The sequence below is a fragment of the Mastigoproctus giganteus genome, chromosome 6 (assembly GCF_048544385.1).
Source record: "Mastigoproctus giganteus isolate SK-2022 chromosome 6, ASM4854438v1, whole genome shotgun sequence".
Lineage (NCBI taxonomy): Eukaryota > Metazoa > Arthropoda > Arachnida > Uropygi > Thelyphonidae > Mastigoproctus > Mastigoproctus giganteus.
Window position 1 is genome coordinate 211,399,058 of NC_143580.1, and position 110,081 is coordinate 211,509,138.

Here is a 110,081-nt window from a genome sequence, read left to right on the forward strand (position 1 = left end):
CGAATAACTTAAACTATTCCATCAAGAAGCATTTCGATTTCATTATTATAGAGTGGATGCAAAGAAATGAAAATGTAATTTCCTGGAGAACACCAATGCCAGAAATTTCAAGTCAAAAGGAGCCATATCTAATGAATAAGGTTTGCTGGACTTGGGCGAAGAATGCGACAGCGCGTTATCATGGTCAAGCAATCAGTCTTTAGAGTTCCGTTCTGGTTTTTTGTTTTGAAACGCATCACCAAGGAGTCTAGGTTGAACGTCTAGTCCCAGAACTTCAACCTAAAACTATAAAATAAAAAAAACAAAAAAACTGTTATATTAGGGTCATCTAGAAAGTCACTTCAACTACCAATGTGTCTGGTACATTATAGCCTTAGATGCTAATGCGCCATAAAATCCTAAAACAACAACCACCACCAATATGTATTTTATCTGCAAACTGCGTGTGTTCTCTGGTCGATTTTCCTGCTTTGCTGGACAAAAAACCCATTTTTCCAGGGTAAAAACCCTACTATCTACGCTTGAGACCGACTACCAGTTATTCCCATCGACAAACTTCTACCTAGAACTGTTGTTTGTCTGTATAGTGTATTTGTGGTGAACACCATCAGTCAAAAAATGCTAGCAACGTGGTCTTTGTTTTGTGCCTTTACAGATTTGGGGGAAGAAGTCTTGAATTTGGATTACTGTTGTTTAGTTTCAGGATCATGTCCATAAACCTATGTTTCATTTTCAGTTATGATACGTAAATCTGTGTAAGACTATGTTTCATCTTTAGTTATATGTTTCAAACATATTTCATTATAAGTCACACAAACCAACTAATCAGAAGCAACTGCTGGCGGTGTTCAAATTGTTTGTTTAACATATTTTGCAAAATGGAACAAAATGATCCAACAGATATACAAGTTTCTTTAGCAATTTCAGAACAATTTTCAGAAAAATTCACAATTAATTTTCAGCCATTTTGTACAAAGTTCGCACTTCGAACACAATTTCATGATTTGTTGAAGTTGAGGACGGTCCACATTACAGATCACTTTTGACAGACCCTCCATACCTTCAGTGAAATAACAGTGCCAATCTCAAACTTGTGTACACATTGTGCAGTGTACTTCATTTTGAAACGAGATGTGAAGCCCTCGTGGGAAGCATAGTTGGTAGAATCATCATCCTCCCCACAGAGCAGGTGGGAAAAACTTCAGTTCGAGTCCCATCAATAACATGAGGAATTTTTATGGTCTTTTTCACAACATGGCTGAGTTAGTCAGTCTCAGGCAAGGGTAGCATGGTTTTTTCTTTCAGAAACTCAGTTGTTTCGTCCAGCAAAACAGAAACTCAACCGCAGAACAAACGCAATTTATAGACATTATATTCCAAGCAATATGGCTTTAGTTGCTGATGCTCATAAAAACCCTACTATAAGATGTGAAAACACATCTGTTATCTGACAATAACAGACTGCCTTAAGCGAGTGAACAGCTTACTGTGTGGAAGTAAAGATAAGACATCTAAACACATCACGCTTTGTCACAATGCTAGAGCAGTCATGCTTTGCATCTTTCTCAACCTCAAAAAAGGAACATAATCCAGAAACTTGTTGAAGTACTTCTAGTACTTCATAATTGTTAGTTATATTTTATAACTATTCATTTTAAACCGAACTCTGCTCTTTCAGTGATTTATTTAGACATTTTTCAGTTTTGTAAAGTGCTGAGGTGTTTTTTGTTTTGTCCATTGATGCATATTCTTGATAAATACACAAAAGAAAAAGTACTTAGCAGTTAAAAAGGCAGTTAATTTAAGTAAAATAATAAAAAGATACACTAGCCTCCAAAAATTATCCAAACATTCCTGTTTTCACAGTCCATTAGACTTATCCCAATAAACAAGGGACTTAGACCAGTATATGTCATGAGCTACAAATGTTAGTTGTTTTCTTCATGACACAGTTCAGTTAGCTAATTTGGAGGATTACTGTTGGATGTCACACTGATGACTTGTTGATTCATGTAATTCCTGACAACCTACATCATCCAAATTCAACCAAAATCAAAGTTATCATGAAATTGAAACATAATGGCACAACTGCCATCCATCAAGTTTCAAAGGATGGCTATTTTCATGAGAAAGCAGCACAACGTAAGCCAAACATCACCAATTACACTGGTCTTGCTTTGCATGATGCAACGAATACTTGTTTCCAGCATATTTTGGACACCATTTACAGTCGGCAATGATCAGAATTGAGGAGAGGGTGCCTCTTGGGTTGTCTGCTGCGGAATCCCATACATCTGAGAGTGCAACACATCATTTGGGCTGTTCTTGCATTCTCCATATTGTATTGCGATGTCAACTGTCCCACAGTGACCTGCCATTCAGCCATACAATGCACTGCACCCTTCACTTAGCATGAATATTCACCTTACATAATCCTTTACAGTTAAGCAGGAGATTGTTTGACCTTTAACACCATTCTTTGGACACCTTAACTACAGTGGGCTATGAGCAACCAACAAGATATACCATTTCCAATATGGAGGCACCAGACATATAAGCTCCCACAATCATGCCCTTTTGAAACTTCATATCTTTACTATGTCCCATAACTGCTACCTTATCACTTTGACTTGCATGACCAGATACAAAGTACCACTGCTCTAGCATAAAAAAGCTCTTCAGCTTTTTATACTGCAAGCTATGCGGCATAGTCCATTACGGATGGGGTGGTCATAATTCAGTGATCACTGAGGGTATATTATACACTATCCAGTCAAAACATTATGACTACTCCAGTGTTTTAGCAATTAGCTCTTTCTTCTTGCCTGGTGACACGTCACAGTGAGAACTGGTAATGCAGCTAATGTTCATGACATGTCCCATACAAAGTACTTGATAAACATAGGCAAGGGACTTGATTTGATAGACTTCAAGTATTGGATGAGTGTCAGGTTCTGGTTGAACCTGGCAATCTGTCTCTTATTGGCCATTTGCAGAGTGCTGTATTTAAAGTTGTCGAGCAATTGATAAGGGACAGAGGGAAGTTTCTGGGCCAATGACAAGTGTCCACCTGTCATCGATGGTCATTGTGAACATAGGCTGTCCCACCTTGTGCAAGCCAATAAACAGAAAATGATGGAGGCTGACCGTGGGACAACCAACAGTGTTTCCAAGACCATAATCCAATGAACTCTCCTCTGTTTCGGTCTGTGGAGTAGACGCCCAGTCAAGATATCCATACTTATGAGCACTCATTGCCAATTATGCATAGGTTTGCATCTGAACAGCATATTGTTGGACTGACTGGGAAAAAAAAAAAAAAGTTTCATTTTTTTGACATCACATTTCCTGCAGTTCCATGAAATAAATCTGAATTTGGTAAGGTGAACAGAAGTTGAGTAAAAAATCCTGGAAAAAATCTAAGAACAGAGTCAGGGAGTTCTGCTCCTACATGGATATAACAAAGAAGTAACTCACATAGGCTCCTTCAAAGATAATAGATGGGAAACAATCATAGACCTCTCACACCACATGGCAGATGAGTATTTTGGCAACCAGTTGCAAAACTACAAATTCTTTTTCTCCCCCACAAGATTCACGAACAGGCCTCCCTATGTCATTTAGCAACAATGTTCAACCAACTGTATGCCCCTTTATACAGTGAGGGACCTGGCAGTATGGTAGTTTTGTCACTGTTTGCAATTATCTTTACAATTGGAGGTGTTTCAACCAAGAGAAAACAGTAAAAAGGAATCAGTTAGCTGTAAAGTAACAGATATGATGATCGAGCAGTATCTGTTACAGTGACAGCTTGTGGTAAAGCTGCAAGTTTCTGCAACCACCAGTTTTGTTTTTAAATCAAATGTTGTTATATACTGTATTCATCGGCTTATAAGATTGCAGCGTGGAAGATGCACCCTAATTTTGGAACAGTAAATTTAAGAAAAAAAAAAAACTTTTGAAAAAAATTTGTTAATACAATAGAAATTTAAAATTCAATAAAAATAGAACCCAAAAGCCAATAAAGAAAGGCATAGGATTATCACTCTTATTATTTTAGTATTATTCAACTTCAGATTCATTTCTGACTTGATCATCATAATCATAATCCTCTTCACAAGTATCACTGTCACTATCATACAATAAATTATCTTCAGTGCCATCCATTTCATCGCTTATACCACATTTTTTAAAGGACTTGATCACAAATTTCAGTCTTAATATCATGACATGACTTCAGCACCCACACACTTGTGCTACTATTGCTGGACATTTCATCCTTCCCATAGGCGTCGTATCATGGTTCCCTTCAATCATCCATTTATTCCATTGCTCCCGCATGTTATTCTTGAATGGCTATTGATGCTGATATCTAAATGGCTGTAACTGGGAAGTTAAGCCACTCGGAATTACCACCAATTCTGTATTCATCATTTCAGCCAGCGGTTTGATGTTTTCAGTCCTGTGTGCTCTAAACTGATCCCATACTAATAGAGAATTTTTAAGCAGTAGTCCACCAGGATGCTTGGACCATACTTTTACAAACCAATCCTTGATACATTCTTCATCCAACCATCCCTTTGGTTGTACAAGTATGTGAATTCCATTTGGCAGTTTATCGTTCGGTAAAGTTTTTCTTTTAAAAATTAAATCAACATTGGCGGAAGTTTGGTCCCATCAGCAGAAGTTAAAACTGCGGTGTAGTGTGTCTTTTTATGTCCAGCGGTTTTAATAGTTATAGATTTTTGCCCTCTCATGGTTTTATTGGATGGCACATCAAAACTCAATGGAATTTCGTCCATATTCCCAATTTGGCTAAGTTCGTAGTTGCTTCGTTTTCTAGCATTAAGGACAAATTTATGGAAATCTAATATTTTCTGTTTGTACCAGCAATCATTCTCTGGGCTATTCTGGTTCTTGTGCATAAACTTAACCCAAAGCCATAACACCAAGATTCAGTTCCTTTAAAGTCATGTATCCCAATATCAGCTGCTCATTTCTGTGCTTTTACCATTATCATTTTAGTACTCACTGCAATACCCACGTCTCTAAGTTTCATTATCTAACTACACAAGTTTTCTTCCAAATTTGGCTATTTAGGTGGAATTTTATGAAGGTTGTGCTTTGTTTTATCAGCTTCTTGTAATAAAATTTCGTGCTTCCTCCATTGAAGAATCATCTCAGGCAGTGGTCCGAAATTTCATTCTGCTGCTCTGTTCCCGTGTCCTTTGGCATATTGTACTACTTTTAACTTAAATCCAATAGTATAATTTTGCCTTCTTGATGCTCTGTTCCCGTATCCTTTGGCATATTGTACTACTTTTAACTTAAATCCAATAGTATATTTTGCCTTCTTGATGCACCTGCCATTGATTAGGGATTAAATGTATAACTGGAATTCACTTGTTACTCCAACAACAGCCTGGTAATTACTGAAAAGTGTACTAATGTATAGTACAGTGGTCGGCAACCTTTTTTGATCCAATTGAAAAAAAAAAAAAAAAAAAAAGACAATCTGAAGAGCCGCACCTCAGCTCAAGCTAGTAGGGGGGGAGTCGACTTCCCCCTCCTACTTTTCCTTGATTTATTTTTAATATAGTCTATGTTCAAAAATATTTTCCCGCAGAAATTTGTTGAACCAAACACTGAGATAAGTCCAAAAGCAAATATTTTCAAATTTATATACATGTCTGGTAAGCTACTCCACGCATCGAACACAATTTGGTCTTGCTTTTTCAACTCATCTATCACTGTCCACTTCTGTAGAATTTCAAGGGTAGCTTTTTGCCTCTCCAAATCCTCAATTTCAGTTTTAAGGCATTTTAGTCTTGCACTCCACATGTCCTTAATTTTTAATTCCTCTTTCAAATTGTGCTTCATACAAGCTAAAAGTTAAAGAGCTGCAGTTACATGCTCAAAGAGCCACAAGTTGCAAACCCCTAGTATAGTAGTTAACAATCCATTAACTTTGTTTTGCGTGTGCTGTATTGCTACTTTTGGCTTCTAAGACACAGGGCGATTTTTTAAGGTATTTATAATGAAAAAATTGTCTAATAAACCGACAAATACAGTAATTATCAATTATTCAGTACTCTACTATAATCTGCTATAAAATAATATTATTTATTCTTCCACTTGAGTATGTCCCAAAAGTGGTGCACATACATACAATAATATAATTTTACAATCTTGTGCTTTAGTGCGCTGGTTGCAGTCAACTTGCAACAAAACAGATTGTGGAAATCTGTATTCCATGGTATTCCTATATAGGCAAAAGAACTCAGTTCACCAGGCATATTATGTTTTTATAGCCATATTAGCTTAGTTGGGTGCAGAATATTTGCAACTCATGAACCCAGTGAATGCTCTACTTTAGATACACTGCACTTTGCTGTGCCTTCATATGGATGAGAAATATGATTACAGCAACTTTCTAAATATAGTTAAATTTTAGTTTAAAAAAACCTCAATAACACTTACAAGTAATACAAACTGAGTTTTGATTTTGAATCTTTCTAGTTTAAAATGTGGGGTCAGTATGAGTAATTTACTAGTTACATCATGATGAATATCTACAGGGTTGGAACATAACAGGTGGTCTCAATTAATTAGTTTCTTTTAGCACACAGAGAAGGGTTAATTTCCTGATGAGTCATTAAAACTCATCACATATTAATGTGAAGTGAATCTCTTTGCTATAAAATCTTTTTTCATATCTACTTAGAACTGCACTGGTAAAGAAATAGAACCAAAGTGAGCAAGTAAAAAAGTACAAATTTATTACAATAAAAACAGTAACTATAACAAAAATAAGCAACAGATAATTCTTAACAAACAGCACAGTAAACAGACAATTTCTTTTACTATTGCAGTTAACAAATTTAATGCTATATACATTTTTTGCTTCACGTGAATGTAAAACAGACTTTATCACTGCATTAGAGAGTTCATATAGGATATGCCAAAGGTGACGATGGGATTTTATTTGCACATTTTTCTTAAAGATATTAACATACAAAACTTCCCTTTTTTTTTTTTTCAGAATAAGTCCTTATAAAGTGGGGCACTTTTTGGCAACTTTGCCTCAAAAAAGGATATTATGGAAGTCTAACAAGAATTTTGAATATCAATGCAAGAGTTGTGTTAACTGACAAAACCATGAGGAGATAGCCAGATAAACTGCAGGGAACTAGGCACAGTCATACACTTGCACTGATCGGCAAAACAGAGGTGTAGCAGAACTGCAACAAACACTTTTCTGTGGTGTGACATCTGAATGAATTTCACGTGACTGAAACATCACCAGTAACAAAGCATGTGGCAAAGACCTAAATTGTCATCCCTAAAAAATTCACATCATTTAGAATGTACCATATGCATGCTACCAGATCAAACAGAAATGGAGAAACCTTTACCAAATAACCATGAAGCATAACTCACATTTTCACAAAATTTATTAGAACTCACCGAGAAGACAATCAGTGAATGTCGCATGTGATAAATGATGAAACTCATTTATCAAGTGGGACAAAAATCCTAACGTTATCAATGAACAGCAGTTGCATAACTTTAAACACCTGATCACTAAAATATTAAAACATTTACCACCTTATTAAAAAAAAATAATAAATAAAAAGTCTGACTTACTGTATCACAGTAAATTAGACAAAGAGAAACATGAACTGCATAATTTGCAATCCATTTGGAAAAGAGGTTCCACAGTGTAAAAAACAACAGACCAACCAACATATTTACTGATAGATATGTCCAATATACATATTATCGGAATTTTATTATGTATAAACTACTACGTATGACAATTTTAAGCACAAACAAATTATCAAACCACATTTTTTGTTTATAATGAAAGTTACAAGCACCAAGAACAGTAATATATAATAGGTTATATAAGGTGCAGTCACAGAGAAACTTATACTGCTTCACGTCACCCAAGAGTTCACCAATTTTACTATTAATAAACAACACCGACTGGTATCATTTAAAACTTATTTGTAATGTTTAAAGAAATGTACACCCAGCTTTGCACTTTATCCAGAGAATAACAGGTGCTAATTAAAAAAAAAAAAATTAGCAATTCTGTAATAAACCTAAGTTCATCACTATCATAACTATATAATTATTATATACAAAAACCTGGTCAAAAATTATCTGTACTGCATATAAATTGTAAAAATTCATTATAAAAAAATTACTTTAATAAGTTTTCAAGTCCAAAGCTACTAACTGTGGCTGTCAATCTTAAGCCAAAGATTATAATTCACATCTAAATTTCTTTGGTTTAATCTTTTTTATGGTTACTTTAAATGATTATGGCTAATATCCATTTGCTTTGACCTGTTAAATTATTTAATTAGATGTTTTAGTACCAAATGCTATTTACACCAGATTTTAATTTGTATAAAACCTTGCAACTACTTTTCTTTAAAAATAAAAAGAACATGGATCTTTTGTTTCAAAATCAACTAAAACATTTCTTGTACCACTTTATAACGTTCATAAATTAAATAAATGAAAGCAGATTACTTTTGCAAATTCAATGTATAAAACTTAAAACTCTATGGATGTACAAGTGGGAAACAACATTGTCTTGACCATCTTAAAATCAACTTCATGAAACAACCACTGGAATCACCATATAAAATACCAGTTTTCAACAAAATGCAAACAGTTCTGAAGTTTCTAGGAGATCAAATTCTTATAAATCTTCAGTAGGTAATGGAATGCAGGTAAAATTTCATTTCTTTTAATATATTCAGCTAAGAATTTACTGAATCTGGCATTTGAAGGTGAAGGTATTCTGCCACAAATGTCTGCAAAATCTTGTTCAAATTACAGATGGTAGGATGATGGAGATTCTGCTTATTATCACTCTCTCGGTGCCAAACAGCTGGAAACGGGCTTGGTATTATATGTACAATAGGAACGCCTAAAAATAACAAATACAATTTTGTTAATAATAAGAATAATATACTGTCAATATATCAAAAATTATGCTGAACGTGTTGAATGACCTTTCTTTTGGCCCATATCAATCTTTGTAAATACGATGAGAGAATACACCGATGAGTCAAAACGTTATGACCAGCGAATCATTATCCAAATCGAAGCAACTGCAGGTGAACTACGGTGCAAGTGCGGGTCAGGACCCGGTATAAAAAACACCTGATACTGAGCTCCATTAATCAGTGTTACTCTTGTTCTTTGAATGGGCAAGGCAGCGGACTTAAGCCAGTTTGACAAAAGCCAAATTGTAATGGCCAGACGACTGGGTCAGAGCATATCTGAAACAGTGCGGCTGGTGGGATGCTCACAGTCAGCTGTGGTTAATACATACCGAAAGTGATCAGAGGAGGGAAAACCCACGAACTGCTGGTGAGGTGTTGGACGACCACGGCTCATCAATGCTCGAGGTGAGCGAAGGCTCTCCCGGATGGTACATGGCAACTGTAGTGCAACTAGCCAGTAATTGGAATGCTGTTGACGGGAGTAATGTGTCACAACACACAGTACATTGAACCCTGCTGAAAATGGGACTGTGTAGTCGCAGGCCACTCCGAGTGCCCATGCTAACCACGGTTCATCGGCGACAGCACCTACAATGGGCACACGAGCATCGAAACTGGACCTTGAGTGATTGGAAGAAGGTCATCAGATCTTATGAATCACGTTTCCTGTTGTACCATGTGGACAGCCGAGTACGTGTGTGTCATTTACCTGGGAAAGTGATGGCACCTGGATGCATCGTGGGATGAAAACAAGCTGGTGTCATCCTTTGGGCAATGTTCTGCTGGGATATCCTGGGTCCAGTCATCCATGTGCCAGGCATTCTGACGTCTACCACCTACCTAAACACATTGCTGACCAGATACACCCTTTCATGGCAACGGTCTTCCCCTCTGGTAGTGCCATCTTTCAGCAGGATAATGTGCCATGCCACACTGCCCGGATTGTTCGAGACTGGTTTGCGGAACATAAGGAAGACATCTAGGTATTGCCCTGGTCTCAAAATTCCCCAGACATCAATCCCATCGAGCATCTGTGGTTTGTGTTGGAACAGCAACTCCGATCTGCAGTGCTTCAACCACGGACCTTACAGGAGTTAAAGGATCTGCTGGTTACATGTTTGTACCAGATATCACAAGACCCATTTAGAAATCTTGTAGCATCCATGCCTCACTGGGTACAAGCTGTTTTGGCTGCACGTGGAGGACCAACATCATATTAGGTAGGTGGTCATAATGTTTTGGCTCATCGGTGTATGTACACATACAACATTTCGTAATATATGGACCACACTCTTTTGATCAATTCAAGACCTAAAAAAAATTTTTAAAAATGTCCACATAAACACATATCCAATTCTGAATTATTATGGAGTTTTCAATGGTAAGAAATAATAATAAATAAACAAAAAACAAACATTTACTAGGTACGTCGCTTATCTGCTTACTCTTACTTATTATAATTTATTTAGTTTTTTAAAATTCAAATAGCCGTAAGCTCTATAACCATTCGAAATTAGACATGTGTTTACATAAACTTTTTTTGGTTCTGAATCGATCAGAATGAAAAAAAAAAGTACAGCTCATATGTTACAAACCACAAAGCAATCTCCTATTATTTTATGAACATAAACTTCTTAAAATGCATTTAAGAAGATACTGAGGTCGGATCTCTGGCCTCAGTATGGGCAACTCCCTATCTCCGCCTCCTGGCAGAAATGTTTATAGGACACTTGGAAGAAATTTTTCTAAATCCACAACTCATAAAACCAAAGTTCTGGGCTAGATATGCAGATGACATCCTCCTCATTTGGAATCAAGTTAAAAACCAACTCAACAACTTCCACCAAAACCTCAACAGCTTTCACCACAAAATCAAATTTAAGGTAGAAACAGAAAAAAAATGGACAACTCTCATTGGACATCCTCATCTCAAGAAACTCTGATAACCTACAGATGACAGTATACTGAAAACTAACAGACAAAGAATGCATCCTAAACTACAAGTCCTCAAATCATTTCTACAATAAAACAGCCATCATCAGAACAAACAACAGAGCCCTAAAAGCTTGCAGCCAACCAGAATTACTGGAACAGGAAATCTCAACTATAAAAGCAATAGCTTTAAAGAACCAATATCCTCTGGCATTAACTGACAGCATCAACAAGACTCTAAACAATAGTTTCAGACCTTCACAGAAGAAAGAAGGCAAACCTAAGCTCAAACTCATTATTACATACATCCCAGGAATTAGCAGCATCATAGCAAAAGCAGAAAAACACACATTCTATGCAGGAACCCAATCACTGAAACAAAGACTATCAATGAATCAACCATCTTACCTTAGAGGCCGTGTGTACATATCCAAAACTCATACAACTCAACCTATATTAGATAAACATAAAGAAGACTTGAAAAAAGGATACAAGAACATAAGAAAGACACTCAACACAGCAAAATCAAAAAGTCCAAAACAACTGCACATGCCCTTTCCTGCAGAAGCACGTGGGATTTCTCCTGCATTATAGTTCTGACAACAGATTCATCATACTCCAGAAGAACCTTCAAAGAAGCCTACTTCATAAAACGTTTCAGAAGCTCCACAATCAACAAGAAGCAAGGAATTAACTTCCATGACACTTATTGCAACCTGTCCCATGCAGTTATTCTGAAGAAGTTCTCGGCAAAAAGAAGAACCCAAACTTCTTAATAGGAAAAGGTAACTCCAGGGAGTCTCAGTCAAAATTAAAAAATTTAAAATTAAAAGCTTAAACTTGAATTTAATGAGCAATTAATCAACAAATAATAATAATTATTATTATCATCATTGTAATAATCAACAATTTGGCAATTGTATGTCAATTTTATAGGGATATTTCAATTTAATTTAATTGGGTTTGGCATTACAACACAATTAATTATTAAATACAGGCAGTTCTCGCTTTGGGAGTTTTTGCTTTACAAGTACCCGGGTTTACGAGTTTTTTTTCTTTTCTTTTTTTCTAAAGTATCAAGTATCAACAAAATCGAAAATATGAACATTAACTGCAAAAAATGAATGTTAAACATTCATAAATACCGCATTTCAAACCATGCGCATAGCTATACAATACAGTGTACCCAGCTTTACGATATTAATCAGTTCCAGAGACACCAATGTATAGTGAAAATATCATAATGTGAATCCAATAACACATTGTTTTTTGGTAATTCATTCCACGACCTTGGAAGTTGAAATTTTTGCTATATAACTCTCCAAAAGGTCGTTTTTATAGTGAAAATTGTATTAGTCACCAATTCAAATCACTAAAATGCACTACACTTTCATCATTATCATATGTTCTGTTATAAGAACCAATTTTGAATGGCTTTGTGACATTTTTCTAAAGCACATTTCTGGAGGTCATGACCATAAAACAATAAAAACAATTTGCACTTTCCAGTTTATTGGGCTTTTCTGTTAGGGCAATCAATTATAAATGGGTCGTAAACTCAATGTTATTGCATTTGCGAGAATACCGATAGTTGGAATTGTGTGGTTTTTTGGGTTATTAGGGTGAAATGTGTTTCCCCTTTACTGAAATCTTCAAATTGTATAAAAAACATAAATAAATTTTCAGAATCTTCTCTTCAGTCCTTTTTTTTTAAGCTTTGTAAACTTGTTACTCCACGCAAATTGTGTTAGTTGCAATTTGTGCATTCAGTTAAAAAATGCTTATGCATCTATTGAAATTTATAAAGAAAATAGAAGATTATCTTTTTTTAGCATTAGCATTAGTAGAGGCATTTGATGCAAGAAAGCAAGCTTATGCCGCATCAGCCAAAAAAAAAAAAAAAAATAAAATAAAATAAAATAAACCACTTCCACTTCACCCCTCTGTTCGTTCAAAATACCTGTCCAGCTGAGCCTTAAACTTATTTAGGCTATCAACCTCCACCACAAGGGATGGAAGTCTGTTCCACCAACCAACCACCCGCTGGCTAAAGGCAAATTTCCGCACGTCTATCCTACATCTGTCTTTCCTCAATTTGAATTTATGCCCTCTCAGGTGATTTTTCTGAGCTAGAGGTAGAATCCCATCAGCATTGAGCATGTTCAAACCATTCAAGGCTTTATACACCTCTATCAGATCACCTCGCTGGTGCCTAGTCTCCAGACACTGTAATTTGCAAAACTTAAGCCTTTCTTCGTAAGAGCACCCCTTTGTTCCATTCACTAATCTTGTTGCCCTTCTCTGTACTCGTTCCAGCAGCTCTACATCCTTCTTGAAATGAGGCCTCCAGACCTGTATACAGTACTCTAGGTGTGGCCTGACCATCGCCTTATACAATGGAATAATCACCTCCTTATCCCTGCTGGAAAAATTCCTGTATATCATTGACAATACTCCATTAGCTAATCTTGCACCCGTCTGCACTGCTCAGAGAACTTCATATCTGCCTGCACAACCACCCCCAAGTCCCTTTCATTCTCTACCACTGTCAGTGTTGTATCACAGAGTTGATACGTTGCTCTGGGGTTGCTGTTTCCCATGTGTAGTACTTTACATTTGTCAATGTTAAACTTCATTTGCCACCTCTCAGCCCATCTGCTCAACCTTTCCAGATCCTGTTGCAGCAGCATAGTGTCAGTAGTGTCCTTGACAACCCTGCCAACCTTTGTATCGTCTGCAAACTTGGACATTAAGCCCGATATACCATCATCAATTATAAATACAGAAAACAACAATGGACCCAACACTGAGCCCTGAGGGACTCCACTAATAACATCAGTCCACGATGAGCAGTGTCCATTGATTACCACTCTCTGTCTTCTCCCCCTCAACCACCCGTTTATCCATAGCAGCAATTTGCCTCCAATGTCACACTGCTCCAATTTGTGTAGCAGTCTTCCATGTGCAACAGTATCAAAAGCCTTTCTAAGATCCAAGTATATAATATCAAAGTTATTCCCTGCATCCAGTTCTTTTGTGACTGCATCATAGTATCCAATCAAATTGGTCAGGCAAGACTTCCCCTTAACAAAACCATGCTGTGTCTGAGCTATAACTGAAGTCTTGTCTAAATGATCCTGCAGTGCTTCTTTAACCAGTGCCTCCATTAATTTTCCTGGAACAGAAGTTAAGCTCACAGGTCTATAATTACTTGTGTCAGCCTTTGATCCTCCTTTGTGAATTGGGGTCACATTTGCACATTTCCAGTCTATGGGTACCTCCCCTGAGTCCAAGGAAGCTCTCATAATTATGGCTAAGGGTTTGCTTACTTCCTTTGCTGCCTCCTTTAGTATAACTGGATAGATCCCATCCACCCCGGGTGCCTTTCTTGTGTTTATCTTCAACAGTTTCTCCTTCACTTTACTCCCAGTTATTTCAAGATTCTGTAGCTTACTGCTAGAGTTGAATACACCTCTGGCATTCCCCTCGCTGAATAACTCCTCATGTGTGAATGTCGATGCAAAATATTCATTTAGTTTGTTAGCTACCTGAGCAGGATCATCAACACTTGACCCATCAATATCAAGTGGACCAATCTGATTCATCCCCTTCCTTCTAGAGTTTACATAAGTAAAGAACTCTTTGCTGTTTTTCTTCGCATCCCTTGCCAAGGATTTCTCGTAATCTGCCTTCGCCTGCCTAACCTCCTTTGTAACTTGGTTGCATATCAACTTGTACCTATCATAGGCTTCTGTGTCATGTGTTAATTTGTATGTATCCCATGCATTTTTCTTCTCTGCCATATGCCTCATTAGTTCACCTGACATCCATTTTGGCCTAAACCTTGAACAATATTTCTTAGTTGGTATGTAAAGCCTAGCAGCTTCCAAGATAAGTTCTTTGAATGCTTCCCATTTTGAATTTGCTGTTGGTAACATCATCAGTTGGTCCCACTGTATAGAATTTAAATACTGTCTCAGTCCATCGTAGTCGCCTTTACGAAAGCAATAACCCTTCCCTTTACCCCTAATGGTAGTTACCTCTTTGAGTAAATCCCACTTCAGCACACTGTGATCACTGCCACCTAGTGGTTCATTTATCTGCAGATTCTTAATGCATGAAGAATCACTGCTGATAATCAAATCAAGAGTATTACTCCCTCTAGTTGCCTCCCGAACATGCTGATGTAGAAAACAATCATCCAATAAATCCACAAAAGCCCTGCTAGTGTGTGAGCCCCCAAAATCCAGTCAATATCTGGGAAATTAAAATCTCCCATTATAAGACACTCTGATTTACTGGCCCACTCTATTTCCCTGTACAGTTCCTTATTATACTCATCAGAGTCATTAGGCCTATAGCACACTCCTACTCTCAATTTTGATCTCCCAATGTTTATGTCACACCAAACTGACTCCACACTGCACTGTCCAGCGATGTCGACTGGCTTCACTTCCTTGGTTTTTATGTGTTTCTTAACTAATAGCATAACACCTCCTCCCTTCCTATCCTGTCTGTCCTTTCTGTAGACGTTGTACTCCCCAAATTTCAGTTCCGCATCCCTTATATCTGTGTGACACCACGTCTCTGATATCCCAACAATATCTGCCTTCGATGTTTTGAGCAATACCTCAAATTCATCAAATTTATTTACTAAACTCCTAGCATTGGTGTACACGCAAGTATACCTGCACCTGTTTCTATTCTTAGCTACTCTAACACAACCCATGTGTTTACTTGTACCGCAATGGCTCCCAGCAGTCTCTGAAATACCATGCATCTTGTTTTTCAGGCTTCTGCTCATTCTAATAGAAGTAGTGCAAGAATCTCTTTCACCTCTGCCAATGGCTACTGTCAATCTATTGGTCTTTGTCTCCCCCCCAAGCTAGCAGTTTTCCGACCCACCTAACACTGCCTCGATAGCATCAGCAAATATTCTTGCACCCTTTCTATTTAAGTGTATCCCATCCCTGTAGAAGCAATCTCTCCTGTTAACAAGTACAGTCCAGGCTGAAAAAAATTCTACCCCTTGAGCCTTGCACAATCTTTCCATGGCCGAATTGATCGACAAGGCTCTCATCATATACTCCCTCCTATCGTGTCTGGGCAGAATTGCAGACACTTTCAAATTCAACCCTAATTCTCGGCTTTTGTTCAACAGTGACCTGTACTTGTTAAGTAATTCTGCCGGTCTCCTACTCTTAATATTATTTGTGCCAACGTGTACAACTATATCACCTTTTGTGCCCTTAAAAGATCATATTCGCTCTACAACGTCATCAACCTTTGCCCCTGGCAGACATACCCTGGTCCTGTTCCACCTATCTTTTTTACAAAGCATGTTCCCCGTTTCCCTGACAATAGAGTCACCAACAACTACTAGTTCCTTCGGGACCAGCGCATTCTGCCTTGGGGGTTGTCTCTGTGTCACGCGATGCCCAAGTGCAAGCTCTGGCGTTGATGTGGGCAGCTGAGAGCTTGATGGGCCTCTCAATTTAGTTTCTTCGAGGGCATCCACCCTGTCCTTCAAGCTCTCATATAGGCCCATAAGAACGCCGAGTTGTTGCCTGATATCGATACACTCCTTGCATTGCGCGCACACAAAGACATCCCCCTTGGCAGTATCATGTCCCGTACCCGATTGCTCTGCAAACATCAAGCAAACAGTGCATTTTATAAGGCTGTGAGTCAGAGGACAACTGCCCCCCCTCAGTTCTGCTCTGAGCCACAGCACTTCCATTAGCGTGAGCCTTTTGCTTTGCTGCTCTGGTCTGAGTCATGATTCTATTAATTTATTATGTTATTAATTATATTACGTTTGTAATCTAAGTCGTTATATGTATTTATTTAAACGTACAATTTAACTGCTAACTAAGTTCAACTAACGCTATCTAGTACGGTATATAACCTACGGTATATCTAGTACGGTATCACAATGGCGGGAAAGTTGGTAGCGGTAGTTACAAACACGTGGAAACCCTTACCGATACTTTTACAAGGCCGAGTAAAGAATAAATACACCAAATTAATCAAAAAATCACAAAATAATGTTATACTACTAAATTTAAATCAAAAGTTTTAGAAAAACAATAATTTCAAATCAATAAATAAGAAAAATCCACTTAGAAAAATCCATCTTGGAAACAAACGCCTCTTGAAGCATTTCTGAAGACGACTCCTTGTGCAACAAACCAACAAGTGCTGAGCCAGTAATAAGTGATCAACGAGCGTGCATTTAGTCGATAATGAAGAATAAACATTCTTCAAAATTTGTAAGTCAAAAATAATTTCTTTATTATTATAATTTGCTTGATTTTACAGGCTACATTTTAATTTCTTTGGATAAATCAATCATTGTTTAAGCATAAACTAATTATGCTAACTAATTTCCTTGTTGAGAACGTAACCCCTATTTTTAACATTATGTCTATGGGATTTAATTCCCGCTTTACGAGTGCGCGCTAGGAATGAATTAACTTGTAAAGTCGAGAACTACCTGTAGTTTATATGTTGATCTATCAGATCACGTTTAATAATCCATAACAGATTAAAAAGTATAGAATGATTCATAGATATACTCTCAAGCCCATTCTTCCCAACCTTAACCTAATCTTCCCTCCACAATATATCCCTGTACCCAAAAATCCACAAGGTTAACCATGCAACAACATCCCATTGGCTACTCTAAGTCCAACTCCAAACCTATATAAATACTCAATTCACCCCTTCCTCCCCAGTCTTCCAACCAGACCAAGAGATTCCACTCCAGTATCACGATAACAGGTAAGCCCTTTCAACTAACTCTAGGGATTTTTCATAGACTATATTTATTAATTAGTGAATTAATTAAATTATAAGAAAAAGTGTAATAATTGTATGGCAATTGTCTACTCAAAGGATTATATTATAATTCTTCAAGCAATGTTCTAACCCTCAAAGGCCTGAAGATGGTAAATAGTGAGTTCCTGAAACATAACTATAAAAACTGTTTAAAGTGTTTGGCATCAAGGTGGTTCAATTCCTTTAAATTGTATCATTTCAATAATAATCTACCAAATGATATAATAATGTAGGGTCACAACCACAACTCCTTATCTGCAAATATATTCATACTCTTTTAATTTGTCAGTGGATCCTTGAGGTTGTCACAGACATTCTCTCAGATATGCCAGACAAACTGTACTTGCTACCTGGGAGTCTAAAATGCTGATGGAACTGATATTCGGGTGACACTCAAGTCAAGTGGACCCAATTTCAGCGAAGTCCAGACTGTCTGTAACAGCCAAATCCTCTGCTTGCACCTTCACGATGGTGGAACTGTTAGTAATCCTGGGTATAACCCCCAAGCACAAGCACACTATGGGTGATCACTCAGGCGTGAACCATCGCAAGCAGGGGATGAGGTGTGGCACCCACACCACATGGAGGAATGCCACCCCTCTTTGTTACCAGGCAATACTAGGTGGTAGATGACTCTCATCAACTGGTGCAATGCCACCACTTTGCTTATTGGAGGCTTGAAATGGTGGAACCCATGTTTAGTCTCCAGAGCTAAGTTCTGGTCAACCCTTCCCCATCTCTTCCATCATGCAGTATGACTGGTGACTTTTGAGGTTATGATGGACGTCGTGGTGATATCCAATCTTCCTTACATTTAGAGAGTACAGCTCTAAAACAGTGTTCACAGGCCGGCCACGAGTTAGTACACCAGACCGAACCTATTGGTAACTCTTTAGAAGGCTCCTGGATCAGCTAGTGTATAATCTTGCTACCTCTACTCTGCCAGATAGTGACTGGAGAGAGTCCAAGTAGTGTGTGTGTGTGTGTGTGTGTGTGGGGGGCATTGTCGAGGCCACGTTATGTCAAGAATTTGGGTATATTCTTACCATATGTACGTCATATCCAAAAATTTCATTACTTCATACAGCATGTCCCACCCACTTTTTCTTACTATTCAAATACATCATGAATTGTCAAACTAATAGAGCAAGCTTATCTGCGAAAAGATCTAAACCTCCAAAACACTTCCTAATTCATTTCACAAATATACGTGGTCTCAATTCTAATCTCAACAATGTCCACTTTCACTTGCAGTCTGCTAAACCCCATGTACTTTTTCTGACAGAATCTCGGTTATCAGTTGATTCAACTACTGCTCATCTCAGTTGCCCAATTTATTCGCTGTATGATTCCTTTCATCTCAAAGGTGGTATTTTTGAATATGTCTGTTCTAATATTCCCTGTCAGAGACTTGGTAATTTGGAATCTCCTCTTTTCAATTTTCTCGGGCTTAAAATCTCTCTACCTCATTTTGCCAAATTCATCTGTTGTCTCTACTTTTCTCCCAACTCCACTAATCACTTGGAGCTCTTTGACTTCCTCTCTTTGCAACTTGACTCTCTCCAGTCCAACTTTCCTAACAGTGAGGTAATTTTCCTTTATAATTTTAATGTTCACAACTCCAGCTGACTTCTGTTTTCTAGTCACACCAACCCAGCTGGTCAAGATGCTAAGGCTTTTGCAATTATTAATGACCTTGCACAGATTGTTCATTTACCTACAAGAATACCGGACAATCCTAACCATACAGCCAACATGCTTGATCTTTTTCTCACAAACAACCCTTCTAAGTACACAGTCGAAGTGAGTGGTCCTTTAGGCACCTCAGATCACAACTTGGTGATTGTCTCTTCTCCAATGGAGCCTTTATCTCATGGCTGTTTCCAACCTCGTGTTGTCTGGCATTATAAGAATGCAAAATGTGATGACCCGCGAGATTTCTTTTCTTTTTTTCCTTGGTCGGACTACCGTTTCAAAACTTCTGATGTCAATGTTTGCTCAGATCATGTCAGTGAAATTAATCTTGCAGGAATGGAATCCTTTATCCCACACTCCACTTTAAAATCTCATCCTATATCTAAACTTTGGTTTTCCAATAAATGTGCTAAGGCCATTCAGGAAAAGAATGATGCATATCGTAATTGGCTTGTTTCCAATTCTTCAGTTTCATTTTCTGCCTACACCAAAGCTCGCAACAATTGTAAAGCAGTTATTAATCAGTCCAAACTAGATTTTGAACAGGCTTAGGGTAGAAAACTTGCTTCTTGCCCTAATGGGATCCAAGCATTCTGGTTTCTTGCCAAAGCTATTGGCCACAACTTTTGCCCATCTCTGTTCCCACCTCTGTCAAAACGAGATGGTTCTGTTGTCACTTTGGCCAAGACCTGTTAGCATCCCATTTTTCTTCAAACTCATGTATTATTGATCTTGACAAAACACCTCCCACCATTCCCAACATGCTCCATTCAATGCCTCCGTCAAAAGGTCTCCGGTCTTCCGTCAAAAGGATGTCAGGAGGATTTTGATGAATCTTGATGCTAAGAAAGCTCCAGGTCCTGATGGTATCTCTCCACTTGTTCTCAAAACTTGTGCTCCTGAACTTACTTCTGTTCTTAGCCACCTTTTTTCACTTTCTTATTCCAAAGGTGTTTTTCCTTCTACTTGGAAATTTGCTCATATCCAGCCAGTTCCTAAAAAGGGTGACAAATCCTTCCCATCTAATTATTGTCCCATTGCAACTTCTACTCTTTCTAAAGTATGTAAAAATCAATTAACTGTCAACTTTTAAACTACCTAGAAACCTTCTGTCTGATCAACGATCGCCAGTACGGATTCCGCCAGTGTCGATCCACTAGTGATATTCTGGCTTATGTTACCCATTTATAAACAAATTCAATGGAAAGTTCGGTGAAACATAGGCAGTTTCTCTTGACATCTCAAAGGCTTTCGATCGTGTTTGGCATAAAGGCCTCCTAAACAAGCTTCGATCTTATGGTTTGGCAACTGTTTTTTTGTAATTGGTTATCCAGTTTTCTTTCTGATCACTCACTGAGGGTGATGGTAGATGGCTCTGTCTTCTAACTTCACCTCATGTCCTCACAAGGTTCAGTTCTTTCCCTCACTCTTTTCCTCTTGTATATTAATGACCTTCTTCCATTGACCAGAAATCCTATCCATAGTTTTGCCAATGATAACACATTGCATTCCACTTTCCATTTTGAGAAACCTTGTCCTGCTCAATCAGCTTCAACTTCTCGAATATCCGCTACCAATTCCTTAAATGCCAATCTCCTGGTAATTCTCCAGTGGGGCAAAGACAACTTAGTTGATTTCAATCCTTCTAAAACTCAGTCTTGTCTTATATCTTGCAAAAAGGATTCTTCTGCTCCTGTGCTTATCTTTGGTGATACTCTGATTTCTAGGCAAGTTGATATATCTCTTTTAGGGATTACCCAGACTTCTAATCTCTCTTGGCACAAGCACATTACAAATATTGCTTCCTCTGCACCTAAAAAACTTGGTTTTCTCTTTCGTTCTCAGCGTTACTTTTCTTCCAAACAGCTGTTCACTCTGTATAAATCACAAATCCGCCCTACCATGAAATATTGTTCCCACATCTTGGGTGGTGCCCCTAAAACCTCTCTCAGGCTTCTAGATTCCATTCAGTTAGGTTAATTAATGACTCATCTCTAACAGAGTTTTTCTACTCGCAGTCTCATAGATGTACTATTTCTGCTGCATGTCTTTTCTACAGATACTTCCACGGACACTGTTCTTCTGAATTGGCTTTTATAATTCCTGCTCTCTCTCTTTCAAAACAGTCCGAACACGTGCCAAGCCAACATCCATTTACTGTCCAATTTCAAACTCACAGAACCAATTTTTCATCTTCCTCGTTTATTCATTCAACTGACGTTTCCTGGAACAACCTTCCTTCATATGTCTTTCCTGAAAATTACAGTCTACAGAAGTTCAAATCTAATGTCAACAAATTTCTTCTCTTATCTTCTCAATCTCCAACACAAGCATGGTACTAAGTACTATAGGTTCTAATACCTCTCGTGTTTGGGGTTTTCGTAAAAAAAAATAATAATAATAAAAAAAGTAACCTATTGGGATGCGTTAAACATGAGAGGGCATATGGGGTAGAATTCCACTCCAATGTTTAAACACACAAGTCTAGCTGTTTTTGAATATGTCTTAATTTTTTTCTCTTAACACTCAATTCTATACCCATTCTATAAATAAAATATCAATCATAAAAATCAGTAATCATTTTTCTTAAAACATACTGCCTCCTCAGTTTATGTTCACTGATTTTTGCATCCCAACTGTTAGAAACACATACAAGTAATGCAGCCATTTACAGAGATGGATATACTTTTTTTGTCAATACAGTAATAATATGCCAATATCAATAATCAGTTACTGGGCACATATATTTATTAGAAAAAATGATAAACTAATCTAGTTTTTCTAAAAAATAGTCTTCTGTAACTTAAACATCACCAATTTCAACCTGATAAGTTTCACTCACAGTTTCTCCTCACTGCAAAGAGATTTTCATCTGTAAAAATGATCAATATGAAGTACATGTTTAATTCGTCAGCAACAATAGCTGGTTTTCCTAGACATTTCCACCTCTATTAGACCAGGTTCCAATCCAATTCATTCTTTTCTTCTTTGTATTCACATACATGAAAAATTTGTTGCTACCATTCTTTGCTCTCACTGCCAGTAATCTCTATAATCGGCCTTTGCCGGCCTAACCTTAACTGTGGTAATATTACAGATCAACGTGTAGCTGTTAAACTACATAGCTTGTTATTCTTCTAACTAAGAATTCTCCTCATGCTATATTTTCTTAAGGGTATATACACTTTCATACATGCTTCTGTGACTATTGCTTTAAAGGCATTCCATTATTCTAATGTACAGTATTTGCCTTTCCTGTGCTAACTGCCAAGTTGGCAAAATCAGCTTTCCTGAAGTTAAAACCCATGCCTTTATTTACCAATGACTACTCCTCTCATCATCAAACTTAGAAGTCTGTGATGACTCCCTGCTAATGGTTCCTGCACTCTCAGCCCTATGATATCTGGTTTGTGGGTGATCAGATCTAGACTATTCTGGCCCAGTGTGCTTTCCCTAAAATGTTAATACAAATAATACACTACCCTTAGTAATAAAAAGTATTTCAATGCAATTGGACTTCCCAGATGAACAGGTGGCTCAGATTTGTATATAAGGAAGACATAAGAGCCACACAAGTTAGTTATCCTCATCATGACATGTAGAACTGAGTTTATTTTGAGAGGAGTGTTGTTGTCAGATGTCAACGTTCACAGTCTTGAGTATCATAAAAGCCCAATGCTTGCTTTCCAATTTGTGCAACTGCTGACAGTCTGTACCATCCAAAGAAATGTAAGCATGGTAGTACCACTGCCATCTGGCAATGTATAAGAAGATCACAGATCACTTTACATGCCCAGAGAGTACTTGGAAGGATGGTACAGCAATCTTGTCAGACATCCCTGAAAAACAGCAACCAGGAGTTTCAGCATCAACAGGGGTCAAGATGTACATACAAAACTACAATGTACAGTGCTCCACAATCTAAGTTTTTATGAGAGAGGGGTGGCATATTATCAGCCAAAGATCATCAACCACAATCAGTGGTCCCAGAGCAATGGAAATTCAATTCTTTCGAATGACAATCTCACCATACCCTATTCTGATTGGATGGGCAAGTGTAAAGGATACCTTGAGAACATCTGTTCCCTGAATCCACCATGCCAAAAATGGAGTTCAGTAGAGGTAGGGATTAGACTTGTGGTCTAATCTAGACCTGTTTCTCATGGCATCGTCTTCATACCATGAGAAACAGGTCTACTCCTCACCTATCACCTTTGTTGGTTGTGTAAAGAACCATCAAAGGTCCTAGGCAACATCTCTACAATGTTGTTGTTCTTTGGTACACACACACACCCATGTTTTTTTCAAAAGGATAATGCACCATCACATCCTGCTAGTGCTATTTGAAAATGATTCATGGACACAAATATACAAAAGTTACTGATGTGTGCCTGGATACTTATTAAAGGATTGTGTAATCCACTTGATTTAAAAATTTTGACTGCATGGCAAGTTTCCCACTCCCATTTACTCCAATTAATAAGAGACTAAATGAAACTGGCCATAATACAACATTCACACTTGCAGGTGGAAACTGAAGTTTAACATTGACAAATGTAAAGTACTGCATATGGGCAGCAGTAACCCCAGAGTAACATATCAACTGTGTGGTACTACACTGACAGTGGTAGAGAATGAAAAGGACCTGGGGGTAATTGTGCAGGCAGATATGAAGTTTTCTGAGCAGTGCAGATGGTCTGCAAGAGTAGCTCATAGTGTCTTGTCAATGATATACAGGAATTTTTTTAGCAGTGATAAGGAGGTGATTATCCCTTTGTACAAGGCAATGGTAATGCCACATCTTGAGTACTGTATAGAGGTCTGGAGGACTCATTTTAAGAAGGATGTAGAGCTGCTGGAGCAAGTGCAGAGAAGGGCTGTTGTTGTTATTTGGGTTTTAGGAGCATTAGCAACTAAGGCCATATTGCTCTGGGGATATGCGGTGGTCATTCCCTGACCTTTCCACATTCTCCGTATTTGGTGGTCACGGGCTTGAACCTCGGTCTAATCAAGAAGCGTGTGCTACGCACTGCGGCTCCTGCCCACCTGGCTACAGAGGTGCCTTAGCAGAGAAGGGCAACAAGATTAGTGAATGGAACAAAGGCTTAAGTTTTGCAAATTACAGTGTTTGGAGACTAGGCACCTGTGAGGTGATCCGATTGAGGTGTATAAAGCCTTGAATGGTTTGAGCATGCTCAATGCTAATGGGATTCTTCCTCTTGCTAAGATTAAAATCGTCTGAGAGGGCATAAATTCAAGTTGAGGAAAGACAGTTGTAGGATAGATGTGTTCGGAAGTTTGCCTTTAGCCAGCGTGTGGTTGATTGCTGGAACAAACTTCCATCTGTCGTTGTAGAAGCTGATAGCTTAAATAGATTCAAGGCAGAACTAGACAACATTTGGAGCGAATGTATGGGTGAAATTAGAAGTTATTTATTTTTATTTTTTTGCCTGATGCTTGCTTTCTGCATCATGTGCCTTTAGTAATGCTAATGGATATGCAGTCTATGCATATAGAGTTCTCATCATACTCTTCACAATATTCTGGTCTCAGTTTACCTTTTTTTCCAACATGCCCAGGCATGTGCAAGTTCTGCGTCTAGCAAAGTTTTTGTTGCACTCAGGCTGCTTTTTATAAGCATGACTCTCTCCTCCTTCCACCTTGCTTATTCTTCCTCCTAAATACATGTAACCACAATGTAACTCATCATCTCTATGGCATCCACTTGTTTCTTCAGTGACCCAATATAATTTAGTAATGCACCAAGTTTTAAATTAAGATTGTCTCCTTAGATTGGAGACAAAAATACTTGAATTTGTATTTTAGTGTTCTCGGTCAACTTCTCTGGCTTGCTTATGATTTTTTTTTTTTTTTTTTTTTATTACAATATAATTTATTTCAAAAGCATAAGTTGAGATATCAATTGTTTGAAAAGGTTTATAAGGTGATTGGTATTAATATCATAAAAGCCCAAATATTTCTGAGTATCACATTGTAGCAGCTAATGTTCTAGTGTTGGCCTGCCACAGTGTAAAAGTGAGGTCATGCTGTGATATGATTTCATGGAATGTGACATTCAAAGAGTGCCTCATGTTACATCAATCAAACACTTGTTTATGGAAGCAGCCTTAGTCAATTGATTACAATAACTAGTATAGATCAAAACGTTAGCAACTACACATATTAGAATTAGACTGTTCATCTTCGGGTATTCTTCAGCAATTTTTTTTTTTTTTTTTTTTTTACTTTTCGATATACAATTTTCATATGATAATATAATTTCAAAGCATAACTTGAGATATTAATAATTTGAGAGGTTTATAAGGTGACTGGTATTTTAAAATATTTAAGATGGAAAGAGTGATGGATGCCTGTGAGCTAAAGAATGAAGACAGGTTCTGTTGCAGTACCAAAGTCCAGAAATGCAGGTATGGAAAAAAATCACCAGCTTGACAACACCATATGTAAAAATTTCACAGAAAATAGAACTTACAATGACATTATAACATTTTCTCTTGCAGTAGATATGATGCATTTTACCCTCACTCACACATATTTGTTAGAGATTTGATATGTGTGTATATATATATACAAATTGTATATACAATTTGTATATATATATATATTACTAAGTCTCATAAGTTAAATGTATATTTATTTTTCTAAATCAATCAGTTACTGAGCTTGAGTAATGAATACAGCAAAAGGCAGTAATGCTGGAGATCAAGGCCTGATCTGCCTTGATTATAAATTTTTTTCATTTCCACAGCAAAAAAAAAATCTAAGAGGTTTGTTTGTTTGTTTGTTATTTTGATTTTAGGAGCATTAGCAACTAAGGCCATATTGCTCCGGGATATGCGGTGGTCATTCCCTGATCTTTCCGCATCCTCCGTATTTGGTGGTGACGGGCTCGAACCCCGGTCTAATCAAGAAGCATGTGCTACGCACTGCTGCTCCTTCCCACCTGGCTACGGAGGCGCCAATCTAAGAGGAGATGAATGCTTATATGGAGAGGACTGCCCATCATATGAGACTATGAAAAATTGGAAGAGACAGTTCAAGTGTGGGTGAAGCAGTGTGCATGATGACCCAAAATAAGGAAGACCCATCTCAGCTAGACCCTGCCATTGTGACTAAAGTAGAATAGCTAGTCCTTGAAGACTACATGTGACTATAATATTTTATAGCAAATGAAGTGAACATTAGCCATGGGTCTGTTTGCACCATAAAGCATGTGACTATAATATTTTATAGCAAATGAAGTGAACATTAGCCATGGGTCTGTTTGCACCATAAAGCAAGAGTTCCTGCACGTGTCTAAGGTGGCAGCCAGAGGTGTTCTGAGATTCTTGACACCACAAAAACTCCACAGGAAAGAATGTTCTGTACAACTGCCGGAGCTTTGCAGAGAGAATCCTGACAACTGTTTTGATCAAATTGTGATGATAGTTGGATACTGGGTACATCATTATGACCCAGAAACAAAACAGATGAGTATACAATGGAAACATTCATCTTCACCAACCCCCAGAAAAAAGACAACTGTTTGACAACAAGGCCATATTGTCAGTCTTCTGGAATTGTACAGGCATCATCCTTAGAGAGTGCTTCCTAAAAGGTCAACAACTCACTGGGGAGTACCACAGAAACCTCCTGTGAAAGTTAAGAGAAACTGTCAAGTCGAAGAGATATGAGAAGCAATCCAAAGGTGTCTGCCTCCTAGCCAACAATGCTCCTGCTAACAAAGCTGCTCCCACAGTAGACCTTGCAATTAGGTGGGGTCCAAAAATCTGCAGCATCCACCTTATTCTCCAACTTCTCACCTTCAGACTTCTTCCTCTTCCCTAAAATGAAGAAACCATTATGGGGTCACAGATTTCAGACTGATAAGAAGGTAATTAATGAAGTTGAAACATGGTTTTCTGTTAAAAGTGAGGAGTTATATTCAAGAGGCTTGAAAGGGCTTATACAGAGATGAAAAAAAAAACATGCAGCTCTAGCAGGTAGCTTCTCATAGAGAAGGATGAAACTGCCAGCCAATTTTAAAATCCCTAATTCAAATATTTCTAGGTGAGGGTAAATACTTAATTCATTGCACCTCATACGGCAAAGCGTATCAATAGGGAGAGCCTATGGGTAATATCGAAGGAACTGGAATTAAGTGTGGAACTAAGTCAAATGCTTTGCTATGGTCCAAACAATGTCATAGTTATTTCCTGTATCCAACTCATGTGTAGCCTGATGCTTACGGATGATACATAAACAGAAAATAAAATCAAAATATAAAATAATAAATTATCAGGTTAGTTAAACAAGATTTCCCTTTACGAAACCATGCTGAATTCTCTTGAGAATACCATTTATATCAGAATGATACATGTACTTTCCTACTTTGTTCTTAGAACCATTTATGGATTGTCGATACACTGATACTTTTTTCCAACCAAATAAATTAATCCCTGAATCCAATGAATCTCTCATAATTAGCCTTAGTGGTCTGCATTCCCTCACTACTTCTTTCAGAATAACTGAGTACATGTCAGCTATCAATGGACTTGGCTTGAGACTCATTTTTCTATTAAGTAATCCTCAGAAATCACCATATTGATGATTTAACATTTAATAGTGCTCAGGATTATCAGCACAATTTCTTCTCACCATGGAGGTGTTTTCATCTGTATAGGTCAATGCAAAGTACCCATTCAATTCATCATCTGGGTTATCAACAACTTTCCCACATCATTAAGGGTCAAATCTTATATACTCGTTTCAGCTTTTTATTTACCTACATGTAACACTCCTTGTTCATCCACCCCTTTTAGCATACGCTAATGCTAAAAGGGGAGGATGAACAATGTACAGCTCTAGCAGGTAGAAGCTCATAAACAACAATTTATGAACTTACTTACTAGTCCTTCTGAGGATGAATATAAAATATGGAAGTCAATTTCTGACATCATTGAAGGTACTATTATCATTTCTATTTATGAGAAATTCAGTGTTGTAAACCTGAGAAGCAGACGTTTTGTTAAATAAGTAAAAGTAACAAATTGTCTACTTTTTACTGAATCAGTAATATATTCATTCATGTATACAGTGGCAGACTGGTCAGGGTGTCAGCTTGCCCGATGGCAAGTGGGCCGACCCCCTTGCAATAACATTAGACAATACGTTAAAAATGTTAATGACCTTTTAGTAGCTTGAAAATATAATAGTTGTGGGTGGGGCCCCCTTTGTCTCCTGGCAACCAATATTTTTAGACCCAGTCCGCCACTGCATGTATAAGTACAGTTTTGAACAGAGATCAAAATATTCATATATTTAACCTAATCACTCTTTTTCAGCAAATTGACCATGCTGACTTGGTCATGCACACATAATTCAGGGTCACATTTCACACAGTCAGACAGTAGTTAATAAAAGTTAAATAAACAATAAGCTAATCACATAGAGAAATTAGCATTAAAATAGGCTGTTAAGCTTCCATGTTCTTCACATATCTATGATTGAATTCTTCTTTTCTTTTCCTTTTTTTTTTTATGAAAAACCCCAAACATAAAAAGTATTAGAATCTATAGCCTTAGTACTGTTACTGTCAAAACTAACATGGGTTAGTTTTGACAGAGTTAGTTTAGAATTTCAACATTTACTTAGTCAATTCATACTTGATTTAGCTTTATTATTCTGAAAATAATAAACAGAAAAAGAAATCATAAAATTAGCCATCTCCAAGTCCTGAGGTTGTCAGTTTTCAGATGATGCACCTGCATAACCCAGCTCCTTCTTAAAAATTATAATGGTCATGTATGAAAAAGGCACCAGAGATACAAAACAGGGGTTCTGAAACCCCTGTTTTGTATCTATGGTGGAATTTCTGGATAAGCCGTGCAAAGAGACTATTCCAAAAAAGAACAGCATAGAATAGCAGCTAAGCAAAACCTTGTTTTGGAAACTTTTAGGTCAAAGTGCCCAGTCAAAGTCCTTTAACAAAGCACAGCTGGTGTGCTTTGTTCAAGGACTTCTTTGGTGTTTGATACTCCACTGTATATGTGCTATTCCTCTGAGAGCATCATTAGATTTAGGGAATGCCTTCATGGATTGAAGATGTGCAATTGTATCCCAGTTCCCAAAGGGCGAGGGATATCCAGGGAAAATAGTCATTGTCATTGGTTAAACAAGTAATGCAGAACCATCTAAACATGAATGTAGTGATACAGCAGTCACAGCACAGATTTATTAAGGGTCAATCTTGGCTGACCAATCTGACTGGATACTATGATGCAGTAACAAAGGAACTAGATTAAAAAAATATAAAATTAATAATAATAATAATGTTGACATCATACACCCAGATATCAGAAAAGCTTTTGGTACTGTTCTACATAAGACTGCTATACAAACTGGAACAGTGAGGCAAGTTATTGCTATGGATAAAGGGATGGTTGAGTGGGAGAACACAGAGAGTAGTTTCAATGGACACTGCTCTTCTAGACTAATGTTTTTAGTGGAGTTCCCCTGGGACTGTGCTTGGTCCATAGTTGTTTTCAATATTTATTAATGATACTGATGAAGGCATATCAGGCTCAATGTCTAAGTCTACAGGTAATACAAAACTACTGCAACAAGATCTACAAAAATTAGGCAGATGGGCTGAGAAATGGGCATTGAAGTTTAACATTGACATATGCAAGGGGATGCAAATGGGTAGCAGTAATCCTAAAATAACATACTGACTGGGTGGTACCACACTTAAGGTAGTGGAGAAAGAAAGAGATCTGGGGATAATTGTGCAGTCAGACACAAAGTTCTCCAAGCAGTAGATGAGCTGCTAGGAGAGCTCATGGCGTCAATAACATACAAGAATTTTGCAGGGTAAGGAGGCTATTATCCCACTGTATATGGCAATGGTTAGGTCACATCTTGAGTACTGCATATGACCTGGAACCCCATTTTAGGAAGAATGTGGATCTCTTGTAAAAGATGCAGAGAAAAGCAATGAGATTATGTGGGGTATGTTGATAGCATTCTTACTTCTGCTCAGACAACACATATCAGGAGACATAAATTTAAACTGAGGAAGGATGGTAGCAGAATAGTTAAGCAGAAATTTACTTTTAGCTAGTGGGTAGTTGATTGTTGGAAAATACTTCTATCTGGTGTTGTGGAATTGGGTAGTTCAAGGAAAAATTAAAAAAAAAAAAAAAAAAAAAATTTGAGTAGGTGGTGATGTGGAAATTTTTTTTTTTTTTATTGTTGTTATATAAGCTTGCTTCCTTTGAAGTTAAATAAACAATAAGCTAATCACATAGAGAAATTTTTTTTATAGAAAGACACTATATTTATCTTTTAATGATGAACACTATATCATACCTCTTTTAAGAAAAGGAATGTGATCATCTTCAATAAAGGATAATGTAGAACGATTATCAAAGTAATGAGTTTTCCTTTGCGGTGGCTGCTTCTCCAGAAGATTCAAAGCATTTAATCTTTCCTCTAAAATAAATGTTATAATTGAATTATTAAAAGAAAGAAGCAAAGAATAAATTACAGTCAGATAAAGAAAGTGGAAAAATAAATAAAAATTATGGAATTTCTGAATGAAATGATAAAGTTTTCTGCATGCAAAAAAAAACAAAATTTCATTTAGAACTTTTACTCTTGAAGTGGAAATTCATATTTTTATGAATATTACAAAACCTCTAACATATAAACACACACAGTTTGAAAAAAGTTCATATAACATTTTTTTTCAAACTTTGTCCAATTGTAAATAGTTATGGTTCTTTGAATTTTAAAAAAAAATCGCTATGGATAATAATAATAATGATAAAAAATAATAAACAAAAATACACAGACACATGCCTGGAAAAATAAGCAGATGTTAAATCCAGTAAAATTTTTATTCATACTAGGTATGTTTATTCTTATTTATTTTTCATCTTTTACTGCTTTTATTATATTTTACTATTGAAACTTCATAGTTATTTTTTTTAAAATTCCAACAGTCATAGCTCTGCATCTGTTCAGAATGTTTATGTACACATTTTTCATTGTTTTCAGGTCCTGAATTAATCCTGAAAGTTTTCGGGATTGATTCAGGACCTAAAAAACAATGGTCTTCAAGGTATATTCAGGACTTTTTTTCATTGTTTTCGGGTCTTGAATTGATCCCGCACTTTATGAAACACCCTGTATATGTTACGAATAAAGACTGGTTATTACCAAAATTAACCAATACACGAGGCAAAATAAAAACACTGTTGCAAACACATTTCAAACAGTTGCATGTTAATCTTACTATTAGCCAAAAATGGGTGGTTTAGTAACTTTGAACGGGAACTTAAATAACTTCAAAGACTTAAATGACTTAAATGACTTCAAAGTAACACTGCAAACTATTAAATCCACAAGATCACAAATAACTATAGTAATTTTTTTATAAAAAAAAAAATTCTAATTACAAAAGAATAGCAATGCAATATTTCAAAATGAACTACTTAAAATTCCCAGAAGAACTTTTTTTGAGTTCGTTAGAGCCTTTTAATGATGTTACAAAATTAAACACTATTTATGCCACATAAAGAAATACTGCAAAGAGCAACAAATTTTAATGCTAAAGATATGGTACTGCAATCTGCATACAAACTCAAAAAAAAAAAAAAAAAACTACATAATGAAAAAAATGCCAAAGTTGACAAGCAAGAGCCTGCCACAACTCCAGGAAGCACAGTAGCCCTTGAATCCTATGAAACTTGGTGCAACTGCTGCCTTAAATCATGTATTCCCCCCCCCTCCACCGCATCAACTTATTAGGCAAATGTAGACACTCACTAAGAAAAAAAAATAATAATAACCAGAAAGAATGTTTAAGGGAACTTCCCATAACCAATTCTTTACAGGAGGCATTGAACCTGTGAATATTCCCAAAAAATGCTCAATTCTTTCATAACCTGCTAAAATTTGCAAAATAACTATTGGATGCAAGTGACAAAGAGGTTCAACAGAAAACAATTCTTAAACATGCTTAACTCAATAACCAGGAAACAAATTAAGCAAATTGAAAAGACTAAATGAAAATTTCCATGTTGATTGGAACCAATTAACAAGCATATGTGGCATTACATGACATGTACAACCAGCTGTGGGCAGGGAAGCGGTTCTGCTTCCTTTTGTAGTCATATCCCATTTCAACCCCCACTCCCATAATGGGTGGTTAATCCTAGTCCAAATATGGGTAACATGTCTTTTGTCTATATGTATCCACAGGCTGATCTGCATGATTTTCACGCAGAATGACTAATGAGAAAACCTCTCTCCCTCCACCTAAGATTGACTAATTACAGCCCCAAATGAAGAGGCCTTAAAGAATTCCTCCGGTTCACAGATGAAAATCAAATCCATACCTCTCCAAATGAGTGCCAAGCAGATGTACTGCACTGATTAAGCTACCACAAAGCTGTATATGGTATAATAATGTTTATCTTTGTTAACATGATTTATACCAAATATATGACACCAGGTGGAATTTATTTGGTATAAATACACCAATATTAACACAGTCGAAGCATATAAGCAAAGGATTACTTTTAAAGGATAGAATCACAATCTGTGAACATCACAGCACCCACAGGAATGTCCTGAACTTAGCAAATAACACTTCCAAACCAATAAAACCATTTCTGCAACCCCAAGCTCTCCTGTGACATCAAGATCATAACTTCTTGCTCCCAGTCAATCAAAAAGCAGAAAGGAAAACACAGACAATCCTTCCTTGTTGCATAAATCCTAATTTCTTTATGCTCTGCAGACCAGAAGGAAACCAGTAAGAAGAGATATGTGGCAATCCTGTTTCAATGAACTCCTTGGGAGGAACACATCATTTCATCATATCAAAATTTTGTTTTAATGAATACTACTTAAAATTATTTTTAAAGTACCATTATTTATTCAAATAAATTCTGCTGCATTTTCTGCATATATGTGTAGTGTTTCTGCTTTATTTTACATAAATACAAAATTTGTAATATACAAATACAAACTATGAAATACATGCTGCAAAAATACACATTATTTGCACAAAAGTATAATATATTCATACAAAAAAAAATCATTTTGAAAGAATATTTTATTTATGAGAAATACATTTAATTACTTTATTTATAAGATTTTAATAAGCCACACAATCATATATAATATAGTTTAATTTTAACACAATCCAAAATATGTAATTTCAGATTGTATCTGAAGTTAAATTAGAACTTTTTTGTTGAATGAGCAATGTTTACAGGAGTCATGAAAATTAAAGGCCTCTTTAGTCATGATCCCTTATTTTCTTTTTAAATGTTTTCTTCCATTTAAATGAGAATTTTTTAATTTCTGAAAAAAATATATACTAGTATGCAAATTCAACATGTTTCTCAAGTCTCGTTTCAAATTCCCCAAATGGCTTTCTGAAATTCTTTCCTCAGTTATATTTACAACATTCCAATTAATGAGTTTTTGCTGACATGACTGAAAGTAAAACCAGCATTTATTCATCCTTGCACTAACCAAACAAAATTTTCACATAGTTTTTAAATCGATACATTTTATGTATAGATGGATTTTGAAAATAATTCATTGTACTGAATTCTGTATCAGAAATATTTCTTTCAAATTTGCTTACAAAGCACTAATAAGGAAAGCTGTCCATGACTTGGATATATTTTTTTGTAGTTAAGTTTGTTAATCTTCAGTTCTTGTTAAAATCCAATTCCAATAGTATTCACGGAATTGTATTTTACTATATAAAATTTTTTCTCATGGTGTGTTATGAGTGCTAATAAACAAAATGCAACCCTACTTCCTTTCTCTGTCTTGAAAATACATCGTAATACATATGCCTATAAATATATACTGGTATTTTCCCCTGTATTTTCAAGGAATAAAAAGAATGATATACTTGGGACAACCACATAAAGTTAGGAGTTCACAAGATAGGAGGTTCCACTACCGCCATAGAGATTAAAGTGAACAGATCACTTTTTTTTAGGATTTGTTAAGTTGACTTTTTTATTACTTAAAAATTATTAGTACAATTGTCACCTGTGTATATCATTTAGTTTATGGACTTTTCATTAAGTCCATAAACTAAATTTATAGCAATACAAATGTGACCTCATAACATAACTATCACACAGTACATAATCTAAAACAGCATAGTAAGTACTGCTGCCAAATAATCTGTATATAGTAGTGGAACCTCCACAGGAAAAACTATCTTAGTTTTTCTCTATCTCTTAGTTTCATGCAGTATCAAAAAGGCATGATTGTAGTCTAAATAAAATTTAGACTAGAATCATATCCCAGACTAGTACAGCAAAGCAAAAGGCTCAAAGCAGCTGGAATGTTATGGCTCTGGGAGAACTGCTGACAGCTGTTCTCCTATGCATCAGGATTATATTGTGTTCCCTTTATGCATGTTTGCTGCAAAGAGAATAAAGAGGTTAAATGCAAATTCAGCATTCAGCAATGTTGAGTTAGTTTGCAGTGACATAAACACTGGGAAAAATAAGATGAGAGTAGGAGTCTGCTACAGATCAAATGACTGTGATGAGTATAATGTATAATTATGGGAAACTTTCTAACTTTTAATATATCAACTGGAGTAGCAGAAATTTTATGCATTCACTTGACTGTTTTCTCTACAGCAGCATGTTAAAGAGGCAACAAGAGAAAGCAATACTGTGATCTACTGTATTTCCCCATGTATAAGACGCACCTTTTTTTGAAAAATTTGGGGTCTAAAAACTGGGTGCGTCTTATACAGTGGTTGTAGATTTTTTCACTTGCATTTCCCGCTTTTTCGCGCTTGTTGTCTTTGCGCTCATTGTTTCGCACTTGTTACCAGTATATTAGGTTGCGTTTTGCCACGTTCTGCCCAGAAACGGCTCAGAAAAGATTTTCGTACAGTGCTGAATTCAAGTTATGAGGAGTTGTATGAATTTTATGATGAATAAAACTTGAGTTCAATAACTTTATGTAATACATTTTTTTTCAAATTTCGGGCCCGAAAATTAAGCTGCGTCTTATACATGGGAGCGTCTTATACACGGGGAAATACGGTAATTATCAGCAGTGACTCCTCATACATTAAGAATATCCAGATAAAGGAACCACTATATGACAGTGATCATAATATTTGATGTGGGATCTACTTAAAGATACAAGTACTGTCAAAAGGTAAAGGGAAGGGCTTTTGTAAAGGTGACCACAGTGGTCTCAGATAGTTTTTAAATTCTATTCAGTAGGACAAAAGATGATGTTACGAACAAATTCTAAACAGAAAGCATTAAGGGAAGTAATCACAGAGGCTACTAAGCTTTTTATACCAACAAAGAAATATTAGTAGTATTAGTGACAAATCTATATAGAATCAGGGAAAAAAAAAAAAAAAAAAAACACAACTTCACCCATCTGTACCCTCCAAGGATTTGTCTAGTTCTTCCTTGAATTTATTCCAACTATCCACTTCCATAACAATAGATGGAAACCTATTCCAACAATCAACCACTTACTGGCTGAAGACAATCTTCCGCACATTTATCCTGCAACCATCCTTCCTAAATTTAAATTCATGGTCCCTCGTGTATAGTCTCAGAAAGAGGAAGAATGCCATTCACATTTGGCTTACTCAATCCATTCAGGGATTGAGTAAGTACAGGTGCCTAGTCTCTAGATGCTGCAATTTACAGAAATGAAGCCTTTCTAGGTAAGAGTTCAAGGTTTAGACCTAAATGGAAGTCAAATTGATGAGACTAGTAACAGAGAAGAAAAATGTGTAGGATAATTATATATTAGCAGGTGACATGGAAACCTACAGTAAGTACAAACTAGTCTGCAGTCAGGTCACTAAGGGCATTAGAAAAGCCAAGGAAGATTATGGGAAGTAGTTGGCTAAGGATGGTTTTTTTTTTTTTTTTTTTTTTGATAGTTGTTGGTGCATCGGCTTCTGTGCCCATAATGCACCTCTCAAAGTTTTTGCATTTTACTCTGATCCAAGCCCAAGGCGGAATTCGAAACTGCAACCTTTGGGTTGCCAGGCAGGCACTTTACCTACCTGGCTAGCCCGGTCGGCGGCTAAGAATGTAAAGAATTCTTTGCTTACATTAACAGTAGAGGAAAGAAATGAATAGCACTGGCCCACTGAACATGACTGGCATAATTGTTGATGATCCTGTTCAGATTACTGACAAACTAAATAAATATTGTGCAACTACATTCACATGTGAAGAAGTTTTTTAGGGAAAGGAACACCACAAGCACAACAGGTTATAAATGAGAGCTAAATGATCTTGTTTTAAATAAGAAGTGGAAGAGAAATTGTTGAAGCTAGAAGTAAACAAGGCACTTAGGGCTGATGGCATGTATGCAGTTATATTAAAAGAAGCAGCAAAAGAGACAAGCAAACCTTTGTTACCATAATTATAAGTGCACCCTTGGATTCAGTGAAGGTTCCTGTAGACTGGAGGTATGCAAATATCTCTCCTATTCACAAAGTGGGATCAAAGGACAGTGCAACAATTATAAACCTGTAAGTCTCATTTGTGTTCCAGGAAAAATAATAAATTCAGTGGTTAAAGAACTACTGCAGGATAGGATCATCTTAACAGGAAGGCAATTATACAGAAATCACAGTATGGATTTGTTGGGGGGGGGGGATCCTGTTTGACCAATATGATTAGCTATTATGATGAAGTAATAAAGGAACTGCATGCAAACAATAATTTTGATATCATATATTTAGATTTCAAGGCCTCCGTAGTCGAGTGGGCAGGAGCGGGAGTGCAGTAGCACACGCTCTTTGAGTAGACCGGGGTTCAAGCCCCTGACTGCTGAATACGGTCGATCTGCCAACCCACACTGGACCAGCGTGGCAGATTACGGTCCATTTCCCTCAACATGAATTGTTGAGGAGGCTTCCATCCTGCAGTGGGTTGATAATGGCTACACTTTACTTTTTTTATTTAGATTTCAGCATGGCTTTTGACAATGTTCCACATGAAAGACTACTGTACAAATTGGAGCAGCATAGCATTAGGGTCAAGTTACTACTATGGATAAAGAGATGGTTGAGTGGCAAGAGACAGAGTGGTTATAAATGGGCACTGCTCTTCTTGAACAAAATATTATTAGTGAGTCCCTCAGGATTCAGTGCTAGATCCCTTACTTTTTACTTGCCGTTTATTTATTAATGATATTAACGAAAGCATATCAAGTTAACTGCCTATTTGCAGATGATAAATGCTGGCAAGGTGGTTAATGATGGGAATCAAGGCATACTATTGCAGCAAGACCTAGCAATATTAGGCAGAGGTGACAGGTCTAAAATTGGTAAATGTCCTACTGCATATTGGCAACAATAATCCCAGAATAACATACGGCTAAGGTAAAGAAAGCCTGCAAAAATTCGATGAAATTTACCGGTAAAAGTACTTTGCCGTAACAGAATTTGTATTGTTGCTCGCTTGGTAAACAGACGGTGGGTGTTATTGGTCTGGAATAGAAGTTGAATCCCACGGGAGCTTGAAACCCTCCCGAAGTGGAGGGGGGATAACCTGACCTTTTTTCTTTAGAATCACTAATTGAATTAACTAACTGAATCACGAACAGAGTCATATTGGAAGTTCTGGCGTCATAAAAAATGTTCATAACGTAGTTTCACCGATAAACGTTTTTGAAGTTTGCCATGCTTCTTGTGTGGGCTTCCTTTGCCTTTTTTTTTTTTTTTTTTTCTCTCTTTATAAACAATTTATCCACTAGCCCACCAGTGATTCTAAAGAAAAAAGGTCAGGTTACCCCCTCCACTTTCGGGAGGGTTTCAATCTCCCATGGGATTCAATTTCTACTCCTGACCGATAACACCCACTGTATGTTTACTGAGCAAGCAACAATACAAATGCCGTTATGGCAAAGTACTTTGCCGTAACGGCATTTGTATTGTAAATTTTGTATTGCAAAAGTTCAATGAAATTTGTATGGTAAATTTCATTGAACTTTTGCATGCTTCTCATGCAGGCTTTCTTTACCTTCGCCTAACATAGGTGAACCTATTAGGTGGTACCACACCAGAGAACAAAAGAGAGCTAGGAATAATTGTACAGTCCAATGTGAAGTTCTTTGAGCTGTGTGCAAACAGACTGCTGGAACAACTCATGGGATTCTGTCAATGATATACAGGAACTCCTTGTCAGCAGGAATAAGGAGTTGATTATCCCATTGTATAAAGTAGTCAATAGGCCTGCATCTTAATTACTGCACACAGGTCTGGAGGCCTCATTTTAAGAAAGATGCGGACTGCTTGGAAAGGGTGCAGAGAAGAGCAACCAGATTAGTCAAGAACACAAAGGGGTACCTTTACCACAAAAGATTGCAGTTCTGCAATTGCAGTACTTGAAAACTAGGCACTTGCAAGGAGACCTGACTGAAATATTTAAGGCTTTAAATGGATTATGTAAACTTAATGATGATAGTATTCTTACTCTTTCTCAGACAAACACATTCAGGGGGATATAAATTTAAATTAGAAAAAGGACAGCTGCAAAGTAGATGTGCACAAATTTGCTTTTGGACAGAGAGCAATTTATTATTAGAACAAACTATTATCTAGTGTTGTGGAAGTGAGTAGTTTGAATAAATTTAAGGAAGAAATAGACATATTATTAGAGAGGAGGGGATGGATACTTTTTTTTCTTGGTTGATGATGTATAAACTTGTTTCCTTGCATCATTTGCCACTACCACCATTACTACTAATAATAATTCAGCAGTCATGGAGCTTGAACCACAGTCAGCTAAAATATGTGTACAAATGTATCCTCAAATTTTGCAAACCACAGCTGAGTGATCAAAAGTGAGGGCACATATTTGAGCTGACTGACTGTGATTCAAGGTCCTGTGATTTCTGTATGCGGTGACATTCTTGCATTCTCCATCTTATGAGCTCCTGATTTATTGTGGTTGCTCTGGAGTATAAAATTTTTTTTGTTGTTATTATGTATCATGTAAAAATGCTTCTTGTTTTTATCTTCATGGCACTGTTTGTATATGAAGTAATGCAATAGAAACTCTACTCTATTTGCAAGCAGAATAAGCATAAGAGTCAACTGAAGGTGATGTTGACACACATAGTCATAAATAAAAAATATATCAAACCAGCTGATACATACCAATATCGATATATATACATCTGAATGCTAATATATATCAAATATATCGGAATTCAGCAGGTTTTTTTTTTTTTTTTTTTTTATGTAAACCTCAAACACGAGAGGTATTAGAACCTAAAGTACTTAGTAGCGTGCTTGGGTTGGAGGTTGGGAAGATGAAAGATATTTGTTGATATTGGACTTGAACTTCTGTAGACTGTAATTTTCAGGAAATACATACGAAGAAAGATTGTTCCAGAAAATGGCAGCTGAATGAATAAACGAGGAAGATGAAAAGTTGGTTCTGTGAGTTTGAAGTTGGACAGTAAATGGACGTTGGTTGGTGGCTGCACATGTTTGAAATGTTTTGAAAGAGAGAGCAGGAATTATAGAAGCCAATTCAGAAGAACAGTGTCCATGGAAATATCTGTAGAAGAGGCATACAGCAGAAATAGTACGTCTATGAGACAGCGAGTGGAGAGACTCTGTTAGAGATGAATCATTAATTAACCTAACTGCCCTCTTCTGAATGGAATCAAGAAGCCTGAGAGAGATTTTGGGGGCACCACCCCAGATGTGGGAACAATATTCCATGGTAGAGTGGATTTGCGATTTATACAGAGTGAACAGCTGTTTGGAAGAAAAGTAACGCGGAGAACGAAAGAGAAACCCAAGTTTTTTTAGGTGCAGAGGGAGCAATATTTGTAATGTGCATGTGCCAAGAGAGATTAGAAGTCAGGGTAATAACCAAAAGAGATATATCAACTTGCCTAGAAATCGGAGTATCACCAAAGATAAGCACAGGAGCAGAAGAATCCTTTTTGAGAGATATAAGACAAGACTGAGTTTTAGAAGAATTGAAATCAATCCTTCTAAAACTTTGCCCCACTGGAGAATTACCTGAAGATCCGCATTTAAGGAATTGGTAGCAGATTTTCAAGAAGTTGAAGCTGATTGAGCAGGACAAGGTTTCTCAAAATGGAAAGTGGAATGCAATGTGCTATCATTGGCAAAACTATGCATAGGGTTTCCAGTCAATGGAAGAAGGTCATTCTTCTTCCATTATTATACAAGAGGAAATTATTAGTATACAAGAGGAAAATATTAGTATACAAGAGGAGAAGAGTGGAGAAAAGAACTGAACCTTGGGGGACACTGGCATTAGTGGAGAAGTCAGAAGACAGAGAGCCATCTACCATCAACCTCAGTGAGCGATCAGAGAGAAAACTGGATAACCAATTACAAAAAACTGTTGGCAAACCATAAGATGAAAGTTTGTTTAGAAGACCTTTATGCCAAACACGATCAAAAGCCTTTTGAGATATCAAGAGCAACTACTTGTGTTTCACCGAACCTTTCCATTGAATTAGTCTATAAATGGGTAACATAAGCCAGAATATCACCAGTGGATCGACACTTACGGAATCCATACTGGCGATCGTTGATCAGACGGAAGGTTTCTCGGTAGTTTAAGAGTTGGCAGTTAATTGATTTCTCCATTACTTTAGAAAGAGTAGAAGTAATTGCAATGGGACGATAATTGAATGGGAAGGATTTGTCGCCCTTTTTAGAAACTGGCTGGATATGAGCAAATTTCCAAGCAGAAGGAAAAACACCTTTGGAATAAGAAAGTGAAAAAAGGCAGCAAAGAATTGGAGTAAGTTCAGGAGCACAGATTTTGAGAACAAGTGGAGAAATACCATCGGGACCTGGAGCTTTCTTAGCATCAAGATTTGACAAAATCCTTCTGACATCCTTTTGACGGAAGACCACAGGAGGCATTGAATGGAGCATGTTGGGAATGGAGGGAGGTGTTTTACCAAGATCATTAATACATGAGTTGGAAGAAAAATGGAATGCTAGCAGGTCAGCTTTATCCTTGGCTGAAGTGACAACAGAACCGTCTGGTTTGGACAGAGGTGGGAGCAGAGATGGGCAAAAGTTGCAGCCAATAGCTTTGGCAAGAGACCAGAATGCCCGGCTACCATTGGGGCAAGAAGCAAGTTTTCTACTCTTAGCCTGTTCAAACTCTAGTTTGGACTGATTAATAACTGCTTTACAATTGTTGAGAGCTTTGGTGTAGGCAGAAAATGAAACTGAAGAATTAGAAACAAACCAAAAACCAATATGCAACATTTTTCTCTTGAACAGCCTTAGAACATTTATTGGAAAACCAAGGTTTAGATAAAGGACGAGATTTTAAAAAGGAGTGTGGGATAAAGGATTCCATTCCTGCAAGAATAATTTCACTGACACGATCTGAGCAAAAGTTGATATCAGAAGTTTTGAAACGGTAGTCCGACCAAGAAAAAGAAGAAAAGAAATCTCGCAAGTCATCCAATTTTGCATTCTTGTAGTGCCAAACAACACGAAGTTGGGAATAGCCATGAGATAAAGGCTCCATTGGAGAAGAGACAATCACCAAGTTGTGATCTGAAGTGCCTAAAGGACCTCTAAATTCGACCGTGTACTTAGAAGGGTTGTTTGTGAGAAAAAGATCAAGCGTGTTGGCTGCACGATTAGGATTGTCCGGTATTCTTGTAGGTAAATGAACAATTTGTGCAAGGTCATTAGTAATTGCAAAAGCTTCAGCATCTTGACCAGCTGGGTCGGTGTGATTAGAAAATGGAAGCCAGCTGGAGTCGAACATTAAAATCACCAAGGAAAATTACCTCACTGTTAGGAAAGTTGGACTGGAGAGAGTCAAGTTGCAAAGAGAGGAATTCAAAGAGCTCCAAGTGATTAGTGGAGTTGGGAGAATGGTAGAGACAACAGATGAATTTGGCACAATGAGGTAGAGAGATTTTAAGCCAGAGAAGATCCAAGAGAGGAGATTCAAAATTACCAAGTCTCTGACAGGGAATATCAGAATGGACATATGCAAAAGTACCACCTTTGAGGCGAAAGGAATCATACAGCGAATAATTTGGGCATCTGAAATGAGCAGTATTTGAATCACCCGATAACTGAGATTTGTCAGAAAAAAAGTGGAAATGGACATCGCTGAGATTAGAATTGAGACCACGTATATTTCTGAAATGAATTAGGAAGTGTTTGGGAGGTTTAGATCTTTTCACAGATAAGCTTGCTCTGTTAGTTTGACAATTCATGGTGTATTCAATAGTAAGAAAAAGTGGGTGAAACATGCTGTATGAAGTAATGAAATTTTTGGATATGGTGTACATATGGTAAGAATATACCTAGATCCTTGACATAATGTGGCCTCGTCAATGCCCCCTGCACACACACTACTCAGACTCCCTCCAGTCACTATCTGGCAGAGTAGAAGTAGCAAGATTATAATACACTAGCTGATCCGGAAGCCTCCTAGAGAGTTACCAATAGGTTCGGTCTGGTGTACTAACTAGCGGCCGGCCTACGAACGCCGTTTTAGAGCTGTACCCTCGAAATGTAAAAAATAATGGATCTCGCCACGATGTTCATCATAACCTCAAAAGTCATCAATCATACTGCATGATGGAAGAGATGGGGAAGGATTGACTGGAACTTAGCTCTAGAGACTAAACATGGGTTCCACCACTTCAAGACTCTAATAAGCAAAGTGGCGGTATTGCACCGGTTGATGAGAGTGATCTACCTCCTAGTACTGCCTGGTAACATAGAGGGGCGGCATTCCTCCATGTGGTGTGGGCACCACACCTCGACCTCTGCCTACGTTGGTTCACACCTGGGTGATCACCCACCATGTACTTGTGCATGGAGGTTATACCCAGGATTACTAACAGTCCTACCAACGTGAAGGTGCAAGTAGAGGATTTGGCTGTCACAGACCATCCAGACTTCACCGAAATTGGGTCCACTTGACTTGAGTTTCACCCGAATATCAGTTCCATCAGCGTTTTAGACTCCCAGGTAGCAAGTACAGCTTGTCTGTTATATCTGAGAGAATGTCTGTGACAACCTCAAAGACCAGATTTCTAGTTTCTATATGAAAAGAATTACATAAACTTCACTGAAATCAGTAAAAAATAAAGCTCCATAAAAAATGTAAAAACAGATAATTTTCTAAATTTTATAAGAAACCATAAATGTGTAGGTATGCATTTATACGTTTGAACAATTTTGATTTGTGCAAATAATCTTGTTCAAAGATTTTCCATACCATGTTGTACCACATGGTATGGAAAATCTGTGCTGTGCTGGGTGTGCACAGCACATAGCACACGTGTGTGTGTGTGTGTGTGTGTGTGTGTGTGTGTGTGTGTGTGTGTGTGTGTGTGTGTGTGTGTGTGTGTGTGTGTGTGTGTGTGTGTGTGCGCGCGCGTGCGTGCGTGCGTGTGTGTGTACTGAAAACACTACAAAACAAAAGAAAAAAAAATAAAAATTGAACTTATCAGTAACTTGGAATAATGATAGATACAGTCAGTGCATAAGCACATTCTAAACTTTATAAGTGAATAACAATAAATTTATTTATTGATTAAGAAAAGCTTGGTTAAGTCTGAAATATCACATATAATTTAAAAATAGAAACAATACTGTATCGGCAAAATGCTAAATTCCATAAATAATATCTGAAACAAGTGAAGCATTCATATTCCCCATTGATGTCCTATTTATCTGACTTCATATATAGGGTATCCACAAATCCTCCTCTACAAAATTACAGCATTATTGTGTGAATGGGGTACATGATACAAATCAGAAACTACTTCCTAGAAAATTTGCACACTGCAGTAGACTGCAGCATAATCACAAAATTGTAATCATGATAAAATTTGCCAATCCTGAGAAGGCGGTGCAGTGCATACTTTGGTTCAATGAGATGCAGTCTGCCACTGCTCTTATGCATAAATTTCAAACACGGTTAAAAAAAGCCACTGAGTAGACCTACAGTTCTGCAATAGTACTGAAAATTCATGAAGTACCTGTTTGTGCAATCAGTCCAGCTGTGCAGTGGCCAAGCAAAAGTCAGTGAGGGTGTGAGGGCACTGTGGACCTAGTTCAAGGAAGTTTTATGACAAAATAAGAGGATGGAATTTTTGATATATTTCACCAAGATTACAGTAATGTGATTATGCTGATATCTACTGCAGCATGCACATTCTGTTTGTAACATTCAATTTATAATTAAAAAAAAAGAAAAAAAAAAAGAGGTACATACCCACATTAACAAGTTGTAAATAAAGACCATGTGTGTCCAAGAAATAACTATAAAACTGTGGATTTGGTCCACCTAATAAATCCAACAGAATCAATGCTTCCTAAAAATAAGAAAAACTATAATTAATCATGTTGTAATCATGATAAAATTTTGATTTGATTTCTCCTCTCAGAGCTTTAGGCTCTGAGAGAAGAAATTTAAAAAAAAAAAAAAAACAGTAAGATTAAACCTAATAAATAAAAAGCAAAGTTTGAAAATTAAAAGAAACTAATTAATACCAATTCAGTCAGAAATGTTATTGAAACAGTGCTACATTAGCAGAAAACAGCCAAAATTCAATAAGTTTTATAACCACCTAGGAATAAAATGCATAAAAATGTTAATCCCATAAAATTCACAGAACATGAATTCATCATGGGCATTACACTTTAAGTACAAGAACCACCAAATCAACAGAATTATTGAGAGATGTTTGTTTTCCAATTATGGTATACATTTGACCAAATTCCATCACATTTCATTTCAGTCCTTTGAGATTATGTGCAAATCATTTGGAATATGTCAGGTTAGAATCTGTATGTTAAGAGCATACAGATTCTTTATCAAAACTTGGTATTTCCATGGGATGGTATTGAGATTCTTGTGGAGAATGGCCACGTAGATAGTGAATGGCATCCCCATGATTCTGTTCATCCAGGAATGGATCCAACACTCCATTACAAGGAAGTTCTTTGATAAGTCGCAGGGGGTGGAAGACCAGACTTGTGAGGCATACAGTGGAACTGGTGTGAGGAACCTCTAGATATATGGCACAACAAAGCCAGAGAATTATGCCCCTATCAGTTCTGGACTTACAGCTCATATCACTGTATATATTTTTGTTTTAGCTTCTTTAAAATAGTGGAAGTCATTAGGAAATGGACAACTCATGTAGTCCATACCCTAATGATTTGAGACTTTTGTGGGGGCTAAAGGTGCTACTCACTATTAAGTTTGTGTATCTAACCAATCAACCCCTCAGTAGTACATGTATATAAACATTTGCAAATTATTGTATTGACATTTACTGGCCAGTTTTTATACCTCAATTACACTCCTCAAGTAGTACTGGATATATTGATGATGTGTATCATATATATTTTTTGATTATGGTATAGTTTAGGGCTAAAGCCTCAGGCTATGCAAATAGTTTAACTAATGTACAGGTTAGTGCATTTGCATCATTTCTGTACATAGCCAACTACATAAGTAGTTATAAATTGGAATCATTAAGAATATCTCATATTGTGAATACCTCTTCACAATGAGTTGCCATGATATTGCACTACCTCAAATAAGTAATGCTTCCCCATAGGAGAAGACTATTGTTACTTATTCTCAGCGCATACCATCATCTATACGACACCATTTCGAAGCTTACTGGCTCCTCATCAGTGGATGGGCAGGTACCCTGGTGTTGCAATGATGACGACTTTAGCCCTAAACTATACCATAATCTAAATTACTCCACACCATCAGGCATCTCTCATATTGTGGATTTATACTTTGCAACTGGGTCGTCATCATTGCAACACCAGGGTACCTGCCCACCCACTGATGAGGAGCCAACAAGCTCTGAAAAGGTGCCATATGGGTGATGGTATCTGCTGAGAATAAGTAACAATAGTCTTCTCCTATGGTGAAGCATTACTTATTCGAGGTAGTGCAATATCAGGGCAACTCGTTGTGAAGGTATTCACAATATGAGATATATTTAATGATGCCAATTTATAACTACTTATGTAGTTGGCTATGTACAGAAATGATGCAAATGCACTAACTTATACATGATATATATTTTTTGATTATTTCAACATGGAAAAGGTACATTATACTAACACAGGGTACATATATCTAGCTACTTTTATGTTACCTAATATTTATTATGTTATAGGTAGACACAATGTTTAATTGAACATAAGTTAGAAACAGTTGCTGTACTCAAGAATTCTGTTCACTGATTTGAAAACCTGAAAACTCTAATTCTGTTCCATAAAAAAAAATATCATATAATTGTTTATCTGACTAATTACTTCTGTCTGGCACCACAATAACAGATATGTACAAGACTTACAATTCTATCTAAGTACGATGTGAACTCTTCGCGGCCCTTGCAATTTTCTGCATCTTTTTCAGTTGGAAATGGAAGATGATTCCACTTTTCAGCAAGATGGCGTGCTCCATAAAGTGAATCTGTCTTGCTCCATCTTTGAAATGCTTCTTCTCCATCAAAAAATATGAACTGTAGGGTCAAATCGTTCTAGAAACATAAATACATCATGCAAAATTTGTCAATTAGAAAAAATAAATAAAAAATACTGCAGACATTCTACACTTCCATAAAAAAAAAATTTAAATATATTTGCTTAAAATAATGAATGAGAAACTATTCCAATAGCCTGATAAGTTGTTAAATACTGAACTAGAGTTTTAACAAAGATAAACAAATCATTCTCCTCTTTAACTGCTCACATTATAAAAGAGAATAATCTTACAAAGGTTTGAAAATGTTTTCTGTGAATTCTCTGAAGAAAATTCCAGAAATATCTGTTAATTATCACACAATTAGAAAACATTCCCAATTAAATTAAACCTAGTTACATACATGTGTCAATTCACATATGCCATGTTGAGTTATTGTAGCATGCTCTGTTTACCACCACATACTTTCCTCCAATCAATAACACTCTCTGGCCTTGTGATATTGATGCATCATCTGAAATCAAATTGACATGAGCACTTCACGTTTTATGCAGCTAGCACTCCTTTTACTGACAAGCTTTTGTCTAATCAAAGCAATCATTGAAGGATGTGGTTTTTAAATCTGCATTCATTCACCAACAGGTCTAAAAGGGAGTTTTAATTTTTAAAAATTAATTAAAAATATGTTTTTAATACAGAACATGAATTTTTCACTGTTGTGTTCAGAAAAAATATTAAAAATATAAGTGACATCAAAAAATAAACAATTTCAAATTATTTTTTGCTTATTTTTCATATTTTTGTGCATACAGAGGAATTTCAAATTTTTATGTGACTATTTATTAATTAATATTCAGAAGACAAACCATAGTCTTCTTGATATTTAAATATGCAACAAGAGGCAAATGAAAACATTTTAGTTAAATTAAATTTGGAAAATTTTAAGAATATGAATAATATTTGGATTGTTACATAACCACAAATTACCACTGTCAAAGACCAACAAATGAATGTGGAAGAAATACTGGGGCAGGTGTATATACTCATAGCTACCTGACTTGCATACCTTGACATGTCAAAACACATCTGGACACATCTATACCTGTCAGTCATGAAGGAAGTAGTATGCATATTGCATATACATGGAATGTATATCTAAGAAAACAATTCTTATTGTTTGGAAAAAAGCAGTACATGATTGGTAAAAATGGTTTTGATTTTTATAATTAGTTAAAGGGGACCCAGAAACACTATGAATTTTGAAAACATCCAAATCTATGCAGACTAGTGAATTATCTGCATATAGTTTAATTTTCAAGTTGGAAATTTTGCATTTTATAAAAATATTAAATAAAAGTTCATAAGTTCCTTTACCCTTTCCTTTATTATGGAGTCAAGGATCTTTATAGTTGCCAAATGTAAAATACCTTGTAATTACATGAGAGGCCATTTGATAAACCTGAGGGCATTCATCCTCAAGATGACCTGGAGGTAATCTCTAGGATGTAGTATGGAGAGAGCATGTGGAACTGGGTGCAATGTGGTCGATCACATTGTTTAAAGATGTTTCAGAATACACAGACAGAGTTAAAAAGGTATGACTCAATTGTGAACTTAGTTTCCAACAGGCTTCACCAGAAAGTATGGAGATTAAGAAAGAGCCTCGGTTCAACACATGGGAGGATTTATGGAAACCCAACATCCTGTGTGCAAGCGATGGCTCTCTGTTCCTTCTTGATGCCCAAGTTGTGGACTCTGGCCAGGACCTCAAGCATAGTCATCTGAAGGAGTTAATCGCTCAGGATTACAGCACATAGCCAGTTGTATCTACCATTACTGTTAGTTATAAGGGAGTTTGGAGCAAGACATCTGCTGACTTACTCCTGAAAATGGGTTTATCAACTTCAAATATTAAAAGCATTATAGTCTGGGCTCTCCAGGGGATGTTGAGTTGCTGTGGGGGCTCATCAGTGAATGACCACGGTTAGATTCCGCCGATAAACCTGGATATGTTAACATTGTTGCTAGACACTCGTAAGGTTAACCTTTGCCGTAATGAAGGAAAGATAATTATAAAAAAATTGTCTGTCATACAGTACAGATTTCTTGGAAACAATTTCCTTAATGTATTCTCACGTGGAATTATCATGTGATAATTCTTTGTGAAAATATTAAGAAATACAAGAAATACAATCAGGTATCTTGCTGGTCATATCAGTGCTTTTGGAAAACCACAACCAGTCTATTATCCATGGAATGTGTCACTCAGAAAGTCATTATCAAATATGATATAATGTACTGAGGGGCCATCTTATTGCAGCCAAGACTTTGTTATATCCAGCATATCTTTTCAGGTATTTTTACATATCAAACATGGCTGTTGATCCATAGGAATGTTGCAGAAGACTTTCCTAGTGCAATGGCAGCCACTAATTGCCATCTGTTATCATAAATGAGCATACTGTATTCTATTTCTTCCATGTAATAAGGGTATTTTAAACAAAAAAAATCATGTGTACCCTGTACACACAAAAGATGTTTTACATGTAAACGTCTTTGACGACACCTAATAAATTTCGAACAGCTAGAACCAAAATCATGAACAATGTAATTTATGCTAACGCCTGTTACTTACTCTACCAAATCAATGTTAGTGATAAATAGGATACACACCCACTGCTTACTCTATCGAATCAATGTTTGGAAGAGGTTAGACAATAGCCTAATTACCCATTTGATTGTAGCCATTTGTTGAATAGTATGATTGCAACAATACAAGTATTTGTACTGTTGCAATCATACTATCATGTTGGATCATGTTACTCTGTCATGCTTTATGGAAAATTACACATGCAGTGCTACGAGATCTGCAAGAAACAACAGTATCCATGCATAATACGCTATCGAAACTATGACTTGGCTCAGGATCTCAACAAGTACAAGTGTGAGATAGTAACGCTGCACATTCCATTTCGCAATGAGGAAACAGAGATGAAATATGTCGAGATCTACGATGACAGTGAAGAGCTCATACTAGATGGTAAATTGCAATGAATCAGACTTGGACATTTGCAAAATGATTGAAATATGTAAGATGATGTTCAAGACGATGACGATCCTGACGAAGCATGCAGTAACGACCTGCATAGTCATGTAAAGTGTTTTTGGCACATCCAAGACTATGAGAAGAAAACTTTTATAATCATTCAAACAGCAAGATGAATGAGGATATAAAGCTCGCCACACTCAACTAACTCAGCGCAATTGCAAAGAAACACGAAAACTTGATGACCAACGAGGACTTCTGCAACTTAATGAGAACGACTAATGACAAGCAAAAGATTCTACTCATACATGTAATTTGGAGTCTGTTATCTCCCAATCATGAACTGATTCAAATATTCTTGACCAGCCCAGCTAGTTGCAGAAAAACATTTATGATTCACCTCTTGATGGAAATATACAACCGCTTCAGTAATACAGACGGGAACAGCAATGCCTATATTACATGCACTTCAACTAGTAAGGCTGAAACACATCCAAGATCACTGCCCTCAAGATTTCATTTCTCTGGTTATCAAAAGGTTTCTGCCACAGGTGGAAATGGTTTGCTTAAACCCACCTAAGTGATATGCTCCAAATCATAAACCTTTTTCCACAATCAGCTGGTTTATGCCAGCTCTGAGCACATCCAAGATCACATCCCATGATCCTCTGTGCAATCTCCTCTCCGGACTTTCTTTGTTATGAAATGGAAATGACATCGAATGATGCCATTTTCGTGTCGCAAAATCGTGACAAACTGATTTTACTACAGTCTGAAATTTAGTAGGTGCTGCCAATGATGTTTATACATCAAAAAAATGCTAAACAGCTACTGCAATAAGCTGCTCATTCATCCCTGAAAAACAAATTCCATGGTTTGGAATAACTGTGCAGATATCAATCAATGTCTGAAAATGTTATCACACTGTCTCTATAAATGTGATAAATTTCTCACAAGTAGTGGCAATATATGAGGCAGCTGTCAGAACAGGCAGGTGGAGACACCAAATTTACATTATAACCCTAGGGGCTCACATCTGGTGAGTATGGGCTTGGCACACCCAGGGTCCTGGATATCATCATTCTTCTCTTTCTTGGTGATTCTCTTCTATTTCTGACTGACACACACTCACTCTCTCACTCTCTCTCTCTCTCTCTCTCTCTCTCTCTCTCTCTCTCTCTCTCTCTAATTCAGAAAATTTTTTTGGCTGGTGCAGCATAAGTCTCAGGCTTCCTTGCACCATATAGCTAATAATAACAATAAGGTGCCAAATTCATGACTCACATTTGGAGTCTTATCTCCCAATCGTGAACCGATTAAAATATGGCCTTTCTCAAACAAGGTGTGATTGCCTGCCAACAGGGGCAAAGCAAAATAGTTTCATTATTACTTTGGATATACATGTTCAAATCCAAAAATAAGATGATTTTTTTTTATACACCCGACATAGATGAGCAGTCAAGCATATGAGAGTGCACAGTATGTGTGTTTAGTGGATCATGAATGAAGCACACATGACTGCTATATACAGTTAATTATTGTATTCATTATGAAAATGATTAATGTAAACTGTTCTGACCTAGTGGTCAAGCTGGAATATTAACAAAATATTTTCAATCTTCTTTGATTTACCTTTGGATCGCTGTTCTTAGAATATGTAATTCAGCAAAATATGGCGCCTCCGTAGCCAGGTGGGAAGGAACAGCAGTGCACAGCACACGCTTCTTGATTATACCGGGGTTCAAGCCCGTCACCACCAAATACGGAGGATGTGGAAAGGTCAGGGAATGACCACCGCATATCCCGGAGCAATATGGCCTTAGTTGCTAATGCTCCTAAAAACCAAATAACAAACATCAGCAAAATGTTTAAGTTGATTTTACCTGCAAATATAGAACCAATTCCTCGAGAGCATCACATATTCACATATTTTATATCTATACCTCAATGTGGAGCATCAAGAATGCTACCAGGGTGAAAATCTTTCTAAATATAATAAATTAAAGAAAAGCAATTTAACTTAATGAGTTCACAAAAAGTTTGCTCATATCAAAAATAAATAAAAATCAATTTGTGTTTCTGCTAGAACATTCTGTCAACTACCCTGAGTGGAACTCGTACACTACTGAAGGGAGAAAACAGTAACTAGGAATGAGGCGCACTATAGCCATAGCAGCTAATGCGCCAATAAACATCCATACCACACACACACACACACACAGTAACTAGGAATGATGGGAAGAACCACTGGCAAGGTCATAGCTCACTCTATGACAAGTGATCAAAGTGTTAACTGGAAGACTCTGTCTTCCTTTTTGCAAGTCTGGCAGATCTGCAATGGTGGGGGGGGGACTTGAATATTTGTTAAATTGTTATAACAAAAGGAAGGGAAGTCCTCTAAAGCCACAAAGTGTCAAATTTAGATCAGTTACTCATGGTTTTGTCATTTTAACCATATCCAGAGTTTTTTAATCTCAATTCCATTCCTATTTCAGTTAAGCTAAAGTAAAAAGAAGTGTTGAAATGAATATGGCACGTAGAATTTTCAGATAAAAATCAAAGTTGTCTTCAGCCCAAATATTTAAGAAAATAAGGTTGATTTGACTGCTACTGGTTTTGGTCATCATCAGCATCTTAAGTTATACTATGCCAGAGAATTACAGTGCAATGTCAGCATAACAAAATTGTGCAGGCAACCAAAATATTTGTTATAATAAAATTTTATTACACTGAAATGCCATAAAAATGTTAGAATGACAATTACATATTACAATCTAATTATAATGAAATAAACTAATTTATGCAATTTTATATTTTTTTAATGAAAAAAAAAAAAAAAACTCAGAAATTTAAAAATGTTTTGTGTTTTCACATTTATTATTTACAATGAAATAAAACTATTATTCCACTGGAAAAAAAGAAAAATGTTATTATCATGAAACTATAGTCTCTTCCATTTTCAAATTTATAAAGCCATAATTAAGCACAACCACCATATGATATGATGTAAACAACCATACTTCTTCATAAAAGCTGCAAACAAACAATTTCAACAATGCTGGAACTTCATCTATCAGCATGTTTCAAGAAATATATAGCTCTGCTTCAATCGTTTAAGGTTTTAAGAAGGAAAACAAATCAAAAGCCACTACTCTTGAACAAAGCAATTAACTGCCAGTTAGTAAATCACTGCAGTACTATCAGATTATAAAGACCATTAAGGATTTTCTTTTATTTTTACAAATTTTGTTATAAATGTTTATTTTTTTTTTGCTGTAGGATAAAATTTTTCTTGCACTAAACTGATATTTTTATTACAATGATATTCATTTAAAATGAAACATGTTTACATAAAAATATGTAGTAAATTGACAGGGAAAGAGAAATAATTTTTTTATATTCATGACCAATAGTCCTGTGTAGCATTCTGTGTATAGTTTCATATCTACACAGGAGTATATTCACAGGGCTATTGGCCGACCGGGCTAGCCAGGTGAATAAAGTGCCCATGGCAACCCAAAGGTCGCAGGTTCGAATCCTGCCTCGGGCTTGGATCAGAGTAAAATGCAAAAACCTTGGGAAGTGCATTATGGCCACAGAAGCTGATGCGCCAACAACTACCAAAAAAAAAAAAAAAAAAACAGGGCTACTGGCTTGTTGTGCAAGATGATGAAAAACCCAAATAACTCATGGAGGAGGAGGGGGGGGCACTTACTCTCTTTGCCAAAGATTTGAATCCAGAGCTCTCCAAATGAGTAATAAGTAGCAAAACCACCATACTATCACAGAAAAAGGGGGGGGATTAGTGTATTTTTTATATTTTTGTAGCATTCTGCAACTTTTATGAATAACTACATATACACGAACCCACATATTGCATATAACCCTTAGAGAAGACTTGATTGGGGTGTTTAAGGCTCTGAGAGACATAGATAAAATGAATGGGGACAAAATTTTCATAGTTATAAATGATTCTAGAACTAGGGGCCATAATTTCAAGTTACGGGGGGGGGGATGTTTAGGATGGATTGCAGAAAGTTTTATTTTAGCCAATGAGTTATAAATACCAAACATAAATATTAGAAAGGAATTAAAGATTTACTCAATTAATGAAAAAATTATAGAATATAGACAAAGATGGAAAGAACATGTAGAAAGAATGGAAGATAACAGATTCCCTAAATTAGCTTACACATATAGAGCAAAAGGAAGAAAAGATGGGCAGACCCCTTTGAGATCGAAACAGGCGGATCGCCTAATCCGTGAAGGAAGAAAAGACAAGTATAAATTACTGGAATAAGGTACCTACAGGAGGAGAGAAACGCTTAGGTTGTCCATTTCCTTTTCTCTTATTATTTTATTTATTTTTGTTTTTTTATTTTATTTTATTATTTTTTTTTTTTTTTGGCTGGTGCAGAATAAGCCCATAGGCTTCCTTGCACCATGTGGCCATTGCTAATACTAAAATACTAATATATTTAATTATGAATTTTTTGGATAATAATTAATACCAATATAATATGAATATGCAAATCTGAATAAGAACAATTACATTTTTTTGTTTCTTCAATGGCCCATCCAGGATCTTAGCTAAATGTATCAGCATTGCACAAGGAACAGCTGAATCTGTAGCTCCTACAAAGGTGTATTCTCTGTTCACTAAAGAATCATAATGACATGCAAGCACTAATCTCCGGCAAGAAGCTGGATTCAAAGTAGCCACAATGTTGGAAAATGGTTTTTTCCCATGTGGTGTGGATGATACAAAGGGATCCTCGGTAACTTCCCAATTCAATGTCTTCATGGTGTCAACAATAAACTGAAAAAAAAAAAAAAAAAAAAAACAGAAATTGGTTATTTAGTATATTTAAAAATTAAAGAACATATAGGATGATTATAAGAATTTTAGGTTTTCAAACATCATATCATAGCTATTTCTGATGTGAATACTGAGTAATATTTCTGAATGGCACAGGCGCAATAACTGACATCCAATATGTAAAAAGCATAATTCAGTTTTTGCCAGAAAGGAGGCAAAATGCTGCAATTTCATTACAGTTATGGTACATACAAGGTTGTATATACTAAAAAACAGAGTTCTGAAAATCAAAGCACTTCTTTAGATTATATTTTTTTGTCTTGCTGTACTGGAGAAGCTTTGTTCCCTCCAAATGACAGTAACAGATTTGGGCTTATGCTAATGTTGGAAACAATAACAATATCCCTGAATTGACCTGAAGTTACTAATATTGTTTTTAATCAAATAACATTATCAAGAATCCAAATCTATAATTTATTAAAATCTGTAAAGCATTATCGTTATGGGTTTCACAGCTCACTGACTTCTTAGCAGACAAGACATGGCCTCAATGTCTTGTCTGCTAAGAAGTCAGTGAGCAGACAAGACATGGCCTCAATTGTCTGATGAGTAAGCAGTGAGCTCTTAAAGTGCAGGGGCACTGTCATAATGCAAGTGACAGTTCCTTGACATTCAATTTTGTGGCCATTTTCTCTGAATGGCATTCTACAATTTCTGTAGAACTCTTTTGTAGCATACTTGGTTCACTGTGACCATGCAGGACAAATTCATAACGAACAATAAGAAGTCAGAAAATATGATAAGCATAACTTTAACACTTGATCAAAATTGTCTTGTTTTTTTGGGCCTTGGACAATTATATTGAGAAGACTGGACCATAATCATACACCCATGATTTGTCACCAGTAGCATGCTAAGATCCAGACATGCAAGAAATCACTGTTTCAGTGATTATTGGTATAGATGTAAGGCACAAACTAAGCTGAAACATGTTGCATTTCAAAATTTTCGGTTAGTAATAGTAACAGAGGCATGTGATGCAAGAAAGCAAGCATATGAGCTTTGTAGCATCAGCCAAAAAAAAAAAAAAAATAAATAGATAAATAATAATAATAATAAATAAAAATTCACACAACCATTTCCCTCTAAATGTTTGTCCAGTTCCTCCTTGAATTTATTTAAGCTATCAACTTCTACCACAGACGGAAGTTTGTTCCAGCAATTAACCACCTGCTGGCTAAAGGCAAATTTCCGCACATCTATTCTACAACTGTCTTTCCTCAATTTGAATGGCGCCTCCATAGCCAAGTGCGCAAGAGCAGCAGTGTGTAGCACACGCTTCTTGATTAGACCGGGGTTCGAGCCCATGACCACCAAATACGGAGGATGCGGAAAGGTCGGGGAATGACCACCGCATATCCCCGGAGCAATATGGCCTTAGTTGCTAATGCTCCTAAAAACCAAATAACAACAACTCAATTTGAATTTATGCCCCCTTACGTTCGTAATCTGAGCAAGTGGAAGAATCCCATCAGAATTCAGCTTGCTCAGCCCATTCAAGGCCTTATACATCTCAATCAGATCACCTCGCAGGTGCCTAGTCTCCAGAACTTAAGTAAGAGAATCCCTTCATTCCCCTCACCAATCTTGTTGCCCTTCTCTGTACACGCTCAAGCAAATCTATATCCTTCCTAAAATAAGGCCTCCAGACCTGTACGCAGTACTCAATGCATGGCCTGACCATTGCCTTATACAAAGGGATAATCACCTAATTTTCCCTGCTAGCAAAATTCCTATATATCATTGACAAAACCCCATGACCTGCCCCGGCAGAATTACTTAACAAGTACAGGTCACTGTTGAAAAAAAGCTGAATTAGGGTTGAATTTGAAAGTGTCTGCAATTCTGCCCAGACACGATAGGAGGGAGTATATGATGAGAACCTTGTCAATCAATTCAGCCCTGGAAAGATTGTGCAAGGCTGAAGGGGTGGAATTTTTTTCAGCCTGGTCTGTACTTGTTAACAGGAGAGACTGCTTCTACAGGGATGGGATACACTTAAATAGAAAGTGTGCAAGAATATTTGCTGATGCTATCGAGGCAGTGTTAGGTGGGTCGGAAAACTGCTAGCTTGGGGGGGATACAAGGACTAATAGATTAACAGTAGCCACTGGCAGAGGTGAAAGTGATTCTTGCACTGCTTCTATTGGAATGACCTGCAGCCTGGAAAACAAGATGCAGGAAATTTCAGAAACTGCTGGGAGTCATTGTGGTACAAGTAAACACATGGGTTGTGTTAGGGTAGCTAAGAATAGGAACAGGTGCCATGTATACTTGCAATACACCAATGCTAGGAGTTTGGTAAATAAATTTGATGAATTTGAGGTATTGCTCAAAACATCAAAGGCAGATATTGTTGGGATATCAGAGATGTGGTGTCACACAGATATAAGGAATGCAGAACTGGAATTTGGGGAGTACAACGTCTACAGAAAGGATAGACAGGATAGGAAGGGAGGAGGGGTTATACTATTAGTTAAGAAACACATAAAATCCAAGGAAGTGAAACCAGTCGACATCGCTGGATAGTGCAGTGTTGAGTCAGTTTGGTGTGACATAAGCACTGGGAGATAAAAATTGAGAGTAGGAGTGTGCTATAGACCTAATGACTCTGATGAGTATAATAAGAAACTGTACAGGGAAATAGAGTGGGCCAGTAAATCAGAGAGTTTTATAATGGGGGATTTTAATTTTCCAGATATTGACTGGAATTTGTTGGTTGGTCACTCACACACTAGCAAGGTTTTGTGGATTTATTGGATGATTGTTTTCTACATCAGCACGTTCAGGAGGCAACTAGAGGGAATACTCTTGATCTGATTATCAGTAGTGATTCTTCATGCATTAAGAATCTGCAGATAAAGGAACCACTAGGTGGCAGTGATCACATTGTGCTGAAGTGGGATTTACTCAAAGAGGAAACTGCCATCAGGGGTAAAGGGAAGGGTTTTTGCTTTCATAAAGGCGACTACGATGGCCTGAGACAGTATTTAAATTCTATACAGTGGGACCAAATGATGATGTTACCAACAGCAAATTCAAAATCGGAAGCATTCAAAGAACTTATCTTGGAAGCTACTAGTCTTTACATACCAACTAAGAAATATTGTTCAAGGTTTAGGCCTAAATGGATGTCAGATGAACTAATGAGAAATATGGCAGAAAAGAAAAATGCATGGGTTACATATAAATTAACATGTGACATGGAAGCCTATGATAGATATAAGCTGGTCTGTAACCAAGTTACAAAAGAGATTAGGCAGGCAAAGGCAGATTACAAGAAATCTTTGGTAAAGGATGCAAAGAAAAACAGCAAAGAGTTCTTGACATGTAAACACTAGAAGGAAGGGGATGAATCAGATTGGTCCACTTGATATCGATAGTTCAACTGTTGATGATCCTGCTCAGGTAGATAACAAACTAAATGAATATTTTGCATCGACATTCACACATGAGGAGTTATTCAGTGAGGGGAATGCCAGAGGTGTATTCAACTCTGGCAGTAAGCTAGATAATCTTGGAATAACTGAGAGTAAAGTGGAGGAGAAATTGATGAAGATAAATACAAGAAAGGCACCTGGAGCGAATGGGATCTATCCAGTTATATTAAAGGAGGCAGCAAGGGAAGTAAGCAAACCCTTAGCCATAATTATGAGAGTTTCCTTGGACTTAGGGGAGGTACCCATAGACTGGAGATGTGCAAATGTGACCCCAACTCACAAAGGAGGATCAAAGGCTGACACAAGTAATTATAGACCTGTGAGTTTAACTTCTGTTCCAGGAAAATTAATGGAGGTACTGGTTAAAGAAGCACTGCAGGATCATCTAGACAAGACTTCAGTTATAGCTCCGACACAGCATGGTTTTGTTACGGGAAAGTCTTGCCTGACCGATATGATTGGATACTATGATGCAGTCATAAAAGAACTGGATGCAGGTAATAACTTTGATATTATATATTTGTATCTTAGAAAGGCTTTTGATACTGTTGTACATGGAAGACTGCTGCACAAATTGGAGCAGTGTGGCATTGGAGGCAAATTGCTGTTATGGATAAATGGATGGTTGAGGGGGAGAAGACAGAGAGTGGTAATCAATGGACACTGCTCATCGTGGACTAATGTTATTAGTGGAGTCCCTCAGGGTTCAGTGTTGGGTCCATTATTGTTTTCTGTATTTATAAATGATATTGATGATGGTATATCAAGCTTAATGTCCAAGTTTGCAGATGATACAAAGGTTGGCAGGGTTGTTAAGGACACTACTGATGCTATGCTGCTGTAACAGGATCTGGAAAGGTTTTGCAGATGGGCTTTCAGCCCATCTGCAAAAAAAAATGAAGTTTAACATTGACACATGTAAAGTACTACATATGGGAAACAGCAACCCCAGAGCAACGTATCAACTCTGTGGTACTACACTGACAGTGGTAGAGAATGAAAAGGACCTGGGGTAATTGTGCAGGCAGATATGGCGCCTCCGTAGCCAGGTGGGAAGGAGCAGCAATGCGTAGCACACGCTTCTTGATTAGACTGGGGTTCGAGCCCGTCACCACCAAATACGGGGGATGCAGAAAGGTCAGGGAATGACCTCCGCATATCCCGAAGCAATATGGCCTTAGTTGCTAATGCTCCTAAAAACCAAATAACAAACAAACAGCAGGCAGATATGAAGTTCTCTGAGCAGTGCAGACGGGCTGCAAGAGTAGCTCATGGTGTCTTGTCAATGATATTCAGGAATTTTTCCAGCAGGGATAAGGAGGTGATTATTCCCTTGTATAAGGCAATGGTCAGGCCACACCTTGAGTACTGTATACAGGTCTGGAGGCCTCATTTCAAGAAGGATGTAGAGCTGCTGGAACGAGTACAGAGAAGGGCAACAAGATTAGTGAATGGAACAAAGGGTTGCTCTTACGAAGAAAGGCTTAAGTTTTGCAAATTACAGTGCCTGGAGACTAGGCACTGGCGAGGTGATCTGATAGAGGTGTATAAAGCCTTGAATGGTTTGAGCATGCTCAATGCCGATGGGATTCTTCCTCTTGCTCAGAATAATCACCTGAGAGGACATAAATTCAGATTGAGGAAAGACAGATGTAGGATAAATGTGCAGAAATTTGCCTTTAGCCAGCGGGTAGTTGGTTGGTGGAACAGACTTCCATCCCTTGTTGTGGAAGTTGATAGACTAAATAAATTTAAGGCTCAGCTGGACAGGTATTTCGAACGAACAGAGGGGTGAAATGGAAGTGTTTTTTTTTTGGCTGATGTTGCATAAGCTTGCTTTCTTGCATCATATGCCTCTACTAATGCTAAAGTTTAAGGGAAAAAAAAGTCGAGAAATTAAATTAGCAACAAAAAAAGAGCCATAAGAAATTAATTATAACATGGCAAAAAACTAATTTAATAGCCAAAATGCAATGTCATATTAAAAATAATAAAAAAAATATATACTAGGAAAAACTACCAGAACTGTATTTTGAATAACAACTATTTTACAGAATCTCTGGTTTGGATATCAAGGACATTATGGCAATGTATTCTACAAGTCTGACAAAGAATAGCCTTCTACCAAGCAAATGCTGTACAAGAAATGAAGGTCACAGATCTTGAATTAAGCATAGCCTTGAAAGGGGGGGGGGGGGTCGGGTCATGGCCAGAAAGGTAAGCACATGAGAAGGGATGCAAGTCCTAACAAAAACAATTTACTTAGATCATAAATTCTAGTTGACATTACTACTTTATCTCAGATGCATTCCGTAAATTCTCTTTTATACATGAATATCATACATTTAGTCACAGCAAATAAAATATATTACCAGGAATCTACCTTAATACCTATTGGGAAGTTTCAAAATAATTTTTTACTACTGCAAATGTAAATATTACTATGCACTAAAAAAGTCTTTTTTTTAATGCAAATCTCATTTTCACATTTTCATTTCGATGATACTATCATTATTAGCACTGAAGTAATGTCATTCAATGGTTTCATTAACTGAAAAAAAAAAAAAAAAAAAAACAGGACATCACAAAAAAGTAATCTTACCTTTCTGACCTTTTCATGACCTTCAGTACCTGGAACCCTAGGAATAAGGATTTCATCTAAAGTATTATTAAAATCATCATAAGTCTTCTGTTCTGAATAGAGAAGTGTTTTTAACATATTATCTGTCAGCTGATAAGGTGCATGATGCCACTGGAATTGAAGTAAAAATATAATAAAAGTTATTGAAATAATAATAAATATCATTTTAACAATGAGCAAAGGATATACGTGTTCATAAAAGAGCTGAACAATTTCATTTTTATATTTGTTGAACCTGTATATAATAGAAAGAAATGATTTGGGGATATGATGCAGCAACTGTGAAAGTTTTCTAATAGACTGAATTGTTTTTCATTTTCATTCCAGATGGAACCACTATAGTGTCAAATGAAAACAATGATGTTGAAGGGGAAAAATGCAAAATGTGACAAATAGTTTATTAACATTAGCGTGGTGTTAGTTAGTGTGCAGAAAGGTTCTTAACATCAAAGAACAGTATCAGAGAGTGGCATGAAAAGTCTGAGACAAATGAAGTGGTTGTCCAAACATTAGTATTCAACACTAGAGAGAGCAAGTACATGAGTCCCTTCTATGAGCTGCCCTAAAAAAAAAAAAAAAAAACCTAAGCTTGCCCCATACATGGATATGTCATGGGACCTTCTTTGCCAAAAACATCATGACTTCTATACCTATCTCAAACTGCTGGAGCATTTATGTTTCCACAAATATAAGAAATGCAATCATACATCTCTTGGCAGGAGGAAGCACCAGTATGCTGGGTTTTATTAGTGTGCAAAATTCTTTAGATGCTTCCCACTTCAGTGGATTGGCTGTGATGGTCACTAGCTATTACATTTCTGGACTTGTTCTTGAGGGGGGGAAAAGGAGGTCATTTATTGTACCAAACCAAAGTTCTGTACATTAATGGAATTAAAGAAAATAATCACTAATGCTTTAATGATGAGTAATGTTGATATGCTAGAATACACATGGAAAGAAACTGATTATGAATTAGATGTCCTATATGCAATCAAGACTGCAAATTCTGAAGTGTACTGATCGTGAAAATAAAAAACACTTTCTAAACTTCCTGTATTATGTAAATAGATTCCTTTGCTGTTAACGTATCTAGCTTTTATTTTATTAAAATTTCAAATTGTTCGGATCTTTTTTGACACCCTGTATTTAATTGTCCAAATTATAGAGAATGCTCATAATAATTATCAATAATTCTACAAAATTCATCCAAAAGTTTGATAACCATGGCATATTATTTCAATTTACATCCTCAGTTCCTCATACACGACCCACAGCTTAGGTTTATCCATTTCTATATATTTTAAAATATACATTTCCGTACCCTGCATCTCTTTCCTCCAACATGAAATTTTTATACAAATTGTACAGATTCTTTAAAGATATCAAATTTAAAATTGTGGCCAGGCCAATACAGAAATTACGCACTATACTGAACAATCACTCAGTCCTTTCCTCATTCGCAACACAAATTAATGACCTGGTATACAACATTTCTTGCGGTGATTGTGACTCGTCTTACCAGGGTCCGATGCATTTTCCTTTGAATATTCGTGTTAATCAACGTGCGGCCTCAGTTCATGCTTCTCGTTCAGCAGCGTCAGAATTAGCCTTTCACGCCATTAACGAAAAACACTTTTTTATTTAATGAGGCCAAAATACTTAGTGTCCAACCTAATTATATGCGAATATTAATTTCAGAAACCGTAGAAATTAAATTACACAAAAATTCTGTTAATGTTCATCGGCCATATCTCATCTCCGATTCGTGGGCTTTTACGTGCATGCGTGAAGACAAATAATCCCTATTTAAGTTTCATACTCACTCCTATTTGGTAATTTTCATTCCTGTGATCACGACATACAGTCAAAAAGCGTTGTCAGCTTCAGGAAGGAAAATCATTTGGCAATTTTTTCATTAAATTCTTTTAATTAATTCTTATTTTTTAATTGTGTTAAATTTATTTTTAATTATTTTTTAAATTATTTGTTACTCTAATGTAAGTTTTTCGATTTTTTCGTTTTAATTTCTGGAGAGTATCATACGGAAGTGTTCTACGTACCATACTGAGGTAAACTTCTCTTACTATTTTACAAATACAAATTGTACATATGTTGTTCTTAACAATATTTCAGTGTGTTTTCTATATTTTATTATTAATTAGGGATTCTTATAATGTTTATTTTCTTTGTTCTCAAAGTATTTTTAGAATATTTTTCAAAATTTTGGAGCTGCTTCTTAAATTGCAGTACCATACAACAAAGCTGATCTCTGTTGTATGGTACTCTGTTGTATTGTTTAAATATAAACAATTTATCATCCTGAATCATGTTTATATTACTTGATAATTAATTTACACTATAACAACAAAATCAATTATCTGCATAAATAATAAAAAGTAAACTTCTGCTACCCAGAGGAAAACAAATTTCAAAACATTTTCATTCAAAAGAAAGTAAATACAGCATTAATTTTCATTTAAATATAATTTTAAACTTCATTACATAAATTTTATTATGGAATTATCCCTACAAGAACTACACATAAATTAATAGGTATCAATACCTCATTTGCAAAATATACTACTCTGTCAAAAAAAAAAAAAAACTGTTTAGGGGATAGTAATTTTATTTAAATGGATGTTAAAAAAGATGGCAAATGTGTGCATAACTGAAGTTTTTTTACTTCGTGTTATCACACCAAAGGCAGGCAGAATTTTTTTTGATGCTGTTAACATATTGGCTTCTTTTAGTGTTCACAGTAAGGAGTAGTCATCCTCTGCAGTCTTGACGGGCAGAAGGTACATATTGTGCACTTTCTTTTGACCTCCCCCATCCCAGCTCTAGGACTAGCCCTTCTCTCCAAAAATCTGAACAGTCTTTTTTCAAATGATCACCAAGTTGTGATCTGAAGTGCCTAAAGGATCTCTCACTTCGACCGTGTACTTAGAAGAGTTGTTTGTGAGAAAAAGTTCAAGCGTGTTGGCTGTACGATTAGGATTGTCCGGTATTCTTGTAGGTAAATGAACAATCTGTGCAAGGTCATTAGTAATTGCAAAAGCCTCAGCATCTCGACCAGCTGAGTCGGTGTGACTAGAAAACGGAAGCCAGCTGGAGTTGTGAAGATTAAAATCACCAAGGAAAATTATCTCACTATTAGAAAAGTTGGACTGGAGAAAGTCAAGTTGCCAAGAGAGGAAGTCAAAGAGCTCCAAGTGATTAGTGGAGTTGGGAGAACGGTAGAGACAACAGATGAATTTGACACAATGAGGTAGAGAGATTTTAAGCCAGAGAAGATCAAAGAGAGGAGATTCCAAATTGACAAGTCTCTGACAGGAAGTATCAGAACGAAAATATGCACAAGTACCACCTTTGAGGCGAAAGGAATCATACAGCGAATAAATTGGGCATCTGAGATGAGTAGTAGTTGAATCAACCGATAACTGAGATTCTATCAGAAAAAGTACATGGGGTTTGGCAAACTGCAAGTGGAAATGGATATTGTTGAGATCAGAACTGAGCCCACATATATTTGTGAAATTAATTAGGAAGTGTTTTGGAGGTTTAGATCTTTTCGCAGATAAGCTTTCTCTATTAGTTTGACAATTCATGATGTATTGAATAGTAAGAAAAAGTGGGTGGGACATGCTGTGTGAAGTAATGAAATTTTTGGATATGACGTACATATGGTAAGAATATACCCAGATTCTTGACATAACGTGGCCTCGACAATGCCCCCCCGCACACACACTACTCGGACTCCCTCCAGTCACTATCTGGCAGAGTAGAGGTAGCAAGATTATACACTAGCTGATCCGGAAGCCTCCTAGAGAGTTACCAATAGGTTCGTTCCGGTGTACTAACTAGCTGCCAGCCTGCGAACACCATTTTAGAGCTGTACCTTCGAAATGTAAGGAATATTGGATCTTGCCACGATGTTCATCATAACGTCAAAAGTCATCAATCATACTGCACGACGGAAGGGTTGACAGGAACTTAGCTCTAGAGACTAAACATGGATTCCACCACTTCAAGCCTCCAATAAGCAAAGTGGTGGTATTGCACTGGTTGATGAGAGTCATCTATCACCTAGTACTGCCTGGTAACATAGAGGGGTGGCGTTCCTCCATGTGGTGTGGGGGCCACACCTCAATCCCTGCTTATGTTGGTTCACACTTGGATGGTCACCCACCATGTACTTGTGCATGGAGGTTATACCCAGGATTACTAACAGTCCCACCATCGTGAAGGTGCAAGCAGAGGATTTGGCTGTCACAGACCGTCCGGACTTTGCCGAAATTGGGTCCACTTGACTTGAGTGTCACTCGAATATCAGTTCCATCAGCGTTTTAGACTTCCAAGTAGCAAGTACAGCTTGTCTGGCATATCTGAGAGAATGTCTGTGACAACCTCAAGGACCAATTCAGGTGCATTCGATATTTTCTTAAAATTAATTGAATTTTTTTCTTCTTCTGTGATTAACTGAAGTGAAAAGTAAACATACTTATCTTCTTATCAATTAATTACTAGGGTTATAACTTTATAGAACCCTTATAACTTTATAAAACACTATAGTTTTACATTCTCGACTTAGCCATTTAGTTTAATTACATCTGCATAAAATTTATTGCTCTTTCTCACATGCTTTTTTCTCTAAATATATGTATCTTTCACAAGTGATACCACATTCACGAGTCTTACATAACAATACACACAAATTATGCATGTGCTGTCTAAGGGTAACAATACTGCATTAAAACCACATTTAATCTACAAATTTATTTTTTCTGTACAGTTTGTACGGAAAAAAGAAATAGTAACTGCCTGGTTTCTACTAACTTGATTTTAAAGAAATTTGGGATGGCCTGGCAAATCTTTCTGTATGAACCAAAAATAAAAACTTTTGTGAAAATCAGTCTACTGGGAATCACTGTTACATGTGGATAGACATGGTGAAGACAATATGTGTTCATGCATATATGCTAATGCACCTGAAAAAAAAAAAAAGGATATTTTGCATTCTTCACCAATTGCAAAAAAAAAAAAAAAAAAAAAAAAGTACAAAACACTTATACAGATGAGTGTTTTTCCCAGCTCAAGGCTCTAGTTAGGCTGCACTCCAGGTGGAAAAGACTGGGCTCACACCATGGAATGCCTAATCTTATCTCTAATGGATCGCTGAGAACTATTAGTAGTGTGTAAAGGTAAGTGACAAAAACAGGTACATATGAGAATTATCAAAAGCATGGGTCCTCCATATTCAAGGTCACAAAATGATAGCTACATACATATATATAAACTCACTGTTTGAAAAGTGCCTGAGAAACCATTTGTAAAGCATACAAGTTGTATATCAATGGTGCAGAAGTAAATAAAATAAACAGAAGTAGAAGTAAATATTGGAAAAAATTTGAAGTCCCTAATCCTCTTCAAGTCCTTGAACCCAGATGTGAATACTATTATACTATCACAGAGACATTTACAGAATAGTAATCAGGTGGGGGGAACTAAGAAAATCATACAAGGATCAAGCACTACACCCACCTAAAACTGACCAACTGAGACTGAGTGAAAAAGTTCTTAAAATTCCATGATGGGAATTCAATATAGGCTCTTTTTTAAATGAGTGGTAAGCAGAAAAAGTTATGATACGGCCACAAAGTGTACAAGGTAGTCCTCAAGTCCCTTACCCAACTGAAATGATTATAACTTGTTAAATTTTTAATTAAAAAGAAAACTTGTACATGACAATTTATTTTGGGTTTCTTGTTTGTTTGTTATTTGGTTTTTAGGAGCATTAGGAACTAAGGCTATATTGCTGCGGGGATATGCGGTGGTCATTCCCTGACCTTTCCGCATCCTCCGTATTTGGTGTTGGGTTTCTTGGAAGTTTGATTACATATCATTTATGAATAGTACATTATTAAACAGTTGCTATCATTGTTTTGACAAATTTTTGCTCTGGTGATGATATCCTTCCTAAATTTTGTCAATATCTGTGGTGTTAACCAATTAATTTTGTTCCAAATATTGTCGTTTTACTTGTCAGTGCATGGTTTGTTAGCAAAAATGTTCTTTGGGTAACCCCATAAAAAAAAATCTAGGGCTGATAAATCAAAGTGTAGGATTAGGCAGTTTGAAAAAAGATTTCCTAACATCATTGTTATTTGCTCTGTAGGCTGTGGCCTCATCCTGTTGAAACCATGTCTTCTTGGCAAAACTGAAACAAAGTGAGTTCCAAACAATCTTGGACCTTTTTTCTGTACATTTCTCTATTAATTAACAGTTTCTGTGTGCCCATCATCATCTTAAAAAGAAGTAAGGACTGATACCTGTTTGAGCAGAAATACCTCACCACCAAACAGTGACAAAACTTTGATGCACTTGCCAAGATTACTCTGAGATTCTCAGTATTCCAAACCCTGCAATTTTGTTTATTAAAAAAGACTTGCAAAGAAACATGTTTCATTATTCATTGTCAATTTTAATATGAAAGCATTACTTTTAGCATCCAAGACAGTGTGTGTGAATTCTAGTCAGTTTTCTTGATTCACTGATTTTGATTTTTGCATTAACTGAATTTTGTAAAGAAAGTCCAACAAAATTCACTGAAAATATTATTTTTGGATACTCAATTGAACCAAGCATCTCCAAGTTGATGTTGCAGCATTTTCATTAGCAGTTTCCTGCACTTGTTCAATCATCACTGGAGATCTACTGATTGAGGCCATCCACTACATCTTACATCCTCAACTGTACCCCCAATGTGAAATTGGGCAACAAGCTTCCAAATAATTGAGTGAGCTGGTGCTGTTCACAGGTTGAAATGACGGTAAGATCTTTGAGTTTGCACAATGGAGCAGTCATTTTTAAAGTAACATTCTACCACTTTTGCTCATTATTGAACCATGTATTTTTCCATGGGAAATTTCCTGGGGAAAAAAAAGTAAATAATTAAAAGTAAAAAAAGTGATTTCAAATGAGTAATGGGCCACCCTGTAAATCATAAGTATTTGTAAATGATTGGGACTTTGCAACCAAATTTAGTCCATCTGGCTTTATATGACTCATTCTATATTATATACAGGAAATTTCTGTATATAATCTATACAGCAGAACTCTTTTAAAGTATAGCAGCAGGTGTATGATATAACTATATGTGAAACTGATATTAATAGGTTATTTATTTATTTTTTAATTATTGTATTTTTTTGCCATTTTTAAGGAAATATTTTAATTTAAACAATTAATCTTTCATCAATCATTTATAGAATTTCCAATTTAAATTATCGAATTGAAAATTTCAATAAAACAGTTGCAGAATCTGTTGGAAATATCTACATGTGTGTGGATATGTGTATTCATTATTTTAATACATAAATATATAGTTTTAAGGTCATCATAACCACCAGATAAGGATTACTATCATAAAACCAAGGCTACCTCAATTGATGTTTTTCCACTGAAAGCAAAAATTGAATAAGATCCAAAAAAAAAAGACAAATAAACAATTACATTATATTCTGTATGATTCATCACAGATCATATACAGAAAATTTATTTTCATATATATATAAATTTAAAAAATATAAAAAATATCATTACATGCATAATGAAGAAATAACGTTATTATTGCAAGAGGTTCAAATTTATTATTCTAATGAGGATGTATACATAGTAATAATAATATTATTATTATTCTTAACTAATCGATAAAATGGAATAAATCAAATTTAGCCATGTTTAAAAGCAGCAAGATTAATAAAAGCAACCTAGTCATATGTATTAATAATGGAGTAAAACAAATAAAAAGCTTAACCAACCATAAGCTAAATATAAAACAAAAAGGTAAAAATTTCAGTGCACTTTCAGAATTTCGGTAAAATGTTTACTTTTTAAAAATAATTTCTTCATATTGGCATAAACGGAAATTGCTTATCGGATTGAGAAATCGAAAAGGTGTCCAACCTAAAGAAGTACGCAATAATGCATTTTTTTTGCATTAACTTTAACTTCAAGAATTACAAGTTGAACTAAAGTATAAATCACAACTTTTTTTTTTTTTTTTATGTATGATGTACCGAATTAAATAATACAATCGTTACCTTTGACGACGCTTCCGACCAACTAACGCCATGAACAAACAATCGTCCAAGAATTATCGATAAAATTAACTCAACAATAAATATTACTGGGAAGAATAAATACATATACAAGCTTGTTGACATGATGTATAAACACCTAGTAAACTTTCCAGCACTGGAGCGTCCGTCTTGGTCTTCCTATGAATGACCACGTCGCCCAACAGGAATGACATTATTATGTCACGATGACTTCCTCGTGCCGTTAAAGTGCACTTGTTATTGGTAACTCAGGAGCCAATCAGTTTGAAGGGGTAGATGAGCACGCGCTAGAAAACGTCTTGCGAGTGAGTTTTTTTCTAACATCACTGTATGAATTTGCGCAACTTAAAAGAGTTAAATGGGGCTGTTTTTCGCTTCAAAATTAACTGAATCGAATTTAGAAATGATACCAAAATAATTTTTATAGCAGCAAAAATACATGACGGACTTTTTTCGATCCTCATAAAAACAAATTAAATAAAACTGCAAAAACGAACTGTAATTCTCTAAAATAAAACACTTTTATTTATACATTAAATGACAATACTTGTGATCTTTGGATAATTTTCTGACAACCCTTACTATTTATTTGCACACTGAAATAACAATTAACTCTTCCAAAAGAAAAAAAAAAAAAAAGGATGGTGTCACTTGGCAGTCTGTGGTCCCTGGGCAGGAGCGTGCAATGATATCTGCACGTGTATGGTTTGATTTAGGAGACCTTTCTTTTCTTATAGCTGTGTTTATACCATTTAAGAAATGCTTTGTGCACCTATTCTGTGTCGAAGACTCTGCACACAATGGCCTAAGTTGCCTATGCACCATTAAAAATCAAATCAAATCTATATCTAGGTCTGGGTGCGTCGCATCCAGCGACTATTGTAAAGCTCTGGTCCTGTCATAGCGAACAGAAATTCGCACATTGCAACATCGAATCCGTACGCTGCAACAAAAAGTGCAAGACCCATCTTAAGCTCTTGCGCTGGTAAAGAGCTCGTCCCCACCCCACACCACCACCAAACTCGTCTGGTAGGCCAGTAAAAAGCTGATTAGGCCCATCGTGAAAGAAATGATGAGCCCTACCCCTCTATATTAACCCCAGGGGCTCACATCTGGTGAGTATGGGCTTGGCACACCCAGGGTCCTGAGCTGGATCTCTCTCTCTCTCTCTCTCTCTCTCTCTCAATATTTATAAATATTGGCATATATTATTTGGCTTACGTATGTTTGACGACAGACGAAACATAAAAATTTTGATCTTTGGCTTTAGAATGGTAACCGATACTATGGATGTTTTTTATTCATCAGAACAAATTAAAATTTATATTCCACAAAGACGTTAAGAAATAAAAATCTCCTTAAAAACTTGTCGAACGAAAGAATTTTAATAGGATATTCCGTCTTTTAAACGATACGGTCGCCATTTTATTGTACAACGCTACCTTTAGTAAGAGGTAAATAAAATTTGAACTAAAACAAAATAAAATAATGAATTGATTACCTGGTGTATGAAACGGAAAAATGTATAAATAACAACCATCGTTAAAAGGATGAAACCCTGGATATAGCATTCCATTTTTTGTGTTGTGATCTCTCTTTCTCTCTTTAAGAAATTCCAGAAATTACTGATTTGATTCATTTCCAGTATTAAAATGACAACTACTAGATAGCAGAACTTTTTTTAAAATATAACGGTTGGTGTATCGTATAATTACATGTGGAACTGAAACTAACGGATTGTTTATTTATTTTTTATTTTTTTAATAATTGTATTTTTTTGTTATTTTTTAAAGAAATATTTAAAATTAAACAATTAATTTTTAATTTTAGAATGGCAGCTACTGATATTTTAAAAATATTTTGTTATGAATGGTGTATCCAGTTTGCAGTGTAACAAATATTTATATTAAAAACGAATTTAAAATTTAATTAAAATTGTTGCAGAATCTTTTGGAAGTCTATATGTTTTTATTAATTATGTGTATTAATTATTGTATGGATTAATTGTATGGATATGTGTATTAATTATTTACATAAAAAGAATAAATACATGTTTGTGTGGAATGTTCTACGCAAGCATGTATAAAATATTCTAGTTTTCAAGAATTCAAGTTTAATATCTGTTTGCTGATGCCACAAAGGTAGGCAGGGTAGATATTGGTATTAATCAGAGTGCTACTTCAAGGTGATGTAGAAAAACTAGACAGATGGACTATCTAGATTAGGTCTAACAGACTTTAGGCTTAACTATGAAAAATGCAAGGTACATTTGAACAGCAGTAATTCAAAAATAACTACCATTTCGGCAGCAGAAAAATCAAGGTAGTTGATGATGAGAATGGACGACTAAGGAGTACTCTCCAATGCGAAGTTTTCTAAGCAGTATAGCGGGCTTTTGGAACAGCTCATGGAAAGGGCCATTCAAATAAACGAAAACTGCGTGAAGAACACGAAGGCAATAAATTTTACTTTCATAACGATAAACTTTTAGCAATAAAAGGGAAAATTTTTAAAAATATATGCAGGTGTACATAACCCTAAACACCGGCCTACTAATATACAAGAACTTGTATACTATTAGAATTCAAGCACACACGTATGGAAAGCTCAATTTAAGAAGGATGTACATTTGTTGGAAAGGTGTAGAGAAGAGTAACAAGATTAGTTGGCACGAAAGGATATTGTTACCAAGAAATACTAGGAGTTCTGTAAATTCCAGCATCTGGAAACTAAGCGTCACCGTGGTGGCCTAATTAAAATGCTTAAGGCTTTAAAAGGATCGAATAAACTACATCATGATGGCGAATCTTTACTCTTTCTCAGACCACACAGAAAAAGGAAAACATAAATTTATATTGAAAAGAATGGTTGCAGAACAGACATGCGAAATTTGCCTTTGCCCAAGAGGATCATTAATTTTTAAAAAAACTTTCACCTAGTGTTTTGGAAGTTAGTAGTTTTAATAAATTTAATGAAGGATTTAAAAATTATTTGACAGAATGGGCAAATAAAGTAGATAAAAGGATTTTTAAAGAGAGGAGGGGATCGGTGCTGTATAATGTTGTGGTTCCTTGGATTATTTTGCCATCACAAACAGTGGCTGATTAAGGACAGTTGGGGCCCCTAGGCAAATTATATTTAGGGCCCCCCAAAAAATAATAATAAAAAATAATAAAAGTTAGGTGGCAAATAAATGAAATTTTGTACTTTTGAATTTTTTGAACTTCTGGATTTTTTTGCCTGTTAAAGGGTTAAAGGATGATAAATAATAAAACTTTTTAATTTAATGAATAATTTTTTATGTCGTTTTTACAAATTTACTTTGCGAATTTATTGATTATGTCTTCAAAGTTTAGTTTTTCGGCAAACTCGTGTTCAATGGAAATTAGGGATAAGGCATTTAATCGCTCTTGTCTCATTACAGCCATTGGTATTGCGACATTATTTAAAGCGTAGATAGTTCGCGCTGTTCAAAATACGTATTAAAACGTAATAATTGTTTTGAAAACAATTTCGCTTAAAATAATCAAGATTTTTATGTTTACTGAAAACATTAATCTATTTTGGTCTTGGCTTGGGGGCCCCCAGGCACGTGCTTCATTGCCTTAATGGGTAATCCTACCCTGATCACAAATACTAATATATTTACCAGTAGCACAAATGCGATGGATGGACTTACTTGATACAAAAAACGTCTCTTATTAGAGCCACCCGAAAACTAATTCCATATGTAATATGTCCATAAATTGCATGTGTTTTTTTTTTTTTATTTGTCCTTTAGAAAATTCGGGATTTTTGCCTAACAGCAAACCAACCTAAGAATTCAAGCGAAGATTAGTGTGTGTTGAGCGCCAAAGCAACTAAGGCTATGAGGAGGGAGTATATTGTCTGTAAATTGCGTGTATCCTGTAGTCGATTTTTGCCTGTTTCCTGGACAAACAACGAGAGTAAAACCATTGTCATCGACTAATTCATCAGACATGTGAAAAAAATCACAAAAATTTCTCGCGTCAGTGACGGGATTCAAACCCAGATATATTTTATACGACATTGATTATATCCACTGGGCTACCTACCCGCGAAGGCATGAATACACGCAGCTACAGACAATGCCCTGACGCTTGACAGCCTTAGTTGCTTTACCGCTTTAATACACTGCTCGACAAAATTAAAAGAGCAAAATGTTTTTCATGAATATTTTATTGTGTTGCCGAAGATGAATATTTGATATAATAGTCATCCTGGCATGCAGGGTAACTATTATATTCCGAGTATCCGATGGAAATCAATCTGTCACCTTACATAGCAGCACATTAAGCAAATTATTCATGCTTATAAAAACACTGGTTGGGACCACATCACTTTATTCCCGTTTTTTTGGCTTGCTCAATGGGATACCACATCTCCAGTACTCAGGATGGCAAATCATGGTCTTTTAGATGATTCTTTGAGAATGGCACTCCGTTGGACGACTTAAAGCCGGGCAGTCGCAGGTGAAGGTGGCACATTGGCTTAATGTGTCACGCAGTGTCGTCTTAGCACTATGGAAGCAGTTTCAGGAGACTGGAACCATTACAAGAAGAAAGAGCCAAGGTCGCCCGAGGGCGTCAACCAGAACATATGCTATATGGCTCTTACAGCAAGACGGAACCCTGCGATGTACTGTCATCAACTACCTCTTGAGGTTGCTGCGGTCACAGGTGAAAACATTTCCAAGCGGAAGGTGTTAAGAAGGATCATTTCAAGTAGCTCTATCCAAGGAAGCCAGTGATTTGTATCCAATTAACCCCAAACCACCGCAGAACTCGTCGAAACTAGTACCCATGAACATGTGATTTGGAGGTCTGGCAAAGGGGCACAGTTCTGCTCTCTGATGAGTCCCGTTTTACACGAGTAAAACGGGACTCATCAGAGAATTCTACACGTTATTTCATCTGGAGACAACTCGTAATGCGGTCCCCTCCGACGTCTGACTAGGCTCTGAATTTTGGAGATACAGCCGATGGAATTTGTCAAAAGTACCCACGCTGACTTTGTGTGTCAGCACACTAACATCAACTGAATTTCCTGTCTAGTTTGCTATCCATCGAATCGCAAGAGGGAATAAAAAATCCTGATGGCTAACAGAACTAAAACAAAATATTTGTCACAACAGAACGAGACAATAATCCTACAACAAATTGCTTCTAAAATCACTTTCCACTGCTCTGACACTCTCAAACTGCATCCGTTTACTATCGGTTGTAAATCATAAGATTATTTTTAGAATTTTCGCATGGCAACGGAGTTTCGTAACATCCTTTATGTATATATATATATGCTGTAACAGTGATAAGTGGTATACATACATACATATACATGGGTAGAGCGGCTCAAAGGGTAGATTTTTTTCAGTCTGATCTGTGCTTGTTGATAGGAGAGACTGCTTCTACAGCGATGGAGTACACTTAAATAGAAAGGGTGCAAGAATATTTGCTGATGCTATCGATGCAGTGTTAGGTGGTCGGAAAACTGCTAGCTTGGGGGGATACACAGACTAAAAGGTTAACAGTGGCCACAGGCAAAAGTGATTCTTGCACTGCTTCTATTAGAATGAGCAGCAGCCTGGAAAGCAAGGTAATGGAGATTTCCAGGACTGCTGGAAGTCATAGTAGAACAAGTAAATATATGGGCTGTGTTAGGGTTACGAAGAGTAGGAACAGGTGCATGTATACTTGCATGTACACCAATGCTAAGAGTATAGTTAGTAAATTTGATGAGCTTGAAGTGCTAGTCAAGACATCAAAGGCAGATAGTGTTGGGATACCAGAGATGTGGTGTCACACAGATATAAGCAGTGCAGAATTGGAATTTGGGGAGTACAATGTGTACAGGAAGGATAGACAGGACAGGAAGGGAGGAGGGGTCATGCTGTTAGTTAAGAAACACAAAATCTAAGGAAATGCATCCAATTGATTTTGGTCGACAATGCAGTGTTGAGTCTGTTTGGTGTGAAATAAGCACTGGGAAAGGAAAAATGAGAGTAGGTTTGTGTTATAGGCCTAATGAATCTGATGATTATAATGAACAATTGTGCAGAGAAATAGAGTGAGCCAGTAAATCAGAATGTCATAATGGGGGATTTTAACTTTCCAGATATTGACTGGAACTTTCGGATTGGTCACTTGCACACTAGCAAGACTTTTGTTTATTGGATGACTGTTTTCTACAGCAACATGTTCGAGAGGCAACCAGAGGGAGTAATACTCTTTATCTGATTATTAGCAGTGATTATTCATTCATTAAGAATTTGCAGATAAAGGAACCACTGGGTGACGGTGATCACAATGTACTGATGTGGGAATTACTTAAAGATGTAACTACCATCAAGGCTAAAGGGAAGGGCTATTGCTTTCGTAAAGAGGACTACAGAGGTCTCAGACAGTTTTTAAATTCTGTACGGTGGGATCAACTGATGATGTTACCAACGTTGAATTCTAAATGGGAAGCCTTCAGGGACTTAATTTTGGAGGCTACTAGGCTTTTCATTCCAAATAAGAAATACTGTTCAAGGTTTAGGCCTAAATGAATGTCAGATGAATTAATGAGGCTCGTGGCAGAGAAGAAGAATGTATGGATGCATATAAAGTATCAAGTGACACAGAAGTCTATGACAGGTATAAACTAGTCTAATCAAGTCACAAAGGAGGTTAGGTAGGCAAAGGCAGATTACGAGAAATCTTTCGCAAAGAATGCAAAGAAAAACAGCAAAGAGTTCTTTACTTATGAAAACTCTAGAAGGAAAGAGATGAATTAGATTGGACCACTTAACATAGATGGGTTGACTATTGATGATCATACTCAGGTAGCTGATAAACTGAATGAGTATTTTGCATCTACATTCACACTTGAGGAGTTATTCAATGAGGGGAGTGCCAGAAGTTTATCATACGCTAACAGGGAGCTAAGTGATTTTGTAATAACTGAGAGAAAAGTGGAAGAGAAATTGTTGAAGTTAAACATAAAAAAGGGACCTGGAGTGGACGGGATCTATCCAGTTATATTAAAGCAGGCAGCAAAGGAAGTAAGCAAACCTTAGCCATAATTATGAGAGCTTCCTTGGACTCAGGGGAGGTCCCCATGGACTGGAGGTGTGCAAATGTATCACCAATTCACAAAGGGGGTTCAAAAGGTGACACAAGTAACTACAGACCTGTTAGTTTAACTTGTGTTCCGGGGAAAATAATGGAATCAATGGTTAAAGAAGCATTGTAGGATCATCTAGACAAGACTGCAGTAATAGTTAAGACACAGAATGGGTTTGTTAAAGGGAGGATACTATGACGTGGTCACAAAGGAACTGAATGCCAAAAATAATTTTGATATCATATTCTTGGGCTTCAGGAAAGCTTTTGATACTATTGCACATGGAAGACTGCTGTTCAAATTGGAGAGGTATGGCATTAAGAGTAAGTTGCTACAATGGATAAAGGGATGGTAGAGTGGGAGACAACAGAGTGGTAATCAATGGACACTGCTCTTTGTGGACAAATGTTATTAGTGGAGTTCCCCAGGGTTCGGTGTTGGGCCCATTGTTATTTTGAGTATTTATCAATGATATTGGTGAAGGTATATCAGGTTTAATGTCCAAGTTTGCAGATGATACAAAGGTTGGCAGGGTTGTTAACAACAGTAAAGACAGTATGCTACTCCAACTGGATATAGATAAGTTGGGAAAATGGGCTGAGAAGTGGCAACTGAAGTTGAACATTGACAAATGCAAAGTACTGGATATTGGTAACAATAATCGAAGAGAAACGTACCAAGTGTGTGGTACTACACTCAGGGAAGTGGAAAGTGGAAATGATTTGGGGGTAATTGTGCAATCAAATATGAAGTTCGCTGAGCGGTGCTGATGAGCTGCCAGGGCAGGTCATTGAGTCTTGTCAATGATATATAGGAATTTTCTAGCAGGGAGATGGAGGCGATTATCCCATTATACAAGGCAATGATCAGGCCACACCTAGAGTACTGTGTACAGGTCTGGAGGCCTCATTTTAGGAAGGATGTAGGGTTGCTAGAACGAGTACAAAGAAGGGCAGCAAGATTGATGAGGGGAACAAAGTGGTGCTCTTACCAAGAAAGGCTTAAGTTCTGCAAATTGCAGTGCTTGGAGGGTAGGCACCTGCAAGGTGATCTGATTGAGGTGTAGAAAGCCTTGAATGGGCTGAGCAAGCTGAATGCTGATGGGATTCTTCCTCTTGCTCAGACTAAGAATCTGAGGGGCCACAGTTTGAAATTGAGGAAAGACAGTTGTAGAATAGATGTGCGGAAATTTGCCTTTAGCCAGCGTGTAGTTGATTGGTGGAACAGGCTTCCATCTTTTGTTGTGGAAGCTAATAGCCTAAATAAATTTAAGGCTGAGCTGGACAGACATTTGGAACGAATGGAAGGGTGAAATGGGAAGTTTTTTTTTTTTTTTTTTGGCCGCTTTCTTGCATTGTATGCTTCTACTAATGCTAAACATATACGTGTAGGGAACCTAAGGAAACTTTAACCATGAGATTTGTAGCAAAAAATTTAGCCTAGAAATGTACTTTATTGGTTTTTTTTAGCCAGAACAAAATTTAATTAAAAATTACAAAATGCAAGGAAATAAAACAATTTAATACAAAATGTAAACACACCATTTAATGAATACATACACTCAGCGTTCTGAATTATGCTACAGGTGGAATTTGCATCAGATCGCTCTAGTTAAAGTGAAACGGTGCTATGTCTTGTATTCTCTATCTGGTCGTTACGGAGTATAAAGAGAACATTTATTTATTTATAAATAGCAGTTATGGGACGTACTAAAGATATCACGGAGTTTCAAAAGGGCATGATTGTGTGAACTCATGCGTTGGATGCTTCCTTATCGGAAACAGTTGCTCACCGCCCACTGTAATTAAGGTGTACAAAGACGGTGTCGAACTGGTAAACCACCTCCTGCCGACAGAACTATAAAGGATTAAGCAAGATGGCAGGTCACTGTGCCGCAGCTGACATCGCAATGCAATATGGGGAATACAAGAACAATATCCTAAATGATGATGAGCTGTACATTCAGGGGTATGGGATTCCACAGCAGACGGCCCAAGAGACATTCTTTCTTAACCGCCTGTCAACAATCCGCTGGTTGAAAAAATAAAGGACTGGAAACGAGTGTGCTAGTCGGATGAGTCTAAATCGCTGGTGCAACACACCAATGGACGCCTTCGTATGTGTGGCGCAAGTAACATGAGTCCATTGACCCATAATGCACGGTGCCCACTGTCCAGGCAAGTGGTGGAGTTTACTTAATATGGAATATGCTTTGCTGGCAAGACTAGGGCCCCTGGTACGTAATGACCAATGTTTAACTGGTGAGGTCTATTGGACGCTCTCAAGAGAACATTTGCGCCTTGCCATGTTGTTTTTTCTCCGAATAAACGGGCTCTTCCAAGACGATAACGCGCTGTGTCATCGGACTGCGGTACACCAGTGGTTCAAGGAACACAGTGATAATATCACCCATCTTGGCTGGTCTCCAAATTTTCCTGACCTCAATCCAATTGAACACCTGTGGGATGTTTTGGAATGGGAAGTAAGGCGTATGGACATGCAGGTAGCATGGCTGTAGATCGCTACGGATGTCTCACAGACATCTAGTGGAATCAATGCCTAGGCGAATAGTGGCTGCTATCAGAGCGAACGGTGGCCCAACAAGGTATTAGATAGGTGGTCATAATTCAGTGGTCACTCAGTATATATTGATTAAATCGCATACAGGACAAAATGTGAAATTTTTTCTTACATTTGTTTGTCACATAGGGGAAAAGGGTGTACAGTATTAAAATTATGATAAGAAATAAGCAAATTTCGCAACAGTTCGCCATTTTCTGTAACTCAATGGATTGTCAAGGCTAAAGAACGTACCAACTGTTGCCATAAACATGATTAATTCCAAATGCTCTTGCGACGTTTTTAAAGTATAAAATCTATTCCTGCTAGAGTGAAAAGCAAACAGAAAGAATTCGTAGGCCAGACCAAAGGCATTAGTCTATAAAGTGCATCTCTGTAGAATTTGAAAACAATAAATACTCCGTTTTCACATATCAAGCATTTCTTAAATTTTTCATGTACTGTATATGTTTTTTTCTCTTGTTCCGATAAAATTAAACTATGAATTGTGAATTAAAACGTGTGACCCTATAAGTATCAACCACAATCTATTAGGTGATCAATTTAACGAGTTTCAGATTAAACATTTATTCACCAACAGGGTATTAGGTAGGTGGTTAGACATTTTGATGTATCCTAGGATGATCATAGGTAAGCGCTAAAGAGGCTATAGCCCTCTCCGCCCACCTTATGATCGAAATAACATGGATTTTTTTTTTTTTTTTTTTAAACCACTACATGGTGATTAAAGTTTAATGATTTCCCGAAACACTGCTTTATCTCTCATTCCCCTTAGACAATCCCGGAACAGCTCCTGGTTAGTTAAGGTTAAGGTAAATTTTATAAATGAAAATATATTTATGGTGGCATATATAATTATTTACATATGCCAGAACTTAATTACATATGCCAGAACTAGTTGCCATGTAAAGAATGCGCAGAAGCTTGTTAAGCATCAATAATTTCTATAAATTTACAATGCCATATGCAAAATTTTTAGCATGATTTGCTATACATAAGGTTTTACTTGATCAAATATTTATGAATGTGGTATTGTTTATTCCAAATCGCCTCAGCAAATACAAAAGCTCTACTAACTATATTGATAAACAACCAAACTTCACCTCTCCAATAGAAGTTAATTGACTCACGATGCTGTCGCGAAGTATAGCTTGAGACTTATGCTATTCAAACACCTAACCATGAATAGTAACTATTATTCTAGCCTCAAGGTTATAATAATACAGGAAAATCAACTAAGTAACAAATTGAATTGTTGAAAATGGTGGATTTGGCATAATGTGCTTCGATTTTGGCAAATGTGGCTAGGTCTGCAACTGGACTGGCAGATCAGCTGAGGATCTTTTTCATCTCTCCCAAGACAGAGAGAAGTACAGCGTGGTGATTGCCAACCTCCAATAGGAGACAGCATTAAAAGAAGAAGACTTCGATTTTAAATAAAAATCTGAAACAGAATATTTAAATTAAAATTCAGGATATCGGTGATTTGGAACAGCATTGGTAATTCATAAATATTTCTATATGAAAAAAATACCCCTTTTCCTATCATTTATTATTTGTGCGTCTTCCATTAATCTTTTCCATTTCCTCTCAGCAATCTTTATAAATAGCAGCCAAAGAGAATATAAACGTACGAAATAATCAACGTTGAAAGGTATCCTTTAAAGACCTGGATTTTATTACACGAAAACAACGCAGGAAAGTGCCACAGCTCTTGCCAAGAGAGTCGTTTTCATTACAATAATTCAACTCCTGCGGAGCACGTAAGTATAATTTTCCTTAGCGGGAGCAACAGGACGTGGGAGTTAAGCCCAAAGATTAGTTGGAAGAATTGTTTACTGCTGCGCTCCCACATAGAGAATGGTCAATCGATAAGAGCAACACGGCTGAAAAAGAAGTAGGAAGATCAATAACAAAGAGAAGACACGGAATCTTGCACGAATTGTAAAAATAGCGGAAAATAAAGCAATATATACAATAGAAATTTTAATATATTAACTTATAATATAATATAAATTTTTAATAATTTGTTCATTAAAATTTTAATACTTTTGCCTTTTGTTTTGCGCCAAAACAACTAAGTCTATGAGGGATTAATTGTCTGGAAACTGCGTGTAGATTTGTCGGTTTTGCCAGGTGAAAAACGTGAATTTCCCCTGACTCGTCCGCTTTAGGCTGGTTGGCTATTGTATGCGTATCAGTAACCAGGCCATATTGCGGAGTATATAATGTATGTAAATTGCATGTGTTCTGTGGTCGATTTGCTGTTTGCTGGACGAAAAACCCAAGTATCGGGGAGAAAAAGCTATGCTGCCTTCCCCTGAGACCGAGTAACTCAGACACGTTGTGAAAAAGCCCCATAAAACTTCCTCGCGTCATTAACGGGATTCAAACTCAGATCTTTTCCACGCGATGTGGGGAGGACGGCGATTGTACCAAATGTGCTACCCACATTTGGTACAATCGCCAAGAGCAGTCCACGTTAGAGAGAACGACAAGATTGTTTGAGAATGATCATAACCCAAGAGGATCTCTCGAACAAATAATAGTCACTACCTGAGCTGAACGGCGGGGGAAATGTGGTTAAATTTTTAAATCCACATTCATGAACCTGCGCAATCCGGGCTTTGTGCTCAGGTGCATTGTCAGGAAAAGCAAAACCCGATGACCCAACTTTCCTCGTATTTTTTCCCGAATTATATTTTTTTAACTTTGGCATAAGGCAGGCATAACATTCCCGTGTTATTATGATTTTAAGTGCAAGATAATCAATTAACACATGTCTTGTTGTATCTCAAAAAATCGAGGTCAACACTATTACGGCTAATGGTTGGTTTCGAAACTTATTACGGCACAAGAGAATCTCTTGTTGGCGATCTTTTGTGCTTTCACTGCATGCTTTCTAATTTGGATTTAGGATCATAAAACTCTAGCCAAGTTTCTTCAGCAGTCACCACATGAGACTAAAATTTATCTGGATACGCAAGGATTAATTTTAAATTATCTGTTGATGACTTCGCTCTCTGATGTTTAATGTGAATGGAAACGTTTCTGGGAACTCACGTTGCACAAACTTTGAACATTCTCAAATGCTCATGTATTATTATTAAAATGCTTCCATGGAAATATTAAATACTTATTCAAGTTCAAACACTTTAATTCCTTCGTTATCTAAATTTTTTTCGTTGACAATTGTAATTATCCCGGAATTGATTATTTTAGATGGTCGACCGGACCTGGGATCATCTTCAATTAACTCCCATACTCTTTTAAACTCTGCCAACCATCTTGCAACACGTGCATAACAGGATGATGCTTAACTAAACTCTGTAATCATTCTTTCATGTATTTATTTGGAATTTCTGTCCTCTTTGGTCAAAAATTTGATTATTTACTTATTAACTCCACGGCGCTACGGTCCTTGTAGAACTTTGACCTCCTCAACGATTTTTCCCCAGCTGTCTCTTTCCCTGGCCATCGTTTTCCATCGTCTCACCTTAAGATGTCCGAGGTCGTTCTCTACATCATCCACCTACTTCCTTCTCGGTCTTGCTCTCATTCTTTTTCCTCCCGGTTGTCCTTCCATTGCTTTCCTTGGCCAACTGTTTTCCATCATTCGTATCATGTGGCCTGTCCATCTAAGTCTTGATCTCTTTATCACTCCTACTATATCACGTTCTCCATACAGTTCCTTCAGTTCTTGGCTAGGCCTTATTTTCCACTCCTTTCCGACTTTTACCGGGCCAAAGATTTTCCTTAATATATTCCTTTCCCAAACATTTAAAAAATTTTCATCCTTATTAAACACCCATGTTTTACTAGCATAAGTCACAACAGGTCGCACCACTGTTTTATATAACACTAATTTCAGTAGCGTAGCTACCCTTTTTCGGGCCCGGAGGCAAAGACATGTTCGGGCCCCTACTTAATTAATGAAAATTGCAAAAAGAGGAGACAGCCAAAGACGCCGGGCCCTTAATGAGCCCGGAGGCAATTGCCTTGCCTCCTTATATGGTACTTACGCCACTGACTAATTTCGTTCTTCTAGAGAGCAGCCTTAATCGAAAGTGTTTCTGCAGGATAAAATAGCATCTCGTATTACCAGCATTAAGACGAGCCTGAATTTCTGAGATTACTGCCATCCTGTTGAATCATAGCTCCCAGATATTTGAAGGATTCTGTCCTATTGAAACTATGCTTCGCTGTTTACCAGATCTGTTGGTTGATTTGTCTCCTTCCAACTTGTAATCATATAATTTGTTTTATTTTCATTTACCTTCAACCCAACCCTTTCTGCTTCTTTCTCAACCTCTTCAAAAGCTGTCCTCAGAACATATGCGCAGGCTAAGTGCTGGTAGAGCCTGTTATATTTGATCCCATTGGAAGTGGCGGATACTTTCCTCATAACCCACTCTAATACCAAGTTAAAAAGGACCGGCGACAAAGGGTCCTCTTGTCTCAGCCCTCTCCTCACTTCGAAGGACTCAGAGAGATTCCCTTGCACCTTAACCTTGCACTTACTTCCTTTCAGCATGATCTTAAAATAAATAAAAAATAAAATTTCCGACTTTTACCGGGACGACCACACGGTCAGAGTTCACAAGATCAAGGGAATACAAGGAACAGTACCGCATGTAGCAGTCACGGGCTTGAATCCCGGTCACTCAAAGCACGCATACTTATGTAGCCTATCGCCTGACCACTCGGTTACGGCGGCCTTCGTCAGCCTTACAAGCTTTTTTGGTATGCCCAGACTTCCCATCGTTTTCAACAGCTCCACTCTATCCACACTATCATATGCCGTGCTAAAATCAATACAAAAGTTGTGCAGATCCACATTATATTCGTAGCACTTCTCCAAGATCTGTCTGAAACTGGACAAAAATTTAATTACTGAACGATATTCGAGTTGTTGGATGCACATTCAACAATGTTGGATTTGTTGGAATCTGACTCAGTGTCGGCCTTCGACTGAAATCTTGACACTGAGTCAGATTCACACCAAACAAGCTAAGTGCTTGCAGAAAGGTTTCACATAAATACACGCCACCGATAAACCTCTAGAGACTATCAATTTACGCTATTCTCGAGTCACAATAATGAGCTATTTTTGGACCAGTTGTTTATATGAGACGAAAAATAGTAATTGCAAACGATAACCACGATGTGATCATTTGGCGTTGCTTTTCTAGATACTCTTCCACTCTCAGATACTGAGTCCAGAAGTGTATCTTGAAACTATCGAGCTTCAACTGAACCCTTCAAAATCAGATCAAATAACAATAATCAAAAAGAGTTTAAAACGATATTCAAATCATTGTAAGCAGTTTTCAAAGGGTGACGTCCCCACACAGAACCTGCCTCACCTGAGATGAAGTGTTCACTTTTCAACCTCTTTGACAAGACTTGGGCTGTACGACAGGAATGAGAGCGTTATCCAGCGCTGATTTGCCAGTACATTTTGAAATGCCTCACACCTATATCGCTTTACGCTTCTGAAATTTGGTCCTCTGCTCCAGCCTTCTACATAATCAAAAACCTCGGATTAAAATATTGAATACTAAGATTGATGAACAGAGTGTGGACAATCCTCTTACTATTTACAGATTCATCCCCCAAACAAATATAGGTATCATCCCCCCCCCCGGAGACATCTGATGAGTGAAAACACATCCTTACTTCAGCATGGCTCATAACAGGTCAAATAGATGCCTCAACTGTATCATCTTTAATCTCTGAACTAAAGAAGGCTAGAACATCCTGACTCTTGTCTCCTGTTTCTGCTAACTCTTATAAATCTTAATTCTCTGAGAGATATAATCCCTGTAATAATCACTCGCTTTGACAAGGTGTGGGCCTTACGACAGGAATTCGTGAGAGCGCGTTATCCAACAAGTTAAGCATCCATCTGGATATATTCTGCGAATAAGCTTTACAGAAGGAGAACCCTAGAGAACTATTATTAGTTTATGAATCTATGAACACTTTCACCTGATCAATGAATACCTTTCTTCAAATAATTTCATATAAATTCAGAATATGTATATAAATTCAATTTTTTGTATATAATTTCTAACTTTCTATAAAAGTGAACTTCTGTGTACATTTCTCGGGTTGAGTCCGCATGTACTCTACATGTAACCCATTGTACTTCTCGCACCGCGCACCTCAGATTGTAAATTACAAACCCTCTTGGCAAATGGCCGTCTTGGGCGGTTCGCATTTCGTGGATAAAATAAACAGATAATAATAATAATTGTTATCATTCTGTGATCTTGTGACCACGCATTGAAGGCAGGCCCAGCCAGTAGTGGATAGATTCAAAATTGGGGTGCAGAAGCAATGCACTAAGGCCTCGTACCGAAAAAAGCCCCAAATCTCAACAAATGGAGAGGGAGCCCTCTGCTCACCGCAGACAAGTAGAAATCCTTGTTGTCATTTTCCTCCCAACATTAATTTACGTACCCAGGCCCCTGTACTCCACTGTTCATCGAAGCTTCCACTTCATAAACGGAAGATTTTTTTGTGTGCTGGTGGATATAGCTGGTCCATTACGATCTTCTACCCAATGGCCAAACTACCACAGAAGACATGAGGTGTTTCAATGTTTTTTTTTTCATTGTTTGTTTTAATTTTATCCTAAAAATTTGATTTCTAAAACGGATCGGCTGATTTCTATTCTTTTTCGATAATTATTCGGTCGATTTCTCTGTTTTAATTTTGTTATGTACTTTCAAAAAGGGGTATCGCATAAATACATTTTTGAAATTAAGTCGACCGCGGACTCGCGGTCGACTTAATTGGGTTATAGAAGTGTCCCCCAGGATAAGGAGATTCCTACACAGCCAGGATAGAATTTTTCTGGGCTGGTCATCCCACAGATTCAGAGATTTTGTACCAGTCCAGAAATGCTACAAATGTCTTGGTTATGGGCACACCTCTGCTAAGTGTCTTAAAAAACAACCAATATGTGGGCATTGTGCTGAGGCAGGGCATCTCTACAAGAACTGTCCCAACAAAGCCTCACCTCCTAAATGCTCAAATTGCAAAGCAATTAACAAACCCTATGATCACTCTGTGCGGGATGGAGCGTGCCTTGTATATAGCAGAGCAGCAGATATAGTACGCAATAAGACCAACTATGGAAAATAGGATGCTCAACCCCCCCTCTCCCAGACTTCGTATAGCTCAAATCAATGGCCAAAAATCCATCTCAGTGGCAACACAGCTTCATCCCCTAATGGACGAGTTGAATCTAGACATTCTTCTCCTTCAGGAACCATACTGCGTCCGTGGAAGGGTCTCTGGTTACCCCCTGGCTTTCAGGAAAATCCAGACGACAAACCAATTGTGCCTCGCTGCTATCATCGTCCGCAATCCAGACTTAGTAGTAACACAGATAGAATCACTCTGCACTCCCCACCTAGCGGGGGCTACAATAGAAGGCAGCTTCGGCCGTATTGCGGTACTAACAGCATACTTCCAATTTGGTACAGATATCCTCCCGCACATAGCTCGACTAGAACAAGCTCTTGACCTCCTAGAGAACACTGATGTCATCATAGCCGCAGATTCGAATGCCCGGTCAACACAATGGTTCAACACCTCTACCGATGCAAGAGGAGATATGTTAGATGAATTCATTGCCTCACGCAGCCTTGAAATCATCAACAGACCAGGACAACCAACCACCTACTCTTCGGGAACTGGAGAGTCTAACCTGGACATCACACTAACTACTTCTTCTCTTCGCAATAGACTCCTCCATTGGCAGGTGCATGACACAGCCACTACTAGCGACCATCGCCTCATCACTTACAGTGTCACCGATTCTGCCCTCCCTCGTCAAGTGCCTATCCAGGATATTGTAAGATTCTCTACTAAAACAGCGAACTGGGACCAGTTTGACAATGTAATTCAAGATGCTCTTCATGACCCAGCTAGCAACTTCTACCAATCAATGAACAGTGCGCAGAAAACAGACTTTGTGCAGAGTCTGCTCCTCAAAGCTTCAGAGGCTTCCATGAAAAAATGTTCCAGGAAACCAAGATCTGTTCCATGGTGGTCGCAGGAACTCACTAACCTGCGCATTTCTCTGAAGCGCGCTCGGAAAGAATACCAACGCAAGAGAAGGACTGAACCTGCTCACATTGCAGAACAGTATAGAGACCGATTCAAAGCAGCCCGCCGTGAATATACTAACAAAATTTACCATGCCAAGTAAAGCTCCTGGCGTTCCCTTGTCGAGACTGAGGGGAACCGGAATCCGTGGGGTTTAGTCCACAAACTCGTGAGGAATAAGCTGGGATCCACGGACGTCATACACTCTGTCCGCTCTGATGACTCGTCTGAGACTACACACTGGGAAGATACAATCAACCGGATTCTGGATGAACTAATATATCAGGACAACACCAACTCTGACACTGACATCCACAGGACGATAGCAGTACAAAATTCCAGCTTCCAGCCAGACAACATGGAGGAACCATTCACGGAGGAAGAAGTCGATGCAGCAATTAAAAAAAATCAAAAAAGGTAAAGCTCCTGGTCTGGATTTTATTGAAGGCGAGACTGTGCAACGTCTCTGGGCCATAGCTCCAATGATACTTCTTCAGCTCTTCAACACCTGTCTGAATGAGGGTAACTTTCCATCACGTTGGAAGCATGCTAACCTGAGGCTCTTACCTAAGGATCCCACAGGTACCTCCAAGGCATATCGCCCGATTGCGCTGCTTCCCATTCTCGGCAAGGTTTTTGAGAGACTGCTGCTCTCCCGCTTCCAACCCCGATATGAAGCCAGTGGTTTGGCATCCTCGCTTCAATTTGGATTCAAACAAGGGTGCTCCACAATTGACGCTTTATCTAAAACCCTCAAAGTTGCAGAACAGTCAGATGCAACTTATGTACTGGCAATCTTCATTGACTTCAAAGGAGCTTTTGACACAGTGTGGTGGCCGGGCGTTCTTCAGAGGGCCAGAGTCTCTAACTGCACTTGGAATTTCTACCACTGCCTCAAAAGCTACTTCTCTAACCGCAAGGTCAGCATCAAAACAAAATATCACTGCATCACCCGACATCTAACCCGAGGCTGTCCCCAGGGCTCCATCCTGGGGCCAGCTGTCTGGAATATGATACTCGACGACTGGCTCCTGAGGGACTACCCACACACTACTCAGCTTTCTTATGCCGACGACATGGTTATTATCATTGAGGGCCCCACCCGCGCCACCATAGAAACCCAGGCTACGGTTGTTCTCGCTGCTCTGTCCGTATGGGCCACGGAAAATAAACTCTCAGTCTCCACTGAGAAGAGCAAAACCCTCCTATTAAAAGGCAAACTGGACTTCTCCAGACCTCCTACCATACGTTTTAATGGCCGCCCACTGAAAAACTACCGATCGGTGAAGTACGTGGGAGTAATTTTGGACGACAGGAGAACTTTCATTCCTCATATCCAAGCTATCAAAGAAAAGATAAAAAATTACATCAGTATGTTAGCACGCTTTACCCGCAAGGACTGGGGTCTTAAAGGACCAACTCTACGCCTTTTATACTCAGCAGTATTTATACCAATTGTCACATATGGAGCTGCAGTATGGTACCACCGAATGACTTTAGTGCATGCTCAACGTAAAATTCAGCAAATTCAACGACTTATGCTACTACAAATGACCCGCGCATGTAGAACGACATCAACTGCCGCCCTACAGATACTAACAGGCCGCCTCCCCTTGGACCTCCACGTCACTTTTATCGGACTTTCTCATGCCATCAAGAAGAATAAGGAAGCTGAATTCCTCACTATTCAAACCCGTACCGATACCGACATCAAACAGGAACATAAACGTGTGTGGCTACAATTCATAAACTTATGGCAAACCCGCTGGAATAACTCCACAACTGGTGCAACCACTAAACTTTTCCTTCCTGTGGTAACCTACATCAACAAGCAACGTTCCACTTGGTTCTTCCCTAACGTCTATGCTTCCTTCCTATTAACTGGCCACGGGTCCTTCAAGAGACGCCTTCTAGAGTTCGGCCTAGTCGAGGATGCCCTCTGTACCTGCGGAGAACCTGAAGACTGGGATCACGTGATGCACTCATGCAACGTATACTTCGATCTAAGAAACCAACTACTCCTAGACCTCCACACTACATCACTTCGTCCAGAAACCAAGTTATTGGAATCTAATGATGCCTTCCGTGCACTGACCAGTTATGCCAACGAGGTCTTTCGTCGTCGCTGGCATCACCTGCAACTCCCGAACACTACTCCTGGATAACCTCCTCTAGACAGCAACTGATACCCAGCACCAGAAACTTCCAGACATGAAACTGCAAATGGCGGATAGCCCTGTCGACGCCGCTCCGTGATTCTCCATTGTGACGATCCTGGACTCTTTAATTTGAACTTTACCTGTTCTCTTTTTCCTACCCACAGTCTTTCTCCAGGACTCTCACAACTGCACCTAGCACTCTTCCTGCTCCGTTTCGCCTGGGAGGATGCCTACGCTCTGTCATCCTCGCTATCTTGTCTGTCTTCCACTTTCCTGTCTCTTCTCCGCTCTTTCCTTGGCCCTCCCCACTCTCGCTCCTGCAAGAGTGTGGACGGCCCGTCAGATGTCTTTTACTCCCTGGTCCGGCTCCTCGTGCCAGTGGACGGATGTTGGGAGGCTCCTTCCTGGTGATCGCGCCTCCCAGTAACGAAGAGACCAGTCAAACAACACAAACAACACACTACTCACACATAACCCACACTGACTGGCTTTGCTATGTTAACAGAGTATTTAACGCGGATTTGTGGGAAACCACGGGAACCGCATAACAAAAAACACTATGTCCACTATACATTTTTGAAAGAAGCAGATAAAAAGAAAAAAAATTCAAAGATTTAAAAAACAACATACATAATAATAATAATAATAATAATAATACTGTAATAATAATAATGTATGTTCTTTGATTAAAGACTGATTTTGAATTCTAAATCTGAAGATTTCAGTCAGTTGTTGTCGCAGTAGTAAGGTTTTAAGAACATTAGCGATTGAGGCCATATTGCTACGTGAATATGGCTGTAAATTGCGTGTGTTTCGAGGTCGATTTTCTGTTTTCTGGACGAAAAACCCGAGTCTCCGGGAGAAAAACCATCCTACCTTTGCCTGAGACTGACTAACTCAACCACGTTGTGAGAAAGGCCAATAAAAATTCCTCACGTCATCGACGGGACTCGAACTCTCAGTTCAGTCAAAGTGTGTTGGTTATATTTTGACCGATGCAGAAGTCTTCTTTCTTGCATCATTTAAGCTTACTTATACTAATAATTACAATCATTCAAAAAGGAAGGGCAACTTGCTTCATGTCAAAACTCACTATTATGAATTTCGAGCGTACAAAATAATTTAAACACATTAGCATAGAGAGTTTCCCTGTAGCAAGCTAACATTGTGTTATGCAAGAAAAGGTGTAAAAGTGATGGATAGGTTCAAAATTAGCAGAACAGGTGTGATTCAAAATAACTTTATTATTATTATTAGCCATATGGTGCAAGGAAGCCTGAGGCTTATGCTACACCAGTCAAAAAATAAATAAATAAAAATTTATTTTTATTTATTTATTACTCTGAGAGAGAGAAATAAATCATCAAAAAAGAGAAGAATGATGATATCCAGCTCAGGACCCTAGGCCAAGCCCATACTCACCAGATGTGAGTCCCTTTCAAATGATACAGAAAAAAAAAAAACAGCTGAATGACACCGCTTGACACAGTCCAGGAACTGATTATTTTATATGGAGTTGTGCACAATTTTCTAAACTAACTCACTTATCTCACCTTAACCGAAAAAACAAAAAAAAAAAAAAAAAAAAATGAAAACTGAACAAATAATGGCTTTGCCTTACATTTCTGTAGAAACAATCGGAAGAGGGAAGTTTCTGCATAACAACATTACTAGTGACAAAACATGAGTGCACCACTTCATTTCAGAAAAAAAAAGTCTCAATTCACAGGAATTATACCAATTTACCAAAAGAAAAAAAATAATAAAAATAATATATATATACATATATAACCATACAAATAAATTAAAATAAGAATTAAAATTAAAATAAAATAATGTCAGCAGTATGGCAAGACAAGAGCGAAAAAAGTCGAAATTAAACCTAAATTAAATCAAACCAAGCAGGGAGGGAAGAGGAGTAACAAGAGTAAAAATATTGCAGCAGAAACTCTCTAAAATAATTTAGAAAATCTAAATGTACGAATAATAATTCATTGAGTTTTAAAAGCCAATTAAATAGAAATTTAACGGTGCCCCCTCTGACGGGCACCAGGTCCAAATTTATGTGAAATATCACCAGAAAATTTATGTGAAATAAACAACAGAGATGTAAACCACTACAATAAAACAAAACAAAAATAAACCAAAAATAGACTGACCATTACGCCCCATCTCGAAAGGGGACCACAAGGCCAATAATGGTCAGGGAATCGCTGCATTTCGAACGCTAGACAAATCGCCGCAAAGGAGAATCGATCGAAAGATCAGTCATGCAGATCAGTCATGATCTGCATGACTTATCTTTCCAATATACCTGGAAAGATTTTCCAATATACCTGGCTATATTGGAAGGCAAATTGCTGCCAACGTTAGAGACCATTTCAAACTACCAAGTAACTGCATCTTTCAGGACGACTCTGCTCCTTGTCATTGGGCGAAAAGTGTAAATAGGCACTTCTGTAGTTACTTTAGCTTCATTTCTGCATTAGAAGTTCGACAGTAATGTGTTTACATTTGTTACAGGTGAAAAAATGGTTGGAAGAACGGTCCATTACAACTGTTAGCTGGCCAGGAAACAGCTCGGACCTGAACCCTATAGAGAACTGTTGGCATCGTGTGGAATCTACAGTTGTCAGAAAGAAACCAAAGACCCTTGGTGAACTTCAGGAAGCCATAATTCGTGTTTGGAACTACAACTATCAGTTGATTATCTTCAGAAATTGATTTTGTCAATGCCTCGACGGTGTGCTGCTGTCGTCAGGGCCAGAGAAGGTTCAACTAAATAGTAGTTTGCACCTGGCGAACTTTTCATTTTGTTTTCCATTTAAAATGATAAACTGAAGCAAATTGAGGGCTTCTGATAACATTTCAGCCATAGTTGTCGTGGTTACCAAAACTGTTGTATGAAGGTTCCAAATGCTCATTTTGGAATATTTTAAGAGCACCTGTCAAATATTACTTAGCTTTGCCTTAACTATTAATAAATATCTTTTGTTTGTATTTCTATTTGTGATGCTAGTCATTAATATAACATACCATCGCGAAAAAGGGTTAGAAATTTGAAATTCATAGGTGATGCACTTTCTTTGAATATCAGTGTATATAGGAAGTTACGTGGTTGTTTTCCATTAAGATTATTACTATAATTAATACCACTCTTATACCACGTGAAATATATTTTATTAAGCTAATCGCTATACAATTTAAGATGACGTTTCAGGGATCTTACCGATACCTATCGTTAGACCATGCTGAAGAACGTCACCTTAAATCGTATAGTGATACAGGCGATTAGCTTAATAAACTACAAGGGGTGACCATTTAATTCGCGGACTAGTGCAAGATCTTATCTTAATTGTCATCTGAATCTTCAGTGGATTTCTCCTTCTCCAAATACTCTCCACTGAACTGCACTCACTTTCGCCACCGTCGTACTCACGCATTAAATGCTTCTTGATAGCCATTTTTCGAAAGACTGCGAAGTGCTTCTGTTGTGGTTCTGCGAGTATCATTGTGTCGGATGCGAAACGCTTGCCTTTCAGAGCTTTCTTCAGACGTGGAAACAGGAAGAAATCACAAGGGGGCTAAGTCAGATGAATAAGGGGAAAGTGGAAGAACCTCAGCACCTATGGCAATGATCACTGCCTGCACAATATTAGCCGAATGGGGCCTGGTATTGTTTTCATGGAGAAATCACTGCCCACCGGAAAGTTCGGTCACACCGGAATATGGCCGTCCTATCACCATACGCTTCATTGATCTTTTTAACTGTTTCCGATGGATTAAGCCGTCTGACAAAATAACGAATCACATATCGCTGTTCAATCTGTTATGAGACTTGCTTCAAAATGGTCGTCAGCGACACGCGGCTAAAAAAACTCCCTTCACGGAACACTAGCTCGACAAGAACTGGCATGCGCTCACGGATTATTTTCGTGCATTTCATGGAACAACGAACAATGCCAATGCATATTGTATAACACTGCGAAGATTACAGGAAGCAAATAGACGGGAGAGGCCCGGATTGCTGTTGTTGTTGTTGTTTGGTTTTTAGGAGCATTAGCAACTAAGGCTATATTGCTCCGACCCGGATTGCTCATTCGGGAAGTTCATCCTTACTGCACCGTATAGTTCCTATTGTTTGATTTCATTTGTTTATGTACACAGTGAAGTAATTGGAAAACGAGACTGATGCTAGAAAAAAAAAAATTAATGATCCCATGTATGAGTAAACTAACCTTGATTTATTCAAAATAACTTCCTCCGGTGTCCACACACACTACATGCAACGATCACGAAGCGACTGGAAAGACTGTTGGAAGGCCGTGACTTGGATACTGTTCAACGTTCTCGCTACGGCTCTTTGAATGGTGTCGACGTAATGAAAATAACAGCTTTTCAGTGGTGCCTTGAGCTTCGGGAACAAAAATAAGTCGCTAACTCTGATGAATACGGTGGGTGCGACAGTATGCAGACTTTTTTGCTAGACAAAAACTCCCGAACAATGAGAGCGTTGTGGCTTGATGAGTTTCTGCGAAGGAGGAACCAACTGCCGTCTTCTCGATATTGAGGCGCACACGGCGGAGTCTCCGCAACAAACGTTTCAAATTGTCCAGAGGCCGCCGTAGCCTAGTGGTCAGGCGCGCGGGTGCATAAGTACACGTGCCTTGAGTGACCCGGGTTCAAGCCCGTGACTGCTGAATACGGTGCTGTTTCTTGTATTCTGTCTATCTTGTGAACTCCTCTGACCGTTTGGTCGTCCCGGAGTAAAACAGAAAATTTATTTATTTATAGTAAGCAACAGTAACACTTTGGTCATTCGGCACGAACTTCTTGTGCACAATTCCCTTGATATCGTAGAAAGTAATGAGCATGGTTTTAATTTTTGACCTTTCTTGAAGAACTTCTATTGGCTTAGGGAGAGTCTGCCGACTTCCACTCCGTACTTTGTCGCTTCGTTGCGGGGTCGTATTGAAAACACCAACTAGTCACCCGTAACGATCGAATTCAGGAAGCTGTCTTCGCTTTCAGCGGCTTCGTTGCGGGGTAGTGTTCAACTCGTGCCTCTGTAGTGTTAACTCGTGCCAGTCGTTGACTGTCTGTTAACAAAACGTGGAACAAACCATGCACAAACGATGTGCAACTTCCGAATGATTTCGGAAGTTGCACATCGACCATTGGTAATAATTTCCCGCACCTTTTTAATCAACTCTGGCATTCGAACCGTTTTTGCTGGGCCCGAATGTTCGTTGTCTTTTTCTTCCATATGCGAAACGTTTATGCACTCGAAGACACGCGCACGAGACAGACAATTCTCTCCATACTCTTGCTTCATGATTTGAAACGTTTCCGTGACACTTTTTCCCAGTCGAACACAAAACTTGATGTTTGCTCTTTGTTCCCATGTCCCTCCACAACACAGATACATGAGAGTTATGCAGTTCAGCTCACACTACATTCTGAAATGGCGCCAATTTACGCTGACCATGACTGCGGTGCTCAAGGAACAATCACGCTTTCATATCATGTTTACTTTTAGTAAATGGCAGCACAAGCACTCGTCTCATAACATCAGTCTCGTTTTCCAATTGCCGCACTGTGTATATTAAAAAAAAAAAAACAGCTTTCAGGACAACAATTATTATTATTATTATTTATTCATTTTATTACATATGCTTCACCCCTGAACAGCCTTCAGCTAGGAGGGTGCCTATATACATTTATACATTATAAGTTAGAGAGCAAACATAGAAATCGTACATCTAAAGTAAGCAAATAAAGCAGATATAAATATATACAATGACACAAGCAAAAGATAGAGACATATAAAAACATACGCGTCCTAATATATGCATTTACAGCTAATACATATACATACAAAACACATAATGATTTAAAACAAATTAATTCATCAGTAAAGTAGAGTTCATGGGAGATTCCATCCTGAAGGAGATAATAAGGAAACTTCTACAGTTGTATGTGGTGGTACATGTCCTGTATCTTCTCAGATCTGTACGCTTTCTCATCACAGAACTTGTGGGGATCAATCTTCAGGGTGTTATACGTTTCGAGGATGTTTGACGGAAAACATCGTCTAAGCATAGTTAAATTCTGTAATGAGCTTCTTAGGGGATTCCAAGCACTATTGCAAAGGGCGCGGGAAAGCCTAGGGCCTGCAACAAGATTATGGACATTTGGAGCATCAAAGCGATCGGTGAGGAGTTGACAGAGATTACGCAGATTTCCTGTGATGAGCAACTGATTACAAGGGGTGCAACCAAGGTTAGCATACATGACTGATCTCGAGATGGTGAAAGGGTGGCCATTAACACGGTTCAACCACCTTAAAATCCAGTATTCGATACCCATGAATTTTTTGATGTTAGTGAGGGAAGCAGAGGACCAGATCGTCGAGGCATACATGGGAATCGGAACAAGACATGTTTGTATGTAGTGAGTGGCAAGTTTTTGGTTGTTTACACCAGTAAGTTCCTGTCTTATCGCCCACATTGCTGACAGAGTTTTTGCTTTAGTGTTGGCGAAGTGCTGTTGGAAGGTCAGGCCTCCATCCCAGGTGAGCCCTAGATCAGTGTGATGAGAAACCTTTTGGACTCTAATACCATTGATGTAGATGTCTATGTTCATCTTCTTCTTCAAGTTGGTGAAAGACATTTGTGCTGACTTGGTCGGATTTATGGATAGGCCAATATTCTCAAGATAATGGTCAAGTTCTTCTGTTAGGGCAGTGGCATGGGCGGTGATTGCTTCAGATTTGTCACCTTGTTTTGACGAGATGAAGAGTTTTATATCATCTGCGTAAGAGCTGCAGTCAGGATGCGTAGAGAGGAAGGGGTCCAAAGCGGCAGCAAAAAATAGTGCGGAAAGGACGCCACCTTGGGGTACTCCTCTGTAGACGACGTGGTTCGATTGGAAGGTTCTATGTTCTACTCTCAAATGCCTTTGTTTGAGAATGGAAACGATGACTTTTAATAAGCCTCCCTGTATTCTGTAAGTGGTTATGTGCCCAAAGCCCCTCTTTCTTTCTTTAACGTTGGCATGAACAATTTGGTACGATGAGAAAATGCTTTTATCATTTCGGTTAATATTTGTTAAAATGATTTACAGATTGCAGTTTAACGTAATGTGTATAATTTCAAGTTCTTCAATAAAATTTTCTTTCCATACAGTATAACAGCCAGTGTAATGGATTTTTTTTTTTTTTTTTAGTGGCCTTTAGACGTCTTTACCCTTGGTAAAGACGTCTGATTCAGTCAGTCATTCTCGCAGACCATATTCCTGTTTGAATATCTTGTTGAATCAGTCTGCGCATTTTTAAGAAATACTGTATATTAAAAACAATTTGTTGCTTTAATTATGGAAGGATTAAGGATTAATGAAATTAAATTCTTGGCTTCAGTAAGTGTGACTGCAGCACATATCTAAGATGTAACGGTTTGTTTGGGAATTTTTTAGGCAAATCGGCGTCTATGGCCATAGTACGCCATACATATGATAGATGTAGAGACGGCACACAGTACGGAGAGAGGGGGGGGGGGGCGGAATTCATTGGATAATGAAATTTCCTTCATAGATCTATTTATATTCCACTCGAATGAAATAATGTGGTTTGTCATCAATAACGCCAACTAGAAGAAAAGTTACCAAAATAAAATTAAAATCAATATTTTTTGGAGAATGCTGTACGTAGATACCTAAACAAGCAGATTTCGAGAATGTTATGTTAGATTAAGCGTGTGTTAAGCGCCGCCAAAGCAACTAAGGCTATGTGGCGTCAGTACACTGCGTGTATTCTTCGGTTTGTTTGCTGGTTAAAAAACCCGAGTTTCCAGGAGATGAAACCATGCAACTCTCCCCTGAGGCTGCTCGGCCACGTTTTGAAAAGAGCCCATAAAAGTTCCTCGCGTCGTTGATTGGATTATACTCAGGCCTTTTCTCACAGGCGTGAAAGGACGGTGGTTATGACCACTGTGCTACCGAGATGATTTTTGGAGAATGTGTAATTTAGTAAAACTTCACAAATGGAAAGCAGTGCTCGTTCTATGATCATGAGTAGAATGAGACCCGAAATTGGGAATATTTTTAAATGTATGTTTATATTTCTATACGGCCAGAAAAGAGGAGTTTACAACTAATGTTAATTATTTTGAAAATGAATACAATCATTACCATAATTATCAGTCACGTGAGCTCGAGACATAGGAAGGTTGTCATTTCAAACACCCAAGGATATACAAAATAAAAACTTCTGACGAGTATAGAATAAACATATAAGAGCAGTTCAAAGTTTTTGATTCGTTTTTAACATGAACTAATAAAATAAAATTAATTTAATTTTTAATAAGCTAAAAATATAAAGTGATTGTCAATGTTGAGGTAAGCTCAAAGCCGGTCCTAAAGTAAACATTAATGCTTGCACCCCCCCGGGGGGGATGAAAGAATTAATGTTTACTATAGGACGGAAGGTGTCCTCTGATTCTTGAGAAGAGACCCCCCCCCCTTTGTCCTTTCTCTCCAAGACTCTCCCTGGTAGGCCTAATTTGAACAAAATGTACTGGAGATACAATAATCCGTTTGCTAAGAAATTCCTCACAAATCCAATAGAAAAACTTGCAGCGCAAACTGGTTTTCAACACAGCACTTTCCCGAAAACTATTAAATAAATGAAGGTTTAAATAACCTAACTACAATTGGTTTTTTGCAACCCATCGTGCTGGGCTGGACATTTTTCACGGATGAGACTTCATTTCATTTAAATAGATTCGCAATAGCCAAACTACACGAATATGGGCCGGTGGAAATCTGGACATACTGCACGAGAGACTAATGCATCTGGAATGACTGAAGTCTGGTGCGCGGTGTCATATCGCCGCATCACCAGGCCTATCATTTTGCGAGGAGAGTAATCTCTGCACTTTACTCTGCTATCTTCGAATAACTAGATAATGAAGAATGCACCGAAGGCTATTTCCAACAAGAAGGTGCTACCACCAAAACGTCCAGAGCTTCAGTGCCAGGGATTGAACCTGTTTTCCCAGATCGAGTAATCTTGAAGGGACTTCGACCATTTTTTTGCGTTGCTCTTCAATGCAAAAATATCTTTCAATGTCCTCTAGCGTGCGGATCGCCCAATGTCCGATTCAAATTTCGTAACACAGTCAGAAATCACGTAGTGCAAGAAATGGACTGCTGTACTGAAGGATGAGGGAGGAGAGTACAGTATTGTTATATTGGAACACTTCAACTAATGAACAAAAGCATCCGTGAAAGCAGACTTCAAAATTTCAAACTAGCCAAATCGTACTAGGTGTAAAATCTCAATCGCTTCACTATTTCTCTTTGTATTCTTTTATCATCATCAGAATAGTTGGCACAGCTAATTTTCTTAACAGAAAGTCTTATCAACAGCTGTTTAACTTTAAAATCGACATGAGTCACCTTATTCTTATTTTCTCCGGAGGTGATAGTAAACACATATGAACTTCACCATGAACCACGCGCTACATTTGCATAGTGATGAGAATTCTTAATATTGTTTTGTCACCCTCAAGGCCAGTGCTGTTTAAAGAAAAACATTAAAAAAAATTAAAAAATCGTGGTGATTCTGGGACAATTTTCTTTAAAAAAATTTTAAAATGTTCATGAACACGTGATTTTCCTTTTATTAGCCTTAAGAATAATATGAGCACCCTATTCTTTACTCCCTAACTGTCGAAACTAATGTCAGACCACGCCATATGTGGCTCGCTTTTATTATAGAACCAATTTCTTATCCGATTTCCACTCACGCAGAAAGGCAGCGAATAACCATAATTATATTCGAGGAGTTGAGCCGTCGCGTGGGATGTTCACTGACGACAGACTTACGTGATAAGATTGAACAGAGAAAAGGAACGTAATGTGATTGATGAACGTAGACTATTCGGTAGCTCCTGTTTTCGTTTACGTGTTCTGCAGCTTCTCCGCGAGATTGAGTGGTTTGTCGTGAGCTCTCATTCATGGCGTGCCTCCCAAATCCCTATAGTTTCACAAAGAATAAACTCCGTGGGATGAAGCTTAGTAGCAAAAATACGTTCCTCAAATCCTAGAATGTTGGTACCAGATAAAGATATACACCAGGAGACTAATATAACATTCTGTGTGTCCTCCCACGCGGTCCTGCTTAATCCACTCATGTTAGAGTGAGGACTCGTGAATACACAGCTCTGGAAATAGAAATAAACTCTCATTTGTGGTGGATTATGTCTCTTTAGACTACCAACACAAATTTGTCAAAGTAAAAATCGTAATGGAAAACTTCTAGTTGTTACTGAAGCAAGGAAGCGGAATCCTTTTCGTGTTGGGGGGACCAACACTTGATCCTTCTTGATACACACACACATGCGAGGGTGTAAGGATGTATCAGCTACAAAGTAATTGGAGAATTACTAGGGGAAATGAGTTAGCTACGAAAAGAATCAGGCCAATTGAATTACCAAACATCATGTCGCGGACGGTCACTAATTATTTTAGATTGTCTGTAATCGAACTATTACAACAGACTGGCAGAGTTTACCTTTGCGGTGCTCGCAGAGAGGATGCTGTATGGATCATCCTCTCCACGTCCATTCTGATTACGTTTTCTCGATTTCCGCTACATCATTGCTTTTATGTAGTATTAATTTTTACATATATATTTAGTCCATCTTTCATATCGTGTATTATACAATACTTTATTCGTTTTCTTTAATATTTTATTGTATAGATTAAGGTGGTTATTAAATATTGAACACCTTGAGTTGGCACATTATGACTTCTGGTGCCGCCAAGTCGGGGGGAAAAAAAAAACCAAACCAAAATCGAGTTTTTCTACAAACGTACATCTGATACTGTTAGGTTCTGCATTACGTTTCTTGATTTAATGATGTTCGTTGAATACCTTATGATACAACGGTACTCAGACTATTCTGCTGCAGTACGAGGTCAATCCTTATCTCTATTAATATTCTTGAGGTGTCGCTCAAGCCGTCGCCTATAATTTCTGCTTCCTTCATAAAGGCGAACTTCCTTTTCGAAGCCGCCCTGTTGGTACAACACTTCACTGGCTTTTATTATGAACCATTCTTTCAATTATCAGACCTGCAGTACTTGAAAATAACCCGTTTTAAGCTTGAAGGATTATATGATGTCGACCAGGGAGATGTGCCCCCATGCCAACCAGGCGTTAATGTTCGTTATATTACCTCCCTTAGTAATATAACGAAGTGTTTACTTTTCTGTCTACGATCAAATTAACTTTCTTTGGATTTTACAGTATATTTACAATTTTCTAAATAACCATTAAGCAGTTTTTTCAACTATATAGAGACGATAGCTTACTGAGAACCAATCCAATGGTGTGTACAACAACAAAAAAAAAAAAAAAAAAAAATAATAATAATAATAAATGAATCAAAAATAAACGCCATAAAATTATGATTAAAATTAAATAGCATAATTATAAATCGTTAATTTTAATCACAAATCATTATAATTCCTCAGATCTGATTTTTTTTTTTTTTAACATTAGGAAGTGTAACTACTCAAGGTTATCCAAAAATAAAATAATTTATGAAATGTAGTTTTGTGCCGACTAAATGATACAACATGTACGGTAAACTTGTCCCAATGACCTTTTGCATCAACGTATTTTCAGATCTGTTGGTTGAACTGCTTAGGGGTAGTCACGAGGTCGCGTGCAAATCAGCATTAGGCAACCTCTAAACGAATGAGCTTCAAAACAAAACAAAACAAAAAAAAATAAATAAATAAAATAAATAAATAAATAATAAAATAAAATACTCATTATTTGATAAATATTAAAAACCAGCACATTAATTTAGCAAAAACCCGTAAAAATTGTTCAATTATATCATTCGAACAGTATAATCGAATTATATCATTCCATTGGAATAGTATAATCGTTAGTAGTTAGTAACGATCATTCTAATAATTTAACTAATCATTCGATTATTGAAATATCTCGATTACTAATCATTCGATTATTGAAATATCTCGATTACTAATCATTCGATTATTGAAATATCTCGATTACTAATCATTCGATCATGCACATCACTAATTAACAGTGGGTTTGCTATATGATTAACAACTGGCTTACTGAGAACCAATCCAATGGTGTGCACAATGAGAATTTACAAAATGCACTGGTACTTAACGTAAATTACAAAAACGTAAATAAATAAATAAATTATTAGATTAAAAAAAGTCAGTCAGACATTCGTTTTAATGTGTCTTAGTAATTCACAGACTGAATAAATCCGAATTTCAAAGAAGTGTGATCGTCGTGGGTGACAATAGGAATGAATGGGTCTCTCACACTGAGAACGAGATTTAATTAGGGTGGAGGTATCAATTCCCATTCTTGCGTAAGAGACGACGCAATCTCAGTGAAGTTTCTGGGTTTTTTTTTAGTGTGTTTAGGGTCTAACGGGGTTTCCCCATCTCCACGTAGCATTATGGTGTGATACAGAACACTAGAGGCCAGAAGTTTAAAAGTGTATGGATACTGTGGTGTTTTTTTTTTTTGTAGTAGTTGGCGCATCGGCTTCTGTGGCCATAATGCACCTCCCAAGGTTTTTGCAGTACTTTGATCCAAGCCCGAGGCGGGATTCGAACCGGCGACCTTCAGGTTGCCAGGCAGGCACTTTGCCCATCCGGCTAGCCCGGTCGGCTATTATGGTGTGTAATTTGTTGTACTGTTGTGAGTGGCAACTCTTTTGTCTAGACCATCATCATCATCATCAGCCATTTTCAATCCACTGCAGGATGAAGGCCTCTCCAGCAACTTTCCAGTTCCTTCTGTTTTGAGCACTGGCCATCCATTTACTACTCACAAACTCATGAATTTCATCTATCCATCTCCGCCTTTGTCTTCCAGATTTTCTTCTAGCTCCTCTTGGATACCATTCTGTTATTTGCTTAGTCCATCTGTCATCATGTCTTCGAGCTATGTGTCCTGCCCAAGACCATTTTAGTTCTTTGTCTAGACCAGTGGTTCCCAACTGGTCATTTTATTTTCCTAGAACGGCCGCGGAGCCCTAAGGGCTCCGCGGCCGCTCTAGGAAAATAAAATAGCTAACAATTGAATGAAATTAAAGAATTAGAAACATAAATCAGAAAACTAGAAATCACATTCTGAATAAAAATTTGCCAAGTTGAATTTTGCGCAGTCTTTAGCAAACGACGTTCAATCATTTTGATGTCATTAGCTTCAAAATTATTGTAGTACGAGACGGACATACGACGAGGCAGAGCGGAGCACCGGAGACTGGGTGTGCAAACTGGCGTAGTTAGCTGACATTTTTAGCAAAATGAACGAAACGAATCTCTCATTGCAAGGAAAAACAGCCACAGTTTTTGATGCAAACGCCAAAGTGTCTTCTTTCAAAAGGAAACTTATGTATTGGTTGGAGTGCGTGGAAAAGGAAGATATTGATTGCTTCCCTCTTACAAAAAGCTTCTTGAACCAAAAATAATATCAAGATTTAAGAAAAAATACAGAAAAATATTCAGGCGCATCTCGAAGCATTGAAAGACTCGTTCGAACATTATTTTCCGACAGCTCAAGAGAAGGCGCTTGATGACTTTAATCGGGGATTGAATGTGTTCAGCGTGAACAAAAAACCACCTAGCTTAAACCCAGCAGAATACGAGCTCCTCATAGATTTGACATCTCACAGCGAACTGAAAATCGAATTGGATGTAATAATTAAATTGGAGGAACTGAGTTTATTGTATGGACCTTATTATTGCTTTCACCAATAATGTAAAATCTGTTGTAACGCAAATGGTTTGATTTTTTGAACTTTGGGAGAACTTTTATGTGTATAGTCAAGTTTTGACAATATCATGTGTATTGGTGGTAGTTAAAAATAAATTGAGATATTATGGCAAATTTCAGTTTTTAAAATATAATTTTATTGCATGGACGTTGTACAATTGTTTAAATATCTCTTTACTTTACACTCCCTTATTATCTATCCCCTCTTCCCCCCTGTAACACTACTCTTAAATACCATTAGCTTGAAAACATAGGGTAAGCCTAAGGGGCTCCTCCATATAAATTGATTCTAAAAAGGGCTCCGCGGGTCAAAAAGGTTGGGAATCACAGGTATGCTGTATCCGACTGAGGTCTTGAGATCTGGAGGGCCATATGGAATGGCCAGCCGGATCTCACTCTATGAGGCCTCGCAGTCAGGACCAGATAGCGGTCACTTTGCATGAAGATGATCCGAGGACGGCCTCGAATAAGAAAGACAGTTTGACTGCCACATTCAGCCACCTTCCCACATCGACTTGACTTTTGTGTTACGTCCATTCTCCTTACTGATCTTTCATTCAAAGAATCATTCAAACAGTTACTTGCTGAGATTTTCGCAATTATAGTTATCTTTTCAACAGTGAGTGTAGTAGTCTCTTTTCTGAAGTTCTGTATATCGTCTGCATAACTCTACAATCGGTAGCGAACACCGAGAAAATGTTACAGACGCCATTTCAAATGTTCTTTGATGTGGAAGGAAAAATTAAGAAAGAAAAACGGTCAACTCCAGGAAGTAAGATGACTCAAATAATTTTACCTTTAGCATAATTTTAGCTAAAATTAGAAAGACTTGTTTCCACGGAATATATCATGTATATCGAAATTTCCGGCAATTATTTTTGGTGTTTGCAGATAACATGATCATTTCCTACTATTGCGTATTCGCCAGCTCTTCAGTCTACGTCACTGCTACTAAATAACTATTAATAGTATGTTAATATTGTTTACTTCAATTCTCAATTCTAATTCTTCAATCTAAATTAAAATACAGTAAAATACCATAGTTAACTACACAAATATTATTTCTGCTGACGAATAGAACTCCTCCTTTGCTAATCTAATCAGATTGTTAAACAAAGTAACCGGACGAATGAAGAAGAGAGGATGGGGAGGTTGGCTACAGTTCATGATTCCCATAAATAAGACACGATTCCGTGATCAAGATAGTTTGAGGCCTCAGAGTAAATGGAAATGCAAACGGACTGAAATGCAAAGCAGGGTTAGGTTGGCATAACTGTTTTCGTTGGCCTTTACCAGACGATAAGACATTGGCGACCATTTCAGAAAACGATTTTCTGCTTCTGACCCTTGTCCCCCGTTCCTTTCGTGAAGTAGGGGTTCATAATCTAGCTTCCGAAGACCAGATAGCTGGTTCATGGAAATCTCGTGCCGCGCTCGTTACATGGCAACAGAAAAGAGTAACATGATGGAAACCTAGTTTCTTCGCTGTTATAGATACACTGTATTATCAAAAGTATTGGGACATCAAGAAATATTCTTCCATTAAATTGAAGCAGCGTATACCGTGATTCACCACTCCAGAGAAAGCATTTCTACTCCTCTAATATCCAGTTTTGCGGGCAGGGTACCATTGCTGAGCACTGATACAGTTAGACCTCACGAATACGGTAGTCCATTTGCCAACACCACCCACTTTCCGATTATGGTTAGATAAATGGACGAATCCGCAAACCTTTTGAAAATCGACAAATCCAGTTCTTGGATTGGCCAGTAGCGTTACAGGTAAATGTGGAGGGCGAATATTCTTCGAATGATTATTTCTGGTATAAAATATTTGAGTAAATATACGCTATCCTGTCAATATTAACGGCTGTGGTGCATCTAGAAATCCTGAATTGTAATTTTATTGGATAATTCGACGGTCAATTCTGTAGAAATGAATCCAGCAAGTACATATGTTTTGAACAACAAAGCCGTGAGGCTATGTGGTAGTAGAACATTGCAGAATTAGTCCGAGTTCGGGTGACCAGAAGCCCCATTTTTGAGTGAGGTGTTTTTGTCCAGACAAAGGTGATATGCGATGCCATATAATCCTGTTTTTGAAACAGTGCCTTTTAATTTAGAAGTTACATTTTTAAATTTTAAATAAAAATAAATAATTAAAATATATACTTAACTGGTACTTTGTTTTATAAACAATCCTAATAAAATAACGTTTACTGATTACACATGTTCCCAACAAACATGACTTAATGCCCAACAGCACCGTAAGTCAAAGCATGGATTATCTGTAATAGGCAATTCACGTTTCAAAAATAACTTACGTGGCAGTCACGTGTTCGCAATTTGCATGCTCATTCGCACTACGCAGTCTCACGCTTCGCAATGCCGGTTCAGTAGACGTGTCCCGCTTGTTTTAAGCGCTGTAATAAATAAATAAATAAATTTTCTGTTTATACTCCGGGACGACCAAACGGTCAGAGGAGTTCACAAGATAGACAGAATACAAGAAACAGCACCGTATTCAGTAGTCACGGGCTTGAACCCCGGTCACTCAAGGCACGTGTACTTATGCACCCGCGCGCCTAACCACTAGGCTACGGCGGCCTTCAGTTGTAAGTTTGGCTGGCAGAGAATTCTGGATTAAATTCAGTGCACGGTTGGGGATTTTTATTTTATTTTTTTCTAAGTATCATGTAGATAGTTATAGAACCTTGCTCCTGATCAGATAACTTGATGGTTAAGAAATCAACGGAAATAACTATTGTATCTAGATGAATTAAAACAGAGTAATCAAAAGAAAATAAGTTGAATAATAAATTAATACGAAAAATAAAAACATACTAGAAACGTTTCTTCGTAATAAGTGAAAATCCAACCCTGAGAGAAAATAGGATCCATAAAATCTTCATATTTTTACGGACCAAAACCATAAACGAGTGAACTCATTGATCATGTGCCTAATATTTTTGAATCTCAGTTTTCCATAAACAAATAAGCCATCCTAATCAAAGATAAAAAAAAAAAAAAAAAAAGCAAGCTGATAAACGCTGCCTCGAAGCGAGACACTTTTCGAAATACCATCCTCAAAAGGGTAAGCAATGAAGCATCATGATATCAAACAACCCATACTCAACTTCGCTGCCTGTTTTAAGGGTTTAGTCAGTACAGTAGAAAAAAAGTTTTATAAGTCCTATTTAACTTATTTATATACATTTTGGTTTGGTTTACAAATTAATGGGTTAATACTAGAAAAACATTTGTTCTTTACGATATCGGATTTCGAAACAGGAGCAATTCCACCCAATGTCGTATCACATAACGTGAAGATCTGATATCGTCTTCAGACAGAAAATAATGGCCATCGCTGACCATTATTTACAAAACCTGACCATAGATTTACAAAAAATCTAAAGGTCAGCAATGATGAAACACAAAAAAGTGAATATTCGAAATTGCGAATGAAATTATCAAGTTAGTTAAATTATAACTTTTAAACCTCAGAGGAAATAGTATTTTACTCCTGGTTTAATTATGTGCATTCGTTCGGAAAGAATGTGGATACTTTACTTTCCCCATTATGCTAGAGGGCCGCTACAATCCGCACTGGTTTCTAATTAAAATTTCTTTATCCTTCAAAATAAATCACATCTGTTCAGTCGTAAATTCAATTTTATGGCATAAGTAAAAATGCAGTAACTCTAATAATCGAAGTATACAAACTTTATTGCTCAAAAAAATGTATGTCAAAGAAAGTAGGTTACATATTTTGTTACTTTGTTAAAAGCATCTCCATAAAAGCTACACATAACATAGCACAAACATAACATAAACAAGTGTTCCTCTGTTACATAAGAAGCAATATTAAGCATTCCATAGAAAAGTCGATTTAACCTGAATTAAACAAAACACGTACTGTATTCTGATTCGAAAACCATTGTAAACAGAGCAAATACATGAAAAGTTGGAAATTCAAACAAATATTTCACACAAATAGCACAGCATTCCTGTGCGCAACTTATACCTTAATATCATAGTAACAATGAATGACGATATATATATTTTTTGGATCTTTGTTCTAAACTCCATGGTCAATTAGGACCATAAGTTAATAACGTCGTTAGCCCGAACCAAATAACTGTCCTCAATTCTGTCCGTAGTGCATTCTTTGAAGGGTTCTTCGCGTGGAGGTGGGGGGGGGGGGTTCCTTGTTCCTTTCGTTAAAGACTCGAACGCCAGTATATGAACATAAGACAAGTGCAGCCATCTTCTCTACCGTACCACCGACTAAACGTGCAACAATAATCTTGCCTTTTTAAAAGTCCGTGAGCTCCTATCAGTTCTCCACGACCTCTTTGCTTTACATATTTTTGCATATAGCCCAAACTTCCATGGTCCTAATAACGTAGCCAGGCAGTATAGTTTTGGGCATTTTAACAATTAATAAAAAAAAAAAAATAAATAACAAGATAAAATAAAATAAATAAAGAAAGAACGCAAACTTAGATTCCTTTCGGAATCTGTTTGATCACTAGGATGGAGGAGGAAGAGAAGATATATATGTCTCTACAAATATCTAAATTAGAATTCCTGATTTTTTTTTTTTTTTTTTTGTTGGCTTTGCTATAAAAAAGCCATTTCTGAGAAAGATTTTTTGTGGCATATTTCGCTGTATGTCAATGTTTGTTATGAGAAGACCACTCACGTTTGGAAGTCGGAGAATTGAATTGATGAAGCTGTCAAAACAGATCGTCGTAAAGTACTGCTGGTAAATGAAATAATCAGACGTGCAGTAAATTGCAATGAATGTTATGGACTGAATACGCTCGTAAGAAAAACAGCGACAGTCAGCGCATAAAATATTGGGCTTCAATTCTTTGAAGATACCAGACCTTTATCGAAAAAGAAGAAAACATAGGGCGCCTCTGTAGCTAGGAGCAGCAGTGCGTAGCACACGATTCTTGTCTTGATTAGACCGGGGTTCGAGCCCGTGCCCACCAACATAGGGAGGATGCGGAAAGGTCAGGGAATGACCACCGCATATCCTCGGAACAATATGGCCTTAGTTGCTAATGCTCCAAATAACAAACAAACAAGAAAAGACGGGTTGTCTTGGGCATTAAGGTTCCAGAAAAGCTATTGTTTATTCACATTCACAAATTATTATTATTATTATTTTTTTAAATTAACATATATGAGGTAAACAATCTATTATTCAATTCCAATAGACCTTGAAGATGGTCAAATACTCGTATTATCTGGTTTAAAATAAATATCGCTGCTTATAGAGTACTGTACCTTTATCGCAAATCGGTTATTTTTGAATAAAGGTACTAGTTCGGTTTACTAGATTGGCAGCTGAACGTGAATTTGCCTAATATTGGTGAAGTCAGATCGGAAAAAATATTGAATAACAGATTGTTCACTGCATTTACTATTATAATATCATTTTGATTAAAAAAAATAATAATAAAAAATAAAAATCAGGTTGCTTCTATAAAAACTAAAGCTAAAAACAGAATATTAATTGGATATTTGGTTACCTGCTGTACTTTTAGTTCTGTTATACCCTAGATAACTGCCGCTCTAAATTACTAAATTTCCAGTAAGCACCAAATCAATAGTTAACACTCAAGGCCATAATTCATAAACGAGAAGTATAGTGAGAGGAATTATATTATAGGGCCAGTTAAATTTGCAACTCTGAATACTTATTTTTAAAAGTATGATAAACTTTAGGGCAGGTTATCAATAACTTCTCATAGGTAATATCTCTATAAATCATTAACCAGAAATAAAATTAATGGCTGATAAAAATTAAATTATGCGTTGCAGTTTGACTTACAGATCACCATTTCACAGTACTAAAGCTACATATCGTCTGCTTCTGAGTAAACACTTGAAAGCGACAAATGCGCCACCATGATAAAAATAATAATAATAAATTATTTGATCTGTTATTAAAATATCACATAAAATATCTAATAGTAAGTAAAATATGGGATATCAATAAAATAATCTACAGCTTGTTCTTCTTTGAAATAACGGAGGGACAACTGACTAATGAGTTTGATTTGCCTTTTCATATGCATAAAGAAAGTTAATTTGGATATATATATATTTTTTTATTATTATTTTTTTTTTTTTGTACGGTGCAGCTTTTTCTGCACCGTACAAAAAAAAAAAAAAAAAAAAAATAATAATAATAATAAATTTCAGCCTCAACTACCCACGAAGGTAACTTGTTCCATTAATTGCTGGGTAAAAGAAAACTTCCTATAATCCTGCCTAAACTTCTTCCGTAATTTGATTTTATGGTCTCCTAATTCTGGAATCTCTTATAACAGCGAAAAATTCGCCTTCAATCATTTTGTTATCCATCCCAGAGCCTTACAGACCTCAATCAGGACACCTCCAAGGTGCCAGGTTGTCAAGTTCTGCCAATGAAACGACATGTGCTGTTCTAGCGGTCTAGTTACACTACTGACATCGAATTGCACAAACGCCAATTTTTTTTTCATTGTCAATTGCCTTAAGTGGGTTGCTTCCTCATGGAAAGTATCAAAAGAATCATTGAAGTTGAAATATTAAATCAAAATTACTCTTTACATTCTGTTCTTTTGTGACTTAATAACAGCTTTATCAAACTAGTTATGCAAAGAGACACGTTGTTTCTTGCATAATTCCACTCTTGCCAAAATGATCTCCCAATCATGAACTCCAAAATCCTCCAAGCCTAAGTTAAACCCATCTGGGAACCAGACATCTGTGTGACGCCTAATAGAAGCAACTAAGATTTTAAAATGGTTGAGCGAACTCTCAGGTCGTCTCTTCTCTTTCTTAGGTAACGTTTATAAGGGAATATAATTTTAAATTGCGTTCGAATATTTGAAGAATAGATACGGGTTAAAAAAAAAAAAAAAGCTTTAACCAAAGAGTAATTGAATGTTAGAACAAACTCCTATCTAATCTTGCAGAAGTGGGGAAATAATTAGAGGCTGAAGAGATTAGACAAATTCTTTAAAAGGTAATCAAATGCAACAACTAGAAATGGGTAGCTTAAGCTAACCTAGAAAAAATGGGCAA

At 37.3% G+C, this 110,081-nt stretch overlaps 1 protein-coding gene across 1 annotated transcript; it reads right to left on the minus strand.

Annotated features, from left to right (window-relative positions):
* Nucleotides 1-8,571: 8,571 nt before the first annotated feature.
* Nucleotides 8,572-69,338, minus strand: LOC150084922 (glutaminyl-peptide cyclotransferase-like). Its single transcript, XM_090375648.1, has 7 exons — nt 69,153-69,338; nt 61,012-61,161; nt 54,643-54,909; nt 46,917-47,102; nt 44,804-44,903; nt 30,864-30,986; nt 8,572-8,947 (listed from the first exon to the last, which is right to left on the minus strand). Exons 1-7 carry the CDS (start codon nt 69,273-69,275, stop codon nt 8,778-8,780), a joined length of 1,119 nt encoding a protein of 372 aa, XP_090231774.1. The 5' UTR covers nt 69,276-69,338; the 3' UTR covers nt 8,572-8,777.
* Nucleotides 69,339-110,081: the final 40,743 nt, after the last annotated feature.

Coding starts and splice junctions, on each gene's coding strand:
- LOC150084922 (XM_090375648.1), bottom strand. CDS start 69,275: ATGTCAACAAGCTTGTATATGTATTTATTCTTCCCAGTAATATTTATT. Junction 30,987..44,803: donor TTTACAACTTGTTAATGTGG/GTATGTACCTCT, acceptor CATTTATTTTAG/AGGAAAGATTAAATGCTTTG. Junction 8,948..30,863: donor CATTCCTTTTCTTAAAAGAG/GTATGATATAGT, acceptor TGTTATTTTTAG/GCGTTCCTATTGTACATATA.